Source organism: Oryza glaberrima, chromosome 3 (genome assembly GCF_000147395.1).
Source record: "Oryza glaberrima chromosome 3, OglaRS2, whole genome shotgun sequence".
Taxonomy (NCBI): Eukaryota; Viridiplantae; Streptophyta; class Magnoliopsida; order Poales; family Poaceae; genus Oryza; species Oryza glaberrima.
Window position 1 is genome coordinate 7,322,734 of NC_068328.1, and position 130,310 is coordinate 7,453,043.

Genomic DNA, 130,310 nt, shown 5'->3' on the forward strand with positions numbered 1-130,310 from the left:
AAGGGCATTTATGATATTTCACGCGATTTATCTCTCTTCTTCGACCGGAAATTACTACTTTAATACGTGCGGTGTCCACTGGCAAATATCCAACCTTTGAAACTGTTTTTCCTCAAAAGTCACTTTGTACAATGTCCTACAGCTAAGACTGCGAAGTCACAGTGTCCCGTAGCAAAATTTCCCTTTAGAATATGGCCAGATCCAACATTTTTAACTTTGACTATAATAGAAAAAAGAGAGAATCAATCATGTAAAATTGATGTTACTAGACTTATTATAAAACAAACTATCATAATATGCAAATCTTTTTATTTAAAGCATCTTACTTTTATATAGATATTGTTGGTCAAAGTAGTATTTCGAAGATTGTGTCCAGTCCAAAAAATGCTTATATTTTACGATGGATGGAGTACTTCTTATTTGTCTGAAAAGAAAAATGTCAGTAGAATCTACCCATGGTCGATCAAGAATTGGGCAACTCGGAGACAATAGAAGATAAGCACTGAGGAATTAGCGCCAGGCCCAGACTTGTGTTTGGAGAAGATGGTGGCGAGTAGTGACAGTGGATCCATGGTAAGAAGAAGAAGGCAAAGACAAAAGGTGGGTTAGGTTATAGAGTCTATATAAATCTTAGAGCAATCTGGGCTATTCAAGAAAAAGATTGTTGTTATAAGATTTTTTATATACGAAATGAATAGGCATTCCTGATTTTGTAAAGGAGATTTCTCTATACGTAGATATAGTGATGCTTAATTTAGTAATCCTTCATTACATATTATAAGGCATTTTGATTTTTTCTTTTTTAAGTCAAACGTCTATAGTTTAATTAAATTTATAAAAAAAATTCTAGCAAACTTTGTAATACCAAAATAGTTTTATTAAATATATTTTAATATTATGTTTATTTGGTGTTTAAAATATTTATATTTTTCTATAAATTTGATAAAAAAAATGATAAAAGTGTTTTATAATATGAAAAGGAGAGAGTTCTTGTGATATTTTGTGACTCGTACCCAGGGTTTTCCAAACCGCCGGGGCCGGGGTTACCGCGCCCCGGCGGTAAGCACGGTTACCGCGCGGTAACCGCGGTAACCGTGAAAAACCGTATAAAACCGTGCAAAATTTATCAAAAATTTAAATTATATTTTAAATTTATTTGAATTTAAGGAGGTTACCGTGGTATTTATATTACCGTACCCCGCGGTAAACCCGGTAACCGCGCGGTAACCGACGGTAAGTCGCCTGCTCGTACCTCGTACTCAGCATGGGCAATTTGTTACCAATTGTGACCCTGGTGTGCTTTTGATTTTTTTGATTTTACACCGTCACGCAAACTGAATTTTTTTTTTCAGTTTGCGTGAAAATCGACCTTCTCCCTTTCGTGTGCTTTTGATTTCTTTTTTTATTCTACAAGCACTGAAATTTTTTTACTTTAATCCGTCATGCAAACTGATGAGTACGATAGATAGGTGGATCTTACGCGTCACAAAACTGGCCGGACCTATTGATGTGTGTGCATATATGCGTCAAAAATTACTAAAGGACGTCTAAAATCTATGTAATTGACCGAAGGATACCGCAAAATCATGTTACTGCTAAGGAACACTATAAAAATAGTGTAATTGGTTGCTGGACACTAGAGACATTATTTTACTATATTTGATGCAAATGGAGAGAGAAAAATCGTGGAAAGTACAAATATGCCCATGCACACTATTCTTCATCCTGCTTCAGCCCGATTCACCCTCGCCGCCGGCCGTTTCGCCGAATTAATTGGGGGGGGGGGGGGGTTGCTCCCCAACCTGTTCTCTCAGTTTTCCCCCATAAATCCCACACGAATCATGGCCGTTGTGCGAATTAATTGGTCGTAGTTTGGCCACCAGCGAACCGGCGCCATTGACGGCCCCGGCCGAGCTCCTGTCCATGGCTCCTCTCCCTATCTCCCCCTTTCCCTCGCCGCTGGGAAACCATGCCCTCCCCACTAGCGTCACGCCGCTAGGTGTCGGCTGGGACCTCCCAAAGCACCGACGAGGCCACCGCCAGCTTCATTGTCCCCATCCGTGCCTCCATTGTGCCCGGTGAGCATGGGAGCTCCATCTCTGCCCCATCCTGAGCCGGCCACCTTTTCTCCTCGTCGCCACTCGCCGCCGCCTCCTCCCCATCTCGGTGTGCACCCGCGCATGCACCGTCCTCCCTGCATAGCGCACCGCTGCGCCGTGGTCAGGTGGAGAAGGAGCAGGTAGGGGCAAACTTGTCTTTTGTTAAATTTCTCTCTCCACATTTTTCTCAAATATCATAAAATAATACTTCTAGTGTGTTACAGCCAATTACACTATTTTATGGTGTCCCTCAGCAGTGACACAATTTTACGGTGTCCTCCAACTAATTACACAAAATTTGAATGTCATGTGGCAAATTTTGCCATATGTGCATATAGCTACATGAACAAGCAATACCCTGGCGCTTTGGTCGTTCAACCAGTCATTAGTCCATCACGATATATGCATCATCTGTGCGTACATGATCCATATAGCCAGAAGGATGTAATACTACGAAAGGGCAGGAATCGACACGCACGTGCGAACAATATACGTCTACAATCACATCTCAGCGAGCTGTACGTGTAAGCGTTCACGAATGGCTCGTATCAGTACGCAGGTACTTTTCCTCGGACCACACATACAACCGTGCACCCAAACACATCCAGCCCGATCATCTCGCGTATATCCGCACACTATTCATCACGCCGGTTGCGACGCACTAGTTACCTATCTACACGCCCCGGCCCAGATATACCAGCTGTTCCCCGGCCCTCTGCTCGCGATCGATTGATCCAACGACAGTGCAACTAACCAGTAGCACAATCAATTCCGATCCCCCACTCCATACCATGGCATGGATCGATCGAACAGTAATTTAAGTCTCGAAGAATTGAAGCAAGTGCAACTACGGCGGCCGGATGGGTCACCAACCATCCGTGTCACGTTGCCATCGGGCGCGTATATGTGTGTGTCGTCTGGCTGGCGGCTCGCCCCCGGTCGATTCGGCGCACCTGTGGATGTGATGTGATCGATGCGCGCGCGCGCGTGGTCCGCGGCGGTTAACGCGCGCGGCGTATCTCTCGCAGTACGCACGCTATCCGCGCGCGCGCCCAACGTACGTGACGCCACGCCACGCCACGCCCCCCGCGCGCGCGCTCGGTTTCGGTGATGCATGTCGCCAGCGCCGCGCGCGATCGACGTCGCGCGGGAGAAGTACGTGCCACCTAACGGTGGCGGGCTGCGCCGCTGCGCGGACTTACGCGGCTTTGGCTGGGTGGCTCGCGCGCACGGGGGCGCACCATGAGATGGAGAGCGGTGTGGTGTGACAAGCTAACAAAAGCAGGGGGGGGGGGGGAGAAAAGCGGGGAGAGCGACGCGGCAACCGACTCGACGTACTCGACGGCCGGCGGCGATGTACGTACTACAAGCTTTGGAATTCCTTCTTTTTTTCTCGCCCGCTTTCTTGTGAAGACGCGGGGGATATATGCTTCGTCGCATGCAAGCTTCTTTTTTGGGGACTTCTATTAATAAGAAAGGACGCCGCATGGGTCCCGCTAATCTTCGATCGGCCTCCGACTCTCGCACGCCAAGACGCGCTGCTCCCGGCTTTGAGCAATCGGCGTGACAGGGAAAAGGGGTTTAGCTAGCTAGCCGGGTAGGTTAACCAAGTTCTAGCTAGATTAGATCATCTCATGCATGGACTCAAGATGTTCCAGAGGAGATGATCGATATTTAGCTACAGTACTAGCTAGTACTACCTCCGTTTTTTAATAGATGACGCCGTTGACTTTTTATCACATGTTTGATCATTCGTCTTATTCAAAAAAAATTACGTAATTATAATTTTTTGTTGTGAGTTGTTTTATCACTCAAAGTACTTTAAGTATGATTTATATCTATACATTTATATAAAATTTTTTGAATATGACGAATGGTCAAACATATGTTCAAAAGTCAACGGCGTCATCTATTAAAAAACGGAGGGAGTAGTATAGTTTTCTCATCTCAGTATTGAGATGGTCTGTTCAGAGAAGCCGAGACTATAATTGATCACGTTTTCAGTATTCGATCGCATTAGATGGCTAAAAAAATGTCTACAAAATGTCAATCTTGGGGCAATTCACCCGGTGTCCTACATCTTAAATGATCTGAGTAATTGGGAAAAAGGCTGCACTTCAATTAATCATTTGCTTCCAGTTTCAGCGTCTCCGCTAATTTACCTTCGCGTTGCACCAGCACACATACTGACATACTCGTGCCTTCACTATGTGTCTATCTACACGTAACATTTCTGGTTAACAGACTAAATAAGGTAGGTTCATTAGCATGCTCACGGATGTATTACACTCCTATTGCTTTTTATATCCTCTTTAGTCTTGTCCCTTGTCATGGCAGCTCCATGTTGGATTCCGATCGATTTATTACTCATCCAAGACGAGTAAACGACGCCTGCAAAGAGCAAGCTTCGTACTCTAACCGAATGCGTTGTACTGGTACAGCCTACCTGCAGGCTGCAGCACAACAAAGTGGCTAACTGTTTCAGTCTTTGACAAGCGCATGCTGGATGATATAATTAACCTATCTAATTTAAAAGAAGCAGCTATATAGACACGGTACACTACACTTTGCATTAATTATAATGGAGCATTTGGAGCTGAATTAAAGTGGACGCCCAACTTATGAAAAACAAAAACGGTGGAACTTAAAGGGAGAAAAAAAAAAGTGAACGAGTGATCTTTACCCTTTTTTTTTCTCTCCCGTGACATTCTTAGGATGCCCTGCACTCGACAGTTGATAGGATGCTCAGCTGCTAACTATACTTTTGTTATTTTCAGTAGCGAGCCACCCACCCAGAGCCACTTCTTCCGATCCTGTCCATCAATTCGCACTGATTAAGCTTTCGCTTTCCAATTCCCTCTTCTTTATTGAGACAATCACTAAAACATACATTGTGCATTGTCTCATCTGTATTATAGCAGATTAGCAGTACTGCTATCTATTTATCCTCATGGAACTTTCTGCTACCACACACACAATTGGCCATTATGTATTCACGAAATCATATCCGCTCTATTTTCCCCAGAAATATCAGTTTTATCATCACACAGTGACACAGGTCACAGGCTCACGGTATCACCGGGAATTCCTGTCGATCAAATGGAAGTACTGCGTTACACAATTCACATTTTACAGTGACGCAGGCACGCAGCTAATCGAGCAGTGGAACTGCAATGAACAGTGCTATGCACATTCTCTTTCCATTAAAAACAGAGCTGTATGACTCTTGCCCCTGCAGTCCAAGCCTGCAATCTGCATCTCCGTGCATGATGCTTAGTGTACTATAGTTAGTTTAAGCTGACTTTGGGGGTCTTTACAGCTGGTGCAGCTCGAAGCACCTACTAGCAGCTGGCTGGCTGCAGTCGAGAGGTGAAAGACCAGTTTCAGACGACCTGGTCTTCTTCTTTCAAGATCGATCACACGTATAGAGATAGAATTCTCCAATGTACTCAACAAAGAAAATAATAACTAAAGAATATTTGATAGTTTTCGGAGTATTTTTTTTAAAAATATAACTAGAGTGTAATTACAATAGGTGGCTAGCACCGTGTGAGTGTGACTATGTGTGAGGTTATGGGTTCGAATCCTTCCTCATGCGCACAAATCGATTATTTTTCCTCTCTAGGTACATGAATCTTAACAGGGATTCAACGGTCTACAAAATGAAAGTTTCATTTGGGAAAAAACTGTCAACAACTCGATAACAAATCTGAAGAAAAATAGCAAAGAAAATAACATTCCCAGCTAAATAATGTAGCGATACACGTGTCAGAGAGGATAATATCTCATTCTCATGACACTCCAGTAGATCTGACCAAACTCTAAAAAGCATAAACACCTGCTTCAATCCCCGCGCTTTAAGCCAATCAGCATCAAATCTTTTTAGACGTAACCCCGCACATGCCCAACCAGCCCATGATTACACCCTGGCTGCAGTAGTATTATTCTCAGAAGAACATGTTACCACATTCTGTCATTCACCGCAGCAGTTGAGCACCACATTTGACCAGCCAGCCAGCTGATTATACCGAGCACTAATGCGCTATTACTAGTATAAATTACTCCAGTTTGGGATAAGATAACCACCCCTGCATCAGCGCAGTCAGGTCGACCAGAGCCGTCCGATCCACCACCCCTCCAACGGACGGCTCAGGATCTAGCTCTTCCCCCCGCGTGCCACACACAAGTGGGTCTATTGTAAAAAAACCTCCGGTCTCATAGTTTGTGCCTCGCTCACTCACACTCACACGGTAGATGAAGTGGCGTTGTAGCCGGTAATACGTGCCACCTACTGCGACATTTTCTTTTGTGCACTTGCTCCTTGGACGTTAGCCAACTAACCGTAGTCGCAGTCGTCTCGCCTGTTTTTAACCGCTAGTAGTCCGTCCGATTAGACGTGAGATACGCCCCGTATTTCTGGTACTACTACTACTAGTACTGCGTGGTGATGACACATTGACATGCCACTGGCTTCACTGACACTCAGGCACACAGATGAAAGCTTCGCTGCTTACGTAGTCATGGCGAGGTGAAATGTTGCAGCCACATGCACAGGCTAGATTATGGAGTGAAGTAGTAGTAGTAGGAGTACAGAAGTGAGGCACTGTTTGGCATCTTTGGATCCCTCTCTTTTCTCTTTTGGAGAGCCAGGAGGAGCGATAGCCTGGAGGTGAACCAGCCTGCCTTTCCACCGCGTCCCCACCTACCTACTGGGAGGCGCCTTTTGTTACTTTCACACACATGTGTGGCGCTTGTTTATTGCGAGGATTGCCAGTCAGTCAATGTGGGAAAGCTCAATGCCATTTTTGCAGTCCTGCAGACGGGCAGTGCGCCAGTGTCACGTTGGAATGAATAATCTTTGGCTAAGAAACCAAAAAAAAAAACTAATCTTTAGTTGGTTTCTCAAGGAAACCAGTGACATGTTTTTGATTGAGCTGTTGCTTAGCTGTTAGCTTTGCTTAATGACAACTTATTTGCTTGTCATGGTTTTGGTCAGATAGAGAAATGAGGGAGTGTTACGGCTGGGTTTTGCTCGGCATTGTACTTGAGGAAACGGATGGATGAGTGAGCTTAGCTAGAGTAATTTCTTTTCTAAAGCCCCCTTTTTCTCATATCCTTTTCGATCTATAAATCGTAGGCAACTTTCCGTTTTATGACCATAGGTATTAGGTGGTGAGCTGTTGCGAGTTCCATCGATCAGATTTGCTTTTTTATTTGTAGGGGTAGCAACTGGCACAGGGGCATTTTGCTCCAAGGAGAAAGCAAGGCCACCCTAAATCGGCAGGGGCGGATCTACCGTGTAACGGTGACACCGACGACTTTCGGCAAAACCTATAGTTAAACTGCATATCCATATATTATAACACTATGTTCTAAGTATAATTAGGGTGTGTTTGAGGAGAAGGGGATTGAGGAGATTGAGAAGATACGCAAAACGAGGTAAGCCATTAGCGTATGATTAGTTGAGTATTAACTATTTTAAATTTTAAAAATGGATTAATATGATTTTTTAAAGCAACTTTCCTATAGAATTTTTTTGCAAAAAACACACCGTTTAGTAGTTTGGGAAGCGTGCGCGCGGAAAACGAGATGTTTTCTCTCTCAATCTCCCAGAACACCCGGGAACGAACGAAGCCTTAGCATACTATGACACCAGTAGATATGATATGACACTATTGAATTAATTTTCTGGATCCGCCACTGTACATCGGTGTTACGACAAACAGTAGTAAATACTGCTATCAAGAAAGAATAACAAAGGCAAGTCGCAACAGCAAGTGTTTTACTATATCTTTCAGAATTCAGATTAGGTTCCGTGCATCATCCAAGGCACTTCGGAAAGTGAAATGAACCATTGGAGGCTAGTGATGCTCCAACTGACTTCTGTTCGTGGACAATAACCTCGATCAATCCGTGTCTGTGTGAAGTTCTTTAAAAGATGATATGTAGAGCTGTTAGCTAGGAGTACTTAGTTGATAGGCATAACAAGATCAAGGACATGTGTCACGATTAAACGGAAAAATATTGTACCTACCGATCCCAACCGTTTGTCCGATGCTTAATATTGTCAGTGTTTTTGTTCCTTGGAACTCTTCAATCGATATGATAATTAAACTAGTAGACTTCACAATAGATAGCTAGTAGTAGATGGTAGAGATCGATGTGAGATAAGGATTAGGAAGAGCCAAAACAAGTGGCGTGTATTATGGCCTTCCGGGAGGCAGCCTGTTGGCATGATTGACATGTAAAATGCGTGGTTCTATTTTGGTTGTTGCGGACGCGGCGAAGGACGTTGGTATTGGGCTCCAGCACTGTGCCCCCTGCTTACCCGAAACCCATCAAAATCACGTTGAGACACCGGTAGATACATACTGGAGTAGTAGTTTTGAGACACCGACATTCATCAAAATCATTGATAGAGTAGTACAATACAACTTCATCGGTGCATCAAGGAAACGGTGATAACACTATTTATAATTTCCAACCCTCTATCCTGTACCACAGTTGTCATGTTTAACTTTACATGATGACACACAAAACGAAAATACTATTAATACGTAAGTTATTAAATTTTAATTATTATTTCATCCTTCTCAAATTGATCATCATATACTCTCTCCATACTTATAAAGGAAGTCGTTTAGGACAATGTTTAAGTCAAACCTTGGGAATATAAATCATGAATAACTATCAAGTTGTTGAGTTTGAAAATGTAAAAATTATATGAATAGATTTGTCTTGAAAAATACTTTCATAAAAGTATACATATATCACTTTTTAATGAATATTTTTATAGAAACAAGAAGTCAATGTTATATTTTGGAGACCGTGTCGATGTTCTAAACGACTTTTTTTTAGTATGGAGGGAGTATGTTTATACATCAAGACTAATAATAATTTAAATTTCATCAATCAAGACACCATGTACACATTCTCCCACAATGCATATATCGATTAAAACACCATGCCATCTACACATTCTCCCATGCTGCATTAATTGTATTATGATGAAACTCGTGTCTATACGGTTATATGATGATCAATTTGAGAAATTTTGAATTATATTATATGATGATCAATTTAGAAAGGAGGAAGTACAAACTTAAAGAATGAATTTATATAATATTTTAAAATAACTTATACTCCCTCCGTTTCACAATGTAAGTCATTCTAGCATTTTTCATATTTATAGTGATGTTAATGAATTTAGACATATATATATCTATCTAGATTCATTAACATCAATATGAATGTGAGAAATGCTAAAATAACTTATATTGTGAAACAGTGGAAGTATATAACAATTTTTCGCAGGAATCACATTGTTTAACTATAGAATTGATGAGATGTTGACTTGTTGAGCGTAGCTGCATATACAGTACTCACCTTACCTGGTGTGCTCTGTAATAAATGTGTAAACTGTAATGGAAAATTGCTAAGAGAGAAGGCTTGCCTTTGGCCCTGTTTAGTTTTCCAAAAACTTTTCACAAAATCATCACATTGAATCTTTGGACATATGTATAAAGTATTAGATATAGATAAAAAGAAAAACTAATTGCACAGTTTGTATGTAAATCGCGAGACGAATCTTTTGAGTCTAATTAATCCATAATTAGCCATAAAGTGCTACAGTAACCTACATGTGTTAATGACGGCTTAATTAGAATAAAAAGATTCGTCTCGCGGTTTTCAAACGAGTTATGAAATTAGTTTTTTCATTCGAGTCCAAAAACCCCTTCCGACATCAAGTCAACCGTCTGATATGATACCTAAAATTTTCATTTCACCAACTAAACAGGCTATTTGTGCCATGCCTGGGCAACTATTTTAAGAGAAAAACTCAGCAGTAACTAAAAAAAGAAATGATGCTATTATTGTAATGCAAGACCTGTATTTTATTGTTATATCATCCCTGTCACCATCTCCATCCATCCTACTGTGATGAAATGTTGGATGTGTATCTCTGCTGCGTATCACTCCCTCCCTCCCTCCCTCCTCACAGCAAGCGCACAGCACACACACACTCTCCTCCCGCTTTTCCCCACCTCGCCACTTTCTTCCCTCCCTCCCCGCTTTTTTGCCCACCTACCAGCAGCGCAGCCGCGCACCCCCCCGTAACAAAAAGCACCCGGACCTCCATCTCCGCACCTCTCTCGCGTCTCTCCTCCTTCCCCCACCACCACCGCCACCGCCACTCCATTGATGCTAGATAGGGAGCAGGGGCGAGAGGTGGGCAGCCGCATTACCAAACCGGGAGACGCCGCCTCGAGCTAGTGCTCGTTGCAGCAGCAGGAGGAGGTGGTGGTGGTGGGATTCCAGAGGGAAGAAGAAAAGGTTGCGGGAGCAAAAGGGGAGGAGGGAGGCGAGGGCCGAGGGGAAAAAGGGAGAGGAGTGGGGGTGAATCATCCAATCCACAGTCCAGCTCCTGGTGTGCAGTGCGGCGCTGATCGGTTGAGGAGGTGTGAGCGGCAAGGTACGCGTGGCCGTCGTCGTCTCCGCCGCCGCCGAAGCCACCGACACGCCGGCCGGGTCGATCGGAGCCGCGGGTCAGATCCAGTTCACGCCGGAATTGCGGCGGATTCCGGCGACCGTGACCCCGCCGGATCTGCATTCCGCGTGGAGCCTCCCCGAGCCGCGCCCTCGCCTCCCGTAAGGCTCCGAATCCCTTTGCTGCGTGCCTGCTTAATTTTTTCCCGTGTTTTTCCTTCGTTGTTGCTAATTTGCAGCCCTGTGATTGCGCGTCTGTGTTCCTGCAATGCTTGCGATTTTTGTTTTTTGGTCTGGATTGTTTCCAGGAAATTATGCTTTGTTTGAGGCTTTTACGTCGGTTTTATTTTTGAACTTTGCACAGTAGTACTAGTGAGAAGTGCGCTGCGAGCTCCCTGTTCAATCCGCTCCATCTGAAAATTTCACTGTTTATTCTTATTTCCAGTTTCTGACTTTTTTTTTTCCCGTTCACCGGTCTTCTTCTTTTTTTGCCCTCCCGGACTTTGCGCTTCGTGTTTCCTTGTCTTGTTTGGGCCAAAGAAACTACTAGTACTATTATGATCAATGGGCAGTGAAATCAAATCGCGCGGTGTCGGTTCGGCAACGCACTGTCGCGCTTGCGAGGGTGGAATCACCGCGTCGTGCTCGCCCTGTTCGGGCGCTTCCCTTGTCCTTGCCGTTCTCGCGCTCCGTCTTTACCCCCTCCTCGACGAGTTCTTCTTCCCCCCGAACATTCAATCCCATCCGATGGAACACATGGTACAGATTTAACCCGTGAAAGAATCCGGCAAGTACGGCCAGCTTCACTTCATCCGGTGGGGGTGGAATGATTGATAGAAGTAGCGGCCGGGGAGTAGTAGTACAGCGCTGCCACTGCGAGATTAGTAAAAGGAGATGGTAGAAAAAGGACAACCCCACTTGAGCCCGCAAGGACGAGGGATTTATTAGTAGTAGTGAGTAGGCTGAAGTATAGCGCATCTGGTGGCTCAAGCCCAAATCTGCCCAGCAAATACCGCCATTAATGGCCGTATCATGATGCTTAGAGAGTGGTACTGGTACTAGTAGTAGCTCTCCGCTTTTACTCCGGCTCACGCGCGCGTCCTCGATACGACGACTCCTACTGCTGGCAGATGGGACGGAATGACTGATGATGAGGAGCAGCAGTGCAGCACAGTAAGAAACCAATGGATCCTTCTTCCTTGACACGGGGCAAGGCGAGCAGCAGTAGGTGTCCGGTCATCTCGGCGGAGGCTTCCGTTCCGTCCGGCCTAACCCTCCGGATGGGCTTAAATAAACATTCGCTGTCCCACGCCGGCGATTTACTCTCGCGGGCGTCTTAGGTGGCAGCCTTAACTGACTCTCTCTTCGCCGAGCGACAGTGGCGCGCGATTGCCGTATCGCGTCAAGCTCTACAGCCTGGTGATGCTGCATGCTGCGGCCATGCGCGCGGTGATGGTCCACGGCGTGGATAGAGAGATACTGGCCGCCTTAATTAAGCCGCTCTGTGCGTGTGTGTGTCATGAGTGCGAGAAGTACATGGCACGGCGATTACTTCCCGCGTTCGACGTTCTGGCATGACGGTGATCGGATCCGGTCCGGTGGTCTGCGCTGTGCGCCGCCAACTTGGTCGCTCGTGGGGGCCGCCGCCGCCGCGTGTGCTGACTGTAGTATTAGTACCCTTTGTTCTTGCTTCAAAGGTTGGATTTCTTATGACGGAATTAGTAGTGGCCTGGGCTTGTCCTATCCTATACTACTGTTCTAGGTCTATTGTAACAGAAACCTCTGCTTCTGGATCATCGGGTGTGTGTACACGTCGCCAGTGGATGGAATGTATGACTATGGAGCCGTGAGGTACGCGTGGTTTATGTACCTTGCACTTTGATGAGTGATAAAGGGGTGGTTGATTATATTATTGTACTACTCACCATATATGGTGGAATTATTGTGCACTGAAGTGTGTATTATACTTGCCCAACCACTCGTCTTTCACTGTTCCTATGACTTTTTACTATATGCAATTTGGGTTCTTTCCAGCAGTATCAATTATAGAAGTTGTATGGGGTGCGCAGGAAAATGTTTACTTATTTTGGTGGTTAGTTCTTTTGTCTGGAGCTATATGTTGGTTGCATGATATATCTTTCTTTTATTTTCAAAACACACATCGCCTCGTGTCTTCTTTTCAGAACTGTTAATCCTGAAACTTTTCATTGGTGTACAAGAAAAACGTTTATTTTGATGTGGGTTACTTCATTTTTCTAAAACATTACATCTGATGACATGTCTATCTACTGTTTTACCTTTGTATTGTTGTCAGAGTTGGTGACAATATAATTAGCTTCAGATAATTTGTCCACCTTTATGCTGGATATAGATACTTACTCGTCACAATTGGCTTATCTTGATATTTACCTTATCGTTAGATACATTGTGCCTGATGGATCGTCGCAGCTGGCCATGGAAGAAGAAATCATCTGACAAATCATCTAGCGCAGATGCTTCTCAAAATTCCAATCAAGCTGAGCAGGTTTGTGTTGCTTTCGATGTTCACCTGTAGTTAGAATCCTTGAGAAATGCCATTTTACTTGGAGGAAGTCCCAATCACAAACTGTGACTTATTAATGCCATTTTATTAAGCAACCCTGCTTGTACCTGTGGGTGCTGCAAAATTTGAAGTTATGGAAAGTACTGGGTTGCAACGAGGCCATTTTTTTTTTGACTAAAACGAGGCCATTTATTAGCTATTGGACTGGTTTATTTGCATTTTGTCCATTTATATTTAAAATGAAAATAACTATTCATGTTTGTGGTAGATTCGTTCATGATTGATTTTGTATTTGCTGATTTAGTTTTATATAGGCCCTCTCTGATGCTCAATTAAGAAGGACTACACTATATCACTCACATAGTATTTTGTTTCATTTTCTTTCACCCACTGTACCGCAGAAAGACATAATTTTTTTTCTACATATAATTTTGTCAAAGAGCAACTCATTGCATTTTTGTTTGTGGCACACAAAATTTATTAGGGAAAATTTAGATTATGACATATTTTGCTAACTGCTAAAGTACATACTGCTGTGTGGTGTCAGTAGAATACCCATAGGGGACATCGGTATTACCAGTTCATTTGATATTTGTTTGCATTTATTCTTATCTCTAAAGCTGACATTATAAATGGAATTGTCTACTGGTGCATCCTGAAAGTTTTCCAATTTTACCTTACCTTTACATGTTTATTTCTTCTAATGCCATGTTTCCACTTTTCAGGATGACAAAGCTCCAAAATATGTGCAGATTTCACCAGAAACATATGCACACCTTACTGAATCAGAAGAACAAGTGAAAACCTTAAATGAAAAGGTGAAGGCCTTGAATGAGGACCTCTCTGCGGCACAGTCTGAGATCACTACTAAAGATGCCCTAGTGAAACAGCATGCTAAAGTTGCTGAAGAAGCTGTATCAGGTGCACAGAGGATCACTATGTTCTTTTACTCTTCCTATTTGAGTAGAATAACTTACTAACTACTACTTTTATTTTCATAAACCTTGTGCTAGTGGATGTTGGTATAGGTGGTACTGCTCTCTTTAAAGTGGAAACAGAATTCGGCCATTCATATGTTTTCTTAAAGGTTGAATGATTTATAAAACTGCTACAGTAGATGTATTTTTGATGGGCTATATGCTTTGTCATGTTTAGGTTGGGAGAAAGCTGAAGCGGAGGCCTCAGCACTGAAGCTTCAGCTAGAAACTGTTACATTGGCTAAGCTAGCGGCTGAGGAAAGAACTGCCCATCTGGATGGTGCTCTGAAAGAATGCATGAAGCAAGTAAGGACTGTGAAAGAAGAAGGTGAGCAGAAGCTACATGATGTAGTCTTTGCAAAAACCAAACAGTGGGAGAAGATAAAGGCCGAGTTTGAAGCAAAGTTACTTGAGTTTGAACAGGAGCTCATTAGGGCTGGTGCTGAGAATGATGCACTCTCAAGGTCACTCGAGGAACGGGGAGACCTTTTGATGAAGATTGATGAGGAAAAGGCTCGAGCAGAGGCTGAAATCGAAGTCTTGAAAAACACAATTCAGTCAGGTGAAAGGGAAATTAATTCACTGAAATATGAAATTCATGTTGTTTCCAAAGAGCTTGAAATCCGCAATGAGGAAAAGAACATGAGTGTGCGCTCAGCTGATGTTGCAACTAAACAGCACATGGAGGATGTAAAGAAAATATCAAAACTGGAAGCTGAATGCCAAAGATTACGGGGTCTTGTTCGAAAGAAGTTACCAGGGCCTGCTGCATTAGCTCAAATGAAAATGGAAGTGGAGAGCTTGGGCAGAGATTATGGAGAAAGCAGGTTGCGACGATCGCCTGCAAAGAATTCCAGCTTCCATCGTCCTATGTCCCCTATGTCCCCTGTTCCTGATTATGCATTTGAAAACTTACAGCACATGCAGAAAGAGAATGAGTTTCTGACTGCACGTTTGTTATCCATGGAAGATGAAACCAAAATGCTAAAAGAGGCCTTGGCCAAAAGGAATAGTGAGCTGCAAACATCAAGAAACATGTATGCTAAGACAGCAGGCAAACTCCGTGGCTTGGAAGTTCAAATGTTGACTGGTAGCCAACGTAAGAGTACTTCGAATCCCAACATGGATATCCACTTTGATGGTGCACTGAGTCAAAATGGAAGCAACCCACCTAGTATGACCTCCATGTCTGAAGATGGTGTTGATGATGAAGGAAGTTGCACTGAATCTTGGGCCAATGCTCTGGTCTCTGAGCTCTCACACATCAAGAAAGAGAAAGGAGCTAAGAGCAGTGTGACAGAAGGCTCCAATCGGTTGGAACTCATGGATGACTTCCTAGAGATGGAGAAACTAGCCTGTTTGTCATCTGAAGCAAATGGACATGTCAGTACTGTTGAAAAAATGAAGATTGATGATACGGAAGCTTCTTTGTCTGGTATTACTGAAAGAGATGGTGTTAAAGATTCGCAGTCAGTTTTGGCATTGCCAGGGACTCCATCTAATAAACTGCAGCTGTCTGACAGCTCTCCACTCTTGAAACTACAGTCTAGAATATCTTCCTTGCTTGATTCTGAATCACCACAGAACAATGCTGGAAATATACTAGATAGTATCAGAAATATTCTAAAGGATATTGAAGATGAGGCAGATTCATCAAATGATAGCAAGACTCATTATGGTGACATGGTTGAAGTAGCTGACAATGGATCACTAATGAAGCATTCAAGCAGCGGGAGCAAGCATGCTATGGATCAAGAACTAGTCAATGCCATTTTAAAGATTCAAGACTTCGTTAAGTCACTTGACCAAGAAGTGTCCAAGTTCCAAGGGCAGTCTTCAGATTGTGATGGTTTATGTGACAAAATACAGCAGTTCTCTGCACTAGTAGAGAAAGCTCTATCAAATGAGAATGTTCTAAATGACATTGTTATGACGCTGTCTCTTATCTTGTCAGGAACCAGTGAGATTAAGTTCATGATGTTGAAAGAGAACACCAAAGAAGCTGACAATAATAATTTGGATTATGTTGATAAAGTGACTTTACTTGAAAATAAAGTGCAGCTTGAGCCACTAAAGGACAGCATTTCTGGTCCTTGCCTTCCTCGTTCATCTTCTGATCCCGAGATTGAAGGTCCTACTGACTCTGGATGTGATGTCAAGACTGCTGTGCAGATATGCTCATCAGAGGAATTCGAGCAACTTAAATCTGAGAAGTTGAATTTGGAGGCAGAATTATCAAAGTGCAATGAAGTTATAGAAGAGACAAAATTTAGGTTTAAGGAGTTGGAGAAGAGCCTTGAAGAGTTGACATCCAAGTTGGTTGCCAGTGAGAAATCAAACAGCTTGGCTGAGACACAGTTGAAGTGTATGGCTGAATCCTACAAGTCACTTGAGTCAAGGAAAGCTGAATTAGAAAACGAAATAAAAGTGCTGCAGTCCAAAATAGAAGCTTTGACAGCTGAACTTGATGATGAAAGACAAAATCATCAGGAGGATATAACAAGATATAGAGATCTCGAGGAGAAGATTGAAAGGTGAAACTGAAATTTTTTTATTATTATTGATTAATAGTTGGTACAAAGATATCACTGCCCTCTGCTAGGTTTTTCTTCTTACTTAATCCATTGACATGAAGGTATGAGAACGAGAGGAATTCAATGTGTGTGGATGAGGATGCAGATACCAAAGCAAAGCAGGTATGAACAACAAACTTTGGATCTTCTACTTCCCAATATCTTTGTTTAATGAGTAATTTTACAGTCCTTGAGAGGTACCAATAGGTACCAACATTTTTAGTGCAAATTTTGGTACCTCTTAGTACCGGAGGTACCAGATTTTAAACAAGAAAATGTGGTACCTTCCGGTACCTCGTCAATGACTGTAAAATCACTCTTGTTTAATACTTCCCCTGTCCCAAAATATAAGCACATATGTGTTCGAGAAAAAAAATGCCATTGACAAGCGCCCAAGTCCTAGAAATGCCATCGACAAGTATGAGTTTCAAGAAATGCCATCGTACAAACGATTTTGTCCCAAAAATGCCATCGCCGTTAGGGTTTCGTCCATTCCACGCCGTTAAGTTCTATAGGATGAACAGTGTATTTAACGGCGTGGAATGGACGGAACCCTAACGGCGATGGCATTTTTGAGACAAAATCGCTTGTACGATGGCATTTCTTGGAACTCACACTTGTCGATGGCATTTCTGGGACTAAGATGCTTGTCAATGACATTTCATGGATTATCTAAAAAAAAACACTTTTGGAGTTTTTCACGGGATCAAGGAAACATGTGAAATTAAATGGGGGATGATTGTGCTTTGTTGAGATGAGGAATTAGATAGAGAAATTAAATGTGAGGTAGCTATGATTTTGAACAATACAAGTTGCTATATTAGATAGAGAAATTATCTTCGAGATAGGGCTGCTGATACATTTTGTTCATGTGTTGTTTATTATTATTCTTGTAGAAATGCTTTCGCTATACCTTTTCATTTGTAAATACAGGAAAAAGTATGATACTATTAGATCACTTACTAGTCAAATCAATAGGCTGAATTTAGATTCATACTAACTTATTTCAGGAGTACTTAGAACTGTACTGTGCGCAAAACTGATATTTTCTGGAAATTCCAGGCATTTGACTGACACTGACAGCACATTCGTTTAAAATGTTGACAGGAGAAAGAGATCGCAGCTGCAGCAGAGAAACTTGCAGAATGCCAGGAGACGATATTGATTCTTGGTCGCCAACTACAATCTATGCGTCCTCCAGCAGAATCAATGGGTTCCTCGCCAAACCAGCGAATGGAAGATTTCCTGCAGGACGCGGCTGGAACAACCGAAGGTGTTGAATACTCACAGAAGCCAACAGGTCAACTGGATACAGATCAGGAAATGCATGCATCAGGAAATGAATCCCCAGTGAATGGGTACAAGACACACAATGCCCCCTCTGAAGCGGACGGAAGCCCTTTCCTTTCACCAAACGGATCCAAGCGCCCAAAGCATAGATCGAGATCATCTTCCTCAATTTCTAACCAATTGCCCGAGAAACAAAACCGGGGCTTCAGTCGGTTCTTCGCCAAGGAAAAGATCTAAAAAAAAGCTGCTTGCAAGATGCTAGCGTTGGCCTGCTGATTCTTTACTGTGAATGACGGGATGATGCAAGCCACGAGTTTTCTGTAGAGCTACTTGTGTATTCTTCGAGGTGACGCCTTCAGTTGCTGGAATAATTCTTCTTCGCTCGAAGTCGAGCGGTTAAGGCCAGATTTATTTGTGAGAATGTTTAGCCATCCGTACCTCCGTCCCGCTAGAGTGTTCTGGGTTGCCGTGTGTTTGAAACCTCACTGAGACCTCACTGTACATGTGCTTACTTGCATGAAGATAATCGTTGTTGGTTTGTGTGTCAGTGTCACACACCTCTTGTGAATTAACCTGTGTAGTTTGCTCAAACCAAGCTTGCTGTACAGTTAACCTGGATTAATCCGAAGGTTATTTGTTGTGCTTGTTGACCATTGTACAAATTCGAATCACCAGTGTTCTGAGGGAACTTGCGACTTTGTGACCTAGTTAGGGTGTGTTTAGTTCTTGGAGTGTAAAATTTTTAAAGTATATGGACGCACATTTGAAATATTAAACGTAGACTAATAACAAAATAAATTACAGATTCCGCCTGTAAACTGCGAAACGAATTTATTAAGCCTAATTAATCTGTTATTAGCAAATGTAATTAGGCTCAAAAGATTAGAATCTCAATTTACATGTAAACTGTGTAATTGGTTTTTTCCCCCACATTTAATGCTCCACGCATGTGTTAAAACATTTGATGTAACGTTTTTTGCCAAAATTTTTTGGGATCTAAACAAGGCCTTAGGCCGAGTTTAGTTCCAAAATTTTTCTTCAAACTTTCAACTTTTCCATAATATCAAAACTTTCCAACACACACAAACTTCCAACTTTTCTGTCACATTATTTTTTGGTGTGAACTAAACACACCCTTAAACACACCCTTAGTAGATCATCGTCTGACAACATCGTGTTGACTCATTCATCAATGGCCTGGTCAGGTGACTTGCATTATGGGCTATTTTGCTTTGAACCATGGCCTGGTCAGGTGACTTGCATTATGGGCTATTTTGCTTTGAACCTAAGGATGTGTTCAGATGGTGGAAAAGTTGAGAAGTTAGGAGAAAGTTGATAGTTTGAAGAAAAAGTTGATAGTTTATGTGTGTAGGAAAGTTTTCGATGTGATGTGATGGAAAGTTAGGAATTTGGGAGGAACTAAACACGGCATAAGTGTACAATCACTCTGAAACATCTACTTCTGCCGAGGTGCTAGCTATAGGCTCTTTCCAAAGAGCGTTCTTTTTTCCCCTTTTTGCGGGGCTCCGACTCCCTACTTAATTTCTGCCGGCCATTCGTAGGAAGTTGGTGTCCCGGACTTCTAGCAATTCCTCGTCGTCGTCAGCGCAGGCGAGGCACGAATGAGGCGGTGGCCTCTTCTTGCTGTCAATAGTACAGCCTCGTCGCTGATGGCGTCGTTGAAGGAGCGATAGTGTCATATTGATGCAGGATGTGTCTTGTGCTGTGGCCGTGCCGCAGGAAGGCCTCCATGAACAAAGGAGCAGGGATCAGGCACGGGCACGAATGCACGATGCGCCTGATCGCCCATTAGCATTCTCGCATGCAAAGGCGTTCTTGTTACCAACGTCGGAGTTTAAAACTCCGACACCCTTTGGTGATTTGCATCCGTCCGATCAGACCTGTGCCTCCCAGATAAGCCAAAAATTATTGGCGGACACACGCGCAGCCTAATGACACGCGCACTTGGGCGTGAGTTTTGTCAGTCACGCTGAAAGGAATAAATTTAGGCCTCTCACAGTGCGATGAGGTGGAGCGTTGCTTTCTTGTGCCAACTAGGAAAAATGCCGACTTGTCGCGCAGCACCGCGTCCCTGCGTAGTCCCTCGCTCCTTAGTTGGGAGACGAGTTCCTCAACCACCTCAAGGACGCGCGGCGGAGGAAAATCGACCCACGCCTGCGCTGTGAAGGTCGTGTCTCCGAGTTGCCATGCCCTAGCGTACGCGTGGGAGATGGAATCTGCGAAATCGCCATCCCGCCGGAGAAGTCCCAGCAGCAGGCCGTGGACCGCGACGAGGAGTAACGGCACGGGGCAGCCGACGCGACGGCGAGGCCGGTGGTGGTGGCCAACCGCCGAATCTACTCCTCCTCCTCCTCCTCCTCGCCGCTGCGTGCAGTGGGTGCAGCGCCTTCTTGCTCCCTCCTCCCCGCGGCGTGGGAGGCGAGGAGGCGCGACGGACTGGGAGGAGGAGCGGCAGCGCGGGCAGTGGTGGCCGCCGCCGCCGCAGCAGCCGGGGACGTCTCCCGCTGGCGCGCCAGCCACAGCCGCCAGGGATGCATCCCGCCGCCGTGAGGGGCTGGAGAGAGGGAGAGCGGGCTCTGCGGCCGCCGAGGACGAGCCGCCGGCCGGATCTACTCCCCCACCTCCTCCTCCTCCTGGCCGGCGCCTTGGCCAGGTCGACGCCGAGCTCGTCAACGTTGGGGACGCCGCCGCCACCACTTCTTCGAGGACGACGCCACCGCTGCAATCGAGGCCGCCGCCACCGCTTGGAGGCCTCCGCCACCAAGGCCACCACGCCGGCGGAGGGAGAAGAAGAGCCGGCGCCAGCGGGGAGGAGTGGATTTGGGGATTTGGGGGAGGAGGAGCCGGTTGAGGGAGGTGGGAATCCGTGGGCCCCACTAGCAGATATTTGTGGGTCCCACTAGTGGTGCTTGCACTGTGAAGAGAGGGTCTTCAAAGCTCTTTATCCTACGTGTCATCTCATGGTAACTCAGGATGGGTGCTTGCAGTGGGAGAGGCCTTAGGCCCTTCACATTGCACACAGTTGGACCGGTGCTATGGGGCGCCACGTTGGATTCTGGCTTGCGTGGAGCGAGGACGCGCGCCTGTGGAGAGCGCCTCGCCCCCAACCTGAGACGCGCGTTTCCTTCTCTCGCGAGGCGAGGAAACGACTGCTTTTCTGCACTGTGGAGCTCGTGTCCTCGCACCGCCCATGCTTGGCAACAAATCGACACAAATCGCGGCAGCAAACACGGCAACAAATCGGCAACAAATCAACAAATCGAGTGGCACGGGCGGCACGGTCGACGCAGAGGCAAGGCGCACAGCGGCGGCGTCCCCGGCATGCCGCCGCGGCGTGGGAGGTGAGGCGCGGCGGCGTGGGAGAGAGGAGAAGGAGGCAGCCGGGGACGCATTCTGCCGCCAAGAACCGCCGGCCACCCGCCCGGTGCTCACCTCGCCCGCTTCCTCCTCAACGCCTGTTCTTGAGCCGCCGCCGCCGCCAAGAACCGCCGGACGCACCCGCCGCCAAGAACCGCCCGGCGCTCACCTCGCCCGCTTCCTCCTCGATGCCCGTTCTTGAGCCGCCGCCGCCACGCGCGTCGAGCCTTTCGACACCGAGCTCCGCTGCTCCCGCCTCGGTCTCCTCAATCCGCCGCGTCCCCAGCCTCCACAACACCGTGGATCTGTCGTCGCCTCCCCTCCACCGCTCGCACAACGCCGAGCTCGTCGCGTGCCACCGCCTCGGCCTTCTCGATCCGCCGCCGCGTCCCCAACCTCCTTCGCCGCCGCCGCCGCGAGGAGAGGGAGAGGAGAGAAGCTGCCAACGGGGAGAGGGGAGAAGCCGCCACCGGAGTGAGGAAGGAGCCGGAGAGTGCGTGATGAGGGAGGAGTTTGGGGATTGATTTGGTAAAGTCGTGCACTGTGGGTCCGACTCGATGCTTGCACTGTGAATAGAGGGCCTTCATCCTAGCTGTCATCCCGTGGTAACTCACAGTGGGTGCTTGCACTGTGAATGTCCTTTTTTTTCCTCCTTTCGGTTTGGGAAGCGGTACCTGGTAAAGTGGCAGGTTAACCACAGTTAACTCGTTGAATCAGTAGGTGGATCCCACCTGTTAGGGACTCTTCCGCTCCTCGCCATCTCTCCCAACAGCAACGAGATGGTGGTTCCACATATTAAGGACTCTCCTCTCTCTCCTTCCTCTCTTTTCCATCTCTCCCAACGGCAGTGAGAGTGTGAGACGGTGGTGGTGTCAATTCGTAGCGATTGTGTCGATGGGCTCTATTTTCAGTTGGCGCCCCAACACTGCCTGGCTTGGGGCTCTTCCTTTTGTAGTATTTACTTGGGTAAAAACGAAAGGGGGTAGGCTATGTTTTATAAGTCTCTCATATACGAAACTGAAGTGTACAATGCAACGTACTGATTAGAAATTCGGCTGCTCCGCAAAATTCTCGTCCTGTACAGGGAAATGCTTTATAAGTCTCATATACGAAACTGAAAACTGTACAATGCAACGACGCAACGTACTGATTAGAAATTCGGCTGCTCCGCAAAGTTCTCGTCCTGTACAGGGAAAACGGTTTTCTTCTGCATGATCCGCATTATCAAAACTCATTGCGTCCAACGTAAACAGAAATGTATATCATTCCGAAGCATACATATTCAAACTTCACTAGTATTATCAGTCGCTCTTACAGAGCGTCTGAAGAGCATGGCATACAGAATTAGAGAATTACAGAATGAAGCAATCTGGACGAACTCTGGACGAACTAGACAAACACGCAGAACGCAAGATTCCTTTACAGTACAGACTTGAACCACATTGCAACTGCTTATTATTATTTATACTCCTTTAAAAAAAACTTCAATTATGGCGACTGAATCTACACATTACCTCTTGATCTTTTAATATATTACATAACTAGATCTAAATGGATACCATGTATAAAAGAGAATCTAATTTATATCAATGAGTTTATTCTAGTTTAACAATTTACCACTAATATTATCTCTTTCTATAATATGCCGGCGACTTTATCAATTGTTTTACAACACGTCATTGGACTAGGCTTAAAAAAACTGAAATATCCTTATAGTTATTCAAGGTTAACAATCGATCTATCTCATTAGAAGTTTTAAAAAATATGAAATTTTTTATTTGGTCTTCTTACACAACATGAAAGTTAATAAATAAGTTGCATATTTATTTTTTAAAAAATATATGTTTTGGCTATTATTTTTTTTAAAAAAATAATTGGCATTCTTACACTGCTTTTGTTGTTATTTTTAATGTAAATCAACTTTCATATGCTACATAAGATATTTTTGGCTATTATCTTTTGACTTTTGAGTAAGCAATTTCTCTTGCATATATCACACAAAAATAGATTTTTAAAAAAAATAAAAATACCAAAAATAACTTGTAACTTATAAAAAACTTTCATGTTGTGTAAAAAGGCCACATAATTTATTTTTTTTATTTCTAATGAGATAAATCAATTGTTAACTTTGTATATCTTTAAGAGTTTTTTTTTGTTTTTTTATTAAAAAAGCCTAGTCCAGTAGCATATCGTAAAACAATTAATAAATTCATCGGTATATTATAGAAAGAGACAATGTCATATAGAGAGAATATACTCTATCTTTGAGTTTGTCAGCCTAACAAATCGTTGAACTATGACAAACTCAAAGACAGAGTATATTCTCTCTATATAAAATTAAATTAAATTGAAGTGAGTATTCACATGTAGCAATAAGGTGGGCAACATTGTTGAAAAACACGCTTTTATTTATTTTAGGAAATATTATGATTTGTTTTCTTTTATCCGTAGCAAACGGAATTTCGCTAGTTAGGATGAAGCTAGGAACGTGTGGATATATGTCCAAACTGAAGTGAACTATACTCGTGTTTCGTGTGTTTGAACATAGTTTTTAGAATTTCTAGTTTAGTCGATCAAAACTTGTGCCAAAGATCCTAAAGGGTAAGAATAAACAGCACAGAAGCTGCCATTATTTCAACAATATAAATTACATAATGCAAAACATATCTACTTTGAACTTGGCCAACAGAACGGGCACAATTTTGAACTAAGCTACCGTACAGAATTCAGTCATCTTGTAACATACACTCCCCAAAGCTAAAAGAAATTAATGTAAAAAGAACTACAGTGCTCAGCTCTGCAAGAGACAACCTCCCCCAGTAACTAGAATGATAAACAGAACAAAATGGGGAATGGCAAAACATCAAGAAATGGCAATAAAGCAAAGAATAACTTACATGTGGAGATATACTATATAACAGATATGGGGCTCAGCATCAGCAGGTTTGAAGAACAACCGGGCCAACCCAAGTGCTAAACATATCACTCAATGCCACCTGCACTTCGCTTGAACCATGTTCGCAACTTATCAGACCAGCAAGAAGGGGGAAGAACTGGCCAAGGTTCTTCTCGAAAGATGAGTCACCAAGGCCACTGATAGCTTGCAAGGTTGAGACAACAAGAGGTGCCCGGGCTGCAAGCTCTCTCCGCTTTGAAGAACCGACCGGAATAAGCCAATGACCAAGTGGCTGCGGAGCACCAGAAAGCTGAGATGGGTTTGCAGTGCTCAGGTACACCTCAAGGACCTCCTTACATAAGCCAACAAGGTGGCTTTCCACCTCTACACTCCTCTCATTGGGAGATCTGTCCAAGCAAATGTTCTGCAGGATAGTCAAGCACAACTGATACGACTCGTTCTCCAGGCGTAACAAAGGTGGGTCCTGCATTTGGGTCATCGAGCCCAACTCCTGCAACTTGGATCGCAGGTCATTATCACTGTTTATTTTATGAGCATGAGTAGCAACAGTGTGCAATGCCTCAAAGAGGATCACAGTGTTCTGTGATGATAACCGAGCTCTGTACATGTTATATATCTCCATCACAGCCTACAAAACAGCATGAATATATATAAACAGGGATAATGTAAGAACAATGTAACGAAGACCACATGTACAAATTGCAAAAGATAATGCTAGGAAACTAAGACCCTATAGTGGAGGTGTAGTAATAAATTCTATAAACAAGTGAAACTAGAATAACACTTGAAAGTTCCAGTATGTCAATCTTGAAAACAAAATAAGCTGATAGATATTCATAGGATTGATAAATAGTTCTCCATCAAAGTTCTTCTGTTGTTTCTGAATGAAGAAATTCGTTCCTACAGTGACTAGAGAAATCATCCATATCACCAGGAGGGAGATTTGAAAAAAAAAATCAGGAAATCATAGGGTGATGAAGAAATATGCTTCCAGAAAAAGATCAATTAAGAACTAGTTTATCAAACAACGGTTCTCTGAAGGAATAGTGCATACCTGAATCAATAGGAGTTGGACAGCAGCCCGGCACTTGGCATCACCAATTGCAAAATACAAGTTCCTTGATCTAGAAGCTTCTCCAGTGCCATCCTCCAATGGTCGAGACTCGTCTTCTGTCTTTTCTGAAGAGCCCCCATTTTCTATTGGTACATTCTCAAGGTAAGCTCCGGATGCAATATAAGAAAAATCAGGAAGGGTCTCAGTGGCAGCTTCTTTCAACGATAAAACCACCTCTAACCATTTTTCATCAACGAAGACAGATCCGGCACTGCTCATCAAACGAACAAATGCGGCAATACCTATACCGGCAAGGCTCTGGTGGGGACGCTTTATGAAACTTGTCAAGAGCAACAGAATTTTTCTAAGAAGAGGGTTTACTGTGTCATAGAACTTAACAAAGAGGTCCACAACTAGCTGCAGGGCCAAAGTGCATGTCTCGTACATCCATGCATCTTGATCAAGTTCTGAAGGATCACTTTCCACATTCTGTCCTTGTGGAGAACCACTTGATGGATCAATGGCATGCCGTACGTAATCAAATATTGGGAAAAGCACTGAATCAAACACCTTCTCCCACAAAGGCAAGGAGAAGAGATGACCATGGTTTCTTAATGTGTCAAATAACACCTGCAAGGCACTTTTCCTGATTTCAGGTCGTAGGTCGAAGGTAAGTTCAGATAATCCTGCAAGGTTTTGAAAAGTTGGGGACACATTATTTGTAGTATCTGTACACAAATCAACTGAAAGCAGCAGAAGGTACATGCAGAACAAGAAATGTGGTTACCTGCTAATAAAGGAAACCAAAAGTGTATAGTATCATCCTTATCAACAAGAACTGCACTTTCCTGCTTTCCATCCTTGGTCAAGCGAGGAGAAGGAGGATTCTCCTTCAACCTTGAAGAGGATCCAATGTCACCTTCCGCTAGCTTGGCCGCACAGAATCGAAGAAAACCAATTGCATTGAGGCTTATATCCTTGTTAAACCTACTGTTAGTAAATGCAATAAGACAGTTCACACAATCAGTGAAAGTTGTCGACTCGGTCTCAGTAATGTAGGGAAAGTACTCCCGCAAAATCTTCTCGATAATTTCAAACGCCAGGAGTACAATATTTTTATGGTCATCATATGATGCTGTTGCAAAGACCTGAAAAATATGTAGCAAATAATCAATACTCAGAGATAAGGAATGAAACAAACCAGAACAATCTACATGTAAAAATCAAGGTACATGGGTGCAAGTAAAGATTCCATACCATAAACATACTCTTCCACCCTGATTTCACATGACTAACACGTGCCAAGACCATTTGAGAGACACATCTGATGATTAGTTCTCTTATCTCAACAGCTCGGCTCTTCCTCATTACAACAACAAAAGGCTTCATAAATTCATTCTGGAAATTGTAGTTAGCCAGCTCTTCTCGTTCCAGGAACTTCATTGCCAGCTGCCTCAATGAATCCATAGCAAATATTGCAATTGAGAGATTCTCTGAGCAGCCAATTGTAACAAAAAAATCAGACAAGACATGCCATATGCTTGACCAGACAAGCCTGATGCGATTCATATTGTAGTGCCTACAAGAGAAAGGGAAACACAATCATATACTGCCTATATACTATAAATACATCAAAGAAAAGTATGGGGAAATACATTGCGATCTGAATATAGGAAACCCTGTACTTACGCAATCTCAACAATCTTTGTCAGACTAAAAACCCGTGGATCAGAAGCAGATCGCAATTCCTCCATGGAAACTTTACAGAGAGCCTTTACAAAATCAATTATGCCCTCACTGTTGAGTTTTTGACTTCTTACAAATACACGATTCATTTCAGCCATGCCAACTTGTTCTAAGAGGCTTGTCACCACATTGTTCATTTGATCAACCCCAGAAGCTTTGCCACCCACACCAGCACTATCATAGGAACCTCGTTTAGAAGCTGGAACAGTATTTGGAGACTTCTTTTTCAAAACAGGAAGAATGGATGACTTAGCCTGTTTTGATTTATCGAGGTCCGGCTGTTGCAGTGCAAAGAAAGTAGCATCTGGAGGAGCACCTTCTCCTACGAGATGTAGATTTTCAAAACGAGAAACACAGGTCAATATATGCTCCCATGCTTCTTGCAAGTAATTTCCATCTTCATCTGCAATTAATAGAATTGCCTGTGAAGCAATTCGTAGCCACAACAAATTAGCATGAGAACAGAAAAGGCTGAATTTATGATTATGCTAAAACTAATATATAAAACCATGCAATAAGCACCATGGAATATGATTAGAACGAAAAGCATAATACAAATATTCAAAATGCCAACCAAAAGGAACTAACGTTAAACTTTAATGGAAAGTTAGTTTATAGCAGTTCTAACAAGTACAGGACCAGCCACTTCCAGTCATCACTAAATTCAGATATTACACTTTCACGAGCATTCAACATGCGCTAGACAATCCAATAATATGAAACAGTCAAAGGGAGAAAGATACAACTATACTCCTGAAGCCAGTAAAAGTGAAACAAAACATCAATGTGTCAGTTTCATTCCAATAATTTTCAGCCATATATTTTTCAAAATAATGGTAACAACAAAAGTAGTAATTTCCTGCCAGTGATAGCAGCTGATCGCTACTAATATTTGCATCACAGTAAGTAGAACAAACCTTAATGGCTTCAATATTTTTCTGCTTAATATCCGCAGCCGAGTGAAGTGATGTAAACTTAGCAAGTGAAGTGACAAATGCATCCCTTTGAGTCTTCATCGACATAGCTGCAGTAACATGGATTGCACTGCGAAATCCTTCAAGGCACTGGGATATGACAATCTCATCATCACTCTGGTCAAGTGGAACACTGAAGGCAGCAAGCATAGGAGCCCAGCAAACCTCGACCATGAATTTCAAAACTACTACATCTGTTGCTGGATAGAATACTGACCTGATTCATTCATAAAATATTCTAGATAAATAATTGACATGAGACAAATCAGTAAAATAATGTAGTTGCAGAAATCAAATGGGCAGCAAAGAAAAATGACCAAGGAAAACATGCATTTAGTGTATACAGGTATTGAGCTATCCATCTAGACATCTAGCATGACTTACTCGGACATACGAGCCTTTTCTTTGAATTGCTCCTGCATATGCTTAATGAGATCATCGCTTGTTTCCATACGTGAATCTCGTTTGCGTACGACAATATTAAGAATGTTATCCAATCCAAGAATTTTGTTCGAGCTTGTTGATTTTTGCTGCTGGGGAACAAATTCTTCTTCTTTCATCTTAATCTCTTTTTTCCAAATCCTTTCATATAAGGACCTCATAAATTCTTCAGGCAGGTCCTTCCCATCGTCAATACCTCGATTGTTTCTAATGAAATCTTCTGGTGACATCTGCATTAATTAATACATCACAACAGAACCAAAGGCTGTCTATGGTATATTACACAAAAACTTAGCCAATAAGATACATACCTTATTTTTTACCATTGGATTATGTGCATCGGTGTTGAGCATTATGACTGAATAAGCAAGGACATAAGCTGTATCTGCACTGGAAAAGGCCTTTGGGTTGCATTTGCAGTAACGCTCAGCAAATTTTTCCATAATCCGATCAATCTTTTGAGCTTCTCCAGGCAATCTGAAACCTTGAAGAAAGGCTCTAATGGCTTCATCAAACTCCATGCCTTGAAAATCAAATGAATCCACATATGAATGCATGACTTTGAGGGATAAATCTTCCCTCTCCCCTAAATAATCTCCAATCATAGTCTTGTTCAAACCAGAAGAACTTTTTAAGAAAGCAGCAATTTCCTCAGGTGATTCCCCCACCTTGTTGGCATTTATTAGGAACTCAATTCCCTTCCTGGGCTTTCGATTAAATAGAGAGATACCCTCCTGCCATTCATATAAATCAATCGACCAATACAGATAAGTAAATGGATAAAATCAAATATGCAACAGAACAGCAGCGAGTCATACGGCAAAGGACAGCATCCAGCAAATTCCCACCAACAACTACACATATAGAAATAACTATGGAATAACATCCACCTGAAGTTCCATCTTGTAAGCTCGGCGCTGCTCCAAAGATGCAGCCTCTGAAACCCCATTTGACATTTCTGAATGAGAATCAGATGCTTCACTACATTCGTCTCCATTATCCTCTGTGTGGGAAATCTCGTGTCCTCCATCATTATCATTTTGCTCCGACTCTACTTTAGGAGAGTCAGGATCTGGAATGCGTAGCTGCTTATTCATCCAATCTCCCATGGATCTCAGAATAGCAACCAAGCATTTCATGGCTTCACTTTTCATTGTGGTGTCCTGAGGCGGAACCAATGTGGTAGACACGCCTGCTGGAGGCCCTTGTGCTGTTTTTAGTAGACCATTAACCATCCTGTAGTCCAAAATTAAGATAACACAATATCTGGTTAGCATCCTAATGAGTGTTATAGGTCCTTCGGGGGGACCTTTAAAAAGAAGCTCACTATAGCTCAATTACAGTATTATAAATTACCTCTCAAATATGTTTGATGAGTGTACATCACAATCATAATTGAGAAAAATGTCTACCAAGATTTGAGAATCAGCACAGAGTTTTTCCAGGAAACGAAGAACAATCAACTTTGCTTGATAATTTGGTTGAGCAATATTTTCCAAAACTCTCAGAATAATCATGGGAAAGAATACTCCAATTTCTGCCTTCAATCCTGGTCTGAATCTTGAAACCAAGCTAATAAAAATTGAACAAGATAGCTGAAAGACTATCATATGTGCCGAGGCACAGTTCTTCAAAAGCGAGAGGCATAGATACTGCTTGATAGCCCCTAGAAATCTGTATAAATTGAGACAAAGTAGTTAGAACTAGAAATATTCAAGAAAACAAAAGCACCAAGAAGATGGGTAACAGCTCTACATTAGCTGATATAGAGTAATATGACAATGGCACGTGCAATATCAAAATACAATTGCATCACCTATACAAACCAAACATACTGCGTTCATCACATATTTGAAAAGAAGATGCTCGAAGTGGACAGGTGAATGGTAATAATCATTCATAAGCTATGTTCATCATTTTTATTTCAACAAATTTTGGGCATCAAGTTTCCTGACCTTAAAATTAATCTGAGTGGTGATTATATGGCCATTTGCAGTGAATATGGTTTCCTGTCACGAGTGTCAGCTTCAGAAGAAAAGTTGAGGGCAACAACCTAACTGAATTAGTGCTAGTCCATGTGGAGTAGTTGTCATGGGAGTAGGACTGATCTCAGATGAAGTGTAATGCTAACAAATAATGCTTGAGAATACAAATATATATTTCCAGATAACCCTTTGTGTGCTAAGTGGCGATGAAACAAGCAAGTTGTTACGGAAACTTACTGTTCCAGGGGTGGGCTTAGTGAACTTTCAGTCCAAGATTTTAGTGTTTTATACGTCCATTTTTTATGGCTTCATGACAAACCCATCTCTCAATATTTTCAGCTATTTTCCAAGCATAAAGTACAGCAGATCTAATGCACCAATTTAAATACTAGAAAACAGGTTGCACAAAACAAAATGACAGTGCAAAGCTCGCCTTTTCCTCATAACACATCGCAGTCATCATCTTGCAGAAACTTGCTATAATCAAATAGAACAGTGCAAGGAATATGGGGCCATCAGGCCATGGATCTTTTCAATAAAAAATTTATACATGGATTCTATAGAGCAGGACTTTCAATCCATCCACTTGGGCTTCATTTTGGTAGCTTACTAGTTGCCATTTTGCCAAAATTCTGATTCAAAAAGCTCAGAATGCCAGCAGCATACAAGTGCATACTACCGTTAGGATAATTGACCAATTGCATAGTCCATTAAAATTAATGGTCAAACAGTGCTATGCCTTACTAGGTGCAGCCTATACGCTTATATCAGTGCCAACAGTTGTCACTATTGGAATCAACATCAGCAAAGAAAAGTGGCAGTGGTTTAAGTTCAATGTGTTCCAGCCTCGATATTTATGAAATAAATAGAAATCACGCTACTCTAACTTCCATAAAATTGCAATCAGAACTGACTTCTGGTAACAAAATTTTACATAGCAACATTATCCACAACTGCACTACCATTAGCAAACCAATGCCTGATCTTTTCAGGATGATAAGTTATGAGCTTTTTCCTACTTGGACAGCTGGATGTTACTACACCACTTTTCATGGAATAAACAATAAAGTGATGAACCAAATTTTGGTTGATGTTGCTGGTTAATATAACAATAAATTCAGGATGCAAACAGCGTGAAACAAAAACACAAACTGAATTCGAGGAAAGAGCAGCTGTACCTCTCGCTGGTCCGGAAAACAGCCCCAGCATTTTCAAGCAATATCTTGAGAAGTTCAAGAGCAAGGATCTTCCCACGCATCACAATGGGATCAGCTGGAGCATCCTTGGGTGGTGTCTTCATGGAGAGCTTGCACAATGCCCGGAAAACCAAGAAAGCGTCTCTTCGCAGTTTATTCCCAATCCTCACATCAGCATCATCATCCAAAGCGCCCACCACTGCCCCCTCCACACCAATCTCATCCTTACGACCCTCAAGAGCAGATTTGTACATGTTGATCTCCCAGTACTTGGCGTCTAGCATGTCCTTGTCTGTTGAATCAAGCAAATCTGCTGGATGTGCCCCTTCCTCTGCTGCTCTTGTCTCAAATGCACCATCATGAGCCGCTGCTCCACCTGCGCCTGCAGCTGCTGAAGAAGTTGTCCGTGCCAGAGGTGTGATTGCACCATCAATGTCTCCAATGATCTTCGAGATGAATCCCTGTACAAAGTTGGCATCAGCGGCAGGCGAAGCACCAGAAGCAGCTTCAGGCAGCTCGATCACATCAGCCACAACGATGGGTTGCACGGGCACCGTGGAGGAGTCTGCCTCCATGCGGCGGAAAACGATCACCAACATTTGCACGAGTGACGCCTTGGCAGTGGCCTGGTTCACCACGCTGCGGCTTCCCAGGTACATATCATAGCAAGCGCGCACGGCGCGAAGCAGGCAATCTCCATGGAGGCGCACCGACGTGGAGGTGACCGCCGAGAGGAGCGTCTTGAGTAGGAGGAGCTCGATGTGCTCGTCGTCAAGGTGAAGCGCGTTGCAGGCGGCATCGAGGAGGGACGCGACGAGCTGGGCCGAGGGGTCGGCGGACGGGTCGGCCTCGCCATGGATGTAGGAGTGCGCGATCAGCCTGTGGAGCAGCTCGAGCCCGGCCTCGGCGAGCTTGGCGCTGCCGGAGCCGAGCGCGGAGTTGATCGGGCCGAGCAGCAGCTCCGAGTCCGCGAGCGAGAGGCTGCGGAGCGGGCCCGGCTGCGAGGACGACGAGGTGGGCGTCGTGGGGGAGGTGGGCGTGGACGGTGCCTGCGCCGCAGCCGCCGGCGGCGGCGGGTTCTGGAGGCGGTCGAGGATGGACTTGGCAGTGTGGGAGAGCTTGGAGTGCGCCTTGTTGCGCCACGAGGCGTTTTTTATGAGCTTCTCGAGGAAGGGCACGAAGGCCTCCACGAGCCGCGGGTCGGACTCCGGCGGGGTAGGCGGCGGCGCCGCCGCCGGGGAAGCCATTATTCCTCGACGGATCCGCCGCCGCGCCGGGTGGATCTGGATCTGGGCGTGGGGGGGGAGAAGGAGAGTGATGCGGTCCGGGGCTTTGAGGTGGTTTGGATCGGCTAATGGAGGTTGGGGGAGAAGGGAGAGAGATGGCCGCGTCGCGTGCGTAGATTTGGCAGGGGAGTTCGGTGCGACGGGTCTAGGAGCAGTCTATGGCTGGTGGGGACGCGTACTTGTGGGCCCGTAATGTCAGTGGGTGATTACTGGGGGTTGCGGCTATTAATAAGGGGATAATAATACGCGGGTGATCGAGAAAGGGGAGGCGACGCCCAGTGACGCAATAGGGGCCGAGGAGTCAATGCGGAGGCTTTCATGGGCTATGGTCTTTGGGCTGTACCTAAGTTGGGTGACTAATGGGCCATCATAAATTGGGACCAGTAGAACCAGGTCCAGTTCAGCTGCAAACTTTTGCAATGGTTGACATGGATGGCTCACACGGCGAATATTGAGCGCTTCGTGGCCACGGAAAATTAGTATTCGCCATGTGTAGCATCATATGTTTAAGACCCATGGAATGATCTACAGTGATATGAATAAATAACACCAGGTGCGCGAAAGCACGCAATGTTTCTTCACTAACCTAGCCTTTTTCGATAACACGCAAGAGAGGCATGCGTACGTGGAGAATGATACATGTCGTTGCGTCAATTGACAGGCCAGGGCTTGCGGCAGGAGGTTGCTGGTCAGATATATATATACGTACAGTAATTAACTATGGAATACACAGCATAAACTACCATATGACCAAAGAACAGAAGAAGACAACTGCACGCCAGCATAAATAATTACTACTAGTAGTTATGTGAACATCGCATTGGCTGTGTACATCGGTTGGACGTAGAGGTTAGGTTTAATTATCCTATTTTGTAAAAGAAAAGGTGTGAACATCACATAAATTAAGGTATATATAGTAATTCTGAGCTACTCACTGGTAGAGAAATCATCTTTGGTCGGTCCGGCAAAATCCACAATAGTCCCGTATCCAAAAAGAACCGGGACTAAAGACTATTTTTAGTCCCGGTTATAAAAATTTTGATCTTTAGTCCCGGTTGGTAACAACAACCGGGACAAAAGATGATCTTTAGTCCCGGTTTATCCACTGTCAGATGTATGTCAGGGGGCCGAGAATCTTTAGTCCCGGTTGATGTCAATAACCAATAACCGGGACTAAAGATCACCAACTACCAACCGGGACTAAAATTAAACACGTAGTATATAATCCCTATACCTTATCCTCTCCTCCACAGTTACAACTTAGACAGATCGAATCTCACACCTCTCCTCAGATCTATCCTCTCTAACTCTCTTCTCCAACTCCTCCCCTTCCTCCTCTCCTCCCCTTCTCTCCCCTTCCTGGCCGGCTTCCCCTTCCCATCCGGCGGGCCGGCCGGCGGCGGGGCCACGCGCGGCGGCGGCCGGCGGCGGGGCCGCGCGCTGCAGCGGCGGGCGGCGGGGCTTCGGGCGGCGGCGGCCGTGGCGGGTGGCGGGGCTGCGGCCGCGGCGGCCGGCGGCCGGCGGGGCCGCGCCCGTCGTTCGTGGCGACCGGCGGCGGCAGCGGCTTCTTGTTTTTTTTAATTTGTGATGATTCACCGTGATGTATTTGACTGAAAAGTTAGAAATTTGTGATTCATTGTTTGGATCTGTGATGTATTTGAGTAATTTCTTAGGATATTGTGATGTATTTGATTTGTGTGTATTATGATTGTGATGTGGATTTGGGATGTTAGTTAGATTTAGGGATTTGCCTACTTGATTCGGGAGAAAATAAAAATGAAAAAAGAAAAAGAAAAAGAAACCATCTGCACTGCCGCTATTGTCTCCTTAGTCCCGGTTGGTAAAGATGGACATCTTTAGTCCCGGATCCTTACTCCTGGTTGGAAAACCGGGATTAAAGGGGGGTTCTCAACCGGGAGTAAAGATGGTTTCTCCACCTGTGACTCCTTGTATAAATTGGCTAGCTTAACATGGTCTTAATTGCATTTTGCCTTTAACTATTATTCATGCATACGAAGGTATATTCAAATCAACCACTTTTAAAACTGATCCATATATATCGACCCTCAAAATATCTATATAATGTACTACTTAAAATGTTGGTAATAATGATGGAAAATTCAAATGCTTTTATACCTCCTAATGTGAGACCTGAGAGATAGAGAGAGTAGACTTGTTAGATCAGCTAGCTGGCTATCAGAGACCGATATTGGAGAGTAGTACTAGCAACCATGCCTAAAGCTTCTTTCCAACTATAGGAAGATGGGAGTGGATTCTAATCCCTCGAGGGGATATCCTCTCGTATACCTTTTTCTTTCAAATTCGATGCAAATAGTTTTAAAAAAATCTGAAAAAAATTAACAATGTAGAGTATAATGATACCTACTAGTCCACCAAAATTCATGTTCAAATTCGATCTACACATCGAGAAACAAAAAAGACAAATTTAGATGTAAATAGTACGCTACTATTCATACGCTGAATTTGTCTTTTTTATATCTCGACGTGTGAGTTGAGTTTGGACTTAAGATTTTGTGAAGTTGTATATATGTGTTGTATGAATGTTGTCAAATTTTTCTAGAATTTTTCATAACCATTTAAATGGTTTTTGAGCAAACGAGTGAACATCCCCTCGAGGGATTAGAATAGTTTCCCTAGGAAGATGGCCTCAGCTTTTTATTTTCAACTGTACCAAGATGGACTTGGATCTTTAGAGTGGATAAGAATGGTTAAAGTTAACAATGTTCTCAACCCACGATGAAGTCAGAGGGGGTTACTTTTTACATCATGCACACCTAATTAATACTTACAGACTATATTTTATTAAATAATACATCGATGGAGCAGTATAATTTTTCCACGGTAGCTGATTTTAATTATAGCCTTTCCACATAAAATGCAACCATTCATAACTACAAGATGAGCACGCCCAAAAATTCATCCATGACCATCACAATTCACAGTTATTTGTCGCAACAAAAAAATGAAATCAGTTTTTTTTTTTCTCTTTCATTTATCAGCGGTTACTAGGAACAGAAGCTTCTTAAAATCTTTCAATTAATGGAACGGTGACAAATGCTACCAGTGACAAATGTTACTCCTACATGTCAAAGCTATACTACTACTGAAGCTCCCCCGTACCACCTTCCTCTCCTGCAGCCTGCAGAATTGAAGCAAAGCCGCATTGTAACCAAGCAGCAAGTGGGGCATCTTCTTGCACCCTCGGCTAACAACAAGGCGGATACGCGAAAACCGGCCATTGCTGCTTACCTACTCCTTGCTGACCTGCTCGCCATCACCGGCCCGTTCCAATCCCGTTGCTTGCTCTCCTCCTCGTCGTCGCGAACTCTGTCCATGCCGCACCAAATCTTGCGCCTCGCTCTCCATCGATTGATTATATCGATCGTCGTTCATGATCTAGAGTGCGGCGGCGGCGGCTGCTCGAGCTTCACTGCGGACCTGTGGCGATCCAGGAGCTCCCTTGCGAGCGCCTGAAGGTCTCCACCGCCGCCTCCTCCTCCTCCTCCCGAGCTCTCCGCCGCCGCCGTCATGCCGGACGGCGCCCTGGCCAGCGTGGCATATGAGGGCTGCCGGAGCTGGTGCTGCTGCTGTTGGTGATGATGGTGCTGGTGGTGGTGGTGGTGCTGCTGCTGGAGCGGCGATGCCCATTGCGGCTGCGGCGGCGGGTCGAAGAGAGCTGAGAGGTCGACGGTGGTCGGGACGCTCGTCGACGACGGGAGGTCCGAGATGGAGAACGGCGCCGGCATCGGCATCTGCGGCGGCGCCGGCATCAGCGGCGGCGGGGACGGCAGCTCCAGCGTGGCGAGGTGGGCTTGCAAGTAGGTCAGCTCGGCCTGGAGATTCACCACCTGTGGGAGTACATGATCACAAGATCGTACGTGGCAGAAACGTACATGCATCAGTACAGAAAAAACTGTTAGTACGTGCAAGGTTCAAATCACGCAATCACATATAGTAGATCACATGCATGTAATAATAATAACGAGATGAAATTAACGAGTTGAATTGTGCAAACAGATCATCAAATGATTGGTAGAAAAAGAACTCAAAGTTTGGATTTCTTGGACTAGAGATTGGCGCTAGGGCTGTTCTTTCGAGAGGTCAGATCGAAAACCAAGCACAAGTACTCCCACCACTTCGTGGATTGTTCAGAGCCCAAGATTTCACACGCGGCCAGACGGTGAACGTACGATCATATATCGATCCCGTCGATGGAGATCGATCGAGATCGGACGACGCGGACGGCGACAGATGAGACTTGCATATCATTCATGGCAGGTACTACCAGATGCAGGGAAACAGTCTCCTGGTTACACGCTTGGCGTGTTAGCCTCTTTTTCGCAATGCTCGTTGCTTGGCTTGGCCGTGTTGGTTTCCTCCATGGAAAGAGACCTTGCCTTTCTCGAGAAAGAAACACGCCTACTCCAGAAAATCGTCTTGTCCCCCCAACTGCTGATGAGCTAGCTTGAGGACAAGACGACGATCCAGATCCATACGCATCGATCGGTCCATGCATGCATGCACGCAGCAGAAGTAGACCAAGGATTTTCCAAGCAAATCAAACAATACTATCAATCAATCAATCAAGCCGATGGATCGATCAGTCGATATCAAACTCGTTGGAAATCAAATCATGGAGTTAAGCAAGTGGTAGTAGTACCTGCTGCTGGAGGGCGAAGATGTGGGCGACGCAGCCGTAGACGGGGTCGCGGAGGCGGGCCTGGGCCTCGTAGCAGATGGTGACGACGGCGTCGGGGCGCTTGTGCGCCGGGATCTGGAGGAGCAGCTTGGACACGTTGCTGGCGCCGAACACCTTGTGCACCGCCGCGAAGTGCGCCGCGCCCTGCTCCGAGTCGAAGTAGGGCGCGAAGATGCACCCGCTCACGCACTTGCGCCGCAGGAACTTGCACGCCCCGCACGGCCCGCCTCCTCCACCGCCGCCGCCGCTCGGCCCTCCTCCTCCTCCTCCGCTTCCGCCGCCGCCGCCGCCGAGCGCGCTGCTGGCTCCGCCTCCCGAGCTCATTGCTCGATCGATCTCGAGAGCTCTTATACCTGATGAGATGATCTAGCTAGGTAAACAAGTGTGTAGTTGTGTTGGTAGAGATCGATCGATCGATGGAGCACGAGAGAGGAGAGCAAGAGAAGAAGAGGAGGAGGAATGGTGATGGTATTATTATGGCAGTGGTAGAAGTGGAGGAGGGAAGGGCATATGCGTAATATGGAAACTGAAGTCGCCTCCCCGATCTCTCTCCTTTTGGTGCTTGTCCTATTGGTGGAAGGTCATAGGCACAGGGGTTAAGTTTCAGTTCCATTCCATCTCTGGATTTTTTGCTCTCTTTTTTTTCCCTGTTTCCTTCTCCTTGCACCTTTTTTTCTCCCCTCCTGACAGTATTATCCTCTTCTCTTGCACCTGTACTTTGGCTACACTATACTACTGCAACATGCTTGTCGTACTGCTACTACTATGTGTTGTTTTGTTCTCGTGGTATTGATGAGACTTTAAAGCCACGGCATGGAAGAAGAGCCTAGCTTGCTGGTTGTACAACCACACCCGGCCCTCGCTGGCCCTTCCTTCCTTGCTCTTCCCCTTGTGATCTTTCTGCTAGCTCTTTCGCTCTCTTAAAAAGGGCTACTAGAAGATTGCGTGAAGCAAGCATGCATGCGAGGTCGAGCTAGCCATCCCATTTCGCGTCGACACATCCATCACACACGCACACGCACACGCACACTGTACCACTACTGTGTCGATCTCGCACACATTCCGCTGCCGCGTTCAGTGGCACGTCGATCGCGCGGCTGGCATGGCCGGCCGGCAGGCGGCAGCTGGCCTGGGTGGCCGTGTGACTGCGTGTGTAGTCTCCCGTGGCCACGGTCTTGCATGATCCGATCCCCCCCACGTGAAGTCTATGGACTTCACTTGGCATCGATCGATCCTAGCTTAGCTTTGCTGCACTGCATCTGCATGCCGCTGGTCGGTCGCCCGGCTGGACACACGCACAGCTTGACGTCTTGGTCAAAGCTCAAAAGACTAGCTATATACTAGCACCCCGATCGATCAGAATGCGGCAGTGTGCTGCAGCTAGCGCGCACTGTGCATGCAGCCATACTCCTACGCATGGTGCATATGATCTTGGTCGCTCCACAAGTCCACATACAGAGACAGAGACAGACAGAGAGAGATGTACTATACAGGGAGAGCTACATGCCTACATGGACACGCAGGTGTATTTTTGCTTCCCGCACACAGAAAGTCAGAAAAGGGCTATACTCCTAGCTACATGCATGCACCAGGATTTTTAAGCTTGAGCTTGGCAAACTTAAGTTACTTAACAGTAGTTTCTGCGTTGATGATGCCGATGGGAAGGGTTGGATTAACGTACAAGTCCAGCCATTAGCAGTACATTGATAAGGATATTTATGCGATGCGCTAGCATGCAATATATTGTCAATAAATTAGGGGTGGGCAGGTATCGATAATTAACTACGTGTGAAGTTATCTGAAAGAAACACTAAACTCATACTGTAAGGTTTGCTAGCTCACACACTAAAGCATGCATTTTCCTTTGTACATATATACATGTTGTGCTGCTAGCTAGCTGTTTATACATGCATGACAACTTTTTTCCTAATAGTAATCTTGTTTTAGTGTAAGATCATTGTCCTGGTCGGGATTTAGATTTTTAGAAGAAATCTCAAATTAAGCAGGGCCTTACAGAAGTTCATAATTACCCTCACAATGATATTGCAGTTACTAAACTTTAAGTCGTAGATTTCGGGGAAACCGTTGGATGCAATCTTCAGGAAAGCTGCGCATGTCTTTGTAACTTTGCTTTCGTTCGTTTGCAGGCTGCAGCCGGCATCAAAATGACGCGTGACTATCGACCGGTTAAGCCAGCCTATAATCAAGCTCTATATAAACTTGCACGAAAAAAAATATATATCTTGACATGAATGTCTAGTCGTCTACTGCAGGTACTTGAAAAAAAAAGTGTAACGGATCGGATGCAAACTATTCATTCATGTTTTTTTTTTTTTGAATGTAACCAGCACGAGAGTGTGCTTTTTCATTGAATATAGAAGGAGAAAAATACAGCCTCTAGGGGTAAAAAAAAGGCAAAATATTCATGGTTTGTTCATGCCTTCTGAGAATGCTATTTATCTTAGTTACTTCATCCATCCTAAAATATAGATTTTGATCCGATGTGTATGATACATCTAGTACTATGAATCTAGACAGACTCCCTATTAAGATTCATAGTACTAAGATGTGTCACATTCAATTAAAATTTATGATATTTTAGGATGAAAAAAGGAGTAACTATTTTGCCGTTACATATGTATAGCTAGCTAGCACGCACAGATGATTCATAAACTGTCCAACAATTTCTCCATGGCTTAGCTAGTGCCGCAAGCATGAACAATCATTAAGACGAACTTCTCCGATCCATTTTTATTAGAAACACTTCCATGTTATTGTTATATTACAAATTCATTTTTTAAAAAAAATAATTCATTTTTATGAATTATTTTTTTAAAAAATGAATTTGTAATATAACAATAATAGCTGAAGAAAATACATTGACGTCAAATTTTCTTCGACTATTTATAGAGTTTTTCCGAAAGCAAGAACGGTAGAATACAGGAACAAGAAACAATTATGTAGGACTTTTTTTTATACCAACGCATGTGCTGATGTGCAAAATAGAAGATCAGAAAACATTGAAAAAAAACATACGGAAATAATCACCAACTTGATAGACGACAGGAAAAACGAATGAGATTGGACATCAGATTAATTTTCCTCCAAAATCACCATGTGTTAAGCCATTCCTAAGGAATTTCACATGATTCTAGAACCCCTACTCCTTTGTTCCATAAAATCAAAAATATGGGGAAAATCATATGAATTTCCTTTAAAGACCATTTATCCAAAAGAAAAGCCTTAATTAGAATAGAGCAACTATGCATGATGCAAATTAATTAATTATAGTACCTATGCAGGTTGCCTATGCAACATAGGAGTATGCACACATGCTACTTTGAGTTCTTTCTTTCCACTCGTGTGGTCAGCGCATAGAAATCACAAAAGCTGAGGTCTGAGGCGTCGGCCCACCTCTTCCATTTCTCTATTGGTTTCAGTGAGCTGGGGAGTACTACCTCCTCGCAGAAATCCTGCGGGAAGTAATGAGTTTCAGTGACAAGATGTCAGCTCAGAATACAACAGGGAGACATCTGTTTTGCCGACAGCTAGTACAAAAATAAGGGGAAATTTGCTATACTGTAGTATGCTAATGTTAGATTGAAATTGCCCGATCGTTAATATCATACATATATATGTTTCCAATCTTTTCCATGTTTTCATGTGATTGTCGCTAGTTTTGATAATCATGTTAGCCAAATTCTTGTATTATGGCCAAAGGAAATGAGCAAAGAAAATTTTTCATCAGCCTAGCTAAGTTGAGAGCACTACGACAACGACCACCGCCCATGCTAGTACAATCTATCCTGAGATTGAGATAACTGAATGATTGGACCCAAAGCGTGACAGGCACCTGGGCATACATCCATGCCGAACCAAAGCCAGAAGTGTCCATTCTATTCCACCCGAAGTGACTTCGGTGTGGGGAAGGAAGAACCTGCTTCCTAAAGTTTCAGCACTACAGTACTCCTACTTGGCTACTTGTCCTGTTGTCCAGTGCTCGATGGCATGTGATGTGAGAAACCATATGCTAATACTACCATCCCGTGCATTGTTAATATGGTCAAAACATCTTGGAAAAAGAATAGTATTATTTAGGCATGAGCTATGATATCTATAGGACTACAGACTCATGGATGCATGCTCTGACTCATAGACTCGCAGAGAACTAGAGATTATGACAGTGATTTGTTTTAGAGTGGAGGAGACTTGCATTGAGGGGTGCCCTGCTCAGAGCTCACTGGTCACAGCTCCCAAAGAGATCTGGATTAGGACCTAAGGGAACTCCAATCCAGAAATAAACAAGCAGGGGCACATGCTTTTTGATGCAAACATTCTAAGGAACTGAAGGAAGGATATATAAAAGAGTAAAATGATCGATGAAGTGCGTTGGAGAAGTGAAATTCTACCTATTGTTTACAGTCTGTCATTATGATGGTACACGCTTGAATTTGACAGGGAAAGGGTCAACACGGAGTTGCACACAGATTTTTGCTTGTTCATTGATTAGCTTGAGGGCTTAGTATAATCATAGCTAGTTACTTCCGTAGGCATGAGGGTTGACGTTTACATTCTCCCAGAGAAGTACAAGCAAGTTTTTATAATGCTCATTTACCTCTCTTATAAACATGTAATGCCAGCAAATTAAAGTGAATGCGGAGGAGTACAAGCAAGTTTTTATAATACCCAGTTACCTCTTTTAAGTATGCATGCAATGTCAGCGAAGTGAATGAATGGTACTCACTCTGTTCCAAAATACATGTTCAGATTTATAACTAGAAATTGTTATATTTTGTAACAGAGGGAATAATAGATTCATGTAATCGGAAAGATCATGCTAAAATGGGGGAACAGTGTAAACAGTGAACCATAAACTTGATTCCAGAGTTTATGCAGTTGCTGACACGCAAGAATTCTAATTAATTCCATTGCTTTCCTTCATATCCTACATACAGTAGCAGACAGCATCACAGCAAGAGAACGGTCATGGATCACGTACCATTCCATTCATCCTCGAGTTCTGATCCAATAGGAAGTGCCCTTTCCGTGGCAGATAGGAGTAGACTTGATACCTGATGAAGACTTCACAGCTGAAACCTACGAAGGCGGCAGGTCACCTGATCATACCAACATGGCGTCAGCTTTCAGTATGTACATACTTCTCGTCAAGTCATGACACTTCAGTATCGACGAATATAATGTATGACGTCCACCTGATCATACAGACTCTGTCAGAGTGATTATGCGCCAATAAGCAGAAATTTATAGCACAAGGCAAGGTGGAACATAATAAAAAACGTAAGATTTAAAGGTAGATGTCCTTGGAATCAAAGTATAGCGTCAATACCAAACTCGTGTTGCACATTTGGCGTAAGAAGGCAAATCTCCTCCAACTAAAAAAAAAAACTGTGCTACGTATTTAGGGGTACATGTTGGACAGATATCAAAATATAATTTCTATATTTAAAAAATGGAAATCTGAAGATGGCGTTTCACATACTCACATGGCTCCATTGAACAGTCCAAAGTCCACTGCCTACTTTCAACACTAATGAAAAACGTACCAGACACTTTCCATGGAATGCTAGTAAACATTAGCTCTGAACCCGTTCAAAATCTGTATCTTTCAAAAGGATCTTTTAATAGAATTGCACCAATCCAGCTGAGCAAGCAACAGAAATGCTCATTTTGAAAATACATTGCACTGCTTTTACAGGTATGGGCAATAGGGGAGTCTGACATATTGCATTCAGTCTAACAATCTTAATAAAGCCCTAAAACTTGCAGAAGCAATCTCTTCAAGTTAACTTAATGCGTGGGCCATGATACTGGAGTCGCCAAGAAGTTACTTGAGGTTCCAAACGCAAGCACATTGCATCACAGGGAAGTTCAGTAGTAAACTATAAGGCTCCTTTTGCTATCTAGGACTCATAGCAGCCTCTTCACCAGCCTGCACAAGATTTAAAGATGTGAGAAACCATGAAATGGTACATATGCGCTCTTTGAAGCATATACATTTTGAAAGAAAATAGAGCATTACCGTTTTGGCCAGTGAATTGGCTCTCTCATCATCAAAACCAAGGGAAGCCAATACTTTATGACCAGCTGACTCTTTATCTGACCATATCCCCAGGAGCAGATGATTGGCGGTTACTTCTCCATCTTCACCTTTTAATCAGAATTCAAATCATCAGAGAATGCTATAGTAGCAATGATGCTTATCATACCTAAAAGTTTTGTAAATTCATAAAAAAAAATCCTAGAGATAGGTGTAGATATGAAATACATTCTCACCAAATCTCAACTCCAAACTCAACTTTATTTAGGAGTAACGAAAAAGACAAATTTCAGGTGAATAGTAACATGACACTATTCACCCGAAATTTGTCTTTCTTGTTTCTCTTAAATGAAGTTGAGATTTGGAGAACGTATTTCATAAATACACCTATCTCTAGTATTTTTTTCATGAATTTACAAAACTTTTAGGTATAATTTTCACGAGTTTCCAACAATTAGCTCATTTTCACCGGATATGTCCTCATTGTACATTGGCAAAAAAAGTTAAAGAGATGCGGAAGGTTATTCATGCTCGATTATAATTGCATTAGCATCAATAAACCAAAGTGTAATTAAGGAGGAGCTGGCATAAACAAAACAAATCTATTGAAGTACAATGGTCCTTTCCACGTAAAACTCCAGTCAAAATTCACTACCCAGGCCTCTAGCCTTAGACTTTCAGAGTAGTCTTAGACCCAACACGTAGCAATAAACCTACTAAGCTGTAAGCATCTTCTAGACTGACTGTAGCTACAGTTGGACCAGGGAACAGTCATTTCGTGTAAAGGTTCTGATTCAATTTAAAACTATTACTATAGTTGATATCTACTCCAGTTCAGATTCGTAGTACTAGGAAATGTCAGATTCTTATATTTTGAGACAGAGGGAGTATTATACCAAACATTCAAGTACCAAGAGGCAAGAGTATGACTTCAGTTCCAGATACTTCTAAAAAAATACAATCTCTAAGGCAAAATGACATCCAGAAAAGCTTCAATACTGACTTCATGCTTGATCCAATATTCTCTCCATTTAAATTAGCCATGTTGGAGTTTCAAACAAACAGAAACTGGCATAACACTGCACAGTTGGTCTGTCATAAGTTACTTATGTCTGCATATAACATCTCACGAATTTGGAGCTAGAATTGTCAAACCAAGCTAGTTATGGTACTAACTGCTATGGGCTAAGAGCTACTGAATCAGCATAATCAGTGCAAGAGTAATACATCAGACTATCAGATCATTATGTACCGCTTCGTTGCAGACAATTGCTAAGGCACCACTGCAGCTTTAAATCCTCTTCACACACAAAAAAAAAATGACACAGTACTGTTTAAACACTAAACAGTATTTTCTTTTGCAAAATGACATCAAATGATGTTATGCTGGGCTGAGAAATCAGCATTAGCTGACGGAGATCTAGGATACTAGGTTGCATGCAAGATACTGTCTAGTTGCAACATATCTGGTATGCATGATTCTCTGAATTAGTTTTCTCAAACCATCACAGGAAGGAACTTAGCAATACACCATCAAGCAACAAAGATGTATTTAAAGAAATTATTAAGTAGGTTTTAGGACTCCTATGCTTTTTAAGTCACTAAATAGCACATTTGGGTGGGCTTGATACATTTTGCACTAGCAATTTGCACCGAAATTTGAACAAACAGACATGTTACCTTGAAATTTAGCGAGATTCGTCAAAAAAAAAAAAGAACTGAGACGCTAGTGTCAACATAATCCTGACATAATTTTGGCAACTATCAAAAGTATACTGATTCCAATGAACAACCAAATATTTAGAACCAAGTTTGTGATTTGTTGGCTTATGCTTACTCCATTTGTTACACCATAAAGTAGACATAAGGGCAGGGTCTACAAGTACTGAAGGAGACACAGAATATCACTTTCTGATATTTGCTATACAGACTAATGGTTCAACCATGACAAGTCCTATTCACTGGAGCTTCTATGCCACTTGATCTTTCTGTACAGCCATTCTCTCACTCGTCAGACATCTGATAAATATATGGATCATTTACAAAAAAAAAAAAGAAGGAGAGGGATTTTCGAACAGGAGATTTGGTGATTAGTTCAACAAGCCAAGGGACCAATGTCAAAAGAGTCATAAAACTAACAACATATGTCCTAGAATATTAGTGCAATCCTATTGGTACACCTATCATATTGATGCATGCAATGCTACTCCAATAGGTAGAAACCACTGTTAGTAAAAGAAATAGAATAAGTCTATTCTTGATTCATCATTACTGAAAACGGTAACTTTGTACAGTATGGAGGATCATATGTCCAGTTTGGACCACAACATCTAACTGAATGAAGTACCATTATTCTTAATTTGCGTTGAAGCTCAACATAACTGTATCATTGTTCTTAGTTTGCATTGGAGCCCAACATAACTGTCTAGAGAGGAGTGAAAGCGAACACATCATTTAATTTGTTTCTGGTTTTAGCTTATCATAAAATATCCGAGCATTACTCATAGTCACTATAGTTGGTTTTATAGATGAAATTAAGGTTAGACAAAAATATGTTAAACTGTCATGTCTCTCCCGCCAATTGTTCCATATTTTCGGAACATAATAATATTACTCTTTACAACATAAATTGAAAACAAAGGCAGTTTGACAAATGCCAAATTGTCTAAAAGAAATGGCACCAAACAAGATTATCGTAATCCACCGAAATGACAAATGTTGTCTAAGATACTAGATAAATATATCTAAGACAATAAAATATCAGCCAATGAAAGAAGCTAAACTCTGCTGAACAAACCAATCAAACAAGAACATGATATGGCAAATAAAATTACATCCTTCATTCAACCGATATAGCTAGTACCAGTAGCATACAAGTGTATTACTCTGAAATGCTAGGATAAGAAGTTAAGAATTACAAAGCATTTTATATTTACTACGTTCTGAAGGAAGGTGGTAATTTATGAAGGTTGCATCATGTAGTTGTAGGGTTATTGCAGCTCAACAATGCCAGACACCACATTGAGCGGTGACCAAGAATCCTTAGTGATTAAGCAAAGCAACTCACCAATACTTCATATTGACTTATTGAGAACAAGTCATAATCAATGCAACTAACTTTCCAGAAATGAAATCACAAGATATGCCAGCGGTGTTGCGTGAAAATTCATATTTTGGACCGTTGCTCCGATGAATGATCGGAGACAGTAGATGCATATATCTGATCGAATTGCATGAAATAGACTATAAATTTACGATAGTCAAATTGTAATTAATAGTAAGGCTCAAGAATCAAGATGTAAACTACGAGAGAATAAAAAACAAATTCAAGTGTAGAATTATTAAGCAACACAATGTGCTCCGTGAATCAAATAATTTTCTCAACTAGATCCAATAGTAAAACATCACTAAAAATGGAAGTAACCATACAATATGCAAACACTTCTGTTCTACAAACATGAAAAAAAAAATCTGCCTATTGTCCAAGAGTACCAAAACAGTAAGAAAAAGACATGAGTTTCATCAAAGACCAAAACTAAAGACAGTCAACTGATTGTCTTCTGGACCTAAATAAGAACTGAACAATACATGGATTCATATTTAAAAGAGAAGTAACCTGATTTCAGTTTTTCATTGATAGCCCAATCAAGTGCTCGTTGTGCAGCTTCAGTCAATGGTGGGTGCATAGGACTAAAGTAGAACATTTCTGATTTCCCAAGCACATTTGCTGCCTCCTCGCGCACTTTGAGCAGCGTAATTCCATTAGCACGCAAAAGTTTTGCTGCATCACTAGTTCCTGTAAGCAATGAAGTTGCGACTAAGTGCAGTCCCATGAGCATAATGAAGTAGCAAACCAAAAAGGAACTACGAATGCTAGTTCAACAGCTGGGTACTTTCATGGTATATACGTCAATTACAGTTTTAAGATGTCAATAAGAACTCCTGACAGTTTAGAGGCTTATATCTTATGTAGGCTCGTGAACATAGTCTCAGAGCACAGCGCAATTTGCTACTGTCCCAACAAATCAAAATAAAACCTGAAAAAAAACAATCATATCTGAACCACTGAAAACCAATCAAAGGTTGAGGCTAGAATTGCAGAGTTTACCAACACCCCTAAATTATCATAGTCTCTCCATCTTATTTTTATAGAAGACATTGGATTTATTTGTGGACGCCATCACACAAAATCTACATAAGTCAGCAAGCAAAGGTCTAAACATTGTTAACATTATGAACCAAAAGGGTTGTCTTACTCCCAACTGTTTTACATTGAAGCATGTTTACTTTTTAGACAGTTTACTGTGTTATCCTGGCTACTCATTCTGGAAGAAATACCAATGAGGCTACATTAAAATGGCCTTTTTTTTCTTTCTTATATTTTCCATGACTAGAGACTCCAGGTGTCACTATTGCGGATGTACATGGATAGAGCAATAGGAACTTGAGAACTTAATAACTCTGCACTCAGATGATGAATATTACGACCTATAAGGCAGATGATTATTATTCAATAGTATTCCATTGTGTTTGCATTTGGCATGCTGCTCCATATTTTTCAACATGCATGAGGCATGTAGACGTGCACCAAAATTACCCTGACTTCTACAGTTTTGTATAAACGTATTTTAAGTAAGGAAAATGCCATTATAGTATCTTTGTAAAACCTTCATGCCACTACAAAGGTTTAACCCCGATAGCCTTGTATATCATATTTTTTCTCTTTCCCCACTCATCTGTTCCAATTTCCATCACAATTCACAAATAATTCACCCCCTTAGGCACCAGAGATGCAAGCGAACAAATTTCAGTGATAATCCAAGATCATTTGCCTCACCCTCGACAAGGATGCCCATGAGGAGTCCTTCAGTGCCAGTGGTTGGGTACCTCATCTTCCGAGCCTCCAGCTCCGCCATTGCAAATGACCTCACCGCTCGTGATGACCACCTAAACCCGTGTCAGCTCCCCAATATAGACAGATGGAACCGGAATATCAAGAGAAATTGTACTCACCGGATCTTCTTCTCCCCAGAAGCCACCTCTGGATTCCTGAAAAAACGTCAATCACCGTATCAAAAGTGGCAGGATCCAAAAATACAAAACTCAAATCTCGCAATCGAATTGGTTACTCTTATGAGCTAAATTCGAAGAGAGGGACTAGGGACTTTGAGAAACACCCGAAGTGAAGGAGTATTTCATGATAAACATTGATGAGTGGGGGTGGGAGCATTAGTAGCTTGCTCTTACGCGGTGGGGAGCTGAGCGACGACGGCCGCGACACCTCGGCCCCGGGAGCGGGAGGCGGAAGTTGGGGACCCCGCGGCAGCGGCCCTGAGGGAGGCGGGCAGCACACGGGCTGCCAGGAAGGAGACGGAGGATGAGGGCGCGGTGTGGTGCGGGGAGGAGGAGAGGAAGGAGAGGAACGCCGCGGCGGCGGCCTGGGCGGCGGTCGCCATGGCGGGCGGAGGTTTTCGGGGGTGGGGGGGAGGGGGGGTTCTGCGGGTGGACAGGGGAAGCGATAAGTCGATGCGGCGAAGACAAGGGAAGAGGAATGCGAGTATAGCTTCGTTGCAACTTGCAAAACAGCAAGCGGCACAATCAGCAAGTTCACAACCGGTCTGGTGCATTGAAGTTACAACAAAATTCATGGTTCCACTTCCATCCTCCGAATATCGATGGCTCGATTTTTTGCTGTTTATGCCAAAAAAAAAAGTAACACATGCATGTAAATACTTTTTTTTTAACATGTAAATACTATTGAAATAATATTAAAATTTTCTACTACGTACTTCCTCCGTTTTATATTATAAGACTTTCTAGCATTGTCCATATTCATATATATGCTAATGAATTTAGACATATATATATATATACCTAAATTCATTAAAATCTATATGAAGTTTTATGATCTGAAACGGAGGTAGTAAGATATTTGATCTTATACTGATAACTTATTGAATTATAGACATATATAAAAAAAAAAATGTATTCTTGTATGGTTACAAATTATGCAACTTCTTTAAATATAATTGATTAAACTATGCTTCATGAGAATAATTTGCATGTACATTGGAATAGAACGGAGCAAACATGTAGAGAAGTTAATTCTTATTGTGGACTAACTATTAAAATTGTTCAAAAGCTATCACTCTTTATGAACACATTGGGATCACTTCAAACACCACCATGACCATGAGGCAACATGATGCTACAACAGTAGAAAATTAACTTAAATAAAGAGATAAACAACATGCGGATTGTTTTGCTTTAGTGTTTTCTTACTGAGAATATTATACAGGGACAAATGATTACGAGTACATAATGAGAAACGCCCAGGGGTCTTCGAGCTAGCTCCACAAGGTGGTGGGCTAGATGACCTGGGTTCGAAGCCTCATCCATTATAATTATTTGATATTAGGTCCTTTCCTAATAGTTGTGATTTTGTAGTTACAAAATGGGTAATCGGCACATATTGGCTTTCTTCAATTGATCTAGTTGCATTAATTCTACTTGTAAGTTATGGTTGATCGTACTTTGAGCGGAATATGGTTTTACTCTATTTTTTTTAGAACACGTTCTACTCTAGCTCAAGTCGAAAAAATGAACAATGCTCCGCTTTAACGGACTAATTGGCATGTAGCTACGATTATGTACTCCATACTAGTCTACTAGCTATATTTTGAGACGAAGGGAATAGATAATAGTGAACCCGCAACACGGCAGTGTATTTGTTAGCTATGCATGGTTCTAAGTAGACAGATACAGCCACAACCTCCTATATTAGCTTTATATGGAACTAGGGATGTTATATCCAACCTTGTCGACGAGGGCACGTAATCTGCTCGATCACGACACACAAAGATCTTAGAAATTTGGAGCACTTGCTAGTGAAAAGCTCACTAGGCACAATTGTTATAGTGTTGTGTCGCTTTGGTCGTTGCCTTCAAAATCTAGCCCTGCCTATTCGACTTCGTCTAGTCGTTCGGGCTTGGCTAGCCCCTGCGTCAAGAGGCTGCGACCTACAAGAGTGAGTGAGACATTTGACATTGTAGTCCGCCGTTCATCTTGCCACGACAACACATCGGCACCCAAAATCCCAGACTTTTGAGTCCCCATTGTTGTTGTCTTGCCGCATGTTCATCTTGTTGTCTCGCTAACGCCTATAGTCCATGACGTTGTCAGCCGTCCATGTTAGGCACCCATGCAATGTCGCAATCTCAGTTTTAAATTGGACATATGTTTTTTTAAATATTTTATAATCTTAATTTACATTTCGTCCCAAGTCTTTAAATTCCTAAAGACCTAGGCCTAAAGTGTGTTGGTTGAGTTTCTGTGTTTTTGGTGAGGGTTGGGAGCCCACTCACCTCCCAGACGAAAGACATAGCAATCGATTAGTGCACGATTAATTAACTATTAGCTACAAAACATAAAAAATAAGTTAGTATGATTTTTTAAAGCAACTTTCATATATTTATTTTTTTGCAAAAAAATACACCGTTAAACAATTTAGGAAGCATGCGCGTGAAAAACGAGTGAGGAGAGTATGGGAGCTAGCTCACGTGTTTTTCACGTGCATGCTTCCCAAACTGCTTAAAAATGTATTTTCTGTAAAAAAAATTTATTGAAAAGTTGCTCTAAATTTTCTATAGCAAAGGGTTAGCTTAAAGTTGAGAGCTCCCATCTTGGAACAACGCACGTGCCCTTATGTACCCCTGACAACGGGTCCCCCACAGAGTGTTTACACCAGTAGAGTCCCCGCCGGTCAGTGTCAGCTGTGGTCACGGCAGTCCCCGTCGTCCTCTTCTTCTACCAGCGGCCCGCAGGCGGAGAACATCGGGAGCGAGCAGCGCACAGCGCAGCGAGGAGCCCAGAAGGCGACAAGACAGATAGACAGAAGCCATTCATATCGAACCAAAAAATCAACCCACCTAACCAACTGACATCCCGGGTCCACCGCACCCCATCTGGCGGGTCCCACACGCAGTGAAACGTGGGTGGTCCAACCCGCCGCGCCGTTCTGTTGCGGAAAAGAGAGAGAGACCCCGAGGATGACGACCGGAGATAGGAGTAGTATATAGACGAGCACAGAGGCACAGTGAAATTGGAAGAGGAGGAGAATTCCTCATTTTTTTTCTCTCTCTCCCCCAAAAATCCCCGAGATGCCGAAGAGGACCTCCTCGCATTCCCCCACCGTCTCCGCCATGAATCCCCTCCTCCCTTCCTCCTCCTTCCCCAAATTCCCGCACCCGCCGGACCCAAACCTCAGCTCCCCAAACCCTAGCCCGTGTAGCTACCTCCTCCACGCCGACGCCGACGACGAGGCGCTGATCCAAATCCCGTGCCCGAACCCTAGCTCCGGCGCGGCCTCCTCCTCCTCCGTCGTCCTGCCGCCCATCGACCCGGCGCCGCACATCTCATCGCAGTTCTACACCTTCACCGCCGAGTCGCACGCGCTCATGCTGCGATGCGTCCTCGCCGGCCGCCCCGCGGCCGCCGACGAGGTCCGCGCCGCGACGCCCCCCTCCGTGCTCGCCTCGTGGCGGGCGGTGTGGAAGGACCGGAACGAGGACACGGCCTACCTCACCGCTTGGAAGCGCATCCAGGACAAGCTCGGCGCGTCGGCCGACGGGCGGTCCCTCCACTTCAAGTCCAACCCTGGGCAGCGCGTCTCGCACGTCGGCCAGTGGCGGGACATAGTCTCGGAGGCGCACGCCGACCCCGACCTGCTCCGCCATCTCGGGCTCAAGGACACCGTCGACCGAATCAAGCAGTCATGGACCGTGGGTGCCAAATTCTACGGCATTCCGGAGTCATTCGTCCGTGTTTGTGTCTCTGCATGTGCTGTATGTAAGGCCGCACCTGCGGGACAGCCTGATTTTGCTATGTCATCACCAGGGCGGGGGAAACGGCGCCGCAGGTTTGAATATACGGAGACACTAGATGTGCCCGCGCGAGATGTTCCACGCCGACTGCAACAGTTGGCTGCTAAGCATAAGGTGGTTCTCTGTATCAGGCAGAAGTATATAAGGCATAAACCATTCATGGCCGAGGTGAAAGATTATGCATGCCACCGTGCTGGGGTGCCAACTTCAAGTGGTGTGAATGCTACGTCTTCTTCAGGAAGTGTCCCTGATGGGAAGAAGACACGAGTATTGAAGCGGGAACCATATCAATCAAAGAGGTGTGGTTGTGGGTTTCGTATTCGGGCAATTGTGCCAATAGCTAATTACAATGAGAAAGACAAGAGTTTTGTATACGAGGAGGAGGGTACTGCAGTGTTCAAGCTTTATGCAGTGCATTCAGGGCATGAGCCAGGGCCACTTGATGGCAATGCCCGAATTGTTCATAGGTTAGTTGGGCATAAGGGAGCTCTTGAGTTCGATCCAGACATTTATGGTGTCAGTGAGGAAGGAGATCCTAACTTTACGATTAAGGGAGATTTTGATGTTGAAACTGATGATTCACATCTTGCAGTTTTGCAGCAAATTCGGGATCTCAAAACAGAGGTTGGCTTGTTAGAAGGGAAGGTGGGTAAGATGCACCCAGAGCTTTTGGGTTCACTATCCAATGAGCTATCTGAGTGTTTGCACAGGATCAGGAAGTTTAATTTTGATGGCAATGTCTGCCAGCCAGAAGAGACACTGATGATAGGCAACGAGGAGGTTCCTGGATGGGGGCCAGCTGACGTTTCTCACCATTTAGATCAGCATGACGGTGCATTCTGCAGGGATGATGAGATGCTTGATGATGACGATACTGATTTTGGTTCAAGTCTTGGGCCTATTGTCTCGTGGGATGGAATGACGGCAGAATGTGAGGATAGGAAGATGCTCATGAGTGATAGTCCAAAGTGTGACAAATGGATGCTCAAGGAAGACGTGGGCGACTTTGTTGAGAAGAGTATTCTTAACTGTGGTGATGACGATGGTGTGGAGGATTCAAAAATTATCAAGCCATTGATGCATGATGAGACCATGGTAGCTGACCCAGGTTTGGTAGGTATTCATGTAGAAGGATTCTACTCTGGAGCCAAATGGTATGATTCACCGGTAGGTTTGGATTCCAGTGGTGATGCAGATGTCAGTTTTAGACATGGTGGACTTGTGTGAGATGTGATTGTCCCTGATACCAGGAACATCATGTAAATTCTGTATACAGGAGGACATCAGCTTGTACCAATTTAATGTAGTATCTATAGGTAGAGCTTGAACCAAAGTGACCTGCCTGCCCTGATATATACATGCTGCATTTATCGACTCAACCTTTGTTTAACTTATGTATAGTCCCCGTGTGGGTTTCCATCTTGTTACAAGACAATATAACTTTGGTTCTGTTCTTGATTAGCTATTTAGTCATAACTTAATGTTTTGTAGAACTCTCACCCTCCCTCTCTCTCTCTCACGTGCGTGTGGGCACGAATGGCATGTGCATTTTGTGAATTTAATGCAAGGTTTTGCACACAATAACATGCTGTCTCTTTACTTTGCAAGAGGAATCTTTGTCATCTTTCCTGTTCAATTGCATCTAGTGTATTAGTTATTATTATCATTAACTGTGAAAAACATTATCCCTGTTCATACCTAAAAATTGTTCACTTCCCTCTTGTTTATTCTAGTACATATCATTTGTGCAACAAAACTGCAACTGTTCTTTGCGAGCCTATTGAACATCACTTTTTAATGACATGGTATTGACTATGCATGATGTATATTCTCAAATTTCATGGTGTTATATGTGTTTTACTGGTTTAATTTTGGTGCTACAAGTGTATGTGTGAAAGATGAACGTTGTTTTGTTTTGTATTAGGTACCCTTCTGCATTAGACTGATTGACTGGGTGGATGTTTACTATGACAGTATAAATCCTTCGTTGTGATGCCACATGAAATACATAATTATTTATTATTCAAACATTAAATAGATCTTAGTGTTTTTATCTTCTTTTGCCAAGTCCCTTTTTTCATGTTATAAATTCTACTATCTACAATATTCATTGAGCGTTAAGATGTTAAATATTATTTGTCAAAGCTCAAGGAATGGTTGAGTGTCCATGTCAAATGCTTCAGGAACATTTTCTTCTGTTTGTTTTATATATTCAATTCTGTATGGTCAGGCAAGGTTCTTTTCATATTTTATTTAATCTTTTCAAATGCTGATATATATATATATATATATATATATATATATATATATATATATATATATATATATATATATATATATATATATATATTAATTAACGTCTGAAGCATAATGGTTTTGGAGGACTACTGTTATGCAAATTATTGCAAATAACTTTTATGTTCTAAATCTACAAGTTCACTATAGTTCTTCATGGAATGCATTCTGTGTAATTTTATCAAAAGGCTATTCTGGTAAGCATTCGTGATTCCCCCCTTTGATAAGCTAGATTTCTGTTTGCATTAAGCATATAAATTTGATAGATTTTGAAGGGGTTGCCTTAAGTTTTTCTCACTTTTTTTTTCTGTATTTGCAGGATTGCAATGAGTTATGTGTCATCATTTCCTCTGCTATACACGTGTTTATTGTTGGTGAAATTACCATCCTATGAGCAATGCCCTTATGGCCTTAAACTATCTTAACCGTTTAATCATGAATTTTCTCTCATGCAGATCTGTCAGTTAACTTCGTCATGCCGCCTTTTCTGCTTATTGGCGTGATCTGGCGTCACATGATGCATCATCAGGTTGAGGTCTGGACACAAGAACCCACATACATTATTTGTCTGTTTCTATTTTGCGCCACTTGTTACATCTATAATACAATTTGATGCACCACTTTCAAATTTGGGTTTACCCCTTGTTTTGCCGCCAAACATCATGCTAGACAATCTCTGTTGTTGGCTAGACACATAAAAGGTAACATCTGTCCTTCGTCAGTTGATCCAGTGAAAATTGCAGGGATTAGCCATCCATGCAACGCGTACCTATCCTGGCTCCTGCATCGTCCTATTCTGAACGTATGAATTCTTCATCCAAACATTACAGTTACTTTCCTATCATGGTTGTGGGAGCCAAAATGGACCCGTGGCCAAGGAGGCTGGAGCAACTGATGTGATTAGCAGCCATTAACTAAGATTTTTTTTCCTATGGCAAAATTAGCAAGGCAGGATTTGATTAGATTAGCTTCGCTGTTTCCTTTTGTCTTTTAGAAAATATGTTTGTTAGATCCTGGTTATAGACACCAAGCCATACACTCTATGGATTCAATGAAGAAGTAACCAATCTAATTCCTTCCAATGTAAATCTTCCCAGTCTAACTTCACTTCTCCCACCAATCTAATTCCTCCCAATGTAAATCTCCCCAGTCTAACTTCACTTCTCCCACTAAGGGCCAATCGTCCTTGTGGTGTTTCCCTGTTTGATCTATGCTCCTAACATTTCCAGAATCTTTTAGGCTTATTGATGTATTGTGCAAGTAACCCATAAAACCTGATGTCAACAAAATACATTCCCTGGCAAGAAAAGGTCAAAGACTTGAGCAACAAAAGACAAGAAGGCACTGGTTGTGCTCGATTTCTTTGATTCTTAAGAGAAATAAATAATGCTCTATTGTGAGGTGCCTTAAGTAAAACATGTTTCATATGATAATATTGTACTTGGTAAGTACCATAATGGAATATCTAATATTGTGACATGCAATGCACGTACTGCTTGCTAGATAGGATTATATGTTCAAGTCAGCATGTCCAAACGCTGTTCACCTTTTGCCCAAATGTCAGCCAGGACATGGGTCCACATTATGAGCTTTCTTCTTATCAGATATGCATGCAAACCCAATGCTTGAAAGAAAGCTAGTGTGTTGGGGCATAAATATGAAATTGTTAATTCATGCTTGTTTTTCTTAACTGTTCATGGAGTTGGACTGAAGTAAAACTTCTTTTCTTCAGGTAATTGAATTACTATGTTGAGCAAACTTTGGCATGGCAGTGCTCAACTAAACATCTCGAAATAGCTTTATGTGATATGCTATATTCTTTGCTTGCAGTCACAGTGTGCTTTTACAGCTTGCTTGTAGAGCGATGGAATAATCCACCTAACATGCTCAAATATTAAAAATCTTTCTTTAGCAGTTACTCTCTTTCCTAGAATGTGGCACTCAAATATTCATGATTATAATTTCTTTATGAATATCTAGATTGGCCGGATGTGATGAGATTTATTAGTTTCTACAGATATATAAAAGTGGCTAAAGTTGTGTTTTGGATACCATTTAAATGTTCAACACACAATTCATTCAACTATTTGTGGCAGGAAGAGTACTACAGACGGAGTCATTATTTACACACAGATGAAATATTTAGTGCCAAGTCTGCAGGGTGGAGTTAGTATCTATTAAACATGCGAGTTTTAAATCCATTTGGCTGACTTGTGCAAGAATTGGTAAGTGCATTCTCCATTATTTGTTGGTAACTGCAAGAAGTGTACACTACCAGATATAGACAGTGGTGGGGCTTTCTAGTGATGTTTCTTTTGGCATTTTGCTAAAGGCAGGCCTTTCTGGACAGGCACAAGTTGCATGCCGTTGCTGATTTTAGTGTGATGCATGTAGTTGATTGAAAAATGAAAACAGTACCATTTTATGTGCAACCAAGTGCATTTTATTAGCTAACTTAGACTGGGGGCTGTTTTGGTTTATAATAGAAAATGGAATCCATGCATGCAACAAAAAAAATGTTCTGAACGTTAACATGCTTCTCCAAGGCATTGCATGTTGGAGTAGCCAGTAATTACCACTGAGAGATACTCGCTCCTTCCGATTAGAACATAGTTTTAATTATATACCATATCAATTTCTTCTACTCGTGTGCAGTGGGATAATATTGTTTTTGGTCATTGATCATCACTCTGGTTAACTGGTCACATTTGGTTGAGGATTTAACATCATTTATTGGCAGGTTGTTTGTGCAGTTGCTTGTTTTGGTGAGCTGGAGCAATCGTGGACCTTGTTAATCTTCCAGAATAACTAGTTAGTCCGCCAACCAGTTTTCTAAGTCTCTGAAGCCAGAGGTACAAGTGGTGCCTGATGATATATACTTGTTAAACTGCAGCACTCGAATCAATGACATTATTTTACTGTCCGTAAGGCAACAACTGAGCCATAGTATATCTCATGTAATCACAGGGAAGCGGAAATTTCAACATTTTCTTATGATATTGTAAGTTTCTCTATGCTATGTAGGATCCCGCAGCTTATCTATATATGGCGCAGATCTCCTGAAGATAGCTCTGCAGACTGCAGTTAGAGCTGAGTCAGAGTAAGAAGACATGATAAGGGTGACTCGAATCAATGACATTATCTAACTGTCCACAGTCCAACAACTTTGCTATAGAATATTTCATGGATCAGAGGGACATGAAAATCTGAACTCAAACTCTTTCATAAGGCCATATCCAAGCTGGTGTTGCAATGGTGGATTCCCCAGCTCCTCTATTATATAAGGCATAGATCCTCTCAAGTTATATCTGCAGTAAGAGTCAGAGGTCCAAGACGTCCAAGTGAGAGCGAAAGGTGTCTTTTCCAGAAGACACTAACCGAATGACTAGCATGGCCACAATCACAGCCAAATCTGGGGTCATCGCCGTATCGATGGTCTTGGTCATGTGCGCTGCCTCTGCAGCTGCTGGCGACAACGACATGCTGCCGGCGGCGTTCGACATCCTGCAGCAGCCGGCGAAGGAAGCCGCCAACCTCGGCCACGGCTGCTACACTCGGTGCTTCGCCGGCTGCTTTGCAGCTGGGTTCGATGGAGATTACTGCTCGGACTTCTGCTCCAAGGAATGTGGCGATGATGTCCGGAAGTTCCTCAGCCGGCTGTCGCCGGAGAACTCCGCTATCGTCGGTGACATTTGCAACATCCCAAGGTGCATCAGTTCCTGCGTCGAAGCGAAGATTGATCCACCGTACTGCAAGATTTGGTGTGAGGATATGTGCGGTGATGATGTCCGGAAGAACCAAATCGGGCTCTCGCCGTAAGATTCCACCAGATGCGTTTCTTTCGGTCCGCGCATCAATAGTGCCTGCGCTTGCGTTCAGTTAGCGCTGTGATCTTTCAGTAGCAAACTACTAGCAAGTAGCAGTAGCTTGTGTCGCCGCTCTGCATAAGTGTGCTTGCTTTTGTTCTTCTATGTTCCCGTGTTCTTCCACGGTTCCACTGTTCTTGTTGTTGAAGGCGTCAAGGTGTGTAGCCGATTAGTGCAATTACATTATCTTCATTTCGACCCTGTTATCAGAAGTACGTACTGTTTTAGTTCCTTGAATGCAGTGATGGGCGTACCAGTTTCCGTACCAAGTACACATGATCAATGACGCATGCGAAAAAAAAGAGAGAGAGAAGAATCAATGTGCGCCTGAATGCACACTCTTTGTTCTTATCATCTGATGAAGTTCCAATCCGCAATTCTCTTTTCTAGGAAAACAACTCCAGTAAGAACTCCAAATATTTCGAGATCCGCATCCCCGCACGCTGCGTCTCTCACTCTCTCCTCCTCAGTCCGTTTCGCTATCCTTTCCAATTCCCGATCCATACCATGGCTAGGAGAGGATACCAGCGCGCGCGAAAATCCCCTGCCTTTTGTCTTGCTCGATCGTTTCGCGGACTCCAGCTGCCGGTCGATGATGACGGGAGCGAAGCTTGCGGAGAACCGATCGACGGCCCGGCAATAGCCGCCGGCATGCGCATAGTGAAGCCTTTCTCCCTGCTGATGCCATGGCGGGCGTCGGGCGATCAATGAAGTGCGCCACCAAGAGTACGTACCTCCTCGTCGTCTACACCGGCGAGTACTACCAAATCATCCTACTTGATCAACGACGCCATTGACGACTCCCTCACTCCCGTGCCTGACATCCCCCGCCCTGAGCCCCTGACAGCCTCCTCGCCATCGGGAGCGGAACATCCATCTTTTCACTTGGCGGTGGCGCCTACGTCGTCCTCGCCGAGCTCCTCATGACCAACGTCCACAAATGGCGCCATCAGGTTCGTTGACATGAAGAGGACACACGGTCGCTGAGGATTTGAAGCTGGCCATCTGGATCCTGTCGCTGGACTCCGGCGGCGAGTGGAGGAAAGGCCCGGAGTGTCGTGTCGGAGACATTTGGGCAAGCGAAAAGTACGTTGTCATGGGAGTGCCGCGGATTAGTCCGCCTCCGGTGTGCCCTGTCTTGCGCACGGTCAACGATAATGTCGTCTGCGTTATCGTGAACGATGCCGACGAGACTGTGTACGGGAGTGTGGATGTCATAGCCCAGCATTTTCTTGCCATCGACGTGGAACGTAAGGATCGAGGTGGGTGCTCTGCTGTCCGTCGTTACCAAGCTTCACGCCTTCACCCTGATGGTGGGGTAGAACCTGTACGGCTGTACCCTAACCACATGGCTTGCGAATTCAGTGAGTACATGGAACACTGACAGGTATAGAGGTACAAATAATAGCCTCTAGTACTGCTAGGACCATCCAAAATACTTGTCATTGTCAATTGTTGAGTAAATTTTATTTTAGGGAACTTTTATTATCAATGTTTCATTTTGTACCATCCTTTAACCAATGATTTTACTTTAAATTGGATATTTTTTACCTTTGTTTTACATTGGTTCACCCTAACTCTCTTCTCAAGTATAAGTATATAAATGGCTCCTACTCATCAATAAACTCACATAGCAATATGCAAGATAATTTCTTTGGCATATAACAAGTTTGATGTAGATGGATAAAATAGTTGAGGGGTTCAAAATATCACAAAAGTAAAAATACCCGATCCAAAGTAACAACATTGTTTAAAGGGTGATCTAAGATGAAATATCGGTAATAAAAGATGACAAAAAGTAAAATTTACTCTTAATTTTTCATGCATATTTAGTTCTAAAGTAAAAATCTGTATATTATGTGGTGTAATTAGGATTTATATGAAAGGTGATTTATCTACGTGTAATAGGTCAAATCAATGGTGGTCCACTATACAATTTTTATCATGTTATGTATTATATTTAGGAATAAGACTACTTCACCCCTAAAGTATTGATGCTGATCTACATAACCCCTGAAGTATGAAGCTGGGTATTTTATTCCCTAAAGTATCAAAATCAGTTCAAATAACCCCTAGAGTGGTTATTGAAACGGGCTCTTGAACTAAAGAGGAGACTTTGAAATGGGCTAAGTATTTTATTCACAAGTGAAACGCCCGAGACTGATGTAAATTAGTATTAGTATAGTAACTTTAGGCTTGTCGATTAGTGCGTGAAAAGCAATAGTTAGATAAATTTGGGTTTACTAGACTAATCTTTGCGCCACACAATCATTTACATGTCAAAACTACCTATAAAACCACTGTAGGGGTTATTTGAACCGATTTTCATACTTCAAAGGTAGAAATCTAGTTTCGTACTTTATAAGTGGTTAAATAGACCAACCCCAACACTTCAGGGTATTCCTTATATCTACTATAGTTTTAACTTTGAGTTAAATCTTAAGGTGGTCCATGCCCCATGGCAGTAGCGGAGCCAGAAATTTAAACCTGTGGGGTCAATTACTAGTAGTTTGTATTTAAGTGGGGACATTTCTCTTTATTGTTTTGGATTTATACATAAAAATTGAGATTTATAGGACGTTTTTCAAAAAGCTGGGGTCGGCCGACCCCACAGAAATGGCCTAAATCCACCACTGCCCCAGGTGCCACCTAGTTAACTCTGCATATGGGCCTATGATCCCTTCGATCACTTTTCATTACTACAATGGTGTTTGAAACTGATGGATATTAAGCTGGTGCATGTAGAATGAAGAAAATAATTAACACATGATTGATTAAAATTTAATTATTAAAAACTTGACAAATTAATTTATTTGATAATTTTAACGTAACTTTTATATAGAAAGTTTGAAAAGTGTAATAATGGAAACTGAGATAAAATCTGTACGTGTTAAATATATTATTCCCCTTTTTAAATTTATAGAAGAAGTTAAATATGAACGTTGGAAAACGCTGAACAAGTGAACATATCCCGCGATCCGCATTTGTTGCGACTCGTTTCGATCAACTGATTCTCCTTCCCGGCCGGACATCCACATCATCCTGCGATCGTTCGTTTCCCTAGTCGTTCCAGGCTTTTTCAGCTCTACTCCCCTCCACCCAGGCGCAAATCATCCGCCATGGCTCCCGCCTGGGTCTTGCTCGATCGCGTCGTCAAGCCCGCCGTCTTCGACGAAGAAGAGAGCAAAGGTAAGGGAGAATCGACCGGCGCCCCAGTGAAGTACCTTCCAGCCAGATTAAGGCAGGAAGTCCCCGCCGGCATGCGGAACGTGAAGCCCTACCCAGAGGTTGCGGATCCTCCCATTGTATCTCGCTTCTCCATGCTGATTTCGCGGAAGGCGATCAGGGTAGTGGAAACCATCCATGTCGAGTGCGCCGACAAGAGCCTTGTCTTGTTCTACGCCGGCACCGGCTTCCCCGGCTTCTCCCACGGCTGCCACCTGATCTACGACGCCATCGACGGTTCTCTCACTACAGTGCACACGTTCCCCTTTCCTGTGTCCGGAGTCGTCTGGGTCGGCACAGCCGCTGTCCTGCGCCATGCCGGCGGCGGCGGAGGAGGAGACGGTACTACCGCCTATGTCATCGCCGAGCTGCTCAGGCCGTTCCATGGCTCCCTTCCCGATGCCACGCTCGTGATGTGGTTGTCGAATTCCCCCGCGTCGACCTCCGGCAGCAATGGCCAATGGGTGAAGGAGGACGTTCGCCTTCCCGGCGAGGTGTGCACGGGCACCGACCCCTTCACCACCGACTTGGTGTTCTCGTTCGGTGAATCGTGCCTGTGCTGGGCCGATCTGTTCATGGGCATCCTGTTCTGCGACCTTGCGACGCTGCGTGCGCCTCGGTTCCGTTTCATCCCATTGCCCAAGGCTTGCTCCTTCGACCCCGTCGGCAAGTATGGCCGGCCTCACATGCCCGAGTTCCGTTCCATGGGCCGCGTCAACGGTGTCATCAGGTTGATCGACATGGAGGGTTTTACCAACGAGTACCTGGCCGTGGATGAGGTGAAGCTGACCATCTGGACCCTGTCAGCCGACCTCAGCGAGTGGGAGAAAGGCCCGGTGTGTACTGTTGGAGACATTTGGGCCAGTGAGGAATTCGTCGCCATGGGGTTGCCGCAGCTTAGACCGATGTGCCCTGTCCTGAGCATGGTTGACGAAGATGTCGTCTGTGTAGTCATGACTGAAGTCGAGATTGAGGAGAGCGATGTCACAGATTTCGACGATGAGGGCAACAAGCTCAAGTTCAAGGCCCAGTACGTTCTTGACATCGACGTGTTATCCATCACCCAGCACCACATTGAAAGTATGGGTGATCTTATACCAGATCTCATCGCCTGTGAGTTCACTGCATACTCGGAGCTCTCAAAAGGCATGCAGGTATTACTACTACGACACCCAACATACTTAGTTATTTACTCACTTGAAGTATATTGTTCTGTTAACACAATAACACTTTCCACAGTTCTAATGCTTGGTTATCATGCCCAGTCAGTTACATCTTAGTATCTCACGAGTAACGGAGTAAGTATATTAGGCTAGTTATCCTACTGAACTGAACTCTAGATAGCATATGTGTGTGCTAATCAGCCATCATGATTGTCTAATGCCAAATGACTTAGCTCTTTTGCCATGCTACAGCCCTCCTCGTCCAAACCAGGAACGCCATTTTTGCATTCTGTTGGTACTTCTAGGAACTGGAGAACGCTGTCATAGTTACTTTCACTTCACTACAAAGTTGTGATGGCTTGTCCAGTAGATGTATCCAATTGAATTCTTGATTCCCAATTGATATAGACCTATTTTATTTAAAGATGTTACATGTGGTAAATTCAAACTGAGCACCAAGTCACCAGCAAGGTTCTGTAATGAAATTTGTGAAAAGTGCAATCTATCCATAACGTGTGGGCTTGGTTGATTTTAGCTATTTTACTTAAATGCCTCTTAGAATTGACCTTATCAGCATGCCCTTGTGTGAGTATTGCTCATTATTATTTTAGAGAGTACAGACAAATGGGGCCAATGATAGGTATGTTGCGGCGAGGCAACTACATCATCTGACCAAACCTGACCATAATTCTTGTCGCAGTTGTACGAAAATCTCTTTTCTTTTTTACTTCTGAAGTTTTTTTAGCGTTGTGTGTTGGAAAAGAGATTTGTCTAACTAAAATTCTCTATGTAATAAGTATAGAATCGTATCCTCTATACCATAGTATATGGAAATATCATGTGTAACAGTGTAAGGCCCTAACTGAGTTATGTTACTTTCCCTAGCTGGTACTCCCTCCATTTCACATTATAAGACTTTTTTGTATTGCACACATTCATATATATGTTAATGAATCTAAACATATACTCCCTCCGTTTTGAAATGTTCGATACCGTTGACTTTTTAGCACATGTTTGACCATTCGTCTTATTCAAAAACTTTTGTGAAATATGTAAAATTATATGCCTACATAAAAATATATTTAACAATGAATCAAATGATAGGAAAATAATTAATAATTACTTAAATTTTTTGAATAAGACGAATGGTCAAACATGTGCTAAAAAGTCAACGGCGTCAAATATTTTGAAACGGAGGGAGTATATGTCTAGAATGTCTAGATTTATTAACATATATATATATGAATGTGGTTATATGGAATCAATATGAAAATCTGTGTAGTAGATGTCCTAAGACTATCTAGGTTTCTCAATGATGAATTTTCATTTATATATATTTGGCCACATATTAATTTCCTGTCTAGCTCTGTTAATTGTAACTTTGGTATGCACTGAGGGAATTATTGAAGTGGATTAAGAACCATTAGGCCATTTTAAATTTGTCTAGTTTGACATACATTAATTTGTTTCTGCTAGGCAATGGTGGAAGGAAATGAGGGTGAGGAAAGCACAAAGCGGATGAAGGTTAAATGATCTCTGCATCATGTGGAACTTCGATGGTTTTTGCAACATATCAAGTAGGATTAACATTGAAGATTGGTGTTTGATTAGCACCCATCTATTTGGAAGGATGAATGTGATGTAATCATTCTCTAGAAGTTATGATGTTATTATCAGATGGTAGTAAAACTGAATTGCTAGTGTGTTTTTGTTAACGCTGATGGTTTTAACATTACTTCATAGCTACCTTTGAATTGTCTGGTCATGCCGGGCTGGTTGATGGCTGACTCCGATAAGTGATACAAGTGGTACCTGATGATATCTTTTGTCAAACTCTAGCACTCCAGTCATTAACTAGTTGTAAATGGAATAGTATTAGTACTTATCTTAAGGCAAAATCTCAAAATCGTACAGTCTTGTTCTTTTATTTAAAAGAAAGAATATTCTGTGCACAATCTTGGAACTCTGTGCGGCACAATCTTAAAACTGTGTGCTGTAGTTTTTTTTTTTTTTAAAAAAGAAAACTATGTGCTGTAGGACGTTTTGTGTTTACATCAGACTACCAAGAAAAAGAGAAGTGAAATTTTACGCATTTCCGTGCCAATATACCCAAGTTGCTACAGAGTACAGAGGATACTCTGACTCATACTCTCTACGTCCATTTGATATTTTACTTAGTCAATTTTTTTAACATGTAATCAAATTTATAGAAAAATATATTAATATTTTCAATATAAGACAAACATATTATCAAATTATATTTAATGTTAAATTTAATGAAACTAATTTAGTGTTGTAGATGTTACTAATTTTTTCTATAAATTTAGTTAAACTAAAAAAATTTTAATTAAGAAAAAAGTTAGACGTTATACAATATGAAATGGAGAGTATCTCCCAAAGTTAGCACGGGAGGAAGTCAACTCCAACTCTCCAGTGAGAGCCAAAGGAGGCATTTTTTGAAGGCACGATCGACTGACTGGTTCGAAACAATGACACTACTTTAGGATATTTTTGTTGGATCAGAGGAAGTGAAAGTTTATAAAAAATTTTCATTTGACCATTTCCAAGTTGCTATTGTTTGGAGTGCACCAGTTTCTCTATAAAATGGGCTGATCGATCTCCCAAGGTTAGCTCTGCAGGAAGAGCTTGGTCCTACCACAGAGCTCGAAAAAAAAAGTGCTTTCGAGTAGACACGAGTCACACGATCGAGTGACTAGCATGGCCACAATCAGAGGCAAATTTGGGATCATCATGGTTGCGATGATCTTGGTCGTGCGCATCATCGCCTTCGCATCTGCCAGTGACAACGATGAGCTGCCGGCGTTGTTCAACATCCTGCAACAGAAGCCCGGGAAGGCTGCACAGGTCGGCTCCGACTGCTTCGACGAATGCTGGAGAGACTGCATCCTAGGGACACCGTTTACGAGTTTGTGCGACCAGCTATGCTATCAAAAATGCCTTGTTGGTTCCCGGAAGATCTGAAGCAGGCGCTTGCATTAAGGTTGGTCAGATGCATCAGTAGTGTCTGCGCTGCGCATCTGCGTTCAGATAACAACATTGCGATCATTTGTTTCGTCAGTAAATTGAGTATAATAATTTAGCATTAGCATGCGTCGTCTCTACGTACACATGAGTTTGCTTTAGTTCGAGCATTCACAATGTATAATTCCGTATGGGTATTAAGGTGGGGTCCACAGTATGAATAAAGCAATGAAAAGATCTGTGCAATGTATGGAGCCCTTCCAACTCTAAAAATGGGATCCACAACCATATAATTATTTCGTTTTTTTCTCTTCCCTATCGGTGCTCTCGTTACTTTGCCTGCAACATTGTAAAAAAGAATTGTTATTTTATTTGGAGTGTCCGTCCTCACGTGAAGGGCCGATTTATTAGGGCTAGGGTATGATACCGCCGCAATGTATAGAGCATGTGCTACAGTGAAAAGATTCTCTTAGTACCCTTGTTAATTCACACATTGCAGATGCTCTTAGTACCGCTTTTTTCTTCGAGACTCCAATAAATGTTTCGGCTGTTCAAGCCGTCATGGTGTTAATTTGGTGCGTAGAGAAATACTACTACTACCTCTACTATGCTGACATCGAGCCTGTTCACTTTGATATCATTTTCAACCATACCATTTTTGGTAAAGTTGCTAAAAAATGTCTTCCTTTAATTTGTTGCTAAATTTGGTAAATACATAAGAAATCTTGCCAAAATTTTGGCAACATTGATATCTTGCTAAAATTTTGGTATTGCCAAAATTTGGTAAGGTTTATTTTGGTTACAATCTGAACAGGTCCATCGTTTTGCCTTCATGGATCAATAATTCCCTGTGTTGCACAGATATGCCTTCCTTTTCTTTGTTTATGTCATTAATTATATAATAATGTCCTGATGTGTGTTTGCATTTAACCATTTAACATGAAAGAACACACCGACCCGTTCATCCGCAGCAACTCCTGGTTGGCCTTTAGATAATGTATTTAGAGATTAGTAATGATTTAGGCTCCATTTAAAAGCTATGCGACAAACGAGAGAACGTATTTTTTAAGATAAAAAAAATACTTTCCCTTGATTCTAGACTTACAACTTGCAACCATTATCTAGCTCCTTTGTGCTTCTGGGCCTCGCCAAACCAGCTTATGCCTCCCGATGGTCACGGTGAAGCTATGGAATGCCAACCACAAAAGTAGATCACCATCAACTTCTAACTCTGGCTTAATCCTCAGCCAGGCGAATAGGATCGAAGTTAGAGTAGGTGTTGTTTGCTTCGAGAGGGTGGTTATGGCCACTCTGGACGTTTTGGTGTAGCCGCGGGCGGAGAGCCCTAGCTTCCGGCGTCCCGCGCGCTCCCCATGGATCTGAACAAAGCGACACTCTACTTTCATGAGGCCACCGGCCCTTCCGCCATGGCAGAATCATCGGAGCTCCGATGATAACTTGTTTTGTAAAACTACGGTCGTTATTAACGGGAGAGTGAATATGGACTATATCCTGATTAATATAGGGGGTTTTTTGAGATATTATGTATCAGGATTATTAGGGGCGATCAGAAATTTTGCAAATTGCTCAAACTAAAATCCTAGCTATTGGTTTTTAGAATACGTAAAAGCTCTGCGTATCTTTTGTGTCAAGGAGAGAGGAGTTTTAAACTTTTACAAACTATTGGTTGAGAAAACAAAGGAACACAAAAGGAAAGGAACAAAAAAAGAGAAGCGTGAGCCGATATGCGACAAGTTTGGCGATTGATAAGCGGGAGGCTCCTCAGATGGGCAGGCCGCCCACGAGCCAAACCGTTGCTTCTTCCGTGGCCGCACTTGCTACCTCTTTCCACGATTTCCTCTCATTATTAAACACCATATTGTTTTGTTCCTTTCAAATGTCCAGGCTACCAAGATGACAATGGTGTCAAAGCATCTCCTATTTGCTTTGTCAATCTTCTTCCTAGCGTCGCACCACCACTCAATGAAGCAAGCATTGTTGGAGGGGAAGTAAAGGGGCTGTCAAATGGTGTGGAGCTTGGATTTGGGGCAGTCGACAAGGATGTGGTTGATGGTTTCTTTTTGTTAGTCACAGAAGACGTAGGAGGTAGGGTGTGGCAGCCCTCTTGTGCTCAGCATGTCCGCCATCCAGCAGCGTCGGTATGCCACAAGCTAGGTGAAGTATTTGCACTTTGACTGTCCCGAGCTCTTAATACTAGCTATTAGTAGCTGTAGAAGATTTTCAAAATGTCTTCTACCTACTATTCCATCTATCCAAACCATTATTATTTGAATTAAGATAGCAGGTAAAATTAAATGGAGGGTTGAAGAAGTTTGAAGTTGTCATATTTTCTATCACAAATTTTAAACGTTGTAAGTAATAAAATTATTGGTAGCTATCCCATTTCTTTCAAAATGCCCCCGGCAACCGGCGCTTATGCCTGTCGCCGTCTACTCCGACAGCCGCCTCGTCGCCGCCATGGTCCGATCCCTAGCAGGCATCGCCTCTCCCCTCTCTCGAGCTACCTGTTGCCACCACCTCACAAGAAAAAGGACAATATATGCCACTCCATTCGTTGGGTTTCGATAAAATGCCATCCACTACGATGCAAAGGATAAAATGCCACTCAGTAGGTTATCTTCGGTATATTTTTGCCGCTTTGAGAAGGCTTAAGACTAAAATACCCCTGTTGTGGAGAGAGAGGAAGTGAGATAGAAGCCGGACGGCGGCCGTGGTCGCCGGTGGCGAGCACGCGTGGGGCGGGCGGTGGAAGCCTGACGGCAGTGGAGAAAGAGGAAGAGAGAAGGGAGCCGGACGACGGCAGTGGTCGCTAGCGGCGAGTGCGCGGGGAGGGGGAGGGACGGTGGAGAGAGAGGAAAGGAGAGGGGAGCCGGACGGCGGCCGTAGTTGCCGGCGGCGAGTACACGGGAAGGTGGGGGAGGGGCAGTGGAGAGAGAGAGAGGAAGGGAGGGGGGTGCCGTACGGCGGCTGTGGTCGCCGGCGGTGGTCGCGGGGGCAAGGGCAGGGGCGGGCGGCGAGGACAATGATGGACGACGGGGAAGATAGCGACAGGCGCCCGCCGCTTGCCGCTTACTGGCGTCGCGCGCGCGCATGCACATGTCCTCCTCCCCTCGTAGCCGCTCGCCGGAGCAGTCCTCCCCTCGTCGCGCACTCGTCGCCGGCGACCACAGCTGCTGTCCGGCTCCCCTCTTCCTTCCTCTTTCTCCCCACAGCAGGGTTATTTTAGTTTTAAGTCTTCTCAAAGTGGTAAAATATCCCCAAGATAACCTACTAAGTGGCATTTTATTCTTTGCATCGTAGTGGATGGCATTTTATCTAAACTCAGCGAATAGAGTGGCATATTATCCTTTTTCTCCCACCTCACTGCCTCCCGTATCCCGAATCCTACTACCATCCTCCTTTTCGTCCTATCCTCTCCCAGACCATGGGGATGGAAGCGCCAGATCTACCGGCCCCTCCGAGGTACGCGCCACTCGTCAAACTCCCCTTTTCTTTTTCCAGTACCCCAAGATCTGTCACTACCGCCTGCCGCCAAGTTCTAAACAATGCAGGATTGAGGTGGAGAACTGCTTCTCCCTCTCTGAAAATACAGGGTCCATGGTGGACATGATCAATGTCGCGGCACGATGTGCCTTTTTACTTTGTGCAAGTGAGATTTCATATGATGTTGGAGAACGCTACAATTTCGCGAGCATTCTGCTTCATTTCAGATACACCTGTTGCTCACTGCACAAACTCCTGGTAATTCCCATGGCATCTGATGTGTTAGTAGTGTGGTATGATGCTTCATGAATTTATACTAGTACTAATGTGCTAGTGTTAGTTATAGAATGTTTATTCATCACCCGGTTCTTTCCAGAAAATATTGTACAGCTTATACCCAATCTTATGGCTTGTTTTCATCTGGAGTGCTCAAGCCTCAAGGGACATACATGTATTACTGCTACTACCACCACTTAACAAGTTACATACTCATTTTCATCTGAATCACAATTCTAATACTTGTTTCTTATGCCCAGTCAACACTAACTTAAACCAGTTACCAGACTGAACATTAGATAACAAATGTCCCAGCTCCCTTATCATACTAGTGGTTAATCTCTCACACGTCATATTAACTTAGAAAGATGCTTTAAATGATAACCAAGTATTACAACTGGTGCCTGATACTCTGATAGAAACCTTTGTTACATTCTAGGACTCGGATAAATGACATCATCTATTATCAACAAGGGATAACTCTTCTGTAGTAGGATATGGATATCCATGTGAGGTCATCAGAGTAGCAAGTTGATGGATCATCGCCATGATGCTATTGCTGCATACGGAAGATGACCTGATTTATCTATAAATGATGCAGTGTGCTGATGACCAATGCCATCTCTGCATCAGTCAGGTCCAAGTGAAAGCGAAAAAAAGGCTTTTCAGAAGACAAGATCAAGTGACTGGACGGTCACAATGAGAGCAAACTCGGGACTTATCTTTGCCGTGATGATCCTGATAATGTGTGGCGCATCTGCAGCTTCCAGTGACAATGATGAGCTGGTGGCACCGTTCGACACATCCAATGGCCTGAGAACGCTGTGAACGGCCACTTGGGCTGCTACCCCGGGTGCTTCAGAGACTGTTACAAGGATGCCTGAATGCTGTTCTGTGAGGAAATTTGCTGTCAGCATGGCCGATCTCCTTCGGTTCACGCATCAGTAATTCATCTATTTGCGTTCAGATAACGTTGTGACCATTTCTTTCAGTAGCAGTAGCTTGCGTCGCTCTCCGCATGAGTGATCTTAAGTCTTTGGCAATTCACTGTAATATATACTAACATGCTTTTCTGCGGGGTCCCCCATTTTAATTCTTCAAGCCGGTGAGGTGTGTAATAGATTGGGATGGCCTATGGCCGTGATCTAAGGGCAGTTGATGTTTGTGAATTCAGACTGTTCCTGTCGATGTCATGGAACGCATTGTGGACTTGTGCTTGGTTGTATGAGGTGATGTTTGATTCACTAGCAGTCACTGTTGGTTAGATGCAAAAGGATAAATGGCGTCTTGCATTGCTGACCCCTTACTGGTTGCAGTCCAGATGTAAAAAAAAAAAATGCAGATGAACTTAGAAGACCTTGGACAAGGATACCAAACTTTAATACCCATGTGTGTCAATTACTCCATTCTGATCTGAAGATTGACTTTGCAGTTTGCAATCTTGCTAAACTGAAGATAGCTGTAAGTATGGTGAAAGAAAAACAAAAGCTAAAAAAAAAGATGTTGTCCGGACTGCCATGTGCATTGTATTCTACAAGGCGGTTTTTGCAGGGAGATAATAGAGGTGCACACAACTCGAGTATTCTGAACTCTCGCATATGATGCAAGTGGCATTCGCGAGTTACTTAGTGCGATGACCACAGATCTCGAACCAATGATCCATTTTCTTTTTATAACTATGATCCAATGATCTGCAACCATAGATGTATTCCCATGTTACCTGATACAATAAGATGTGTCAGTTCATCTATATAAGACATCTACAGTAGTAAGACGAAAGGGAGCCAACTTCTGTAGAACAGTATTAGAGAGGGTCAGTATTGCTCATACAACTTGTCCTATATGGCCGTCACTACAACGGGATCAAAGGCCATCGCGGTCGCCTTCTTGTGCATCGCCTGCTTCGCCCTTGCAGCGGGCGCCGCCGCCGACGCGCCGCGGTGGCTTCACATCAATGCCGCGCGCGTCGGCACGAGCTGCATGGAGTGCGTCCTCTCCTGCATCTCCGGCGGGGGCCTACTCGACGTGTGCCGTTCTCTCTGCGAGGATTTATGCGATGATCCAGAAGCCTTCACAGTCGTAGGTAGCAGAAGCAGTAGTCACTGAAACATCGATTGGCCCATCTCTGCCAGTATTCAGATTGCCGTCGTAGTATCCTCAGGTCCATCTTAACTTGCCAGCTCTGTCCGCTATTACTGGTTTTGGATCCTGGATGAATGAAGTGATGTATTTGCTGGTTCTCCTGTTTATGCACTGTCGCATCATGGCCGTGATGTATCATGTATGTGCCCTGTTCGATGTGTGTGTTTGACTGACAATGCTAGATTTGCCGAGCCAAAGATGCCTCCGACTTGACCCTCTAGAAAGGCAGAAACCAATTTGTCACTACAGATCTGCAGGCGCTGCATGCTAGCAGCACCGTAATTTACAGATAAAAAAAATATGTGTTCAACCTTTCTCAGATCACTACAGAGTCTGTAACTGCTTGGCTGATCAGTTTGGATGCACGGACTCAAGTCAATCAACATCCATTCTGATCCCAGCGACAGAGCCACTACTTGGCTGATCAGGCAATTTACTCTTGTGTTTCAATAGTTGTAAGAATCGATCTACTAGTATCATTACCTGGTCGAGATTCGAGAGACACGATGAATAAATACGTAGTACGGCATAGTGCTCGAGGCCAGGCAGCAGTTGTTCGACCAGTGCGGATAGTTTCTTCAGAAAGAGAATCCAAGAAACAGGCATATTCGCAGGCGCATCGTTGCCAACCGCCCGGAACAAACGTGAATCAAGTTTGTCCTACGAACGCTTCACTCCTCGCCTCCCCGCTCCGCGTTCTTGCGGTGGATTCGCATCTTGTGAAATGCGAATCCAACCGAAGGAGAATCGGTTCTACAAATGTTCGCTTTCGCCTGAATCCACCACAATTGCGTGCATGCCCAACTCGAATTCTACGAGGAATCGGAATCATGAACCTCTCAACCACGATTACTTGTCAGTTGTCACCAGGCAGATAACAAGCACATGCGTGTAACACCTCAAAAACAGATTCTGAAATGCGAATTCCAAAGCCAAGTGGCTACCTGTACATCGCAATCACCAGGTCGGTTCAATGTTAGCAGTGTGATCACGCATTCACATATATGAGACCCGTGAGGCCGTGACAAACATACTAGAACATATGTTGAAAATATGGTCATAAATCGGTATATTTTAATCCAAAATGTTAAGACAATAATCATGGCATAAACAGTGTAGGGTGATCTAGTGATAGCATGTAACATTATCAGTAGCATACTAAAGGCATCATGAACAACATTATGAATATCAGGAATAAGAACATAGCAGTAACGCAGTAACATGCTAGAGGCATCATGAATATCAGGAACAGGAACATAGCAATAAAGCGCTAACAACGAGAACAGGAACAGGAGAAGGATATACCCTGAGAATGGCCCTCCGCTGGATTGTGAGGCAGAACTGCCTCCGTTGGTGTTGTTGTTCGCGGCACCGGCTCCAGCTCCTGGCGCACCACCTCCAGCTCCAGGTGGCGCACCACCTCCGCCATCTCCTCCAGCAGCAGCAGCGGCGCCGGCTCCAGGCGCAGACATGGTGGGCGAGGACGAGGACGAGCAGTCGTGCGGGAAGCACTCCCCAAAAACCTGATCACCTGCCTACCCGGTGCGCAGATCTCAGACGAAGGTGTGGTTCCGGAGGCCCTGCTCCTTCTGATCTCTCGTGCACGCAAGCGATCAGAAGCGAGGAGGCGAGAGCAGCACAGGCGCGGAGGAGGAGGAACTAACACCCGGGAAATAAGCAAGCGGATCGTTCTGATCGGACTCACGGTCTCCTTATCTATCAGGAGAGAGGCAGTCATGGGAACGTGGGATCATGGACGCGCTGTTGCGGAGACAGTCGATCGGACTCACGGCCTCCTTATCTATCAGGAGAGAGGTAGTCATGGGAACGTGGGATCGTGGACGCGCTGTTGCGGAGGCAGTCGTGGGAACGTGGGTTAGTGGTTGCAAAAGAGTAGCGACGTGACGCACGCACGCCCTCGGCCTCGGCCCGGCCCGGCGCGCGCGCGCGTGTGGCTTTCCGACCCCCACCTCAACCAGTCAACAGGGAGCCTCCAATAACTCCCTATTTAGGTTGAGATATTCCTCGCTTAAATCCTGAGGTGGTATTATTATCCTTAACACTTATTATGGGCCTTTGAGATTTAATAAGATAAATTGGACCTAGCCCATTTATTCTAACAATCCCCACCAAATTTCAAGGCTTATAAGAAATGTTCTCAAGGTTGTGCCTGTTTGATATACCAGGGTTTTGGTGGAGACTGTTAAGTTGAACTTCCACCTAGGAAATGAGCTACATCAGACCACAACTGAACAATGGACTATGCCTTGAATTGTCAGTTTTGTGTGATCTAGTTTCACTCAGACCCTTGACTGGTACTGGGTTGCCGTTCGCATCCCCTCTGTTTGGAGCATATAAGTCAAACTCCAGGCTTTTCATGAGTATCTAGAGATCGCCCAAACCTCATAGACTGTGACTAGCAGTCGAACTCATATAGGTGTGTTCTTTCTGAGATGTTCTGCAGGTCAACATCTCTGCTTGGAAAAGCCACTCGGATCACATTAAGGCATGAGCCATCCTACCATGTAGGAAAGAAGAGAAGTACATCATGAAAATGAGCCCTTTTCAAGGGTCTCTTCTCTCAGTCACATAATAGTTTGTTTCGCCATCCAAATTTACGGGATCTCCGATCACAATGGACAGGTTTCCACTATTGTGCGACCTTAGGTGGGTATCAAGCCCATTTCCCTCGATGCACTGTCTATCACATTACGTGGTAGCCCCTTAGTAAACTGATCTGCCAGATTTCTAGCCGTTTGGACATAGTCCAATGCTATCACTCCGGAGTTTTTCTGCTTTCTGACAGATTTCAGTCTTCTCTTGATATGCTTAGATGACTTCATGTTGTCCTTTGAACTGTTCACTTTAATAATCAATGTTTGATTATCACAATTCATTAGGATAGCTGGCACTGGTTTTTCAACAACCGGCAAATCCATCAGGAGTTCACGAAGCCACTCGGCCTCAACTGTCGTAGTATCTAGTGCTGTAAGTTCTGCTTCCATTGTTGACCTCGTTAAGATGGTCTGCTTGCAAGACTTCCAGGAAACAGCGCCACCTCCAAGTGTGAACACATATCCACTCATGGCTTTTATCTCATCAGCATCAGATATCCAGTTTGAGTCACTATACCCTTCTAGAACTTTTGGATACCCGGTATAGTGAATTCTATAGCTCATAGTGCCCTTTAGATAGCGCATTACTCTTTCCAGAGCCTGCCAATGATCATCTCCCGGATTTGAGACAAACCAGCTCATCTTGCTTACAGCAAATGAGATGTCAGGCCTTGTTGCACTAGCCAAGTATATCAATGAACCAATGTTTTGAGAGTATCTCAGTTGATCCCTTGCTATTCTTCGGTTTTTCCTTAATAGCACACTGGGATCATAAGGAGTAGGAGCTGGCTTGCAGTCACTATATCCAAAGCGACTCAAAACCTTGTCCACATAGTGGGATTGCACAAGTGAATCCCACCCTCATATCCTCTTTGTAGTTTGATGTTAAGAATAACATCAGCCTCTCCCAAATCCTTTATTTCAAAACTCTTGGACAGATAGTCCTTGACCTCCTCAATCACATTGAGGCTGGTCCCAAAGATCAATATGTCATCGACATATAAGCACAAGATCACTCCTTCTCCCCCACCATAGCGATAGTACACACATTTGTCAGCTTCATTCACAACAAAGCCTACAGATGTAAGCGTGGTGTCAAACTTCTCATGCCATTGCTTAGGTGCTTGCTTGAGGCCATACAAGGATTTCAACAGTTTACACACCATTCCCTCCTAACCTTCTAGTACATACCTGTCTGGTTGATCCATATAGATCTCCTCCTCAAGCTCTCCGTTTAGGAAAGCTGTCTTAACGTCCATCTGATGGACGAGAATATCATGAGAGGCTGCCAGAGCAAGTAGTACTCGAATCGTGGTCAAGCGAGCAACTGGTGAGTATGTGTCAAAAAAGTCCTCGCGTTCCTTTTGGGTATAACCCTTGGCCACAAGTCTTGCCTTGTACTTTTCAATTGTACCATCAGGCCTAAGCTTTTTCTTGAAAACCCATTTACATCCTACGGGCTTGCACCCATATGGACGCTCAACGACTTCCCAAGTACCATTAGAAATGATCGAGTCCATTTCACTACGTACTGCTTCCTTCCAGTAGTCAGCGTCAGGAGATGAATATGCCTCTTCTATGGTTCTTGGGGTGTCATCCACGAGGTATACAATGTAGTCATCTCCAAAGGATTTTGCAACCCTTTGTCTCTTACTCTTGCGAGTATCTACAATGTTATCCTCCTCAGGATTTTCCTCAGGCGTTTGATCATTGTGTTCTATCGGTGCAAAGTGCTCATAGGGCATGACAGTTTCTTGACTAGAGGTGCTAGGTGTATGTTTCATGGGAAATTCATTCTCAAAGAATCTAGCATCTCTAGACTCAAAAATTGTACCAACATGCATGTCGGGTACTCCAGAGTTTACTATTAAGAATCTATAACCCATAATGTGAATAGCATAACCAAGGAACACACAATCAACAGTGTTTGGTCCAAGTTTCCGCTTTTTGGCTATAGGTACATTTACCTTGGCCAAACAGCCTCATGTTCGTAGGTATGAGAGATTTAATTTCTTCCTTTCCCATTCCTTGAATGGTGTTACTTCCTTATGCTTCATTGGAATTTTATTCAGGACATGACACGCAGTCAAAACTGCCTCACCCCACCATTCTTTGGAAAGCCCCGCAGTGTCTAACATGGCATTCACCATCTCAGTTAGAGTACGGTTCTTTCTTTCGACCACCCCATTTGATTGGGGTGAATAGGGAGGCGTCCTCTCATGAATAATTCCAAGCTCTTCGCAAAAGGATGCAAACTCATTGGAAAAATACTCCCCACCTCTATCAGACCTCAACCGTTTGATTTTCCTTTCAAGTTGGTTTTCTACCTCAGCTTTATAGATCTTAAAGTAATGCAATGCTTCATCCTTTGTTTTCAATAGATACACATAACAAAATCTAGTGCAATCATCTATCAGTGTCATGAAATATTTCTTTCCCCCTTTAGTCAACACGCCGTTCATTTTGCACAAATCGGAATGAACAAGTTCTAGAGGTGCCAAATTCCTCGCCTCAGATGCCTTGTGAGGCTTGCAAGGTTGTTTCGATTGAACACAAGTATGGCACTTGGAACCTTTGACCAAAGTGAATTTTGGAATTAAACTCATGTTAGCTAAGCGCGTCATACAACCGAAAATCACATGACAGAGTCATGAATGCCACACATTAGACTCATATTTCTCGCTAATATGGTTCACAACATTATGATTATTACACATGTCATTCAAAGAAAAGCGGAACAAGCCTCCGCTGTCATAACCTTTTCCAACAAAAATCCCATATTTAGATACGACACATTTATTGGACTCAAACACAAGTCTAAAACCTTCTCTACATGATAGAGAGCCGCTAACAAGATTCTTCTTTCTTGAAGGGACATGCTGCACGTTCTTCAGCTGCACGGTCTTTCCCGAAGTAAACTTCAGATCGACCGTACCAACACCATGAACATCCACAAGCGACCTGTTTCCCATCAACAAGGAGGAACCTCTCCCGACCTGATAAAAAGAAAACAGAGAAATGTCAGCACATACATGAATATTAGCACCAGTGTCCACTCACCAATCAGGTGAGTGAAAAACAGAGAGAACTGTAGGTAATATTTTACCGTACCCCGATGTTCCTCCGCCCTCGCTAATGACCATGTTGGCAGACTTCCTGTCTTTGCGCTCAGGACAGTCCTTGGCCCAATGCCCAGACTTGCCACACACAAAGCAGTCTCCCTTTGCCTTTCCCTTGCCTTTCTTCTTAAAGTTGGTTGCAGCCTTAGGTTTGACATCAGGCTTGACTTTCTTTTTGTTGCGGGATGCATGAGGGTTCTTCTTCTGTACCATATTGGCACTAGAACCTCCCTCAACCTTTTTGCCCCGGACGTCCTTTGCCCTCGCCTTCTCCTCAACACCCAAAGAGCCAATGAGATCAGAAACACTGAACTCTTGTCTCTTGTGCTTTAGAGAAGTGGCAAAGTCCGACCAAGAAGGTGGCAGTTTGGCAATAATGCCACCCGCCACAAACTTGTCCGGCAACTCACAGTTGTTGTTCTCAAGTTCCTTAGTCAGCATCTGAATCTCATGAGTTTGTTCTACTACAGAACGGTCATCGACCATCTTGTAGTCATAGAACTGCTCCATGACATACAGCTCACTGCCGGCGTCAGAAACTCCGAACTTGGCCTCAAGTGCATCCAACATGTCCTTCCCAGAAGGCATGTGCATACACACGTCCACTATGTTATCAGCAAGTACACTGATCAATGCTCCACGGAACAGGCAATCCGAAGCCTCGAACTTAGCCTCTTCCTCAGGAGAAAAAGGTGGTTCACTTCGTTTGCCCCGTGAAACATAGAAGCACTGCATCGCTGTCAACCACAATAGTGCACGTGCTTTCTATCTCTTATAATTAGAACCATCAAAAGCATGTGGTTTCAGTGCAGCAGCAAAGCCAACTATCGAAAATGACCTATCAGGTTTTTGGATTGTTGGAAATATGGTCATAAATCGGCATATTTTAATCCCAAATGTTAAGACAATAATCATGGCATAAACAGTGTAGGGTGATCTAGTGACAGCATGTAACATTATCAGTAGCATACTAAAGGCATCATGAACAACATTATGAATATCAGGAAGAAGAACATAGCAGTAACGCAGTAGCATGCTAGAGGCATCATGAATATCAGGAACAGGAACATAGCAATAAAGCGCTAACAACGAGAACAGGAACAGGAGAAAGATATACCCTGAGAATGGCCCTCCGCTGGATTGTGAGGCAGAACTGCCTCCGTTGGTGTTGTTGTTCGCGGCACCGGCTCCAGCTCCTGGCGCACCACCTCCAGCTCCAGCTCCAAGTGGCGCACCATCTCCGCCATCTCCTCCAGCAGTAGCAGCGGCACCGGCTCCAGGCGCAGACATGGTGGGCGAGGACGAGGACGAGCAGTCGTGCGGGGAGCACTCCCCAAAAACCTGATCACCCGCCTACCCGGTGCGCAGATCTCAGGAGAAGGTGTGGTTCCGGAGGCCCTGCTCCTTCCGATCTCTCGTGCGCGCAAGCGATCAGAAGCGAGGAGGCGAGAGCAGCACAAGCGCGGAGGAGGAGGAACTAACACCCAGAAAAGAAGCGGATCGTTCTGATCGGACTCACGGCCTCCTTATCTATCGGATCGTTCACCCAGGAAAGAAGCAAGCGGATCGTTCTGATCGGACTCACGGCCAGCAAGCGGATCGTTCTGATCGGACTCACGGCCAGCAAGCGGATCGTTCTGATCGGACTCACGGCCTCCTTATCTATCGGATCGTTCTGATCGGACTCCTTATCTATCGGATCGTTCTGATCGGACTCACGGCCTCCTTATCTATTAGGAGAGAGGCAGTCGTGGGAACGTGGGATCGTGGACGCGTCCTTATCAGAGGCAGTCGTGGGAACGTGGGATCGTGGACGCGTCCTTATCTATCAGTCACTCCTTATCTATCGGATCGTTCTGATCGGACTCACGGCCTCCTTATCTATTAGGAGAGAGGCAGTCGTGGGAACGTGGGATCGTGGACGCGTCCTTATCTATCAGTCGTAGGAACGTGGGATCGTGGACGCGCTGTTACGGAGGAACGTGGGTTAGTGGTTGCAAAAGAGTAACGACGTGACGTGACGCACGCCACGCCTCGCCCTTGGCCCGGCGCGCGCGCGTGTGGCTTTCCAACCCCCACCTCAACCAGTCAACAGGGAGCCTCCAATAACTCCCTATTTAGGTTGAGATATTCCTCGCTTAAATCCTGAGGTGGTATTATTATCCTTAACACTTATTATGGGTCTTTGAGATTCAATAGAATAAATTGGGCCTAGCCCATTTATTCTAACAACATATAGGAGAGAGTTTGGTGAACAGCAATCACCAACTGCATCCGGTGACTCACACATGACTTCCCTTTGATTACTTGGCTACGAGAACGTCCTTTGGTTAAACTAAAAGTCTGGTAAAGCTGGTCAAGTAGCGTTGTTCGTCCAGCTGGCCGACATTACCACGTAACCGAAAGGTAACACGAATCGGACCTCGTGCTAACACTGCAATTAAGCTTTCTCTAAAACAAAGCATCCAAGGAAGGTGGTACCTTCCCTTCACTAATCTATTTGGCAGGCTGATGACTCGGAGAACTGAAGCAAAAGTAGCCCGTCCGTGTCGCTGTCCTCCTAGATTGTGGAGGTTCCAGCGGCCTGCTTATCCCCAGAATCATTCGTAACCTGGGCTCGTATCTGATTCCTTGATCGAGATCCTGAGTGTCGCGGACTCGCGGTGTGCAGTACTGGACTACTGGTAGTGATGCAGTGAGGAGTCTCCCCGCCGTCCCCGGAATCATTGGTAAACCTGGCACGTATCTGATTCCTTAATCAGAATGGAGTTTTGCTTGAGTGCTGGACTAGTGGTACTGTGTCGTGGGCTAGTATACCGTGCAAAAAATTGTACTCCATCCGTTCCAATCCAAAATATAAGAATTTTTTTTATAGTGATAAGTCAAACATTTTCAACTTTAACTATTAATAGTAAAAAATAAAAAATAATAATCACGTAAAATTGATGTTACTAGATTTGTCATTAAAAAAACTATCGTAATATGTAACTCTTTTTCTTAAAGCATCTTACTTCTATATAGATATTGTTAGTCAAAGTAGCATATCAGAGATCGTGTTGAGTCTATATTTTAAGACGGAGGAAGTAGTAGTTTTGTTTGAGTGCTGGAGTAGTGGTACTGTGTCGTGGGCTAGTGTACCGTGTAAACCGGCAAAACGCCGCACCGTAAAACAAGCGCACATGGGTACCGGCCACGGGCTCTGGGGCTCGTGGCAGTCGTGGGTGGGTTGGGGGGACACGGCGCGCGACGGCGCCACATGCGCGGCAGCGCGGCCACCCGCCGAACCGCGCGCGGGGCGGAGAGGGATCGAGAGGGTGAGGGTGAGACAACCGCGCGCGGCGCCCCACCGTGCGGGGCGTTGTTGTCCCGTGCGCCGTCTCCCACCTCGGTTTCACCGCGGGATCTCGCGGGCGCACCGGTGTTTGCGCGACCGTACCCCCACCCACATGGCGCGGCTGCTGTGCTGGTGCCGCTGCGCGCGCGGCACATGTGCCACCGCTCCATGCCCGCGCGTTCTCGTCGGCTCACGTGGCCGCGTCGGGTTGGACACGCGTAGGCTGCCGTCTCTCTCAGAGCAACCCGGGCACATGCGGACGCGGGGGGACGCACTTCTCCATGTGTCCGCCGGCCGTACGCGAGGCCCAAGGGCCATCGCCACTCCTCCCGCGGTCCCGCGACGCCACCAATCGTGCCGCGTCGCCGTCGCCGCTGCAATTTCGTTTCGGGAATTCTTGGAGATTGGCACCGACCCGGATCAGGGGCGGCGACGCGATCGCGCGGTGCCATTATGCCCGTTTTATTGGCTTGTTTCGATATACTACTCCGTATTAAAAAGAAAAAGAAAACCCTGGTCTCACCGAGATCTATATGCATGTTTCTCTGAAAGTCTGAAGTTAATCACGGGCCCAAAATCTCGGAGTTACTATTGGCCAAGAGAGGGCTCGTCCAATCGTCCTTGCTGCAGGCACGTGCTTTTCGTACATCAGTTACAAGGAACACAGCAATTCCAATCCTTTTACATGCATCTATGCAAGCGTACCACACAGATGGCCGCCGAAGCATGGAAAATGGACGCCTCTAACTCCGGAAGAAATGTCACATTGATACGAACTGGGCTAGCCTGAAAGATTCACAACCTGGTACAGCTAACTTAATAACAAGCTGCAGGACGATCGAAGAAAACTTGGGGGAAAAAGGCATGTGCTGAAAGGACAACATCATTTCCATAGATCCACTGTTGGATACTTAAACGGCTTTAATTATGAGATTTAGATTCTAGATCTCTCCTATCAGCTGCTCCATGGCCTCCCTTCACAGCTAAGAAAGCCGTGAATTTTTAGGATCTATACTAGCTACTATACCACTTCCAATTTCACATGACTAGCTCCTGTATTTTCAGTTGAGTCTTACTGGTATTTCTTTTCCGTCCATCCTATCTACTCTCTCTGTTTCTAGTTTTACGATATTGTTTAGTTCATTTTAAACTAATCAACATCAAAGAGAATAAATAGAGAGTATATTCTGTACTCAGGATTCGTTTCATCAGCTCGTAACAATCTTACCCCTTTTGTCTTCCGTCACTCACGTTTCAGCTAATTTTTCGTAGTAACAGTGTCCATAGAACCTCCGCATATCTACTGCTCCTAGTCTCCTACTACAGTGAACGTACCCCAATTCCCAGATGATGGAGTTTCCACTTTCCAAAGAGAGTGAACTAGCTTAACCTTGTTTTTGCCTTGACAGCTTAGGCCCTGTTTACTTCACAAACAATCCATGTCACATCGAATGTTTCCACACATACATAAAGTATTAAATATAGATTAAAAAAATTAATTACACAAATTACGTGTAATTTGCGAGATAAATCTTTTAAACCTAATTGCTCCATCATTTGACAATATGGTGCTACAGTAAACATTTACTAATGATAGATTAATTAGACTTAATAAATTCGTCTCGCAGTTTTCAGACGGAATCTGTAATTTGTTTTGTTATTAGGATGTGTTTAGTTCACGCTAAAATTGGAAGTTTGATTGAAATTGGAACGATGTGATGGAAAAGTTAAGTTTGTGTGTGTAGAAAAGTTTTAATGTGATGGAAAAGTTAGAAGTTTAAAGAAAAAGTTGGGAATTAAACCATACATTAGCCTACGTTTAATACTTTAAATATGTATCCGTATATGTAATGTGGCATGAAAAAAAAATTTGTTCCCGAACTAAACAGGCTCTCATTTACGGCTAATTATTCTTTCAGTGGTAGGCGACGTACCCGTCGACAGCGAGGCGTCTGTGGTGACTTCGTCAATTTCAAGATATGCCGGCCCAGTCTTCCGGAGGTGCTCATAGGGGTAGGGTATGCGTGTGTACGTTCATAGGGGTGAGTGTGCGCACGTTGTGAGCGCCTGCGTTTATAATGTGTTTCAAAAAAAAAAAAAGAGCAAAAGTCGGTGATTCACCATCCAGGCAATGGCTTGGATGGCAAGCAAGAAGGCAAGCGGTGGAACTGGGCCATCACTGACACAGTGACGCGCCTTAACCGGTAACGCGGCCCCCACGGTTCGGTGGGAGCGGACCAGTCGCGTGGATCGGCCATCATCATCCTGATATCGCTCGCGTGCGTGCAAGCTGTGCGTGGCAGGTGTGAATCAGATCCCCGCGTGTTGTATTCCGTCTCCACCTAGAAGCGTACGTACGCGGTGTGTGTATAACGCGAGCGGCCAGTCGGTGGTGCTGCCTTTGCCTGCGTATTTTGCGATCGTTTCGTGAAGGCCGCGGCTTTTCTCTTTAATCGGTTACTGCCGAGTTGGGGTTGCAGCCACAAGAAGTAGAAACGAACGTGTACCTGTTCAGCTATACAAAGTAAACGATAACAAAATTCTAATTTGCTACTTACAAGGATGTGCTATTTAGGGTTTGTATTTATGGTCATGTTAGCTTAAGGTAATAAACAAGAGGAAGATAGCATAATAGCAGAACCTCTATTTTCCCTACTTATATCTATAAATTACATGTAAACACTCCACTGGTTTGGCAAACAAGGTAGCAGCTGAACACAAGAAAGAACAATCTGAAAAGGGGAAAGTAGGTGACAGGTGGCCACCAGGGATGGGCCAGTGAAGCTGTCTCTCTTCCCTAATCGAGCCGCTTTCCCCTGTCCGAACGCTACAAAAACTTTCCACACGCCACCCTCTCCCATACCACCACATCTCCCAAAGAATTCCCCGTTCCAGCCAGCCGAGTTCGGTCCAAAGTCCAACCCCGCGACTGCATACAATTCCACTCGCCCAGTCCTCTCCCGCGACCGCCATTTGACTCGCAGGGAGCCAACGCCGAAACCGCGCCAATCTTTTGCCCCCATTTTAGACGGGCGCTGACTGAGCCAAACCCAACCCAACCCAACCCCCCCGCCCGGCGCGGCCACCTCACAAGGGAGCATCGGCACAGCCAACCGCAGCGCAGCGGCAGCCAAAAACCCACCGTTTCCAATTCCTCGCCCGATTTTGAACCGCTCTCCGCCCGACCGAACCTGTTCCACTCCGCCGAGCGGAAAAAAAAAAACTTCTTCGCCGTCTCGAAGGAAATTTATTGGGAAGAAACCGTTGCGGGAGGCGGGCAAACTGAAGCGGCAGCGGCAGCGGCAGAGGCGATGGAGCGGTACCATCCCTCCGAGGTGTATGAGCTCTTCGTGCGGCACATGAACACCCCGAGGTAAGGGTTCTCGTTGCTGTTGCTGTTGTGGTGTGTTCCGGTTTGGGATCATCGATCGAACGGGTGGTGAGGGTGCTGTTGTTGTTGCGCGCGGGCGCGGTGTGGTACAGGGTGGTGGTGGACAGCGGGGTGTGCGCGACGGCGACGCTGGTGCAGGTGCACAGCGCGCGGAAGCACGGGATGCTGCTGGAGGCGGTGGCGGCGCTGTCGGAGCACGGGGTGTGCGTCCGCAAGGGGTACATCTCGTCCGACGACGGGCGGTGGTTCATGGACGTGTTCCACGTCACGGACGCCGCGGGGAGGAAGGTGGCCGACGCGGACGCGCTACTGGCGCGCCTCGAGTCGTCGCTGTCCGCGGAAGCATTGCCGCGGGCGGCGGCGGGCGGCCCCGCCGCGGAGGGGCTCACCCTGCTCGAGCTCGTCGGCGCCGACCGCCCGGGCCTCCTCTCGGAGGTGTTCGCCGTGCTGCACGACCTCCGGTGTAACACCGTCGAGGCCAGGGCGTGGACGCACGGCGGCCGCGTCGCAGCGCTGGTGTTCGTCCGCGACGAGGAGACGGGCGCGCCGATCGACGACGCGGCCCGGGTCAGGCGCATCGAGTCCCGCCTCAGGCACGTCCTCCGCGGCGGCGCGCGCTGCGCGAGGACGGTCCTGGCTGATCCGTCGGCGGCCGGCAACCTGGACCGGAGGCTCCACCAGCTGCTGAACGAGGACGGGGAGGCCGACAGCCGCGGCGCCGCGCCGATGACGGCGGTGGCGGTGCAGGATTGGGGGGAGAGAGGGTACTCGGTGGTGACCGTGAGCTGCCGCGACAGGCCGAAGCTGCTCTTCGACGTGGTCTGCACCTTGACGGACTTGGATTACGTGGTGTACCACGGCACGTTCGACACCGACGGCGATCACGCGCAGCAGGTGAGCCTTCCAGCTGTTTCTCCCCATCATCCAGCTTTCAAGATTTGTTTTGGTTGGTCCAATTTCCCCAAGTCTCATTGTTAATTTTGGGTTCGGTGTTACCAATTCCCCTCTACTCTGTTCTTCTCTTTGGTTGAGCTGGCTTCCTCTCACGAATCTAGATGTTTCTTTGGGTGGTTGTGTTAGGCGAATCGTCTTCTGTCATTTTTTTCCCAAATTCTTTTACCTCGCTTTTGCTTTCTAATGACGTTTACCGTTTCCCTTCTTTTTTTGTTTGATTTCACTGCTATTCCTATGTCGGCCCCATCGTCGATGGAAATTATGGTGTCGAATTTGGTGAGGCTGATGGAATAGTTGCTATTTGCCTCGTGTGTTCTGCTTCGCGATGTTGGATTAAAAGTTGCATTTTTTTTGGGTATACATGTGTACTAGCTTAACCTGAGCTGTGTTTGCTTGGCTTCACCGCTTGCAGGAGTTCTACATACGGCGTTCGGACGGGCGGCCAATCAGCTCGGAGGCCGAGAGGCAGCATGTGATCCGATGCTTGCAAGCGGCAATCGAGAGGCGCGCATCCGAGGTACGTGATGGAGTAGCAGTAGTATCTCCTTTGCTTTCCCTCCATGCCACGCCACCGATCGCGGCCGTGCTGTGCTGTGCCCACTTCGCAGCACCAAGCCGCGAAGTCACTTTCGTTCTTGCCCGACTTTCCACTACACCCCCCATGTGTTCGGCCGAAATCCCAGCCAGCGCGCGCGGTGCCCGTCCGTCTGACGCGATCTTTTTTCTGTGTGCAGGGCGTGCGGCTCGAGCTCCGCATCTCCGACCGCCGCGGGCTGCTCGCCTACGTGACGCGCGTGTTCCGGGAGAACGGCCTCTCGGTGACGCACGCCGAGATCACGACAAGGGACGACATGGCCATGAACGTCTTCCACGTCACCGACGTGGCCGGCCGCCCCGCCGATCCCAAGACGATCGACGAGGTGATACAGAGGATCGGCACGGAGAGCCTCCGGGTGGACGAGGAGCGGTGGCCGCGCCTTTGCTCGGCGGAAGGCGACGCCGCCGGCCGCGGCGGCGGCGGCGGGCTGTTCTCGCTGGGGAGCCTCGTCAAGAAGAACCTCTTCAGCCTTGGCCTCATAAGATCCTGCTCGTGAGTACAGATGACGTGTCCGATCCGATGGGATGCTTGTGTAAATATGGGGGCGGTCCATGGGTTAGTTTGTAAATTGAGTAGATTTTTTTATGCTCTTTTTTTAGGATTTATTAGTTGTCACGTGTATATAGTAGAAATGAAAAAGGCTGCTTGTCGGTAATTAACAGCTTGGAGGTTTAAAGGGACGCGTTGGTGGGTCATGCATCTTTACATGGAAATAGACAGATAGAAGATGAATGTAAATAGGGTTTGTACATAAGTGCTACTTAATGATGTTTAACTAAAAGGAACTATCATGTTTGACCTGCAAATGCAACTAGTGTCAATTCTCATTTGATCCCTTCAGGCACCTGTTGTATGCAATGCAAATGGGGGCATGTTTTCTGTGAACTGTTTTTGCCTGATTGTTATAGGAGCCTAGTAACTGGTGTATTAGCGGCCCATAAATATTAACGTAACTCATTCCACACACGCAATCTTTACATATCCTGTGGCAACTGAATAATTTACTTTTATCACTGCTGATTGTAATTGTAACCACTTGTTTACAAGTTGTCCAAAAGCGCTGCCATGTGGCCAGACAAGAGAAATCCGAGAACACTAAAAATATTACCAACTAGAATCATCTAAAGTCTAAATTAAACGAAGTGAGGCAACAAGAACGATTAATCAACGGAATATGACAGCCGATTCAACATGCTTAGGTTGAACTAAAGAACTGTGCTCCAATCCTCATCCATGTCAAAAACCCTTTGTACGAACGTCGCTTTACCACGAAGAAGTAACCGTTTTCAATGTATTTGCCGACAAAGCTTCACTGTCCATGCGTATAAAACCATTTGACATTGCTACAGCCTCATTAAGAAGTCGTTTTGAGAGAGTCCAATGGCCACTTAGGTGTCCATGCGTGACATATGTGCTCACGGCTTTTGTCCCCGTGAAAAGAAACAACAATTAAAGAGGGGGAAAATATCACAATTGCTCACACCTCGCATCACCGCGCGCGGCTTAAGTATTTAACCACGTACTCGCACGGACCGGGCGGTGCCTTGCTATCATCGTTGGAATTATGGCCGTTTCTCCTCTTATCAACGCACCAGGATGCACACGAAGTCCGTGGGTTTAATTCCTTGCGCGACGAGGACGACGCTGACGCTCGCTTAGAATTTTTAACCGGACCATGTCACGCCGTGCGGAACGAACCGGCTTACCGGTTTCTGAACGTTGTTTGCCTGCAGGTTTTATTACGAAGCGATCGAGGAGAAACCCAACAACTGCCGACCTACCGCCAACTGCCACCGATCGAATCGAGCTGAACCAAACCGAGGCGTGTGCATGCCTTGGTGCCAACGAAACGTCGAGACGATACGATCTCGGTTTTGCTTTCGGGGCAGCTGTGCGTGGTAGTAGCTCAACGGAAGAAAACGACCTGTAACCTTTTTAGTTTCCGTTTCCCTCTTTTCCGTCGGAGATGGGCATGATGTAGGTAGCTCAAGTTCGTACCAAAACTTAATTGGGGATTGATTTTTGGGGGTGAGCCGTAGGGTTCCTTGTCACGTGAATCCTCCAAGGACGACGGGTGGATGTAGCGTCCATAGGGAGCAAAACGTGCGGGAAACCGCCACGGATTAGCCGATTTATGATCGAAGCTAGCCAAGTTGGCAATTTGGTGAAATGACGATTTGCGAGCTCGATCAGAATCAGCCGGTAAGAAGACTGAAAAAATGAAAAGAAAAATCATGACCGGACTCGAAGCTCGAATTCATTGCAAGTTTATCCGGACGTGAAGCATTGGGCGAAGAACAATGAATAGCAGTAGATGGCAATGCTGCTCATCAGGGTCCCCTTTCCTTCTGCTTGTGTTTTCTGGGCCCGGATCTCAGCTGGTCCAACCAGCCTTTCTGCTACTCCAATTGCTGCAGGGGTTTGGTCTGGACTATGTCGGTATTGTTGCGTGCCGCGTGCTAGACCTACTCCTACCAATCTGCATATCGAAACGGCATCGTTTTCAGAGGACGACCCTTTTCCTGGCTTCGATCTCGACAATGAAACTAGAGCTGCTGGCGTCCTGTCTGGCCCCAAGAGTGTACATACTCACAAATACTTTTTTTTTTCTTTCTGTTAGTGCCTTAAAAATGACAGCTCCAGTTGGCAAGAACTGTCAAGTGCCTGGCAAGCAAGGTAGACGGCTAGACGCTTCCCTCTGCCTCGACCCTTGCCCGTCTGGACGACCAAGGTAATGGCCCCCAGCATCGGATTCCTTCATACAGCTTGGGTTGCTGATCAATCACTGGATCAACTGCATGTCCTGATTGCTTTATGCTGTACTCCTGTAGAGCCATCAGGTAGAACTGTACAAGTTACTACAGGAACAGCGATAGTACTTGAAGTTGACAGTACTTTCATGGTTGCAAGGTCTGTAATGCGGCAATGGCTAATCACTGCATAAATTGATTAATATAGTGCAGGAAAAAAAATGAAACGAGGCAACAACTGGATCCATGCATTTCGTGCTGCAAAAGAATGGTTCTTCCCCTGCTCCACAATCCCTAGGAGGGCAGGGAGAAGACTATACAGTGAGGTAATATGTGGTTCTGTACAAATGAATTTGCGGCGTTTGCCAGTTTTGGTGAAGTTTGTGACGTTGTTCACACAGATATTTACAACCATGCACAAATATACGTATCTGAGAGCTTTTCAGTCTAAACAGGGTCACTGCTTCTAGGAATTATTCTTACAGGAAGGCCGACTGGCGTGGGGTCATTAGTATCAGATGTGCCATGTCGAGCATCTTCATCCTTCTGCGGGAGATCAGCAAAAGGAAGATTCAACCCTTCCTCAATGTCAGAGTCGTCCATATACCTTGTAGTGGACAAATCTTGAGGTCTTCTCCAGCTGCTGCTACTTCTGTTATAGCTTCGCTCAAGCTCTTCCACACTTCCATCAGACACATCACCAGAGTGATAACTGGAACGGTTACCAGCAACATATCGATTTCCAAATTCCGGAGGCTCCAGAAAACTTCCTTGTTGACCAGTAGAATGTTCAGGTGCTTGATCCCACCAATCGATAATATTTCCTTTGGTATCACGGTGTTCTACTGGAGCATGATGAAACAAATTGCTTGATGTCGATGCATCCATATGGCTTCGAACCCTTTCATGGTTAAAGTTCCACTCATCGCGATCTGCTCGAGGCGGGGGAACCGTATCAGAGTCCCAGCCCCTTGCTTCTTCAATTTCAGATGCTTTAAATGCTGCTGAACCTGTGTTCTCACTGGTCTCAGGGAACACTTCGTTGAAATAAGGAGCCTCGGTTCTATCCAAGTGAGGTGGATGGCAGACGTAGTACCAATCCAGAATATATGGATGACTTCTTTGATCTGTGTCAAGCAATCCTAACGGGCCCAAATTGTAAACAGCAGGTGAGACGGCCTCAGCACGGTTATGGATATCACTAGGGAGTAGTTGGTGGAAGATATCATCCCTGTGACCTCTGGTGCTTGCCACAAAGCCTGATGCTTCCATTGCTTGATATTGTGCAAGAGCCTGCTGCCGTATTTGCTTTTCCTTGAACTTTTGGAGGTTAGTTAAGAATTGTTTGCCTTCTGCATTTGGTTCCCATGATGGATACACACTTTGAAAACTGTAAACAATCATATAATAGAATTAGACCTATTTTTAGCATTAAACCTTGGGCTGAGCTAGCTTGTATTAAGCTAGGCCATTTGTATCTTCGAATTTTGCAATTGGTAACAACCAATTACAAGGGCGTTGTGTCCTACGCCTGGATCTACCCTTGGCTGCAACACTTGTGACTAACTAAAACCTCCTAACTATACATAGTACAAAGTGGCCAGTATCCATTAGGCCTGTAGGACAACAGCAGGGCACATTGCATACAGTTGGAAGTTGGGTGGATAGCTAATCTAGTCCCTAAAGTTCCACCAGAGGCTCAATTTGGTCCTTTAAGTTCTATTTTGTCCACACAGGTCCTCTAAGTATTCGTTTTGGTTCGAAATCATACTTGCACCCACTTGATTAGCCAATAATAAGTCAACATTTCTATTACAAAATATCCCTTATCTAAGAGAACTCATTGTACACAAATTTCAACAGAAAAAAAAACAGCACACAACCATTGGGTATTGGAGGGGTCTTGAGAAACAGGTTCACTGGCCAAATAGTAAGACATATTTGTCTTTTTCTTTTCTTTTTCTTATACATGTGAAATTAGGGAATAATAGTCATTTATCAAGAGAGATGCTAATTAGATTTAGCTATATGTCTTCACAAGTGGGTCCAACGATGAGTTTGAACTAAAATGAAAACATGAAGGACTAATGGTCTAATATGGACGGACTGAAACGTCAAGGACCAAATTAAGCCTTAAGTGAAACTTGGAGTACTACTTTGCTTATTCTGTTATTCACTCTTGAAAATGCAATGTACATGGTGGACTAAAGTACTAAACCAAAACTGGATGTCGCTTTCTTGGAATATGATGTGACGAGGGCAGCACCGTAGTGCCTATATTCTACAGAGTCTATAGTGCTGACAAGAAGACACCCAAAAAAGTATCATGGTCAAGTGTTCAGCTTTGGCCATATTTATGGACAAAACAGTATACTCAAATAATACTCTGGTAAATTCAATTAAATGCTGGAAACACATTTGTTGTGATTTTCTGAGAAATATTTTCATCATATATCCATAGTTAATGTTGACTTGTACAGTCTAGACCATATGCACTATGCTGTTGACATGGGCAAACTACATAGACAAACTAACACATTTCCTCGTAAAATGTTCATAGAACTAAAATACCCCCCTAGTTTGAACAAGAGTATGAAATAACAATAGCGTGCAAATCATACCACAGTACAACCTCAGAGCCAAGAACTACTAAAGTACACCAAAGCCATTTCAATAAACAAATGATGGCCCTTAAGATATCTTTTTAATAACAATATGAGTACAATATAATAGCTAGTAAGAAACACATGAAGTAATTCAAACTTGAAATTAAATGTACCTTAAAAATGATTTCTCCATTTTCCCTTGGGAGCTCCTAAGCGTTTTAAGTGCATCAAATGGTGAAGCATAGTTTCTATTTCCATGTCTTCTGAAGTCAAACAAGCTTAGGCTATTGAAACACAGAGAATAAATGATGTTAAATGTTTTAAAAACCCAGTGGCAATATATGATAACAAAATTCATTTCTTAAGAAACATCAAGAGAGAACCTGCACACATCTCCCACCCCATCTACATAAATCGTGAAGTCTGAGATGAATCGCAGAATATCATCAACACGCTGTATAATAAAAGGAGTTCACTGTCAAAGAACTTTAGAAAAAACACTGTTGTTGAGCAAGTTCAGAACATTACCTTTGGTACCTCAAAGATGAGCAAGTAAGGAGAGATGAAAATGGAGGCCATCTCTTCAAGCAGCATTACTATGGTAAACTGCATTTGTAAAATTACTTAGTTAAAATTCAGAGCAATATGATATGGACAATAGAGTATTAAACGTAAATCAACCAAGATACAAATGTAAGGTACTGATATCTAGACTGCAAAGCACTTAAACAAAGAGAAACTCATTTTCTTTTCATCTTCAGATATAGCGCTTTAACTGAAAGCAATATAAAACAACTAGAAAATGCCAAGCTTTGTCATTAGTTCTATCAGAGAATTTGAACACTATTATTTCCAGATTCACCTAGCAAAATAAGCAAGTGAGACTCATTTAAAAATGCAACTGCTGAATCACCCAGTGGCCACGAACAACTTTAATATCAAATGAGTTTACAATTGTCAGCGTTACTCCGATGTAACTTAGTTGGGCCGTCACTTTTTCATGTACTTCTCTAAGGTGGGCATTGCACTTGTACAATTTTGTTGAATAACATTCTGTTGAGATCAACATACAACCTTTCATAGTTCTCTCAATAAAGAAAGACGATGAGTGCTGACAAAATGAATGATAGTGATTGGTGACATTCCAAAGCCAAATTGTACAGCATATAGGACAAGTATGTTGATTAGTTGATTCAGTACGGTATATGCACATTGCACAATTCTCTCAGTCAACTCTTTGCCAAACCACCTTTTTTTCGTGTACTTTTGTGTGCGCACCTTGCATTTGTACAATTTTGTTCAAATAAGATTATGTGGACATCAGCCCAGAGCATTTGCGCAGTTCTTTCAATGACAAAAAAATAAAGAGCAGAATCACAAATAACTAGAAAATTTGATGATGGTGATGGTTGAAGTTCCAAAGCCAAGTAGTACAGTATACAGAACACTAAATATCTAATTGATTATATATGGTATATGCAAAATTCTCTCGAACTGATAAAATACCTGAAATAGTGTTTCGAATTCTCTTCGCACCACTTCACTGTCCTCTTTACCACGCCACCTCTTAGGCATATAATGCGTTTGTTGGACAACATTGCACATAGCGCCTTCTGGGTCAATTACTTGAAGTTCATCAGCCACTACTTTTCGACTTATGGCAGCTATTGTTCCAAAAACAATAGTATACCAGAATAGATTTCTTCCAAAGATCTTCAGAAGATATGAATGTATGTGAGATTTAGTAGGTCAATAAGACATGTGTAAATGTGTAATAGCAAATGAGAAAAAGTGGAAGAAATAACTTACATGGCCCTCAAGAACAGATTCACCCAGAAATCCAATGATTATAAGAGCACCAGCCAAACCACCAGAAACAAAAGATATGAATTTTGCCATTATAGAAATCAGTGGAGTTGGAAATTGCTTCAGGTAATTTAAAGAGTGCACAGCGCTGTTGTTCATCCTATGTCTGAAGAAATGATCTACCTGAAATTATTGTAAGCAACTGAACTTTAGACGAAGAAAAACAAGGCTGATTGCATAGCATGATAGTATCTATAGGCCTCAACAAATGGCAGAGCTTGCAGTTAATATAATACAGTAAGCACATGGCAGGCATTTAGAAGAAATACTGGACAGGACAATGACTGCATCATAATAGTAATAATATCTCTGCAAAAGAAGGTACCTCATTATACTCTCTAAAAATCCACCTTGATAAGTTTGACCATCTTCTAGATGAAGCTGTACTGGGGTGATTATAAATTTCTTCAGCATGTCTCAGAATGAGGTACACTAATGGGAATATTACAAGGCAGGGTGAAAGGATAAGCATTGAAATGCCCACAAATACAAGTCGCTTCTTTAACACAGCTGGGCTTGTTAGAAAATCTTTCCGAACACAGAATTTACTGCAGAAGAAAATGATATTGGCTTTCAGTATAGTTTTAGAGGTTAAAACTACACACAAAAAAAAATCGTGGAACATCCCAATGCGATGTGCGAGCTCTTGCTAGAAGGTTTCAGCGGATGTTGTACAAACTGGAAGCTGGGAGGGTATCTTAGCACAAATACGTCTTTAGGTGCTATTGTGCAAAATCCACATAAGAGCTGTTTGATGGGAATAGATGGGGGTGAAGAAAAGCATCCAGCTTTTACACAGATTGAATATCTAAATTACTCGATATCTCTATGAAGTCATCAGAAAATCAGTAAAGCAGTAAAGCTTGAGTTAAGATATTTAGAATTTAGTAACCAGCTAGATAGAGACAATTATGCATAACATCAACAATTCTGTATTCCACACAGGTTGAACATAATGTATAACAAAAGAGAATGATAAAGATTGGTAGGGACATTTGCACTCTCTTGTGCAATTAAGTGTTATTACATGACAACTTAAGGGTGTCTTCACCCGCTTTCTCCCAAACGCAGGATTAATGTGGAAGAAAAAGATACCTAGATTCATTATGTTGACAGCAGAGTATTTGCCAAACAAATGTTATCAAAATACTTTGGCCAAATAATCCAATGTTAGCTAGTTAAAAGTAACAGAGCTACAGACTTCCTTACCTATCAAACATACTTTGGAAGATGCACCAATTTAATGTCCATTCTAGGGCTTTCGGGAGTATCAGATGGTTTCTCCTGTTTTGCAAATGGGATTTGACAGTTGGTCCAGCTCCAGGTACCCAAGGACGAATTGGAAATGAGATAATGCCTTTATTGACCATCCCAATCAAGTAATTTTCTTTCCTCATTATTCTCATGATAATATCATGCTCCGAGAGGTCCCTTACAACACAAAGTTTCTGAGATTTCTGTAGCAGGACAACCTTCTCAATTATTTTGGGCCATGAGATGGTTTGGATCTCAAGATCTGTAATTTTCAGACTACACAAAAAGAAAAGAGAAGGTGGATTCAGTCATTGATGATTGCACTGAGCTATAAACACACACATATTAATCAGAAATGTTACCTGTTACAGTAGAAGTCACGAATATTCAATGTACTTCTGAGTTGCACGAAAAACTTGAGGAAGTTGATAAGACCGTAAGTTGTCAATATAACCATTGATCCAATAGTGATCATTTTAGGAAATGTGAATGGAACTAATGGATTATGCTTAACGACTTGCATTAGATCACATGGTTTTTCCCCAGATTCGAGTGCCTCTACACCACATTTCAAATGGCCGAGGGCATTCCAATCAACAATTAAGAAAAAGAACCCAATACAGCATACCATAAAAAGTACGTTAAGCATCTCAATTATCCATTTGGTAACAATGCATCGTAGCCCTTTTGCACAGAAATATTCATAAAGCCTTTCAAAGAAAATATCCAAGTCAGCAATTGGTTCGTCCTTGAAGCCTTCACCATGGAGAAGTCCAGATGGGCTCTCACTTCCTGAACCTGGCAACCTTCTGTAGTCCGATAACTCTATTTCAGGTGGAATATCAACGAGCAGTTGTGCTGATAATGGTGATTCGCTTCTCCATGGCCAATTAAATCGTGGTTGCACATTTCTGTCCTTCGAACGGAAGGACATCATTTATGAAAGAACAAGCCAAGACCAATATGTATCCTTGCCATGCCACAAGAAATAACCTGTCACCAAAACCAAAAGGAATTCAATGAATCACACTTTGCATACCTGCAATTTCCAGCAAGTACAACAAAATGTATGTGTGTAAAAACTCACAAGTATGGGAGCTAAGAAAAAACTGAGCTAACGCTCTTACTTGTACGTCTATATACAGCTACCTTTTTCATACAATCTGAGCCTACACAAAATTATGAACAAGCTTAACGCAGGTAAACCGAAAAGGCACCATGGATAATAAGGCTAAAAACGAACTTATCCTATATCATGCACTAGATGCCAACCAGGGTAGTGCCTCCATTTCCAGAGGCAGCAGCAATGTGATGCCAAATGAATTCATTCCTAATGATGAAACGGATTTTGCTCAGAAATGTTGACGAATTGATCAATCAACTGCAGCCGAAACGTAATCGCGCAGTACATATCACCATTCACATCGTCTGTGTCGCCTCCACGGAAAGCAATTCGGTGTCCCGCACGGACCTCACGGCTATCTACTAAACAACCAGTTGAGCTAACTTCTAGCCAAACCTCTCCCCACCAACACCCAACCCACCTCCGCACACCGCCGTTCCAAACCCTAGATTTCTCATCCCAATAACGCCTAACACCAAAACGAAAACTCGTTCATCCAAAGCTAAAAAAAATCAGCACGAAAGCGGCGCGGAAGGAATGGGGGGAGAGAGAGAGAGAGAGAGCAATAGACTCCACCGACCTGGCGGGCACCGGCGATCGCCGGCGCACGGGGGGAGGGGGCGCGGGGCGGAGGAGGCAGGCGACTTGCGGTGGACTGCGGCTTCGGGGAGGGTTGGGGAATCGCGCGGAGGAGGACGGGGAAGACGAGGCGAGAGACGAACGAGGAGACGAGGAGACGAGAAGCGGGTGGTGTGTTTCCAGGAGACGTGACGGGATCGGGGACAGAATGGAATCGTACTGGACGGGGGATCGTGTTTATTCGTTTCGTTTATCCATGGGTTTGGCTTTGCTTTGCTTCGCGTGGGCGGCTGCTGCTGCGCGCGCGTGGCCTCGCGTTGTGCTGGTCGCCAACGACGCCAAGTAACTGGGACCTGGGGGCCATGGGGCTTTGGCTTGCCGGCGCGGTGGATTTCCGGATGAGGCTAACTAATTAAAAATTGACTAACACTAATATTGCCATTTGGGGAACGGATTTGTTGTCTCTTCGTTTCGTCGTACTGCTATATATTTTGGTTGGGTTGGTGCAGATGGCACGTTAATTTTAATCTGTTGAAATCGAAGGCTTGAAGCCACTTCGCAGATGATTCACAATTTAGCCTCTCTCATCATTCACAGCAGATTTCGTCCTTACAAAAACAATTAGCAAATTGACTACTCCCACGTTCGTTTCAGGTTATAAGATGTTTTGATTTTTGTTAAAGTCAAACTACTTTTTATTCATATTTAACCAAGTTTATAGAAAAAAAATAAGTAATATTTTCGACTCAAGATAAATTTATTATAAAATATATTTAATTATTAATTTAATAAAACTAATTTGATAAATATAAATATTATTATATTATCTATAAACTTAGTCAAACTTAAAACAGTTTAATTTTAACCAATGTCAAAACATCTTATAGCCTGAAATGGAGGGAGTATGAGACTGAGACTAGCGTACTATGGTGGTATTCTCTTCTAGAGAAAAATAAGGATGAAATTAGTTAGGAAAGAAAACTATTAGCACATGATTAATTAATTTTAATTATTATAAAGTTAAAATATAAAAATTATTTGATATTTTAAGATAACTTATATATAAAAAAATTTAATACAAAACACATAATTTAACAATTTGAAGAACATACTAAAATAAACCGAGTTTAAATATATATGAAAGAAACAGCATCGTATATCTCCTCTGCGGAAATATGCCGCGCGGTGGAAAAGAGGGCAGCTAGCGCACGGGATGCCGTGCAAAACTAAAGTCATGGGATAATTAGACACTCGATAAATTAATAGATCTTTCCAACCGCGTCACCTATTGTCCACATGATTCCTCGTTGCTTTCCTCAGCCAGATCCTCCTCAGTCTCGCGCGTGATACCTCATGGGCAGAGCACTGTCGTAGCAAGCCGGAGCACCAGTGCCCTCTTCCTCCAAGATCCTTGGTATCGCTCCCCCCACGTCTTGAACCATGCTTCCGATACAGAGAGTGACATCGGTTGCGGCAATAGTAGGGAACAAGGATCGAGCCGAGTGGAAGGGAGAAGAGGAGTAGTAGGGAACAAGGATCGAGTCAAGGGGAAAGGAGAAGAGGAAAGAGGGCATGTACTTGATACCTCGTAGTTAGCCATACCTCGCAACCAGCCATGATACCTGATACCTCGTAGCCAGCCATGATACCTGATGCCTCGCAGCTAGCCATGATACTTGATACCTCGCAGGTACCAGGTATCAGGTTTGATACCTATGGGTATCAGTCATGGTACCACAGGTACTAAGCATGGTACCTACAGGTACTAGGTCTGATACCTAGATATCAGTGATGGTACCACATGTACCATACCTACGGGGTATCGGCTATGGATAATACATCATGTACCTGCACACACTCCGACAATGAGCATATGATGGCTCACCATCGCGTCGCCGCCAATGAAAGCTCTAGATCTAGAAGCTTCATGGTCACGCCCCTCCATCACCATCAGCAACGCGTCTAGGAGTCCGAGAAGCCCACGTTGGTCAACATCCTTCCCGACAGCCTCCCTACTTCCTGGTTGCCCCCTTCCGCCATGGGAGCCTAGATGCAGTGGGTGTCCATGCCTCAAAAGCTTGAGACGGAGGAGGAGGCAACAGGACCTTGTAACCAACGTGCACTCGGGGTAGATCCAACAGTGAGGAGGAGGGGGAGGGGATTCGTTTTCGGGGGCCTGCTTCGCCGTCGCCATGCATGCATAGAGGAGCTCTCTGCAACAGAGAGAAGGGAAAGGGAAAAAGGAGGGCGGAATAGGAGAGGCGGAGGAGGAAGACGAAGACTGGGAGAGAGAAGACAAATAGATAATAACGAAGCGTTACCCACTTATTCCGTTTCCACGGGATACGGTTGGGTAGTTTTTCTGGGTGGAAAAAGGCAACGTACTAGTCCCTCTGCCGCGCGGTGGAAAAAGCCAACGTACTACTCCCTCTATCCAAGATTATAAGGGACAATTGCCCCTTGGTTTGTCTCTAACTATAGGGGATTCTATCAACTCATCTGACAAGCAGGAGTAGTGCTGTTTAATTTTGGGAGGAATGTTTAAAATTTGAGTAGATGTGGTGGAAAAATATGCTCTGACAAACTCATGTCAGATTTTTTTTAAGTTCATTCTAAACCTGCCAAAGCAATACTTTATTCTCTAAAGTACATTTTGTAGTCCGTTGAATGTTCCAATGTATACTCCCTCCGTCCCATTCTAGTACCGAATGTGACACATTCTATTACACTATGAATTTGGACATACATATATTCAGATTCGTAGTACTATAATATGTTACATCCGGTTCTAGATTCGTTTTTTATAGGACGGAGGAAGTCCTTCCGTATGTCCATTTATCCGCTTTTTCATCTTCCTTAATTAATACTAAATAGAAAATAATCTCTCATAATTTTGGACGGATGGAGTAGTACGTTACAACGCGCGGATGCACGCGTGTCGCTACGTACAGCCGACCGCGGCTACGCGTCACGCGTTACACGCGTCCACCCGCAAAATCCCCTTGGTTTGTTCCTAAGCCACCACCCACCGGGCCACCGGCTCCGCGCGAGGCAAGCGGTGCGCCGCCGCCGCCGCCGAGGACTCGAGGTGCAACTGTGTGCAAGTCCCGTGCAGGCCGTCTGATCTCATGGGCCAGTTGAAGATTAGGATTCAGTCCAAATAGGGGATATGTGTCTGTTGGGCTGCATGACATGGCCAGGCCCAATGAAGATGGCCTCATGAAACAAGGCCTGTTCCTGGGCCAGTAGGCCAGCCTAATCGTCTGAAATGGCCCGTCGACGCGAGAATGCTACCTAGCGATCCCTGGGCGATCAGATTCTAATTCCCTCTCTCCACCTGGTTTTCTTTGTTGGCACCGCGTTATTTTTTTATTTTAGTAAATTTGTGCACCTTAAGTTTGTACACTTCAAGTTTACACATCTCCACAAATCTTTTTAAAAAATAAAAAGTTAGAAAAATTTATGTATAGAAATATATATAAAAAAAATTTGAATTCAAATTCAAATTTGAATTGGGTATGTAAACTTTTGACTTATAAACTTTGGGTCTATAAACTTTAGGTGTATAAACTTTAGATGTATAGAAATACTATATATATATATATATATATAATATTTGAATACAATTCAAATTTGAATCAGATATAATTCAAATTCAAATTTGAATCAGGTATGTAAACTTTTGACTTATAAACTTTAGGTGTATAGAAATACTATATATAGAAAATATTTGAATTCAAATTCAAATTTGAATCAGATATAATTCAAATTCAAATTTAAAACGGGTATATAAACTTTAGGTCTATAAACTTTAAACTTTAGATGTATAGAAATACTATATATATAAAATATTTGAATTCAAATTCAAATTTGAATCGGATATATAAACTTTTGGTCTCTAAATTTAGATGTGTATACTTGAGGTGTATAAACTTTAGGTGCATAAATTTACTAAAATAGGAAAATAATACGGTGCCAAAAAAGGAAACCAGATGGAGGGAGGGAGGGGGAGGGGGATCGATCGCTACCCCCATCGCCACCCATTAGGTGTACCCTGCCCACATCTGACTGTTCGTGACACTAATATTTGGTTTGTTCATCCCTCAAAAAAAAAAAAAAAGAGGTTTGTTCATGGCTAGAAGATTCGTTGGCAATACCACTACTACTGTTAAAGTGGAATCGTCCTCCTTTCGTTCCCTCCTGACACCACATGTAGCACCCGTACATTTCGCGTGTGCATCCATGTCTCCAATATTTAGTTTTTCTTGATCGTCCTCTTTAGAGTCTTAGTCCAATAAATTGCTGTTACTATATACGGGATGTATTATCTTTTGAAAAAGAAACTCTCTCTGCTATTGGAAGCCTCCACTCAATTAATGGCATCCCAAGGAGAATCCCCCTGTTGAAACCAAATGGATATGATGCTCAAAGTCTCTGCCATGCCATGGAAGTCAGCCGCTTTCTCAGCTGTGAATCTCCGTAGCTTTCCAGAATAAAATGGTGAAGGACAATCAAGGCGTGAAGTCTGTTTCACGATACCTATAGGTACTTTGGATTGCTGATGTGCTATTCTCCAATTTCAACTTTAGCGCGCCAATGACCGTATGTCGATTTCGATGGGCCTGCAAAGGAACGGCGCCGTCCAGGTTTATTACTCCGTAAGTGGCGGAGAGAAAAAAAAAAAAGAAAAGAAAGGAGTGCAGGTACCACAACAGAAATAACAAGTTAGCACAACCAGCCACACGCCCCATATAGGGATGTTGATCTTGTGGTAACCTACGTGCAGTAAACAAAGCCACTAGAAGAACGACTACCAGAATAAAATGGTGAAGGACAATCAAGCCACTAGAAGAACGACTACATAACTCAAGACTTTCTCAGTCAGATAGCTGCTGGCATTTAGTACTACCGTACAGGCACCCCTATTTGATCTCTCTTTCAGACATAAACAACAGAATTGTACTAGTATATGATTTTATTTACCAGTGAAGTGTTCCATTCCTAAAGATAACGGATTGTATGTAGCAATGTAGCATATGGTGATGATCAGCTTATTAAACTGGTATAGCAACAGCCCGGAGTGGCGTAGCCAACTCTAGTATCATCCCGAACTTCTCCGCCATGTCCACCCCGTTCTTCTCGACCTCCGGTAGAAGCCTCCACTCAAACCGGTGCAGCAACGACGCGAGCATCAGGTGCACCATGCGAACAGCCAGCGGCAACCCCGGACAGATCCTTCGACCAGAGCCAAATGGAATCAGTTCGAAGTCACGGCCACGCAGGTCCACCTCGCTCTGCAGGAACCTCTCCGGCATGAATTTGTCAGGGTCAGACCACACCTTGCTGTCCCGACCAATCGCCCAAACATTCACCAGAACACGGGTGCCCTTGGGCACCGTGTAGCCACCAACCTGTGTGGTCGTTTCGGCTTGGTGAGGAAGCAGAAATGGCGCCGGAGGATGAAGCCGTAATGTCTCCTTCACGACGGCTTCGAGGTACTTGAGCTGGCTAATGTCGGATTCCTCAATTTCTTGTTTGGAGCCAATCACTCGAGCAAGCTCCTCACGAGCTTTCGCCATTGCTGGTGGGTTCTGTAGCAGCTGAGCCATTGCCCATTCTACAGTTACTGCGCTTGTATCACTTCCCGCGCTAAACAAATCCTGCAGAAAGTAACCCGGGCAATCATGTTGTATGCTTCGATAATTTAATTAGAGTTTTGGTGCAACGAGATTACTACATGGACTATCACATACTCTAAAATCCCAATGAATAATTCAGTAGCACGCACCGTAAACAGAAACTGTAGCGTTGGCCGATCAAAACCCCGGCCATCCTCCGGGCTGCGGTAGTCGAGCAAAGCGTCCAGGAAATCGTTCTTGGGCGGCTCCCCGGCAGCGCGGTCCCGCAGGCGCCGCTCGATGTGCCCGTCGAACACGGCCTGCAGCCGCTCGAACACCCTCGCCACCCGCCTCCGCAGCCGCTGCGGGTCGAGCGGCGCGACGGCCGGGAAGAAGTCCGACACGTTCGGCACCCCGACGACGATGGTGAACTCCGAGATCAAGTCCCTTAAGTCCCCCACCGACGACTCAGCTCGGGCGTCGCCGAAATCCGCGAGGTCGGCGGAGAAGATGGTGCTGGAGAGCAGGTTCAGGGAAGCCGTGAACGCGGCGCGGCCGACGTCGACGGCCGCGCCGTCGCGCGCCAGGCGCGCGACGTGGGACACGAGCTGGCGCACCTTGTCCCGGCGGAGGCGCTGGTGCGCGTCGAGGCTGCGCGGCGCGAAGAGCTCCGCGGCGCACACCCTGCGGAGCGCGCGCCACAGGGCGCTGCTGGGCGGGAGCATGCCCATGGAGAAGCCGTCGTGCCCGCACGCGCGAGCGGCGTCCGGCACGGAGCGCACGGAGAAGGCGGCGTCGTGGCGCTGGAGGATGTCGCGGGCGGCGCCCGGGGAGGAGGCGACGACGGTGGTGACGGTGCCGAGGCGGAGCGTCATGAGCGGGCCATAGCGCCCCGCGAGGCGCGCGAGGGAGCGGTGCGGCTGGGAGCCGAGGTCGAGGATGTTGCCGATGAGCGGCTGCGGGCGGGGACCCGGCGGCAGGTTGCGGCGAGCGTCGACGAAGAGACGGAGGAGGTACAGGGAAGAGAGAAGGAGAATAACGCACGGCGTACACAAGAGGAGGAGCTCCATGATTGACCGTACAAAACGTGTGCAGGGTCGGAACGATACTCGTATGCTAGGGTCGATACTCCTGCTAATCTGCTAGTATATCTACTCCTATATAGAGTGTGTACTGGAAGAGATGGCAAGACACGCCAAAGATGTGCAACGTGTTTGATTTTGAGCCAACGAGAGCGGGTTTTCTGATATAGTCATTTAATTGGAATCGTACCATTATCATTTTATACATATGACCATTCGTCTTATTAAAAAAATTTATAATTATTATTTATTTTATTTTTGACTTACTTTATTATCCAAAGTATTTTAAGCACAACTTTTCATTTTTTATATTTGCACAAATTTTTTTAATAAGACGAGTGATCAAATAGCGCAACCAAAAAGTCAAAATCCCTTGTATTATGGAACGGAGGGAGTATGTCAGTACTTACCTCTTAGATGCATTTACAAAATGTTTGGGACCAAATTGTCATTTTCTCTTTCCTTCATCCTTCTTTCCCTTTGTCGGTACTTACCTTCAAGGCCGCCGCCTCCGTCTACTCCCGCTTCTGTAAAACTATATTGTATACATGCGTGTGGTGTCTGTTAGGTTGGATAAGATAGAGTTTGTTAGGATGTTGTTAGTCTCATCTATCCAACTGAACAGATCACGTGTGATATGGATGCAAACCACGGTGATGGTTGTTATCACCATATATTAACAAAGGTGCGGCCTCTAACGAGGTTTAACGCTTCTGCACCTCTGATTTTCACATGGTATCAGAGCCCTTCCATCCACCAAATCGCATCTAATCCAACTCATGGCGAGTTCGTCGAAGACGGCGGCCGGGAACCCTCTCGGCGGAAACGCGATCTCGGAGAAACTCTCCAAATCAAACCATGCGCTTTGGAAAGCGCAGGTTATGGCTGCTGTGCGAGGAGCCCGCCTTGAGGGGCATCTCACCGGCGCTACCAAAGTCCCCAACGCCCTGATCACGACGACAGCAGGCGACAAGGGAGAAAAAGAAGTCACGGCTCGTAATCCAGAATTTGATGATTGGATTGCAACCGATCAGCAGGTTCTAGGGTTCCTGCTCTCCACTCTAGCCAGGGACGTTATGGCGCAAGTGGCCACCTGCAACACGGCTGCAGTGGCATGGCAAATGCTGGAGGAGATGTACTCATCCGTCTCGAGGGCGTGCTTCATCAACACCCGCATCGCCCTCTCCAACACAAAGAAGGGCACTCTCTCCATCAACGAGTATGTTTCCAAGATGAAGACTCTTGCTGATGAGATGACGGCTGCTGGCAAAGTCGTCGATGATGATGATCTCGTCTCGTACATCATCGCCGGCCTCGACGACACGTATGAACCAGTCATCTCCACCATCGTCGGCAAGGACTCCATGACCCTGGGAGAGGCGTACTCCCAGCTGCTCAGTTTTGAGCAGCGTCTCACGCTTTGTCACGGTGGAGATGCATCTGCAAATCTGGCGAACCGAGGATGCGGCAGTGGTGGAGGACAGCAACGGGGCGGCAATGCTGGAAACGGACGTGGTCGCGGCAACAACAACAATGGCGCCAACCGTGGCAGGGGGCGCGGCAACAATGGCGGCGCGCGTCCATCGGGAGGTGTCGACAACAGACCCAAGTGTCAACTCTGCTACAAGAGGGGACACACGGTAATTAATTGCTGGTAACGTTACGATGAAGATTTTGTTCCCGATGAAAAATATGCAGGATCAGCAACTTCCTATGGGATTGATACAAATTGGTACGTCAACACCGGTGCGACTGACCATGTGACCGGCGAACTGGACACAGTTCGTGACCGCTACAAGGGGCAAGATCAAGTTCACACCGCAAGTATGGAAATTAGTCATATTGGTCATTCTACTGTTAAAACCCCAAACCGTGACATTCATCTTCGCAATATTCTATATGTTCCTAATGCAAATAAGAATCTTGTTTCTGCTAATAGACTTGTTTCTGATAATTCTGCTTACATGGAACTTTACTCTAAATATTTTAATCTCAAGGATCTGGCCACGAAGAAGCTTCTGCTTAGGGGGCCATGCCGAGGGCGCCTCTATGCCCTTCCATCTATATCATCTCATGAACGCCCTCGTCATCTAAAAGAAGCCTTTGGAGCCATCAAGCCGTCCTTTGAGAGATGGCACAATCGTCTGGGTCATCCTTCCTCTCCAATTGTGGAGAAAGTCATTAGCATAAATAATCTTCCGTGTTTAGATGAGTCAAATAAACAGTCGGTTTGTGATGCATGTCAACAGGGTAAAAGTCATCAATTGCCCTATTCTAGATCTTCTAGTATGTCAAGTTATCCTTTGGAACTTATTTATTCTGATGTTTGGGGCCCTGCCCTCACCTTTGTTGGGGGAAAACAATATTATGTGAGTTTTATTGATGATTTTAGCAAATTTACTTGGCTTTATTTGATTAAGCATAAGTCTGAAGTTGTTCAAAAATTTCATGAGTTCCAAGCTCTTGTTGAACGCCTGTTCGATAGGAAAATAATAGCCATGCAATCCGACTGGGGAGGGTGAATATGAAAAACTTCACTCCTTTACAAAGATAGGTATCACACATCATGTCTCTTGCCCACACACTCATCAACAAAATGGCTCAGCTGAACGGAAGCATAGACATATAGTAGAAGTTGGTCTCACACTTCTTGCATATTCCTCCATGCCCTTGAAATTTTGGGACGAGGCTTTCCAAGCCGCTGTATATCTTATCAACAGAACTCCTACAAAACTCCTCCAGTTTAGCACACCTCTTGAGAGCTTGTTTAATAAAACCCCAGATTATACTTCTCTTCGAGTATTTGGTTGTGCTTGTTGGCCACATATGAGACCTTACAACACACACAAACTCCAATTCAGGTCAAAACAATGCACCTTCTTAGGGTACAGCACGCTCCATAAAGGATTCAAGTGTCTCGATCCTTCCACAGGTCGTGTTTATATATCCCGTGATGTTGTCTTTGATGAAACAATTTTTCCCTTTGCAAAACTCCACACAAACGCCGGCGCTAGACTTCGTTCAGAAATTTTGTTGCTTCCTTCACATCTTCTAAATCTAGCATCTAATCCTGGGGAACAACAGTTAGATGACAATATGGCTAATATTCCTGCTAACCCTGCTGATCAGTTTTTTGGAAGCAATGTGCAGCCTGTTTCTGCAGAAAATGATGAACCAGACGATCCTTCAGATGCCACAGAAGATCCGGCAGAAGAAATCCATCCGGAATTCAGTGCAGCTGCAGAAGAATTGGCGTCGGGATCGCCGCCTGCATCAGATGCTGCCGCCAGCCATTCCAGCGCTGCCACGTCTCCGGATGTGGTACACTTTCCCGCCTCTCCTAATGTGATGGCGCCTACCTCTGCTGACAACTCCACGCCGAGTCACTCCGGTCCTAACACCGCCCTACCTGCCAGCCATCATGATGTTATGTCGCCATCACATAGTTCCGCAGGCGAGCCGTTTGCGACAGGGGAGGAAGTGATTCCAGCGCCATCTCGCCCAACCACTCGTCTGCAGAGAGGCATCCGAAAAGAAAAGGTATACACTGATGGCACAGTTAAATACAAGAATACTTTTCTTACTGTGACTGGTGAGCCAGAAAATTTAACTGATGCCTTGAAAAATACAAATTGGAAAAAGGCTATGGATATAGAGTATGAGGCTTTGATGAATAATGAAACTTGGCACTTAGTTCCACCTAGGCAAGGTAGAAATGTTATAGACTGTAAGTGGGTCTATAAAATTAAAAGAAAACAAGATGCTCGCCTAGTTGCTAAGGGATTCAAACAAAGATATGGTATAGATTATGAAGACACTTTCAGTCCAGTAGTTAAGGCTGCTACTATTAGGATTGTTCTGTCTATTGCTGTGTCTATGGGGTGGTGTATGAGACAACTAGATGTACAGAATGCTTTTCTTCATGGTTTCCTTGAAGAGGATGTATACATGAAACAACCACTAGGATATGAGGATAAGTCCTTTCCAGAGTATGTGTGCAAGCTTGATAAAGCTCTTTATGGGCTAAAGCAAGCTCCAAGGGCTTGGTATTCTAGACTTAGTAAGAAACTGATCTGGGTTTTCAAGGATCAAAAGGAGATACTTCTCTGTTCTTTTACAATAGAGGAGGACTAATTATATTTGTTCTTATTTATGTTGATGATATAATAGTCACTAGCTCAAGACAGGAGGCAGTGTCAGCTCTTCTGCAGGATTTGAAAAAGGAGTTTGCCTTGAAGGATCTGGGAGATCTTCATTACTTCCTTGGTATAGAGGTAAATAAGATACCTGATGGAATAATCCTTACACAGGACAAGTATGCCTGTGATCTCTTGAGAAGGGTAAATATGTTTGATTGCAAAACAGTAAGTACACCATTGTCTACTAGTGAGAAATTATCTGCTCATGAGGGTGACTTACTAGGGCCTTTGGATGCAACAAATTATAGAAGTGTAGTTGGTGCTCTCCAGTATCTAACCTTGACTAGACCAGACATTGCTTTTCCAGTTAACAAGGTTTGTCAGTTCCTTCATGCACCAACCACTGTTCATTGGGCTGCAGTTAAGAGAATCTTAAGATATTTGAAACATTGTACTAAAGTTGGGTTGAAGCTATGCAAGTCCAAGTCTATGCTTGTTCGTGCTTATTCAGATGCAAACTGGGCAGGATCTCTTGATGATAGAAGATCAACAGGGGGTTTTGCAGTTTTTCTGGGAGACAACCTGGTATCTTGGTGTGCACGGAAGCAAGCTACAGTTTCCAAGTCTAGTACTGAATCAGAATACAAAGCTCTTGCTAATGCTACAACAGAAATCATGTGGGTACAAACTTTGTTGACAGAATTACAAGTGCAAAGTCCACCTATGGCAAAGTTGTGGTGTGATAATCTAGGAGCTAAGTATCTTTCTTCTAATCCTGTTTTTCATACCAGAACTAAGCATATAGAAGTTGACTATCATTTTGTTCGAGAAAGAGTATCTCAAAAATTGTTAGAGATTGATTTTGTACCTACAGGAGATCAAGTTGCTGATGGCTTTACTAAGGCGTTGCCTGTTAGACAGTTAGAAAATTTTAAGCACAATCTCAACCTGGGAAGGTTGTGATTGAGGGGGGCTGTAAAACTATATTGTATACATGCGTGTGGTGTCTGTTAGGTTGGATAAGATAGAGTTTGTTAGGATGTTGTTAGTCTCATCTATCCAACTGAACAGATCACGTGTGATATGGATGCAAACCACGGTGATGGTTGTTATCACCATATATTAACAAAGGTGCGGCCTCTAACGAGGTTCAACGCTTCTGCACCTCTGATTTTCACAGCTTCCTCTCCCTCCTCGGTGGCAAGCACAACATCCTCCCTAAGGCTGTCCTTGAGCTCACCACACAGGACCTCCGCCAGATCAGGGTCTCTCCTCGCAAGGCCTCCTACCTCCACGACCTCGCTCGCAAGTATACCTCTGGGATCCTCTCCAACGTCGTTGTCGTCAACATGAATGCCCGCTCCCTTGCCTGCTTGCCACCATGGTCAAGAGCATTGGTGCCTGAAGCGTCCACATGTTCATTTTTTCCCTCAATCGTCCCGATGTGCTCCTCGTTGCCGACCTTAGGGTGCGCAAGGGCGTGCAACATGTCTACGACCTTGATGTCGTGCCCTAGCTGCCGTAGATGGACAAGCTACGAGTAGTGACACCCTTACCGATCTGTCGGGGCATGGTACATGTGGCAGTAGGCTCATCGAATTCAAGGCGCCGTAGCCGCCGCTGGCCATCCCTATTAGGTCACCTGCACTGCCTAAGCATGGTGATGACCTCATGCTCTAGCAGCAGCATCAGCAACAGAGTGTCTTCCAAATGATTGATCCTCTTCAGATGCTCCCAAGAATGGGTTGAATTTAGTATATGTTATGTAGTTCTACTCATTACTTCTCGGTATTAGTTGGGTCCTAACTCTGTCAATCCAATGATTGTTTCATGTACCTATCGTTCTGTGTTGGGGGAGATTGGAAGAGAGTAGAACTGAAAATGAGGGCAGCGGGGAGGCATCGCCGGCGATGGGATTCGGGTGGAGGACAAGACCAAGAGTAAGGGGAAATGATGAGGGAAGAGAGAGGTAGAAGACGAGGGAAATTTCGTCTAATACATGTGAAATATGAATTTCAGTGGCACCATTGAGATTACAAACAAGTAACAGTGGCATCGTTACAAATACACAAATAGTAATGACATATTTCCAAACTAGGATATTTTTAATGCTATGATCCAATTAACCAAAAAATAAAGGGCTTGTTTATCGTCACTTACAACCTTAATAAATTTTGGTACTGCTCTTTCCATTTCATATATATTATAAATTGTTTTGACTTTCTTTTAAACTTCTTTAAGTATGACTAAATTTATAGAAAAAGTTAGCAATTTCTATAACACTAAATTGGTTCAATCAAATATAACATTAAATATTTATTGATAATATTATTTGTTTTATATTGAAAATGTTACTATATTTTATTATAAACTTGGTTAAAGTTTAAAAAAATGACTAGGAAAAAACTCAAAACTATAGTATGAAACGGAGGGTGTACCAAATTTTGGTAACGCAACAAACTAAATACACTGCTACCAAAATTTATTAAGGTTCCTCTCTTAAAACTCTACCAAAATTTGGCAAAGGCATAAAAGCAAACAAAAACAACACAGTCGAAATTTGGTAATGCCAATACAAAATTTGATATGATTGATTAGGGCAACAAATTAAACAAGCTCAAAAATAATTATACTCTAGTATTGATCACTACCTCCATCCTAAATATATATGTTTATTTTTCTATGTGAATATTCAATAACCGGTGTAGATTAATTAATATATTTGATCACAAGATACAATTCTATATAGGGAATGCATGTATCCAGCAAAAAGTATCAAACAAGTGAAAACTGGAGCTCAAATTTCTATAAATTCCTAAAACAATTATTAGGTGTAACCGTGAAATATATTTTTACCAAATTTAAAGTTCAAACTCAACTTTATTTTGGAGTAAAAAAGACAATTTTTGGATAAATAGTAACAAAATAATATTTACCTGAAATTTGTCATCTTTTTTGCAAAGACGCCCATATTATTTTCACCACTGTTTTTAACTGGGTTTTCTACCATTTCCGACCTTACTGATTTCAGGTGGTTCGGTCAGTGAACATCAGAAACAAGTGTTGATCGGCCGGTAATTTTTGTGTACGGTTTTTATACATAGTCAAATTGGTGTAGCAATAGCTTGGAGGGGCGTAGCCAACGTCATTACGACCCCAAATTTCTCCTCCATGTTCACCCCGTTCCTCTCAACCTCCGGCGGAAGCCTCCACTCAAACCGGTGCAGCAACGATGCGAGCATCAGATACACCATGCGAACAGCCAGCGGCAACCCGGGACAGATCCTTCGGCCGGAGCCAAATGGAATCAGCTCGAAGTCGCGACCGCGGAAATCCACCTCTTTCTGCAGGAACCTCTCCGGGATGAACTTGTCAGGCTCAAACCACACCTTGCTATCTCGGCCAATCGCCCAAATATTCACCATAACGGTCGCGCCCTTGGGCACCGTGTAGCCTCCGATCTCTGTGTCCGTCTCGGCTCGGTGAGAGAGCAGCAACGGCGCGGGAGGATGGAGCCGGAAAGTCTCTTTCACGACGGCCTGAAGGTACTCGAGGCTGTCGATGTCGGATTCGTCGATTTCTGGTTTGGAGCCAATCACTCGAGTAAGCTCCTCCCGAGCTTTCATCATGGATGATGGGCTTTGTAGCAGCTGAGCCATTGCCCATTCTACAGTTACCGCGCTTGTATCACTCCCCGCGCTAAACAAATCCTACCAAAAAATACCCAGAGACATATGTCAGATAATTTCATATTTGCCCTTACACTTACCAGTGGTTAGCTACACTACTTCAAGAGTGCAACTCTCTCATTCGCCGTGGCCATCGCAGTCGCAGTGACACCCACGTTAAGGTTAAGGTCTGTTTGGAGAGATTAAAATTCTAAGAAACAATTAGTTGATAGCAGCTTTTGAAAACATAGAAAAATTGGGTTTATCAGCTTTTGACTTCTATTCATTTTCTGGTTTATATAACTACAGTTTCTCAGAATCTAAAAAAAAGCTGAACCGTTTAGGAAGCTTCCAATTCTGAAAAAGTTGTAGCAACTATAAGCTCCCTAAACAGACCATAGTACTCGCTGAATAGCTAACGTCTACAACTTATCTCAAAGATATTTTTTTCCCCGAACAGAGATGGAGGTAAGGAGAGCACCAGAGCTGACCAATGAGAATGAGCTAAAACGCTATTGCCAACTCACAATCTAAAACAGTGTTCGGGAGGTGGAGCACATGAAAACTTGGTGGTTTATTAATGGTTAATTAACTAAGTATTAGCTATAAATAATTTAAAAAAGAATTAATATAATTTTTTAAACCACTTTCGTATAGAAATTTTTTGTAAAATTACAACATTCAATAGTTTGAAAAGCGTGCATACAGATAATGAGACATATGAGTTGGAAAAGTAAAGAAAAAAACTCGGCCCAATATATCGGTATACCGTAAACCGTGACCGTAGCGTTTGCCGGTCGAACTGCCGGCCATCCTCCGTCGTGCGGTAGTCGAGCAGCACGTCCAGGAAGTCATTCTTGGGCGGCTCACCCGCGTCGCGCTCCCGCATGCGCCGCTCGATCTGCTCGTCGAACTCAGCGAACAGTCGCGTGAACACCCTCGACAGCCGCCTCCGCAGCCGCTGCGGGTCGAACGCCGCGACCGCCGGGAAGTAGTCCACCACGTTCGGGACACCGACGGTGCCCGCGAACTCTGCGACCGTGTCCGCTAACTCCCCCGCCGATCCGGCGCGTCCCTCGTCGAGGTCGGCGAGGTCGGCCGAGAACAGCGTGCAGGAGAGCATGTTCAGCAAGGTCGTGAACACGACGCGGCGGACGTCGACGGCCGCGCCCTCGCGCGCCATCCTCGCGACGTGCGACACGAGCCGGCGCGCCTTCTCGCGGCGGAGGCGCTGCTGCGCGTCGAGGCGGCGCGGCGCGAAGAGCTCCGCGGAGCACACCGTGCGGAGGGCGCGCCACTGGGGGCTGCTGGGAGGGAGCCAGGGCATGGCAAACCTGTCGTGCCCGCACGCCCGGACGATGTCCGGAACAGGGCGCGTCGAGAAGGCGGCGTCGTGGCGCTGGAGGATGTCTCGGGCGGCGTCCGGTGAGGACGCGACGATGGTGGTGACGGCGCCGAGGCGGAGCGTCATGAGCGGGCCGTGGCGCTCCGCGAGGCGTGCCAGGGAGCGGTGTGGCTTGGCACCGAGCTCGAGGAGGTTGCCGACGAGCGGCAGCGGGCGGGGACCCGGCGGCAGGTTGCGGCGAGCGTCAGAGAAGAGCCGGAGAAGGTACAGGGAGGAGACGAGGAGAATAACACACGGCGCATACAGGAGCAGGAGCTCCATGATTGACCGTACAAATGTGTGCTTACTGCTTAGTTAGCCGCAAAACGGTGCGGCGGACTGGCATTGTATATTGAGATAAGGTTGGGGGCGAGGAAAATGAGAATGATAGTTATCATAGTATCATATGATTAATTAAGTTTTAATTATTAAAAACTTAAAAAATATATTTATCTTATATTTTAAGCAATTTTTATATAAGAAGTAAAAAGCATTCGTAGGAAATATAAGATAAATACTAAATCAATCTTAATAGAGAAAAACAAAGGTTTGAGTAGTGACGGTTTTCTCTTGCCATGGTTAGTCCCTGTACTGTTCTTTATCTTCACGGGCCAAGCTTCTCCACTATACTTTCCATCCTATCTCAAACAACATCTCTATTCTACTCTCTAAGCTAAAATTTAGCTAGTGTAGATAAATTTACAGCTTCAACAGACTTGCTAGCTGGATGGCCTGTCCATCTGGTTGGCCAAACCCATCCCCTCGCTGACCAGTCGTGCACAACAAATGGCATGGGCCAAGACAGATCGAGAAGGCTGCAAGTGGCGGCGTCCCACGCTGATTCCCGTCTACCGCTTGCCTGCCGCGTGCCGATTCCTGTCGTCGGCCACCCCGTCGTTGTGCGGAAAGAAAAACAACCAACAGCAGTGCTGCCGGCTCAGGAAGGAGAGGGAGAAGAGGTAGTGTGCGGACTCTCTGACGTCAGAGACGGGGATCTTCTGGAGCAAGGTGGAGCCGTCGCCGCCGCTATTCAACTACCTACCCATCGACGCCCGCACCAAGTCTGTCACCACCGCCGGTCTCCGTCCATTCCCTACGCCGATTTCCTCGCCTCCCCTACCAACGCGAGTAGCAGTAGTGTCGCTACCATTCATGCCGCTGCCGCAGCCGGGCGCGGTCGCTGGAGCGGCAAAGCTTTGCCGCTCCGTCTGCCATGCCTATTGACTACCTCTCTCTCTCTCTCTCTCCGGCGTTGGCCGCCTCACCTACATCGTCGCCTTCGACAGCCTCCCCCTCCGGCGCTGGCCACTCCGCCATCATCTTAGCGCTGCCAGTGGTGAACCATGGTCCGTGGATAGAGATTATGGAGTGGAGAGGTTGTGGAGAGAAGGGGAGGAAGAAGGAAAGATTTGGATGGAAGAAAAAAACATATAAAGATTGATATGTGGGATCCATTGTCAGATTGGAGAGCGTAATAGAAAGATTATTAGGTTGAAGATAAATTTGGCTCTCTAATTCTTTTGCAGGCTGATCAAATGGGTATTTGAAGGGTCATATTTAGATATGGAGACGTTTTAAGGCTGTAAGTGGGATCCCTTAGCACCTGTCATTTTTATTTTAAAAGACATTTCCTTCCGGACTAAAAATGCCCCTGCAGCAATCTGTGCTAATAGTACAATTAATAATACCCAAGGAGCAACAACTCAACAGTCAACACAAAACTCGCAAATTTTCTGCCATCCAGACTCTGTTCATCCGCCGAATGAACTCTTCGGCTCGGAGCATAAGCTCGTCTTCCAGTTCCACGTCGTCTCCGTGCTTCTCTTGCGATGCATCCGTAGCTGCAGGCTCTTCCTCTCGTGCCGCACTTCTGCCGTTTTCGCTCGCCAGTGTCTCAACGTTGTCCCCGTCGCCTGCTCGCACCAGCCATTCTTCCGCGCGGCCATTGACGCCGGTAACGGGACCCTTGTGTCCTCCAGGGTTCATTTCCCTCCCTTGCACCACTGCATCAGCTTCCAAACTGCGATCTCCGTCAGCGCGGCTGCTGATCTCCGGGGCAGCGCCTGCGCCGCTGCCGGCGAGGAGGAGGAGAGCGATTATGAGATGAGAGACGCAGAATGCCAGCAGCGACGGGCTGGAAGAAGACGCCCAGAGCGCGATCAGCTCGACGGTGGAGTTGAGCATTTTTGGAGAACGGAGTGTGTGTGCAGCTCAGCAGCTTGATGGTGATCCTTGGCGCCATGGCTCTTATATATCCTTGGTGTTCGAATCGAATTGTGCAGAGGAAGATTCTGAGGCGTGGACCCTGTGGCCTTGTGGGGTCGTGGCCCGGTGGCCCCTGGACCTTTTCATTATCGATTCCTTCCTACGCAAAAATCATTTTCGCTAATGGAAGAGGTCAGCAGATGAGAGCACGTGGCCACGTGGGTGGACCCTGTAAAGTCTGGATCAGACGGGAGACCCATGGGTCTTCCAGCGGAAGACAGCTGAGGGCATTATCAAATCCATCCCATGGGTAAATGTTTTTTTACCCTGTCACACTAAACGTTTGAATAAAATATTAAATCTAGGCTAAAATATAACTAATTATACAGATTGCGACTAATTTACGAGACGAATCTTTTAAGTCTAATTGCTCTATGATTTGATAATGTGGTGATACAGTAAACATTTGTTAATGGCGGATTAATAAATTCGTCTTGTGATTTATTGACGGATTATGTAATTAGTTTTTTATTAGTGCCGGAATACCCCATGCGACACCGTATATATAATACCTGATGTGACACACCAAAACTTTATATCTAAACACCCCCTTAGACAAAGGATTTGGCGACACGCACCATGAGTCGACAATTTCTATACTCGAACTATAAACTTCAATTTCCTCGTTTTCAACATGCTTTCTAACAGTGCATTTTTATAAAATTCTTTTTTAATAAGTTACAATAACTAATATTTAATTAATCGTAAAATCGAAAAGAGCCCTCTTGATTTAGTCATAACGAGCGACCCCATCAACTATTATCTAGATATGTGTTAATTGGAGAATCTTACTTAACTGTAGTACTAAGGCCATCAAGCAAATAGAAAACCTATGCTTCAATAAAAATTTTCTCTTAAATTACTCATACAATCTACGAACCGATTACACTGTTGTATTCGGAACAATTAAATCTTTATAACAAGATCTCACATGATTATATTTTGATGAAAAATTATAAATTACTTTGATAGGGCATGTTTAGATCCACTGGCAAAATTTTTCACCCTATCAGATAAAATGTTTGGACACATGCATGGAGCATCAAATATAAATGAAAAAAATAACTAATTACACAGATTACGTGTAAATTGGAGACGAATCTTTTAAGCCTAATTGCTCTATGATTTGACAATGTGGTGCTACAGTAAACAATTGCTAATAATGGATTAATTAGGCTTAATAAATTCATCTAGCAGTTTACATTTGCTAATAATAGATTAATTAGGCTTAATAAATTCGTCTAGCAGTTTATAGGCAGAATCCGTAATTTATTTTATTTTTAGTCTACGTTTAATAGTTCAAATGTGTATCTGTATATTTGATGTGACACGCCAAAACTTTTCACCCCTATCTAAACAAGGCCGTAATATATCTAAATTACTTTTAGATTTCACTAAATTACTTCTTATAGACATATAAAATTAAATTTAATAAAGTCTAAAAGTTATTTAAATATATTATAAAAGTAACTTAAAATAAAAAGAAAGTAATTTTGTCATGATATTAGAAGTAAATTCGTTGTAGGGTTAAAAACATGACTATCTATAAATTAAATTAATCAGCAGAAATGATGGAATTGATTAAAAACAACAATAAAAGTAATCACCTTATAGCAGTATGAATGTACGGGAAGTAATTTAATCAAATTTAAAATTAATGTATGTATACGATAAAAGTACGTATATAATAAAAGTGATTTACAAATATAAATATTTTTTCTATCATAATATAATTATGTAAGATCTTATTGTACAGATTTAATTGCAACGAATATAGCGGTGTAATCAAATCATAGATAGAAAATTTTATTTGAAATTTACATCGGTAACGAGGATGCCATTATTTAAGAGAATTTTATTTGAAACTTAGATGGGTAATGAGGATACAGTAAGAAGTAAGAAGGGTAACGATGTTTTTTTTGGTAAAAATGATGGTAGCTGGTTACACTATACTTTTTTTTGGGTAAAAATGGTCACTGGTTAGCACTGGTGCAACTCGCGCCCTCAATTAATTATTAATTACTCCCTCATGTTTCGCACCGCAAATTGTAATTATTAATTACTTAAATTTTTTAAATAAAACAAATGGTCAAACACGTACTAAAAAGTCAACGGTGTCAAATATTTTGAGTCAACGGTGTCAAACATTTTGAAACGGAGGAGTATGTTCTAATAAGCTTTCCTGTTTCGCACCGCAAATAGTCTTCCCTTGCCATCAAACGAACAAAAACAAAGCCCTAGATAGCGTAACGCAGTTTATTCCCTAAACAGCTACCTTCGTGAAACACAACCATACATGCCTCCGGGTGCATCAGCGTCAACTGGCAGCCAGGGCAGCCTTAGCAAAGAAGCGGGTGCCGCTGTCAGATCCAAACATGGTGTTGAACTTTGCTTATAACGTTTAATATAATCATTTGCGTTCCTTCAAAACACGCTTGCGCCACGCAACATCAAAATTAAGCGTTTTGTGGGAGCATGTCCACCCACATCTGACCGTGGGGAATTATTGCTCAAACCCTACGAGCAAATCTAAAGCACCATCTTCACAAAATTTACGGAAACGAAGTGGTTCTATTCCCATCTAGTAGGGCTCCACTGGTGCACGGAATTTGGCTCCGGCATAGACGGCAGCAGCACCAAGCTCCTCCTCGATCCTAAGAAGCTGCTCCAATTTAAAGAGGGGAAATATGAGTTAGTTAGATGCACCAAAACCTCAAAAATTAAAAGTGTCGTTAGCCAACACCAGGCAAGTTTACACAAACGCACTGAAATCAACATGTACAAAGTATAGCAGAAGAACTAGTGTAATTTTGCACATCAACCAACAGTACAGAAGTATAGCAAAAGAGGGTTGAACATATTCTTGCCTGGTTGTACTTGGCAAGACGCTCAGATCTGCAAGGAGCTCCAGTCTTGATCTGGCCCTGTTTCATGACAAAACATTGATGCATTTCCAAGTTATCATCACCATTAAGAGCGGATCTCACAAGCTCTTTCAAAAGATAAGCCTAAAGGCACGCAAAGTATATACCGTGGATAAACCAACTGCCAGATCAGCAATGAATGTATCCTCAGTTTCACCACTGCAACCAAATCAAGGAAATTAAATATTGAAGTCAGGAAAGAAGGTAGGACATACAAGACACAGAACAGTAAATAAAAAAAAAAACAGCATATGCATACCTCCTGTGACTGGTCATCACACCCCAGCCAGCACGTTTTGACATCTTGACAGCCTCAATGCTCTCAGTAACAGATCCAATTTGGTTAACCTAAACCATATAAACAGGTCACAAGATTATTACGCTGGCAAACCGATATGGCTAAATTGAATACAACCTTAAATAGTATGTACCTTAAGGAGAAGAGCATTGCAGGCCTTGTCCTTAATTGCCTTGGCTACCCTCTGCAAGTCAAATTGGTTTGAATATTGAAGCCAACAAGGAAACTGAAAAAAGCAGTATATAAGTCATATGATTAGCGAGTAACATACAGTTGGGTTGGTGACAAGGAGATCATCTCCAACAATCTGCACTTGATCTCCAATTTCTTCGGTCATCTTAGCATAGTGAACCCAGTCATCCTGATCAAATGGATCTTCGATCGAGACAATTGGGTATTCACTAACAAATGACTTGTACACATTCTTCAGGCTATCTCCAGATATCTTCTGGGAACCGTCATTGTTCTAAACAAGGAAACAAGCATCATAAATGGGGGCATTAAAACTTCAAAAAATTTCAAGGCGAAAAAACTGACATTTACCTCTTCCTTGAAGTTAAGATCATAGGTTTGGTCCTCAGTGTAGAACTCTGAAGCAGCAACATCCATCCCAATGACAACCTGGCATATCAGTACAAATAACATTCCATACCAAATGTCAGAAATTGAAGTGCCTTAGCCCATAACCATCAAATTAATTTAGCCAGTTGTATGCTCAACAAACCTTGCCAGTGTATCCAGCCTTTTCAATTGCAGTCTTCAAAAGCTCAAGGCCCTCCTTGTTTTCCTACAATTCCATAGATGGCAAATATATGAATTCACAATTGACTACTAGCTAATATCTAATATTTTATAACGGCAGATTGGACAATGCGATTCCTTACTTACACAGTTCAAAATTCAATATGATATAGAGATGCTCTTGTATATCCAAAATAATAGTATGAAACAAATAGGACAAAACTCTTAACAAACTTTTATGGTACTGAAATATAGTTTCTGAGCTCACATTTTGAAGAGACTGCAACTAGGTTGCAAACCGAAACAACATATAAATTAAAGCAAGAAAAAAAGATAAATATGCTTTGGAGTGTTGGAGGGAAAATAGAACAGGTAATACGTGTAAAAGAATTTGAAAGTACATATGACGACATGTGCAAACGAACAAACAACAACCTGAATGTTTGGAGCAAAACCACCTTCATCACCAACATTAGTAGCATCTTGCCCATACTTCTTCTTGATAACAGACTGTAGAACATGAGATATATTGAGTGTTAATCTTTGCACAACAATCCAGTTCCTTAAAGAAATGTCAAGAAAGTGACCTTTAAGGTATGGTATACTTCAACACCCATCTTCATAGCCTCCTTGAAAGATGAAGCACCAGTAGGGAGGATCATGAACTCCTGTACGGAATTTCAAACATAAACTACAATCTCTGGAAAAATCACTAGAGAAGAATTATTATATGTGCATTTTTGTTGAGGCATTGCCTGCATAGCTAGCTTGTTTCCAGCATGTGATCCACCATTGATGACATTGAAAGCAGGCACAGGCAAAACAAGTTGCTTGTTACCAGCAAGGTTAGCAATGTGCTGCGATATAGAAGGCACGTAATGGTATAAGAAAACTGGTTAGTGGAAAGAACAAACTGTGTGCATTCAAATATAAAAATATAAAACGAGTTCTCCCATACTTGATACAACGGAATTTTCTTGATAATAGCTCCGGCTTTGCATAGAGCAAGTGAGACAGCCAGGATAGCATTAGCACCAAGCTGAATTTCAAAAAATTATAGTCAGATAGCAGTTAGCACTATTAAATGAGTGCAGTGTCATGCAGCGCTACAACATAACACAACATCCACAACAATTCTGCAGTACCTTTTGCTTGCACCAGCCCCACTCGTTTTTGGTTCCATCCAGTTGCTGAACCATGAAGTTGTCAATGACAGTCTGTTCTGTAGGGTCCTGCAAAGCCAACAGAATATGTAAACATACATGAATTTAATACTGTAATATGCACAGAAATATGGTAGGGAACACATACCTTGCCGATCAATGCTGGTCCAATAATAGAGTTCACATTGTCAACAGCCTGTTGACATATCAAACGGCATGTAAAGATGAAGGCAGACATCCATAGAAATGTTAAAAATTTAAAAGATCGCACAACGCATGATGCAAGAGGGGGGGCTAAGTAAAGTAGGTCATACAATTGCACTTGCACACATGACTATCTCAGAGTAGTTGGAATGAAATACAAAATATTAATAGCACTTTCTGTCATTCAGACCAAAACATTCAGAAAGAGACAGCTCTAAGAATAATGAATGTTGAATATATTAGCTGGTGAAATGAAAGTGAAACTTGCTTGTGCAACGCTACATATAGAAAACATCTAAGGTGATCATTACACAATCTTTATTAGTATAGACTATAGAATATACAAGGCCTGCATTGTGAGTGCATAGCTGCATAAGCAATTAAATAATCATCCGTGCTAGTTGTAAAGAACCACAAAAATGCAGCACAAATGAAAAAACAATAACAATATGTTAGGTCACAGATGACAACACGGAAGTAGTGGATACAAAAAGTCACAAAGCTATCAAAGATAGTATAGATTAATTGCAGAAAACAGCTAACCGAAATCTTCTGACAGGAATGTGTTAAAGGACAAACCTTGAGGACACCCTTTCCCAAGTAATCAGAGCCACCATCCCTCAATTCCAAAGCTTCATATACACCTATAGTGTAGCAGAAAATAGCATCAGTTCACTTTCTAACTAATAAAATTGTCACCCGAAGCTTTCCATATAGTTGATATAAGCTGAAAAGGACTATCAAAAACTAAGTTGGTTCAATTAACCAGATGCATCAAGGCTAGAACCACAGTAGGGAAAAGAAGTTGCTGATAAACAAACAACTCACCAGTAGATGCACCGCTAGGCACAGCAGCCCTCGCAAATGTTCCATCCGAGCAGCAAATATCAACCTGGCAACACAAGCATCATATTTTAGTAAGACCATTTAGTTGCCAAAACCATTCAAAACTATTGATTTAGTCCAATAAAACAAACGAATTCTGTAACAACTGTATGCTCATATCATGAAATCCTGGAACAAAAGCACCAAGAAACACGATATCTAACAGTGGCAATATGTTCAAAGCAACCATCTGTTGCAGATATAGCGCAAATTCCAAAATCAAAGCGCAGTTCGACGTGCAACTAATCTCTAGGTACACAGCAGTAGATTGGATCGAGTAGGGATCGAGCATAACTCAAAGCCAAAGCCGACTGAGCCGACAGAAATAAACCGATCAGAGCCCAATCCACCCTTCGCATGGCCAAATCGGAGCAGGGGGCATCAACATTTACAATTCACAAACCACACAATTCAGGACTCTAAGCCGGTAAGCCACATCGCACACAGTGATTAAACAAACCCTACTACGGGAACTCCAATCCGAACCGCTCTAACCAACAGACCAAGATCGCGGAAACTCCAATCCGAACCGCTCTAACCAACAGACCAAGATCGCGGCATCGCGCTAAGAAAGCACCCGATTCAATCGCCGCGACGCCCTAGACAGAACGAAACTGGACCCGCGGCGTACCTCGACGGTGGGGTTGCCACGGCTGTCGAAGATCTGGCGGGCCTTCACGCTCTGGATGGTCGCCGCCATGGCCTGGATCGGATGGATCTTAGATCGGGGAAGGGGATGGACTTGGAGAGGAAGGCAGTGACGAACAGAGGATATAGGAATTTTCTGAGGTTTTGAGAACAGCGTCGCCTTTTTATGGGCAGCGTGTGCGTGGCTTTCGGCGGAGGAAGTGAGGGCCCACCCGATAACCGAAGAAGTGGCATCGCCGTCCTGCGGAGAGCATATTCGCCCGCGCCGCGGGGACTGCAACGCCGCAATTGCCGGGCCGTTGGTGTGGTGGCCCGTTTGTGGTGGCGTCGTTGCATGCGTATCTCCTTGCGAATAAGTTCACCTTTCATCGCTCAACTTTATGCTGAGTCAGTATGACATCTCTAATCCCTAATACCAGAAATCTTCACTCTTCAAATCTTCATCCCTAATCATACTGCTGTGAGAACCACACGGTTTTGTATAGTTTATGGGTGAAGATTTCTGGTATTGAAGATTAGGGATGTCATACAAACTCGACGTAAAGTTGAGGGACGATAGCTGAACTTATTCCTATCTCCTTGCAGCTGGTAGTCCAGCCCACGGGGAACCGCCGCAGCAGGGCCGCAGCTTCACATCTTGGGCTGTATTACTGTTCGTTCGTGTCGATGAATGCCAATCTGGGGTCACTATACGTGATGTTGCAAGTTAAGTTTTTTCTTTTGGTACTTCGAAATTTGAATCACGTCGAATATTTATCTGATCTTGGTAAGATTGGAGTACACAGATGGGAAGCACACACATGTCACTGCATCGAGTGAGAAAACCCGAGGATCTGCTACTGATATCTCCTGGACTCCTGCCATTTGCTTGGCTGTTTCTTTGCAACCTCCTCCGAATTCCAATCCTTCTGAAACGGAGAAAAACATGGCCGCTCAGTCGAGCATAGAGACGCTTCCATCTCTTAGCTTGAGCACACTTGTGGATTCAAAAAAGCATAAGGATCTGCACCGTTTTTTCACAGGTTCCACTGAAACGGGTTTTCCAAGTCTATAGTTGTCAAAATATGCATATCCAACCTGCATATGGTGCACACTGCACTGTTGGTACTTGGACGGATCGATATCTCCTCGTGCTTGGAGATGTTCAAATGTGTATCATCGAATTCAGATTTCAGGTGTCTAGTTGCTTAATAACATCACGGAGCAGTATTTTGTTTTACTTGTCGGTAGTTTATGGGCTATGGCAGTCTGCATTCCTGAATAATGCTCATACAGATATGAAGCTGCTCTGAATTTGGAACATTTTTTCTCCATGTTTCTACCGCAAGCAAGAAATTAAACAGCCTGCATTCCTGAATAAAGGCTGTGTTTAGATCCAAAGTTTGGATCTAAACTTCAGTTTTTTTCCATCACATCAACATGTTATACACACACAACTTTTCAGTCACATCATCTTCAATTTCAAACAAAATCTAAACTTTGCGCTGAATTAAACACAACCAAAAGACAGACTGTGGTACTGTGCTGAACTCCAAGACATGGCCGTGGTTTCACCACCTCTTCGCTTCTTTCAGACGCAGGGTCACAATCCAATCGGTGTTGAAATCCAAAATCAAAGGGTGCTTGTTTTTGAAAAGGAAAAACGTCGAGAACTGGGGGTTGATGGTACATCTCAGTATCGTGCAAACACTGTATAACTGTTCCTACTGTGATCGGCACAGCTTGGGCCCGACCAAGCTCTCGCAGATGATCCGAACTTTGACATCGTAGCAGGTACTCCTCCAATGGCTCCAATCCTCCGGCCTCTGGTGTCAGCGCGCACGTACCAACATGACGTGATAAAATGCACTGTGATAGGGGTGTTTATATCAGAGTGAAAAATTTGACGTGTCACGTCGGATAATAACAAAATAAATTTTAGATTCCTCCTGTAAACTGCGAGACAAGTTTATTAAGCCTGATTAATCCGTCATTAGCAAATATTTACTGTAGCATCACATTGTCAAATCATAAAGCAATTAGGTTTAAAAGATTCATCTCATAAATTAGTCGCAGTCTGTGCAATTAGTTATTTTTTTAGCCTATACTTAATACTTTATGCAGATATTGAAACGTTCGATGTGACACGATGAAAATTTTTAGGGTGGGATCATATTTCCTTCGTAAAGTAGTTGACCCACATTTCTTTTAGTACGAGTATTAACACTCTTCCATCAGCTTTCATTGACCTTGGCAGCTATAATCATGTCGCGAGCTTGAGACATGTAGGCCTGGCCTAAGCAACGTCGTCAAAAGAGCAATCCGTGCACCCTGTACTTAGAGAAAAAGACGATGGCATGCACACCTGGACACTGATGGAGTAGTCGAGTAGATGTGAACGATCATGTGATCGACTTGTGAGGGTTGCACAGTGCCCGTCTCCACGCGAGTTGGAATCGGAGAACGGAGGTCCACCACTCCACCGAAAGCTCACTTGCCTTTTGGACCTCACCGGGGTATGCGTGCGCTGCGGCACAGGACGCTGCTGGTGTCGGAGAGGGAGCGCTAGCGATTTGGACCGGCGCGAGCGAGAGGGAGCGCGGGGCCAGCCCGGCTGCGCAGGGCTGAGCAGAGCGGGGACACGCGCCCAGGCGGCCGCACTGGCGAGTCCACTGCCTACATTGTCACCACGCACGCATGCACGTAAACGCAGGCGCTCGCAAACCGCACGGAAGTTTTACAATTTACACACGGGGCTCGTACGTGTACCGTGCGCCCGTTCGCTCGGCTGGCTAGGCGGCTAGTATAGCTGCGTTTGTTTGCTGACAGTGCGTGTACGTTGCCTGCAGCTCTCCCTCTCCATCCAAGCGCTGGGCACACAGTATAACGGCAACAACGGCAGGCGGCGCCACAGCGTACGTATGGCGAAGTCGTCGCGTTTGTCCGCGTCTCGGCCTCTGCCCACCCGGAGACCACTACCTGCTAGCTTTGGCGGTGTGGCCAGTGGACAGTGGTCCTCCACGAACGAGCCAGCGAAGCTAAGAACCTTGCTTGCTTTGCGTAGTAATAGTAAGTGAAATCATGTGGGGGAATGGGGATGTGCGTCCCGCGGCATGTGGTCTCAATTCTCATCGATCTGTATCCGGTGGTGGAGACATCCTGCTGTTAACCGGGACAACTTCGACTTTTCGAGGGGGATACTACTACTGTAGCGGTAGATTTGGGTTAGGCCGGAGTTTTTCCCAATTGTGAATTGTGATCTTGGTCGCTTGCCCCAACAAAATTTTCACGGAGAAAAATACAGATGCAATCATGCAAATATCCAGTTCTTTAAACTCTGCTGATCTGACCTCGTTATCAGCTTTCAAACCTACTGTCCTGGCTCAGTGGTGTAACTCACAACATTCACTGTTACAGAAAAACACATACAAGTTGGCACTATAGGTATTACAAGTTTAGAACAGTTAAAACCAACACATATAATGTTTTACTCGCCTCCATAGGTTAAAAAAATATGTAACCGGTACTTTTGAACAACTATATGTGTCGGTTCTTGAGAAAAACCGACATAGGTATCGGCACCTATTATATATTATAGGCGTTGGGTTAATTAAAAAATCAATACTTATAAAATATTATAAGTGCCGGTTTTTTAAAGGCAACCTATAAATCGAGCCGAGCCGCATGGGGGAGGGAGAGAGCTATGTTGTTCTTATTGTTAGGAAACGATAGGCGAACAAACGATAAAGAACAATAGATCAATCACAAAAGACACGAGATTTAACGTGGAAAACCCTCCCAAAATAGGAGAGAAAAAACCACGGGCGCCAGCCAGCAAAATATCTTCACTATATCTGAGGTGAGGTTACATCGCCGCACGGCGGCTTACAAGAGGTATATATATAGTGGAACCCTAAAAAGGGATGATGATCCGTACCGCGTCCCCAGGCGCACAGCCCAATGGGCCAGCTTCTGCCGTAGCCTTCGCTCCGCTACGGCAGAAGCTGGCCTTTATTAAGTGCAAATGAATTTGGATCACAACTCAACAAACTCCACCTTGAGACAAATTCCTTCTTGTAACATGAATCAATCCTTCACCCTGAACACAACAAAGACAAAAAACCACTTTCGGCGCCAAATAGCCTCTCGGGCTAAACCACTATACCAACTAAGCTTGAGCAAAGCTCAAACTTAGCAACAGGAACAGGCTTTGTCATCATATCAGCAGGATTATCATGATTACTTATCTTGCATACCTTTAGCTTACCTTGCGCGACTACATCACGAACATAATGGTACTTGATATCAATGTGCTTTGTCCTCTCATGAAACATTTGATCTTTGGTGAGGCATATAGCACTTTGACTGTCACAAAACAAGTTAATGCAAGAATCAACTCCACAAAGCTCAGCAAACAATCCTTTCAGCCAAACTGATTCTTTACATGCTTCAGCAATAGCCATGTATTCTGCTTCAGTGGTAGACTGGGCAACAACAGGCTGCAACGTTGCCTTCCAACTCACAGCACAACTACCAATGGTAAACACATAACCTGTGAGTGACCTTCTCTTATCCAAATCTGCAGCAAAATCAGAATCCACATATCCAACAAGCCCCTTATCAGTCCTGCCAAACTTCAAGCAAGCATCAGCTGTGCCTTTGAGGTACCTGAAAATCCACTGAACAGCTTTCCAGTGTTCTTTACCAGGATTAGCCATGTATCTACTAACCAAACTCATAGCATGAGATAAATCTGGCCGGGAGCAAACCATGGCATACATCAAAGAACCAACAGCACTAGAATATGGAACTCTAGACATGTATTCTACATCCTCATCAGTATTAGCACATTGTAAAGCTGATAATTTAAAATGTGGTGCAATAGGAGTGCTAACAGGCCTTGCATCATGTTATGTGAAGCTGGCCTTTATTAAGTGCAAATGAATTTGGATCACAACTCAACACTTATCCGTTCGCTCTCTCTCGCGCTTCACCCGTCCTTATCTCCTTCAGTCCTTCTCCTCCTCCCTCCCCCTCTCCCACCTCTCTCTCCTCTCTCTCATGGTGGCACGGTAGTGGTGCCCTCCCGTTAGCTCCTCACGCGCTAATACAACGGCCTCCTTCTCCAACCTCAAGGTGGCCATTGCGAGCTTCAGGAGTCCATATCCGGTCGCCACGAGCTCAGGGCGGCCTCCTCCTCACGACGCACACGGTGGCGGCAGTGTGCCTTCCCTTTGGCGGTGGTCCTCCCATCGCACCCTTCTCCAACCTCGGTCTCTTGTGATGAATTTTTCTGTGTAATTTAGATTTGCGATGAATTTTCTAACAGATTTTGTGATTCAATCTTGATATAAAATTCTTTGCTCGAAGCTTCGTATCGAGCAGCTTTTTTTATTATTATTCGGACATTTTTAGAACCGATACTTTTTATTTTTCTTATCCGTGCCTTCTTATAGGTGTCCGTTGGGAAAAATGGCATCTATGCCGTCTTTTATTCCAACCAGCTATCGCAACCGCAGTCCAGGTCCACACAACTCGCGTACGCTCGATATGTGGTAACGGTTGCCCTCGCTTCAGAGCGATCTCCCAGAATGCCAGTGGACTGACGGCACATTGAAGCCCCTCTTCCTATTTTCCTATTTTTGGCACGGTCGAACTTGCGTCCTTTTGGCCGCCCTACACACTTAACTCCGGTGGTTGGATTACGACGATACTCCTGTATACCCGACGTTGATATCACATGGCGGAGTCATGTACGCGGAGCCATGGCGCCGCTGATGCCGCGTCGGCCGACTCTAAATTTCGGATCATATCAACACCCAAAAATTCGGATCCAGCCAGCTGCGCACATGCAACCGTGTGTTTGAATTCCGATGATTCGCTAGGATATCGCATGCAGTTGGTCCTCGAACGGGACCTCGCCTGCTTGCCCATCGGTCTCACTGGCTCACGGCTTCTCCGGCTCGCTTCGCTAGCCTTGGCGGTGGCCGGGGCCGGAACGTTACTGTAGCTTCAACGACGGACATGAATGCTCTGTACGATCGCTGTGCATGCAAGCTAGGATAATTAAGCAGGCAGAGGCAGGTGTAGGTGCCGGCCGATACTTCAGCACACTGCACACGTCCCTCCGCTGTCCGTTCCTGTTTTCATGGTATGCAGCAGGGCAGAGCATGCATGAATCATGATGCATATGGTTGAGCCCGAGAAGACGACGATTAGACTGTCTCCAACAAGTGACCCATAAGGACACTCAAACCTAAAATGGGTCTCCGATAGTACTATTTCAGCCTCTAACAGAGTATCTGTACAGAAGACCCATTTTGCGTGCTATAAGAGGCATAACCTAAATCTGAGTATCCTCTCTCCTGAAGACCTATTTGCAGTAAAAGTTCTATTTTAGGTCTTATTGTTGGAGAAGACAAAAATAGGTATTGAACTCTTTGACTGTAGCGCTATGCAAACGTGAAATGGGTCTTGCATTTTGGGTTTCATTGTTGGACATCTCCTTAGAGTGGAGGCGGTGCATGAAGAACAGATCATTTGCACAACACTAAAAACAAATATGTCTTCTGGAAATACTTAGGGTTGGTTTGGTTTGTGGCCTAAATAGGCCTTACCAAATTTTGTCAATGCCATATTTTGGCATGACTAATTTTGGTAAGGCAAAGTTATATTTGGATTGAAGCCAAAATAGCTTAAGTTCACTACTGAAATGACCTATTTTCTTAGGCATGCCAAAATTTGGTTTCAAACCAAATAGACACTAAACACTATTGAAATTGCCAAATATTGGTAAGCCTAATTTAGACCTCAAACCAAACCAGCCCTTAAACAGGTTATCAAAATTCTGCAACACTTAAACCCATTTAAAACTATTTATTAAACAGGTTATCAAAATTCTGCAACACTTAAACCCGTTTAAAAATATTTATTAAGTTCATTTGTCAACATTTTTAATTGATTTCTTATAGATAATCTGTGATCATAATTCACTACGTAATCTAAAACAAATGGGGCTTAAGGATTTCAGTTGCACACATGTTCTATTTTTGCTAGCTATAGACACAAATGAATGTTCTACATAATTTTCTTCTATTACATAATTTAGGTAGTAGGTGGACATAATTGCTCCCGGCTATAAAATCCGCTCCCTTGGACTCGGTTCAAAGGGCCGCATGCGATTGATTGGTGAGGTTTGGCATCAGTGGCGAGAGAAGGAAAGAGGACGCGGATGCGATGTGAGAATGGCATCGGAGATAAGGGAAAGGAAACGAGAGGACTATGGTAGGTGAACTAGGGGATCGATGCAGTTGGCAACACCGAGCAAAAATGACGGTGTTGAATGAGAGATGTAGCGAAAAGAAAAAAAAAAGACCTAGAAATAATAGTTGGAATAGGTTAGAATTGTATTTAACAAATCTTTATTTTGTATGATCTCGATTTATGTCTACAAAGTTGCATAGGCTAAACTATATAACATAATTGGTGCCACTTCAAGCCACGATGTACTCGCTAGTACAGATCCTTCCATCTGTGACGGCCCATAAAAAGACTGGAATTTGCGGGCCGTCACAAGGAAGTAATCTCAATCGGGCCGAAGTTTCGCCCGATTGAGATATGGTCGCACAGCCATGGTATATCGGCATAAAAGTAAAGCCCGTCACGGATGACACTTATCTGTGACGGGCTATAGTTGAGGCCCGATTGAGATGAGGGTTCCATATCTCAATCGGGCCTCAACTATGGCCTGTCACAGATAAGTGTCATCCGTGACGGGCTCCAACTAGAGGCCCGATTGAGATAAGTTTAATTCCCGTCACAGATGACACTCTTTTTTGACGGGCTTTTATTAAGGCCCGATAGAGATTACTTGTATGCCCGTCACGGTTGATTGTTTTAGGGCCGTTACAGATATTTGTTGCACAGTATAAATACCCCCCACCACCTAATGTAACTGTATCCCACTGTTCACTATTATGGTGGGAGGCTGTAGGGGGCGATTTTTTGTCTTTTTTCCAAGGAAAACAGAAAATTCCCAAAAGTGATCAAAATGGATCAATCAAGTGAGTAATATTAATCATTAATTGAGCAATTTCATCACGTCTTACTTTTGCAATACTGATCTTATAAGATGTGCATGTAATTTGTTTTTTTTTTATTTTGTAACAATTGATCGAAGTTGGATGTATGCGAAAAATTTGAAACGTCATTCTACAGAGTACAGAAAGGGCGTAATAAATTTTATGAACACCGCGGAGGAGGATCGGAAAAGAAGAAACAGTGATTACATGTGTTGTCCATGTGCAGATTGCAAGAATGAGAATATGTTTGATAGCGGAGAGGACGTACACGGTCATCTGATACAACGAGAATTCATGGAGGGATATACATGTTGGGTGAAGCATGGAGAGCAAGAATCAGCAAGTGAAGTAGCAGCAGACAGAAGTGGTGCGCATAATCAGGAAGATGAAGATGAGCATGACATGTTTATACCTTCTCCATTGGGCGGTGAAATGGTTGACGTGGATCACGATCTGCTGCAAGACATGTTACGTGACGTTGAGGACCTAACCCAAAATGAGAGAGATGGAATGAAGTTCATCAGGTTGGTCAGTGATTCCGAGACGCCTCTGTACGCTGGATGCAAAACAAAACACACTAAGTTGTCAGTTACCTTGGACCTAATGAAGCTAAAGGCAAGTAGTGGATGGACAGACAAGAGTTCCACAGATCTTTTAGGAATTTTGAAGGCTATGCTTCCTGTTGAGAACACATTGCCCGAGACGACATACGAAGCAAAGCATGTTCTGTGTCCACTGGGGTTAGAGGTCCGTAGAATTCACGCTTGTCCAAACGACTGCATATTGTACCACAAGCAATATGCGGACTTGGATGCTTGTCCTGTCTGTAAGGCTTCTCGATATAAGCGAAAGAAAAGTGCTAATGAAGGAAAGAAGTCAAAGAGGGGTGGTCCGGCAAAGGTTGTGTGATATCTACCTATCATTGATCGTTTCAAGAGAATCTTTGCCAACCCCAACGAAGCGAAGTTAGTACGTTGGCACGCC

The 130,310-nt window shown here is 44.1% G+C and overlaps 14 protein-coding genes and 1 non-coding gene across 23 annotated transcripts; 7 read left to right on the plus strand and 8 right to left on the minus strand.

The window, feature by feature from the left end:
* Positions 1 to 10,096: 10,096 nt before the first annotated feature.
* LOC127765753 (filament-like plant protein 4) lies at positions 10,097 to 18,630 on the plus strand. Of its 2 annotated transcripts, none has more exons than XM_052290700.1 (6): positions 10,097 to 10,748; positions 13,007 to 13,110; positions 13,854 to 14,049; positions 14,284 to 16,639; positions 16,741 to 16,801; positions 17,786 to 18,630. In XM_052290700.1, the coding sequence occupies exons 2-6, from the start codon at positions 13,021 to 13,023 to the stop codon at positions 18,203 to 18,205; spliced, it is 3,123 nt and encodes a 1,040-aa protein (XP_052146660.1). In that variant the 5' UTR covers positions 10,097 to 10,748; positions 13,007 to 13,020; the 3' UTR covers positions 18,206 to 18,630. The 2 variants fall into 2 exon arrangements, with proteins under 2 accessions (XP_052146660.1, XP_052146661.1); XM_052290701.1 differs by lacking the exon at positions 10,097 to 10,748 and adding an exon at positions 11,332 to 12,437.
* Positions 18,631 to 23,946: 5,316 nt separating this feature from the next.
* Positions 23,947 to 33,034, minus strand: LOC127765105 (brefeldin A-inhibited guanine nucleotide-exchange protein 2). The gene is made up of 11 exons (XM_052289934.1): positions 31,642 to 33,034; positions 29,835 to 30,152; positions 29,369 to 29,714; positions 28,790 to 29,212; positions 28,422 to 28,708; positions 27,981 to 28,254; positions 27,007 to 27,485; positions 26,575 to 26,896; positions 26,105 to 26,465; positions 25,318 to 26,003; positions 23,947 to 24,891 (listed from the first exon to the last, which is right to left on the minus strand). The coding sequence occupies exons 1-11, from the start codon at positions 32,904 to 32,906 to the stop codon at positions 24,283 to 24,285; spliced, it is 5,370 nt and encodes a 1,789-aa protein (XP_052145894.1). The 5' UTR covers positions 32,907 to 33,034; the 3' UTR covers positions 23,947 to 24,282.
* A 2,951-nt stretch (positions 33,035 to 35,985) lies between these two features.
* LOC127765938 (LOB domain-containing protein 30-like) lies at positions 35,986 to 38,538 on the minus strand. The gene is made up of 2 exons (XM_052290917.1): positions 37,627 to 38,538; positions 35,986 to 36,814 (listed from the first exon to the last, which is right to left on the minus strand). Exons 1-2 carry the CDS (start codon positions 37,987 to 37,989, stop codon positions 36,356 to 36,358), a joined length of 822 nt encoding a protein of 273 aa, XP_052146877.1. The 5' UTR covers positions 37,990 to 38,538; the 3' UTR covers positions 35,986 to 36,355.
* A 4,745-nt stretch (positions 38,539 to 43,283) lies between these two features.
* LOC127767728 (ATP-dependent Clp protease ATP-binding subunit CLPT1, chloroplastic-like) lies at positions 43,284 to 49,226 on the minus strand. Its single transcript, XM_052293163.1, has 6 exons — positions 48,971 to 49,226; positions 48,737 to 48,772; positions 48,561 to 48,670; positions 47,340 to 47,519; positions 43,706 to 43,833; positions 43,284 to 43,615 (listed from the first exon to the last, which is right to left on the minus strand). Exons 1-6 carry the CDS (start codon positions 49,177 to 49,179, stop codon positions 43,583 to 43,585), a joined length of 696 nt encoding a protein of 231 aa, XP_052149123.1. The 5' UTR covers positions 49,180 to 49,226; the 3' UTR covers positions 43,284 to 43,582.
* A 2,607-nt stretch (positions 49,227 to 51,833) lies between these two features.
* LOC127768502 (uncharacterized) lies at positions 51,834 to 54,065 on the plus strand. The gene has a single exon (XM_052294094.1). It carries the CDS (start codon positions 51,883 to 51,885, stop codon positions 53,830 to 53,832), a length of 1,950 nt encoding a protein of 649 aa, XP_052150054.1. The 5' UTR covers positions 51,834 to 51,882; the 3' UTR covers positions 53,833 to 54,065.
* Positions 54,066 to 55,005: 940 nt separating this feature from the next.
* On the plus strand, positions 55,006 to 58,958 carry LOC127765245 (uncharacterized). Of its 2 annotated transcripts, none has more exons than XM_052290107.1 (2): positions 55,006 to 57,125; positions 57,641 to 58,958. In XM_052290107.1, the coding sequence occupies exon 2, from the start codon at positions 58,282 to 58,284 to the stop codon at positions 58,717 to 58,719; it is 438 nt and encodes a 145-aa protein (XP_052146067.1). In that variant the 5' UTR covers positions 55,006 to 57,125; positions 57,641 to 58,281; the 3' UTR covers positions 58,720 to 58,958. The 2 variants fall into 2 exon arrangements, with proteins under 2 accessions (XP_052146067.1, XP_052146069.1); XM_052290109.1 differs by having other exon boundaries at positions 55,006 to 55,435; positions 56,997 to 58,958.
* A 2,927-nt stretch (positions 58,959 to 61,885) lies between these two features.
* LOC127768493 (uncharacterized) lies at positions 61,886 to 65,040 on the plus strand. Its single transcript, XM_052294080.1, has 2 exons — positions 61,886 to 63,145; positions 64,631 to 65,040. The coding sequence occupies exons 1-2, from the start codon at positions 61,886 to 61,888 to the stop codon at positions 64,685 to 64,687; spliced, it is 1,317 nt and encodes a 438-aa protein (XP_052150040.1). The 3' UTR covers positions 64,688 to 65,040.
* Positions 65,041 to 68,721: 3,681 nt separating this feature from the next.
* Positions 68,722 to 72,406, plus strand: LOC127765403 (uncharacterized). Of its 7 annotated transcripts, none has more exons than XM_052290302.1 (3): positions 68,754 to 69,619; positions 69,709 to 69,898; positions 70,550 to 71,269. In XM_052290302.1, the coding sequence occupies exons 1-3, from the start codon at positions 69,582 to 69,584 to the stop codon at positions 70,742 to 70,744; spliced, it is 423 nt and encodes a 140-aa protein (XP_052146262.1). In that variant the 5' UTR covers positions 68,754 to 69,581; the 3' UTR covers positions 70,745 to 71,269. The 7 variants fall into 7 exon arrangements, 1 of the variants encoding a protein (XP_052146262.1); XR_008016115.1 differs by having other exon boundaries at positions 68,755 to 69,068; positions 69,458 to 69,898; positions 70,518 to 71,265; XR_008016114.1 differs by having other exon boundaries at positions 68,722 to 69,898; positions 70,356 to 72,406.
* An 11,445-nt stretch (positions 72,407 to 83,851) lies between these two features.
* LOC127768692 (ACT domain-containing protein ACR8-like) lies at positions 83,852 to 86,875 on the plus strand. Its single transcript, XM_052294320.1, has 4 exons — positions 83,852 to 84,499; positions 84,610 to 85,411; positions 85,884 to 85,988; positions 86,206 to 86,875. The coding sequence occupies exons 1-4, from the start codon at positions 84,438 to 84,440 to the stop codon at positions 86,563 to 86,565; spliced, it is 1,329 nt and encodes a 442-aa protein (XP_052150280.1). The 5' UTR covers positions 83,852 to 84,437; the 3' UTR covers positions 86,566 to 86,875.
* Positions 86,876 to 89,043: 2,168 nt separating this feature from the next.
* LOC127767245 (autophagy-related protein 9-like) lies at positions 89,044 to 96,463 on the minus strand. The gene is made up of 10 exons (XM_052292515.1): positions 96,249 to 96,463; positions 94,908 to 95,538; positions 94,501 to 94,821; positions 93,617 to 93,839; positions 93,235 to 93,414; positions 92,932 to 93,138; positions 91,954 to 92,031; positions 91,809 to 91,879; positions 91,599 to 91,709; positions 89,044 to 90,209 (listed from the first exon to the last, which is right to left on the minus strand). The coding sequence occupies exons 2-10, from the start codon at positions 95,480 to 95,482 to the stop codon at positions 89,267 to 89,269; spliced, it is 2,709 nt and encodes a 902-aa protein (XP_052148475.1). The 5' UTR covers positions 95,483 to 95,538; positions 96,249 to 96,463; the 3' UTR covers positions 89,044 to 89,266.
* A 4,618-nt stretch (positions 96,464 to 101,081) lies between these two features.
* Positions 101,082 to 103,015, minus strand: LOC127768727 (geraniol 8-hydroxylase-like). Its single transcript, XM_052294356.1, has 2 exons — positions 102,036 to 103,015; positions 101,082 to 101,907 (listed from the first exon to the last, which is right to left on the minus strand). The coding sequence occupies exons 1-2, from the start codon at positions 102,933 to 102,935 to the stop codon at positions 101,302 to 101,304; spliced, it is 1,506 nt and encodes a 501-aa protein (XP_052150316.1). The 5' UTR covers positions 102,936 to 103,015; the 3' UTR covers positions 101,082 to 101,301.
* A 1,203-nt stretch (positions 103,016 to 104,218) lies between these two features.
* On the plus strand, positions 104,219 to 104,354 carry LOC127769086 (small nucleolar RNA Z247). The gene has a single exon (XR_008016656.1). It is a non-coding gene; the product is annotated as a small nucleolar RNA Z247 (small nucleolar RNA).
* Positions 104,355 to 109,891: 5,537 nt separating this feature from the next.
* LOC127768728 (geraniol 8-hydroxylase-like) lies at positions 109,892 to 112,505 on the minus strand. The gene is made up of 2 exons (XM_052294357.1): positions 111,524 to 112,505; positions 109,892 to 110,796 (listed from the first exon to the last, which is right to left on the minus strand). The coding sequence occupies exons 1-2, from the start codon at positions 112,418 to 112,420 to the stop codon at positions 110,191 to 110,193; spliced, it is 1,503 nt and encodes a 500-aa protein (XP_052150317.1). The 5' UTR covers positions 112,421 to 112,505; the 3' UTR covers positions 109,892 to 110,190.
* Positions 112,506 to 113,848: 1,343 nt separating this feature from the next.
* Positions 113,849 to 114,322, minus strand: LOC127765917 (uncharacterized). The gene has a single exon (XM_052290895.1). It carries the CDS (start codon positions 114,320 to 114,322, stop codon positions 113,849 to 113,851), a length of 474 nt encoding a protein of 157 aa, XP_052146855.1.
* Positions 114,323 to 116,769: 2,447 nt separating this feature from the next.
* On the minus strand, positions 116,770 to 121,417 carry LOC127768120 (enolase 2). Its single transcript, XM_052293651.1, has 17 exons — positions 121,250 to 121,417; positions 120,562 to 120,625; positions 120,313 to 120,377; positions 119,678 to 119,725; positions 119,512 to 119,598; positions 119,325 to 119,405; positions 119,122 to 119,223; positions 118,954 to 119,034; positions 118,802 to 118,876; positions 118,350 to 118,412; positions 118,169 to 118,246; positions 117,897 to 118,091; positions 117,759 to 117,809; positions 117,587 to 117,675; positions 117,435 to 117,486; positions 117,271 to 117,327; positions 116,770 to 117,065 (listed from the first exon to the last, which is right to left on the minus strand). Exons 1-17 carry the CDS (start codon positions 121,316 to 121,318, stop codon positions 116,985 to 116,987), a joined length of 1,338 nt encoding a protein of 445 aa, XP_052149611.1. The 5' UTR covers positions 121,319 to 121,417; the 3' UTR covers positions 116,770 to 116,984.
* Positions 121,418 to 130,310: the final 8,893 nt, after the last annotated feature.

Excerpts from the sequence above, each read along its gene's own strand:
- LOC127765753 (XM_052290700.1), top strand. The coding sequence starts at position 13,021 with ATGGATCGTCGCAGCTGGCCATGGAAGAAGAAATCATCTGACAAATCA. Across the intron at positions 13,111-13,853 it reads ATTCCAATCAAGCTGAGCAG|GATGACAAAGCTCCAAAATA; the intron begins GTTTGTGTTGCT and ends TCCACTTTTCAG. Across the intron at positions 16,640-16,740 it reads CTCGAGGAGAAGATTGAAAG|GTATGAGAACGAGAGGAATT; the intron begins GTGAAACTGAAA and ends ATTGACATGAAG.
- LOC127765105 (XM_052289934.1), bottom strand. The coding sequence starts at position 32,906 with ATGGCTTCCCCGGCGGCGGCGCCGCCGCCTACCCCGCCGGAGTCCGAC. Across the intron at positions 30,153-31,641 it reads GTTTTCCGGACCAGCGAGAG|ATTTCTAGGGGCTATCAAGC; the intron begins GTACAGCTGCTC and ends CAATTTATACAG. Across the intron at positions 26,897-27,006 it reads ACAAAGATTGTTGAGATTGC|GCACTACAATATGAATCGCA; the intron begins GTAAGTACAGGG and ends TTTCTCTTGTAG.
- LOC127765938 (XM_052290917.1), bottom strand. The coding sequence starts at position 37,989 with ATGAGCTCGGGAGGCGGAGCCAGCAGCGCGCTCGGCGGCGGCGGCGGC. Across the intron at positions 36,815-37,626 it reads TCTTCGCCCTCCAGCAGCAG|GTGGTGAATCTCCAGGCCGA; the intron begins GTACTACTACCA and ends GTACTCCCACAG.
- LOC127767728 (XM_052293163.1), bottom strand. The coding sequence starts at position 49,179 with ATGGCGACCGCCGCCCAGGCCGCCGCCGCGGCGTTCCTCTCCTTCCTC. Across the intron at positions 47,520-48,560 it reads CATGGGCATCCTTGTCGAGG|GAACTAGTGATGCAGCAAAA; the intron begins GTGAGGCAAATG and ends CATTGCTTACAG. Across the intron at positions 43,616-43,705 it reads CCAATTCACTGGCCAAAACG|GCTGGTGAAGAGGCTGCTAT; the intron begins GTAATGCTCTAT and ends AATCTTGTGCAG.
- LOC127768502 (XM_052294094.1), top strand. The coding sequence starts at position 51,883 with ATGCCGAAGAGGACCTCCTCGCATTCCCCCACCGTCTCCGCCATGAAT.
- LOC127765245 (XM_052290107.1), top strand. The coding sequence starts at position 58,282 with ATGACTAGCATGGCCACAATCACAGCCAAATCTGGGGTCATCGCCGTA.
- LOC127768493 (XM_052294080.1), top strand. The coding sequence starts at position 61,886 with ATGGCTCCCGCCTGGGTCTTGCTCGATCGCGTCGTCAAGCCCGCCGTC. Across the intron at positions 63,146-64,630 it reads AGCTCTCAAAAGGCATGCAG|GCAATGGTGGAAGGAAATGA; the intron begins GTATTACTACTA and ends TGTTTCTGCTAG.
- LOC127765403 (XM_052290302.1), top strand. The coding sequence starts at position 69,582 with ATGGGGATGGAAGCGCCAGATCTACCGGCCCCTCCGAG. Across the intron at positions 69,620-69,708 it reads GATCTACCGGCCCCTCCGAG|GATTGAGGTGGAGAACTGCT; the intron begins GTACGCGCCACT and ends TAAACAATGCAG. Across the intron at positions 69,899-70,549 it reads GCTCACTGCACAAACTCCTG|TCAGGTCCAAGTGAAAGCGA; the intron begins GTAATTCCCATG and ends TCTCTGCATCAG.
- LOC127768692 (XM_052294320.1), top strand. The coding sequence starts at position 84,438 with ATGGAGCGGTACCATCCCTCCGAGGTGTATGAGCTCTTCGTGCGGCAC. Across the intron at positions 85,412-85,883 it reads ACGGCGATCACGCGCAGCAG|GAGTTCTACATACGGCGTTC; the intron begins GTGAGCCTTCCA and ends CACCGCTTGCAG. Across the intron at positions 85,989-86,205 it reads TCGAGAGGCGCGCATCCGAG|GGCGTGCGGCTCGAGCTCCG; the intron begins GTACGTGATGGA and ends TTCTGTGTGCAG.
- LOC127767245 (XM_052292515.1), bottom strand. The coding sequence starts at position 95,482 with ATGATGTCCTTCCGTTCGAAGGACAGAAATGTGCAACCACGATTTAAT. Across the intron at positions 91,880-91,953 it reads TCATCTTTGAGGTACCAAAG|CGTGTTGATGATATTCTGCG; the intron begins GTAATGTTCTGA and ends TTTATTATACAG. Across the intron at positions 90,210-91,598 it reads ATGGAGAAATCATTTTTAAG|TTTTCAAAGTGTGTATCCAT; the intron begins GTACATTTAATT and ends GATTGTTTACAG.
- LOC127768727 (XM_052294356.1), bottom strand. The coding sequence starts at position 102,935 with ATGGAGCTCCTCCTCTTGTGTACGCCGTGCGTTATTCTCCTTCTCTCT. Across the intron at positions 101,908-102,035 it reads CGCTACAGTTTCTGTTTACG|GATTTGTTTAGCGCGGGAAG; the intron begins GTGCGTGCTACT and ends TACTTTCTGCAG.
- LOC127768728 (XM_052294357.1), bottom strand. The coding sequence starts at position 112,420 with ATGGAGCTCCTGCTCCTGTATGCGCCGTGTGTTATTCTCCTCGTCTCC. Across the intron at positions 110,797-111,523 it reads CGCTACGGTCACGGTTTACG|GATTTGTTTAGCGCGGGGAG; the intron begins GTATACCGATAT and ends ATTTTTTGGTAG.
- LOC127765917 (XM_052290895.1), bottom strand. The coding sequence starts at position 114,322 with ATGCTCAACTCCACCGTCGAGCTGATCGCGCTCTGGGCGTCTTCTTCC.
- LOC127768120 (XM_052293651.1), bottom strand. The coding sequence starts at position 121,318 with ATGGCGGCGACCATCCAGAGCGTGAAGGCCCGCCAGATCTTCGACAGC. Across the intron at positions 117,810-117,896 it reads TCCTTGTCACCAACCCAACT|AGGGTAGCCAAGGCAATTAA; the intron begins GTATGTTACTCG and ends TTTGACTTGCAG. Across the intron at positions 117,066-117,270 it reads GTCTTGCCAAGTACAACCAG|CTTCTTAGGATCGAGGAGGA; the intron begins GCAAGAATATGT and ends AAATTGGAGCAG.